The sequence below is a fragment of the Aulostomus chinensis genome, chromosome 21 (genome assembly GCF_037954235.1).
Source record: "Aulostomus chinensis isolate RoL2024-O1b breed Wild chromosome 21, RoL_Achi_v1.0, whole genome shotgun sequence".
Classification (NCBI taxonomy): Eukaryota; Metazoa; Chordata; class Actinopteri; order Syngnathiformes; family Aulostomidae; genus Aulostomus; species Aulostomus chinensis.
The window spans coordinates 18523855-18642788 of NC_141340.1; the positions used below are offsets into that span (position 1 = coordinate 18523855).

Below are 118934 nucleotides of genomic sequence, written 5' to 3' on the forward strand. Positions count from 1 at the left end.
TTCCTGTGTCCAGAATCTGGCCCTCTAAACAACATCAGCTCGGCTTGATGACTTGTGCGGAATATTCATTTGAAGTACTGCTGATGCACTCACATAAAATGTCCCTTGTGATCTCTGTGTCAGGTTAGATATTTAATAAGTCTATAACCTAACATAACACACAGTCAGCATGAATTTCTAAAAACCCTCAGGAGAAAGTGACAAATTGCCAGAGTCAAAAAATAGCTCATGAAGAGAGGATGGGGTGAAGTGACACGCAAACCATGTCAATACGTCTCACAAGATTGAAAAATCAAGTTTTAAATAAAGTTTCTACCCCAGAGTATTCAAACCAACACCCCGTCAGTCAGTTCTTGAAAACGACAAAAGTCTGTAAAGCATACATGTTTGTCTCAGCCTCTGATGAAGGATTGATGTATCTCCCATAAATGTACTTTAAATCCTGGAAGACAAATGATGAACAAAACCAAATCAGTAGAGCAAAATCAATAAATTACAAAATGCAAATTCTCTATACATTGCAGCAGCAGTCAATGACATATAATAGACTTACAGAATAAATAATAAATCCTAAACTGACTTGCCAAACTAAGAGTCAGAGAGCCATGAAAACACTCAGAAGGGGGTCAAGTGCAACAAAAAGGACCTACTTTCTCTTCCACTTGCTTCGCAATGTTCTTCACATACAGTCTGCAGGTTGGCTCACCGGGCTCGTATTTTTTAAACACAGACATCCTTTTTATCTCTGTTTTAAAAGAAAAGAGAGAAAGAGGTAAAAATATTACAGGAAGATCTCAGTGCTACTACTACCTTCCTGATGGTACATTTAAAATCCCGAAGCAATGGACCGTAGGACATAAGAGGTGCACTACTTCACTAAAGTAGCTAAAGTGGAAATCACACCTGAACAATGGGTGTTCATGGAGGGTAGACAAAGCACCATATTTGCCCGTTAGGTTCTTCATCACAAGAGCCAATGTCACCTTTTTCTTTTTCACCGTTTTCAGTGGAGGCAACACATTTTTAAGATATGCCAAATACTGTTGTAGCGTGATGAGGCACTGAGCTGCTTGGGTGTGCGTGTACAAGAACAAAGGAACGCTTGAGACGGATGAGTGTCCTCGCCAAAATGTTTCCTTGCCCAATTGCGGGTTGTCTTCGATCTCTCAGTCTTTATTCCTTCCCAAACATGGATGACCTGGCTGACCAGGTGGAATGTTGCATACATTCAAGAAGAATTCTACATTTCCATCTCTGCCTCTCTGTACTGCTTTCGAGAGCGTGTGTCCTGCCAAAAAGTGATCTTCTTAAAAGCACCCGCAGCCTTTTAAAGCTACATTGTGCAATCTTTCAATACAGTCTAGTTTCCAAATACAGGCCAAAATAAGGCTTCAGCTCTGTCCATTCTGTGAAGGGTAAAGAGCATCTCCAACCAGATAGATCTACCATTGAGTCATTTGTTTGAAACTCTAAATTTTGAGTTGGGGGAAAGTGACATGTCTGGTGAGCAAGATAAAAGTTTTGGCAAACAAACAAAAAACACAATGTTCTTTGCTTTGACTTGCTAGCTTAATGGTGGCTTTCTGCTTGTAGCTGCCCAGAGCAGTCTATTTTTCCCTCTCCCAACACCAGCTCATATATAAGGCCCTTAGCCTTTTGGCTTAGCTCCCTCTTTACCACAATGGTCTGGTTTAGCACCCGCATCACCGCGGATGCCACACTAATCTGCCTGTCAATCTCCCGCTCCATCCTACCCTCGAGGGCTGTAATCAACCAAAGAAAGTCTTGGTCGACTGAAGCCCTCAAATCTTGACTAATTTTATGTATGAAAACTATACTGTGTCAACAATCAGCACAAAACCTGCTGAGGAATATTTAGACAATTGTTTTTGTCACGTTATAATAACTGACCGACACGAGCATTCGTCCTGCGCACAGAGCGAGACTGAACACAGGAGCTCGGCATCGAACCATTAAAACAAAAACAATTATTAGACTAAAACATTGAAATCTCAATTCTGATATGTTCATATACTCAAAACTGACGGGGCAACCTAAGGTGGACAAGTTAGCTTACCGTTTCTAGGTGATACGCCGTGTTTGTGGTGGAGCTGTGATATGAAAACTGTTGTTGGCAAACTTTGCATTTGACTTTTTTTCCATCTTCTACTTTCATGAAATGCTGCCACGCTGCAGATGTCTTTGACATGGTGGACGAGCACTGGCTTTAAATGAAACCGTCAAAATTAAATACACATTCATCAAACCACCACACGTTGGCCTTCTAGTACTCTTCAGTCTGTCTGTCTCTAGCGGGTCGGGCTAGTCCAAAATAGCAAAACAAGGGGGGTGTTCAAGGATAGACTGTTATCTGTGAAACAGGGGTGCTTTGAAAACACCCCCATTAGCACTTGGTACTTTCCTCCTGATGAAATTAACGTGGCAAAATATCAACCAATCAGAATTTTGGTCGAACCAGAACGTATTGACTAATAAATCGACCAGTCGACTGGGAGATTACAGCCCTACTACCCACACTCATGAACAAGATCCCAAGATACTTTATTACTCCTCCACCTGAGGCAGGACGTCCCCCCGACCCCGAGCGGGCAGGCTACCTTTTTCTGTCTGAGGACCATGGCCTCAGACTTGGAGGTGCTGATTCTCATCCCTCCTGCTTCACATTCAGCTGCGAACTGTCCAAGCTAGAGCTGGAGGTCGTGGTTTGATGGAACTAAGAGGACCACATCATCCACAAAAAGCAGAGACAACACCCTCCTGCCACCAAACTTGACCCCCTCCACCCCCCTGCTGCGCCTAGAAATTCTGTCCATAAAGGTTATGAACAGAACCAATGACAAAGGGCAGCCTTGGTGGAGTCCAACTCCCAATCTAAACAAGTCCAACTTAGTACCGGCAACACGAACCAGACTCTCATTCATCCGACAGAAAGACTGAATGCACCTTTGTAAGGGGCCTTCCACCCCATACTCCTGGAGTACCCCCCACAGGGTGCTCCTGGGAACACGGTCATAAGCCTTCTCCAAATCCACAAAGCACCTGTGGACTGGTTGGGCAAACTCCCATGCCCCCTCCAGCACCCTAACAAGGGTGAAGAGCTGATCCATGGTTCCACAGCCGGTACCAAAACCACATTGCTCCTCCTTGATCTGAGGTTTGACTATTGCCCTGACCCTCCTCTCAAGTACCCTGGCATTGACCTTTCCAGGGAGGCTGAGGAGTGTGATCCCCCAATAGTTGGAACACACCTTCTGGTCCCCTTTCTTAACGATGGAGACCAGCATCCCAGTCTGCCACTCCAAAGGCACTGTTCCCGATGGCCACGCAATGCATCTGGTAAGCCAGGTTTGAACAAGGATTGGAGGATGTACCTTGTGTCAACATACATCCGCAGACATTGTATCAAATGTACCTCCAAATAAATCTCAAATGCTCCCAGCTGGATGTTTTTAGATGGTGAAAAAAATGCTTCAGTGGTTACAGTCCCTTAAGGTGTCTACATAGGTGATTCTACCATCTCTTGACAGTCGTCCTTTCTCCAGCTCCTTCCTCGAGATGACATCTGAGGGGAGGTCCTGCTCGTCATCACTGTGCTCTTTCTGCTGCTCGGATGCCTGGGCGTTGGGGTACAGCTTCCCAAATCCTTCTGCCACCTCCTTCATGCCGCTGATGGTGACCTCCCTCTCATCCACCTCTGTAGGAACAGAAAGGAAGATGAAGTAGCTGTTTGTCAAAAATCAATCTGTCACAATGAGTTGGAATGGTCAACATTAGTTTAATAATACTGCATCTATATTTATGTGTTGAGTTGGTTTTCATTTTCTGCTTTGCTTCACATTACAAAACAAAAGGGGGGGGACACATTTTTTGCAGGACAAATACAGATGGAAGTTATCAAAATAGCAGATGCTGGAATAATCACTTTCGTGATGTTCATCCTTTTCGGTAAACTAAACAAACTGAGGGTGTGAGGCTGCAATCATTCTTGGCCATCATTAGTTTACAACAATTTTAACCGGGCATTGTCATAAACTGAAATGATTACAGCATTTAATTCAATAAACCTTGTTCTTCGGCTCAAGTGAAAATTGGTTTATGGTTAATTGACAGAAGACAGATATTAGAGTGATTCACAATCTAAATCTACTCCAGAAATGTGTTTGTCAAATCATCCGTTTGAAAAGCTGCAAGTAGGAGACCTCTGGCAGACTTTGGGAGTGGATGCCTGTGCGTACAAAGTTATTGTACATGGAATTACAAAAAGCAACGAGCCTTTACAAATCCACTGGAGGGGAAAAAAACTTGTCATCCACATAAGGTGGAAGTATGTGTGCACTGGAGCAAAACCTTTTTTGATACACTCTTGGCAGAAAACTAGATCACCGCTCTCAAAATTATCCACCTCTTTATCTGTCTCCTACCTCCCTATTTCATTTAAATAGCTTGTTTATCGGATCCCACACCCCCACTTCCCAAAACAAGACTAATCCAAAAAGCCACCTGTCATACTTTATCTTCCTGCTGCCTTGAGGAAATCTTTCATGTTTGACTTTGAGATCTATTTTACTTCTCAGGGGCTTGCCAGGGAGTGAAGTTGTAGCTAGAGAGAAGGGAGATAAGGCAAAAAGGGAACTACACAGTTGACAAGTAACACAGACTGTGCCCCGAAAGACATTTCCTCACACTGATAATAGTAAAACCTTTTCTGTGCGAGTTCCCCTCTGTGATAAATTGCTGTGTAACACTGTGCGCTCCAACTTCACCCAAAGCGAGGGCTTTAACTTGTGTCAATAGTACCATTAAACCATCCTCCTACTTTGACTTTACAAAACAACATGAACTATTGTAATCATCACAATAATTTGATCCTGACAGCGTCCTTGCTCCTCTACTCAAAGATCATGGTCCAACTGACCAGCCGTACATTTACTTTCTGTAAGTATGAGCCAATCATACAAGGATTTTTATGCCTCAACACTGGCAACAGCTGTGGGCCAGGGGTATTGTGTTTTCCAAGTGCCTGTCCATCCATTAAAACATGTATATAAAACACGTAGGGTTGCCTTTGAGGAATTTCTTCAAATTTGCCACAAATGTCCACAGACGCTCAGGAAGAACTGAAAAGAGCCAGAATGACGCAGATGAAAACAGTATTTTCAGCTGATTGTATTCTACTTTTTCATGAACGTAATTGCATTTTATTCTATCTAATTTTTATTCCTTTTAGTAACGCCTGATTTAATTTGAATGTTGAGCTTTCTTGTGCTTCACAATAAAATTATGTGAAAGGACAGAATTTGTCGAGGAAAAAAAAAATCAAACTTATGTTTTAACAAGCACAAATAAAACCAAATCTGCTTTTCCAGGTTACATAGCTGTGAGATGAATTTTAGGGTTTTTTTTTAGACACCATTTGGGCCCTGGGAAGCTGTGTTTTTATTTTCTCCAAATAGTGAGTCATTGATCAGTTAGCACAACAGCAAACTCACCCTCACCTTCATCCCCCTGAGTCGATTGACTCGGCCCGACTCCTTCCACTATGGCTGCCACCTCTGGAATGGAAATGTGGAATTCAATTCTCCTTGGTCCAGCGGGGTGGGGCTGCTCAAACACATCCGATGGCTGCATCACCAGAGTGCTAAGCACAGCAGAGACAATCAGCCCTTTCCTCAATACACACCTCAAGAAAGCAACCACAATATACCTGGCTTCTGCACGACTTAAGGGTTGAGATATTTTGTTCTGGTCACCTGAGATATTTCCCAGTCCGCACACATACAGCCAGGAGACATTGGGGTGTGTGGGTTTATACTTTTGTAACAGAGTTTGTAGTCTGTCATTAAGGGAGCGTGTGTGTGGGTGAGTGTGTGTGTGTGTGTGTGTGTGTGTGTGTGTGGTGCTGACATGCTCCCCAAGCCACACAAGGCTGTTTTTATGACAAATGTCTAGAGGTTTTTGTCCTCCTTTTTCAGCTCCCTAAGAATGCTGTGTTGGGAGGAGTTCTGGATGAGGACTGTGCCATGCATGACTGCCTTTGATGTACCTCTGAGAGTCTGGTTTGGGTGCATAGAGGAGATCCTTGATCTTAGGCTTCTTTCTCTTTGAAGATGTTTTTGGTCTCACGGGTCTCTTGCATGCTTGGTTGACCAGGCCCATCAGACGAACAATCCTGAGCAAGTACATGAAAAAAGAAAAAAATTCTGCCTCGGACATGAAACTGCACACCCACTAGTATTTAAAACTGCCTTTTCCGAACTTCAGGTCAGGAGCCAAAATGGTACTTAGATCTGATTTTATGAGGTCACTACTGGACAAAGTAAAATAGATGGCAACAGGTTAAGAAAAGTGACCCAAGCAGGGCGAACCCCGCCTCTCGCCTGTAGCTGCTGGGATAGGCTCCACCCCCCTGTGACCCTTAATCAGGATAAGTGGAAGAAAATGGATGGATGGACGTTAAGAAGAGTATTTCTGCAAAGCTGATTTGTTCACCTCAGCTGCTGTGTGTGAGACTGATTCACCACAAAAAGTCAGAAATTCTTTGTGTGTGATTGTATCCTTCTTTTCTGTTCATTCAAAAATGTAAGCACATATTTAATGAGATGGTGAAAGTGAACAAACGACGCCAAATACAAATTTGTATACTGCTGTGATGTACTGTTACACTACAAAAATATACTTCATATGAATTTTGAATTTGTGGGTAATTATGTAGTTTATGAATGGAGATGTTATGCCAATTCATTATCTGTTTTTGTTAATTTGGGTCTCCAGCTTCAAACTTTACAAACCCCAATAGGGTTTTAGTACCAGCTATTATTCGCCAAAAAGTGAGCAAACACACTGACTGGATTCCAAGTCCAGACATCTGGAATGTGAGTGGCTACCTGCAGCCATCTTACCTGTCTTTGTCTTCATCGTCTCCACTCTCATACTCCGACTCTTCCTCACTTGAGAGCTCCATCTCCTCCTCAGGTAAAGGTGGGTAGTGAGGAGGCAGGGGGGGAGGCACAGGGATGGGTGGCGCAGAAAGCAGCGGCTCGAACTGCAGGACGTAACACAAAAAAAGACTTGTATCGAAAAACCTTTGGCTTCAAATGATAAATTTTATAAAAGTCCTCTTTAATGCACAATAAGCAACACGCCGTTGGTTTCTCCGTCAAAATGGCGATGCACTGTTTCGTAGATGTTGGCGTCAGCCACTTGAATCAATCCCAACTTACGTATACGATAAAGAAAACAAGATGTCTGTTTGTCGTCAGACAGACTGAAAATGTAAAAGTAGGGAACTTTGACATACAGCATTTTCAGTTCACTGTGTCCCAAATAAGAACCCACCACATCATAAGGGGCCAGGTTTTTTATGATGACTCCAGAAGAACTTTATGTCGGGGCAACCCTAATGCCATTGATGTGACCGTCTCCAATTGTTTGTGTATTAGTAGGAAAACTACTTTGCCGAATTTCATTCAACTTTGTGGACGAGTGTAGCATGAACCGACCATGAACCTGTAATCCTTTCAATATCAATCGGCTTCAAGGGGGTGGGGGAAAAAGGGTGGCTATCGCAAAAGTGTGCCTAACTTCCAATTCTAATTGCCATAAACTCCAAATGGCTATAACTTTGCATCCAGCAAACTTATACAGTTGCTCCAAGAGACCATCCATGTCTGTCATATTGAAGAATTCATCTATTACCTTTCCTTGTTAGCTATTTTAATAATTTACATAAGAATTAAGTAAAATAATAACAATTATTATTATTATTATTATTATTATTATTATTAGGGGGCAGTAGTAGTAGTAGCAGTAGTAGTAGTAGTAGTAGTAGTAGTAGTAATACTATCGCAAGTGTGGTACCAAGTTAATCAAAACAGGTATCACTGGAGTTTCTGCACTTGCAGGATGTGGTACACAAACTTGGCTTGCAGCCACAACGGGTCTTGCATGGAGTGGCGCAGGCACAAGCGAGGCATTTGCTCTCCAACAGGAGGAAGCACGTGTTTTGGAAAGAGCAAATTGTTGATAGTATTTGCTTTATTTTTCAGAAGAAGAGAGAGAACTGGGTGCTACAAGTGGAAAACTGAATGTGAAAGTGTAGAGAATCTCCGGTTTGTAGCAGTCCCTCTCTTCTCATGCCCTCAACAAACAGGCTTGACCGAAATTTCGATACTGTCAGCATCCGTCGCACCCCACAGATTCAAACTAAATACTTCAGCATCCTGATTGGTGTGGTCACCGAACTCAGGCAAGCCAAGGCCCAGCAGTGGACAGGTTTGTTCAACAAACACAGACCAGTCTTCATATGTGGGCTCATATTAACCATTATTATCATCATTATCATCATTATTATCATTATTATTATTATTATTATTATTTTGCTTGCTAATATTATTGTTTTTATTTACGACAATATGCAGCTTGTTATGAAAAGAAATTGATTCAGCAACTAAAATATCATACGGCAACAACATATTAAGTAGTACTTCAGTACTTCAGACTGCATAAATGGCATATTTGACCATTTTTGGTAGACTTTTATTCTCTAGTTTTCAAGGGGGGGTGGAGCCTATCTCAGCTGCCTCTGGGCAAGAGGCGGCGTTCACCCTGGACGGGTCGCCGGTCATCGCAGGGCTAAACGTTGTGTAAACATTTCATGTAGTCTTCTTACAAAATCATTAGTGTAAAGCTTAATTTGAGGCTTTTTGAAAGGATTTTTGAATAAATCACAAATATGACAACTTGTATGTTGTATTTGATTATTCCTCATCTTAGTTTACCTAACTGGGAGTAATTCTCTGTGACAATAAGGAGACCTCAAAAACCCTGCTGTCGCATGCAAGTTACTTATTATCTGTCCATGCAAACCTACCGACGAATAAGAGTTTTCGAAGGTGGAGATATAAATGAAGGTGACGTGCGCATTATTTCATATCCCACAACCATGTATTAAATTAGACCACCTTACCATAGGGGGTCTGGCAGTGACTGGACCAAATGGACACGGTAAATTCATCTTGTTCATCAGATGGAGAACCTGTACAGTCAAAGATCCAAGTAATACAACAATAAGGGTTGTATTTCATTCATGCACAGGACTGGACAGAGGCTGGTTGTATCGATGCCATGCAACTTTAAACAGCCAAGGCTACAACTTGCCCACCATACCTAAAACAGACTGCACAGTTTTTGCAATTTCATTTTGAGTCCATGAATCAGGGAGAGATTGAGGCTTTAAGTGAGATACCACGGGTGAGTGTGAGAGTCAAGGCAGCTCCTCTGCAACACAATAGCGCCACCAAGACGCAAAAGCTGCAAGTAACAGCGGAGCTGATGCTTGCAGCTCAGCACCCAGGGAAATGTTAAATCCATATCTCATGCTTCCCACTTACGGTTTATTATTAACACTCCCTTCCTAAATTGAGACTTAATAGGCAACTGTTTGCCGTTTGATCTTTAAAATGTTGGATGCAGTTCAAAAACCGCAGTGATGCTTATTCCAGATTGAATTTTCTATCCCACTTTCGATTTCCCAAAAGGAAATTCGAGGCCCGACACATTTCTCCTTTAATTAGGAGGGTATGAATTGAGGGGCAGTAGGACATAGAAAAGATATGAACATACATTACCAGCATCGGTACGAGATTTGCGGTTGTAGGATGAAATAAAAAACAAGACATAAAAGACGCACTGTTTACTCACCTGAACATAAAACTTTGGCACGCTCATGAGGGCATGTGTTATATTTGTCAGAATGCTAGTGGAAGGTGGCGGGTATAAATATTTCAACGTGGGATTGGCTTGATATTTCAACCTGTAAGTGAGTTAAAAGAACAGTATCACCTCAACAGTCAAAAATTCGTTTTTCTTCCCGTTTCTCGCGTTGCACGTTTGAGCTTCACTGAGTAAAATGATGTCATTGCGTGGAAGTCTGACTCTACGTGGCGGATTCCTCCGGCTTCTCTGCGTTCACTGAACATTAGAGCTTAAGACACAGTTCTAGGAGCGTTACTGGTGACATCACAAATAGTCAGCTGATCCTGCTCCGTCATTCCGTTCTGTATAAAAGACAAGTATGATGTCGAGATTTGAAGCATCCTCATCAGGGACCATCAGGGTTTAGGAATGACAGAAAAAAAAATGCATCTGAGCTCTGCAGCTCCGATGGGTCCATATGGCAGTCACATGGTTGCTGATAATTAAATAATTCTGAATATACGGCTCCTACTCGGCCCTCAAAGTCCTCTTTACAGCACAAAAGGACAAATAATTAAAAAGGATGAGATTTTTTTTAAAGTGTCAAATAAGAACAGAATGACAGAGCAGGTGTTTTTGGATGTTGTTGTTTTTTTTTACATAATAACGACATACAAAAATGAACACGTGACATAATTTTGTTAATCGATCTATATATGTTGCACTGAAAATAGTTCCTCGTAACTTCCATGATCAACTGAACTGGTTTTGTTAACTTGTCAATGTGTTGTCTATAAATTATTTAGCAGGGTTTACCTTGGGGGGTAAAATTTCAAAAACAAATCTTACTTTAAATATACATGTATATGACCAGTCCAAAATGTCAGATTTTTTTTTACATGCAACTTCAACATTCCATGTAAATATTTTTTCAAGATGGGGGGGGGGCTTGCTGAAAAACACACCAAACTTTACATTTATTGGTTGAACTCCCATCAGAACATTTCCTCTGTGGGTGCTGCACCCTGACTAAAATTAGAATAGGGTGCTCTCTGATATGAGGGCAAGCAAACCGAATGGTCGTAACTGCAACAAGATGAAATGTCAGTACTGGATCGAGAGTTATCAAAGACCACCTGGTCCCACCAACTGGAGCGACAGATGGCCTGTCAGGTGCTCGATGGTGGCCTTGCCATGTAATTGGACACAGCCGGGGCGACTGACAGCTCCTGACTACAGCTCTTAAATTTCCATCCAGGTTTACTCTGTCAGCCTGCTTCTAGCTAACCACAAACCCCTAAACTGACAGCACACATGTCACACACACATAATTAGGTGTATTAACCTTGGTGGGTAATCTTGAACACCCTCTGAAGTTAAGGGTTATTTTCCAAACCATCCAAATTATGCCAGCCCTCAGTCCTCCTGGCAAATCAACACAAGAATTTGCCACTTACCCAAGGCTAGGTGCTACACCGGTATCGATGAGGGGAACATCTGTCTGTTTGGCATCCTGCTTCTTCTGCTCTTCCTTTACGTGCTTTCCATTGCTGCGTTAAAGGGAAATGAACAGGATTTTCCTTAGCACACAACAACAGAGTTACATGTCTTTCTCCATTTCACAGGGAGTTCAACAATCCATAACTTTCAGACATACAGTAAGTAGGATGAAAGCTTTTGAAGCTCAAAGAGATTTTTTTTTGCATATAAATCAAGTGACATACCAATCGGTCACCGGTGGGTCCTTTAATACGGTGACATTATTTTCGCCTTTGGCAAACTCCACAACAAGTGTATGGCCCAAAATCTCCAACTGATGGAGCCTGGTAAGAGCCTGAGAGATGTGAAGGGAGGTGAACGTCATTTGAGACAAACTCATGGAGGACTGAGCGACAGAGCCAAACGAAATACCACCATGCTTTTGGCAAACAAAGCCCTCACTATGAACTTTATGACAGGGTTGTGGGGATGACATTTGGTGCCCAAGCAAAATATGAATTCAAATAGATTTGTAATGAATAATCATCAGTAACATGGATGTACCGGCCAAGTGGGTTAAGGCAAAGCTACAAGAGTCCGGTGAAGTTCAGAAATCATCCATCCATGCCTCATCGATTATCAGTAACGTAGACATGAAAATCAAGACAAAAATGTAAGCGATACCACGACCCAAACAATAACTTCTCATGTCACCATATTGAAATATCACCCAGCCCTAGTGCCACATGATACATACTCTATCTAGCTCTACACAAGCACAACACTTTCAAACTTGTGACAACTGCAATCACTGAACACATCACCTTTTCTGCTGACTTCTCACTCCTGAAGGTAGCAAATGCTGCATGTTTCTGTAGATAAATATCAAATTGTTTCAGAATGGACACCAACTATTATGGAGGAGGAACAAACTGCCAGTGAAGCACAACCTACCATGCGATTTGTGTTCGAGAAGACCTTAACAGACTCAGCACCAAAATACTTCAGGAGGTCCTCCTTCTCATCCTGGCTGAGCTCAGCTGGTAAATGGCGGATGAGCAGTGTCTTCCTGGCGTCCTTCTTGACTGTTTCCTCGATTTCGTCCATTTCACTTTTGGACAGCAGGCGAGTGAGTGCCATAATTACACACAAAAAAAAACAAAGACTACAGAAAGTAAGGACAGTCCGAACTAGCGCAGTTGTAACATTGCTGATAATTTATCAAGCGTGGAGAATTTTCACAATTTACAAGACAAGGATGCATAAAAAGAATTGTATTTCATGGTGAAGAATTCACTCAATCTCAATTTTACTCATAAGGCAGGAAAAGGAGGGATGCTTCTCTACGCAATCGAATCCCATTCAGCACTCCTGCCCTTCGACTGTCTGTCCAATGACTACTAACAAAATAACAGTTGTAACACAGACTGTATGTGTTTTACATGCTGTAAGAGTATAATTACAGCATCGGCCAATAGCATACCATCAGGGCTATTGTTGGCTGTAAGGCCGCTAATGAGGACAGCCAAGAATCATTTTACTTTTAAATATGTGCGTACGCTCTTTGTCCCACGGGGCGGGCTGAGACAGACATGATTTTAAAAGGAGAGACCGCATAGCACAGCGACAACGCGGGCAGCAGCAACTTCAGCTCAATGCCAACTTACAACTGAAAGACAGGGTCACTTCACGAATCACCTTGTTGAATTTTACCTTTCCGTTGTCTGTCTTCTACTTCCGAGGAGAGACAATGACATGTATTTCCACGCACATTCCTAATAACGATAGAGATTCAGTAACATTACAAATTGGTGACATGACATAGCCGCCGACGGAAACGAGTAAACAAATCCCCTTCCGGTTTACTCTTCTTCGCAAGGAAATACCGGCAGATTGCAAAGCAAGAGTCTCTCTGTTAGCACCACCCTCTGTACTATTATTAAAAAAAAAAAACAACAACTAGAAATTATCTTTTAACAAACGGAAACGAAGGATTAAAATGCAGTAAATTACACACATTGAAACGGTTCTATTTGTTTGGGTGGAAGCGTATTAGTGTGGACTGGCTGGACAAATCACTACAACATGCAGGAGCAGTTACTCACTCTGAGCACTAGAGGGTAGTATAACCACGAGTATGAACAGGGTTGTTAACAGGCACTTTTGAGGGGATACATATCTCATAAATTACTTCTTTCAATAGATTATTGTTCCATTTACTGCTCTTTAAATAGTTTTTTTGCATTTTAGGTATTTGTTAATAAAAGCATAGGACAATTTGAAAACCACTCTGACCTGTTAGCATGTAGACTTGAGCCCTGTCATGAAAAGAGGCCCAGTAACTTCACATAAACAGTCACATTAATCAGTTGTCTCATTTCACAATTATTTTGTGTCTCTTATTTCCAACACCATAGGCCAAGCACTATTATTAGTCATCTTTAAAAAAATAAAATAAAAAATAAGTGCTTAATAATACGTATCATTTGTTTTATGGATTCTCTGTGTGCTTTTTATATACACCATCAAAACTTTGGACACACATTCTCAAACAGAAAGAGGGGGGACGAGGACTGGTGAGCATCAGAGCCACTGTCCAGGATGAGACATTGAAGATCCAAGAGTACATCAAGAAAATGGCCCATCTGGACGAGCTGCTCAGCGAATGCCTGGCATGTACAACTGCCAGATTGAAGAAGTGGCTGATATCAAGAAGACCTACCAATGGCTGGAACATGCTGGACTGAAAGACAGCAGAGAGGCACTCATGGCAGCACAAGAGCAGGCCCTAAATACAGGAACCATAGAGGTCAAAGTGTAGCACACCAGCTCAGACCCAAGGTGCAGGCTGTGCAGGGATGCTCCCGAGACAGTCCAACACATTTTCAACTTCAAGGTCAGCTCTCTTTAATGTTGAATGTTTCTTAATTGGTCCTGTCCACAAAATGCATTTGAATCAACGAGATCCATTCCAAATTAACAGCCAAACACTCTCAGGGTTGGGCTATTTTGACCTGCAGATGTCAACCTCTGCACATGAAAGAACAACTGCTGCAGCGGAGATGGGTGGACGTCTCAAATGACTCCATGGAGGTTAAAAAAAAATCACTTTCAGGTTCCTCTCCAACCACAGGAAGTCATATTAATTAGTCACAAGGTAAACACGATTTCCACCATTTTGAAGACTAATGTACAATATCTTCTTTGAATAAGATGAACTTAAACAGAAAATGCCCTTTGCATTGAGGTTTTGTTTGTTTTTTTTGCCAATCTAGCAGTATTATCAATTGAGTACCAGTTCGGATATGTCAATTCCTCTCCAGTCCAGCCTCACGAATGTCTTACGCTTTCCACACCCACCCCCGAGAAAATCTCCCTTACACTTCTCAAGATGCCTCCAAATTCCTGGCCAAATGAAGCCTTTTCTTTGAGAGGCAATGCAATGGCATTCCTCATCAGGGGGACACAATACCCCCTTTCAGCGTGGCCTGACTCTGAAATTTCACAGGTGATGGGAGGAACGGCGGACACTCGATCCTCCTTCTTTCCTTCGACGTAACACATAAGACTGAAGGAGGGGGAAAGCTAGAGAGATGCTGATCCGGAATGTGGTAGATCGGGAGAGAGAGGCTGGGGTGTAGCACCAAAGGCTGCACCCTGTACACAAACACTCTCAGAAATTGAGAAACAAACTTTTATTCCAGGATTTTTGAGGGCCCTCTTTCATTGGGATCCTGGTTAGTCAGTCCCATTTTTCCCCCACGACGATGCCCTCAGAGAAAGGGAAAAGTCTCAAGTTCAGTTGACTGAGCTGCAGTGTTTTGGAGAATAAGCTGCAAATTGGCAATATATGTGACAAACATGATGTCTGTCATACGGACGAAAAGCTCAGTGTCACAGTCATGAAAGCACCGACTCAAGACAGTCAAGCTGCTGTTCGTAAAACCAAATGTTTCTGCGTTTTAAAAGGCAGAAGTCCAGAAAGGCTCCAAATTCTAATTACCTTTAATCATCAGATGGATTAAAGTTTCTCATTTTCTTCTAAAACGAATTAGTCTCTGGCTACCTTCAGTTCTCTCGAGGTAAATGAGTTGCTTTATAGAAATATCTGGATCATATGAGTTTATTAAATAGTTGCAGATTGTAGTAACAGTTCTCCCTGGATTTTTGACACTTTGTGGATCGTAGTACTGCGCTATTTCTCAGGTGGGGATCGTACTGATTTCTTCCCCACCATTTCCTACTGGGAACTTGGGGAGGAACACAAACTCTATGATGCTATTTTGGTGAAGCCTCTTATTTTCACTGTGATTTCCTGCGACACATGGCTGTCTGGCCTCGGTCAACTGAGAAAATAAGGAAAAGAAACAAAGACTGCTCTGTGAGGAAAAACAAGGAAAAAAAACAGAAATACATTGAAACATTTGACATAAATCCATCCATTTTCTTCCACTTATCCTGTTAAGGGTCGCGGGGGGGGGGGTGGAGCCTATCCCAGCAGCCTTCAGGTGAGAGGCAGGTTCACCCTGGACAGGTCACCAGTCCATCACAGGACCAACACATAGAGACAGACAACCATTCACACTCACAGTCACACCTACAGTCAATTTAGAGTATCAATCAGCCTCGTCCCCTCTTGATGTCTTTGGACTGTGGGAGGAAGCTGGAGTACCAGAGAGAACCCACACAGGAACAGGGAGAACATGGAGACTCCACACAGAAAGATCCTGTGCTGGAGCCAGGACTAGAACCTGGAACCTTCTTGCTGTGAGGCCACAGTGCTGACCACTGCACCACTGTGCAGCCATTTGACGTGAATAATCAATTTAGCGATTTTCCTGCACATCCATTGTCAAGCTTCAAGATGGCTGCCTTGGAATTAAGGATGGCATTCTACTCAATAAATCAAGTTGTACAGTGGCATGTTGTACAGCGCACACTCATTCATTTGTTTGTTGTTTGGTGAGGTTTTTATTATCAACTGTTGTAAGTTTGATCTCTGTGGTGAGCCAGGATGGACCAATTCAGTCCTCACAATTTACTGTCATATAATAAACTCGCTATCTTAAAGCAACAAACAGCACATGGTAGACATGACCTTGCAATGTGAGAATTAACTTCAGGGAGTACATGGTGAAAGGTATGTATAAGATCTGAACAGAGTACTACATTCTGGATTGAATCCCTACAGCCTGAGTTTGAGACGGCTAATACACCCTAGACAGTAAACTCAGGACACGATGCCCAACCTCCAGGGCTTTAAATGGATTCTTTCATGATCAGAGCAATGAATGTTGTAGGTATTTCCAGCAGCCTGTGTGGAAACTGCACTGAGAGGCCTGAAACTATTTGCCTCTATATACAAATTATAGGGTAGTTTTGGTGATGAATTACATATATAAGTACTCAATAACCAGCTTTTGCCGGTATAAATGCAGTAGGCAGCTGCATCCTTTCTTTTCTCTTCCTGTCTGACTGTTTAACCTGGTGTGTGTGTGTGTGTGTGTGTGTGTGTGTGTGTGTGTGTGTGTGTGTGTGTGTGTGTGTGTGTGTGTGTTTGACAAAGCCTATCTCTCAGATTGGTGTGGAATGCCAGTACATACTGACTTGGGTTTCAAGTCTGCAACTTCCCTCTGTCAGTCATCAGCCGTGACGCCCCAGTCCAAGCGTTTCTGATTACAGAATCATACAAGTCATACTCATCGCTTGAACAGGCAATTGATATGTTTGCACAAAGTTAATTGTGACTTTTACTGTGAAATTCAGAACCTGCCCTGAACAATGTGGCATTTTTTTACCATCGGCCGACTGGTGACACCTGTCCAGCCTGAAGCCAGGTGAGAGGAAGCAGACTTCAAAAGTACAGCCGCAAAAAATGAAAAGTTGAGTTGAATTAAGACATTTATCCTGTAGTCATGACCAGCAGGACCATATCGGCCCAAAGGAATTACGTATCTCAACCCTACAACGTATCTATAACGCCATTACATCAATCGGTCAACATCATCCATAAAACAATATTTACAACATGCCCCACTATAGGATAAAAAAATTTGTACAAACGAAAAGTACTACCAGTAAACTATGAACCTCCCCCCATATTTGGTATAATCCAACTAAGCATGAAACCAGGAAGTGTTTAGCTGCCACATCCTTTTCCTCTTGAGCAAAGTAAAGTACAGACTCCAAATTCATTGAAAACCCCGCAGCTTAAATGTATAATATGTTTACAATGTATAACAACAACAAGGATCATTCATTTTATTTTACAGTATTATGAGGTGCACATTATTCAAAGTATTTCCAGCAATGTTGTAATGATATTGTCAACTATATTATTAATTCATTTTGAATGACAATGGCACAATGGCATCGTATCCCATTCACAATGTCTGGTTCAACAACAACAATCATCATGCTCATACAGTTTTCAGTCAGATTGTTCTGACTGAACAGTAAGATAGCAGCCATACCACAACGGAGTCAACCACGTAATGTTCTAGAACATCTGTAACGGTAGGGAACCCATATCAAGGCAATTAAATGGGTTAAAGCTATGTTAGCCAACCCATCCATCCATTCATTTTCTACCGCTTATCCTGTTAAGGGTGGCGGGTGGCTGGGGCCTATCCCAGCAGCCTTCAGGTGAGAGGCGGGGTTCACCCTGGACAGGTCACCAGTCCATCACAGGACCAACACATAGAGACAGACAACCATTCACACTCACAGCCACACCTACGGTCAATTTAGAGTATCAATCAGCCTCGTCCCCTCTTGATGTCTTTGGACTGTGGGAGGAAGCTGGAGTACCAGAGAGAACCCACACAGGAACAGGGAGAACATGCAGACTCACACAGAAAGATCCTGTGCTGGAGCTGGGACTAAAACCTGGAACCTTCTTGCTGTGAGGCCACAGTGCTGACCACTGCAGCACCGTGCCGCCCTTTGTTAGCTAATGTAGAATGAAAAGGGATCGTGTCTGCTGTATGTTCCTTCAGCTTATGTTTGCCCAGGGTTAACCCTAACTCCTAACTCCTAACTCTTTTTGAATTATTGAAATGAAGGAAGGGCTGTGGGGAGGTTGGGACAACCTGGAATGAAATAAATATGACTTTATATGATAAAACTTGGATCAACCTGCTTTCAGCAAAGGAGCTGGGTCAGATTCATTATTAGAAATGGTTATTAACAATGAAGACAACAACTCTGACGAACCCACACTAAATCACAACGCTAATTCAGCGGTGTCTTTTTTCTTTTCTTTTCTTTTTTTTTTGATAGGGTGACCCCTAACCAGGGATGGGCTGAATGAAGATATGGTTAAGTTAAATTTGTAGCCTGAATCACGTGATATGTCCTATCAGGTCCGTCATTAATTCTTCTTTCCCCGCTCACATCCTTCTTGTCCCTCAAATACATACACATGAACAAAATGCCCAGCCTGGTTGACAGAGCGTTTGCATTTCTGTGCTCTTATTCCTTCTTGACCAGGAATTTTCATAGCATGTTTTTTTATTATCTCAAGCTCAATTAATCTTATTTTAATCAAATGAATTCCCCAAACCATTATTTTTGTATTTTGTTTTGGGATGCGTTGATTATTGATATCAGCCTGCATTCATGCTGATGTTTATCTTTCGATAGGTAAGAAGATGATTACGTTTTGGTCCTTTCATACACTGAAATGCTGATTTAGGCTCATTCACTGATGGTGGTGAAGGGCCGGAAGGCTTTTTATGACAAAGTTTTCCATCTTTAGGTTCCATTCCAGTGACCCAGCATGCACAACCCCAGGGTCCTTAGCCACATAAATGGAACAGGGCCATAATTAATTAAATTAATTCCATATATTGTTACCTTCTTAAAATAATTGCCTAAATCCTTTTTTAGTATTTTTTTTTTTGCCTAAAATAAATTCTTATGATGTTTTCCCTCCAAATTCTTGTGTTTTCTGAAAAACTTTTTAAAAAAATGTCTTAGGGGATTATTTTTTGAAGGCGAGGACATGTGAACCACATCCAGTATAGCGGTTGAGAAAAGGGTCTATTTCTGTCAGGTCCATTCACGTCAAGAAACACAAGAGATGAAAATGAGCTTGTGATGGTTCAAATTGGCGGTATGGCTCTGTTCAGAGGAGTCCCCTGATATTTTTCATGAGCACCATGAAACAGGGGACCAGCAGCGTGAGGGAAGGTTCTCCCAGTTTAAGACTGGAAGAGCAAACATACCTCCTGTGAACAGAGCAAGCAACATGACATGGAACGATCTATGCCATGAATACATGAAAAGGTGGAGCTGGGGAGGTGGAGGTGGAGGGTTGCAAGTTGCGAGCTGGAGAAGCAGGAGCACCTGCAGGAGCACCTGCAGGAGCAGACAAGCAGCAGACAGAGCAGCATAAACCAGAAGCTAGCAGTGCGGTAGTTGAGGCCGGGTGACATTTAAAGTTTGAGAGGAGCCAATCAGAAGCGAGGGATTTGATCAGCTGATGCGGAGCAGCTGCAGATCGGCTCATTAATCAGTTTGATTGACGGACGGGAAAGCCAATAGCGCTTGACTACCACGGCCTGACAGAACTAACGCTGACGCTCGATTCGTATTCCAATGCTAATGCTACTAGCCGTCGGGGTGAGTGTTGGTTTCTACCACACAGTTTGTCACCTTCTCAGACAACTTCAGAGGAAAAGTAAACATATTACATTCATATCAATCCTCCAAAATGGCTCATATGGCTCTTTGAGATTCATATCAAATGCTAAAAACACCCATCCTGCTGATAAACATGTGAAGCTGCCTGTGCGCTGAAGCCTCATGTAGCCTACGTGACTGCATTTATAGTTTGACTGCCGCCATTTCTGTAAAAGCTGTTATTCCCTCAGTCTGGTTGTAGCTTTACCTGGGTTTATTGCTCCTGAGGCTCTTTCTTTTTGCAAGTTAACACGCGCATATTTTGCTAATGTCAAGAAAACCATGCACAGAACAGAATGAATGGAAACGCACATGACAGCTAATCACAATAACGCACTTGTGGGGAAAAGCTCTAGATTCAAACTCAACCCAATGTTTTCGATACATAGAAGCCGTGAGATGTGAAAAGAAACAGGGTTTGTAGTCGTGGCACATTGTGGATCTCAAGAGCTGAACTAACTTCTGACGTGAACCAAAGTCAGAGATGCTAAACATCGAGGCTAATGTCTGTTTGGTATCTATATGGAGGAAGTGGCCAAGTTCATCCCGTTTCATACGCATGTCCAGTACACACCCAATCAAGACGGAATGCAATAAAAACTCAGGATAGCTGACATCAAACATCACCAGGCAATGCATTCAAGAGCTACGGTCGCTGCAGACGTTGCCTCAGGCTTCTTTTTGTAGTCTGTATCCTATCAGACTCTGGCTCAATGGTAAAGTCCAGCCGCAGCTGGAGCTCAATTTTTCAATCACTACCTGAAGTCCTTTGAAGATCTTTGCTGCCTGTCCCCGCTTTTTCAAGTTTGTTTGAATGCTGTTATTGTTGTCTGCGTCACTGCCGTTGTTATGTTAGAGGCCATTGTTAGTGACCGCATTGTTAGTGGTTTTAGGCACCTCTTCGCTTGCCACTTTGTCTACTGCTCGGGGTTATGATGGATTCTAGTTCCATCTGAGGGGATGTTACAGCGGTGCATTACAAATGTGTAGGACCCTTCACCCAGAGGGAGATGGACTGAGGCCATACTCTGCAAATGTACATTTTATGCTATGCAGGCCTTGCAACTCTTCTGGTCGAGTGTACAAACAGAAAACTTTTGTGAAGAGTTTAATTTTCACCTGAACCATAATATTCTCCTAAATCTAACTTCATTCATACAGAAAGTCAGGAGGGGCTTTTTGCCAGATAGCCAACAAGGTAAAATTCTCCTTTTTGTTCACTGCTTATTTTAGATTTCCTGATTTAATGGATTCTCCAAAAACCAAAGGACTGTTTCGATATGAGCATTCTTCAAAACCATTCACACTCACAGCCACACCTACGGTCAATTTAGAGTTGAGAGTCAATTTAGAGTATCAATCAGCCTCGTCCCCTCTTGATGTCTTTGGACTGTGGGAGGAAGCTGGAGTACCAGAGAGAACCCACACAGGAACAGGGAGAACATGCAGACTCCACACAGAAAGATCCTGTGCTGGAACCCGGAACCTTCTCACTGTGAGCTGCTGGAATGGTGATCACCATTCACTTCCATTGTTTAGGAGATTACTGTAAAGTCTTTCACTGTGAAAATCCAGCATTGTATTGCGGAGTAAAAAAAATCTTCATCTGATTTGAGGGTGGGGAGATTATGACTGAATTTTCATGCTGGGGGAACTATCTCTTTAACAATCCATCCTTTTCAAACAGGAACAGGTTTCCTCTGGAAGTTGGAAAAAATCCTGTTTCAGTCTTTCAAAGCCACAGTCAGGCAGTGTTTCTACACATGAAGTACACTTTTCAAAAAGTTTCAATCCCAAAATAGCCCGAGTTTGAAGAATTACTTGGAAACAAAATTCAACAGGACTGATTATTTACATTTGGCCAGCACACACACTTCTGCCTGTAAGTGCAATCTATAACTGGTCCTGTGTTAATGCAACCTGCACCGGCACTGGGCAGGCTTGAACCAGCTGACACCTTTAATCATCTGCTCTCTTCTCCAGTCACATAGGAGGTGGCTTAATGGAGAAAGGTGAAAAGTGTGCAAGGATCAAACATGGTGTCACTCTCTCTGTCAAGGGTGAAGGTAGGTCAGGAATCTAGGGTCACGGCAGAATGTGAGGAATGTTGCCTGCAGACCTGAACAGTGAAAACCAGCAACCAAAGGGAGATCGCACTGAAGGATTTGCAGTGTAAGGGCTTAGGGCCAAAGTTACAGTTACAGTCCAACATTCAATAAATGCTAAAAGTTTTGATGGTGTCCCACAAAAGTTGATTTGTATCATCATCACTGGCTACTCTGCTAATTTTATTCCACCTTTATCAACATATGTAGGTCAGTTACCTCTGCAGTACAAATGTTTCCTTCTTATTCTGATTGGACACTTTTCGTGACTTTAGTTTATCTTGTAATTTAGGGGTGCCCAAACATTTTCCATTTAAGGGCCCAAACTCAAAACCAATGGTGGGTCGCAGACCAAAAGTAAACACGTCCTGTTATTAAATACTAATTATTAGGTGTCCTACATATGTGGAGTATTTTATCTTATATATCTTTATTAGGCCAGGTTTCATTTTATGCCTTTTTGGGCCACTACAGGCAAAACTGAATATTCCGTTGTTCTCCATATATGGTGATTTTTTTTGTTGTTATTGCTATTTGTGTGCAGAACGAAAACAAAAATAACTAACAATAATCTGCAGACAAAAAGTTATAGATAAATCATTCATTATTTGGTGAGAAGTGATGTTTCAGTTTGGTATTTCTTTGTCCCTTTATCTCCCAATCCTATGGTCGCAGAAGGCATTGCCCTAGTAGCAGCTGCGAGTCAAGATTGTGATTACTGTAAGAGGTGTGTGTGTGTGTGTGTGTGTGTGTGTGTGTGTGTGTGTGTGTGTGTGTGTGTGTGTGTGTGTGTGTGTATATACTAATATATCTATGACTGCCTTTCAAGACCTAGAGTCACTTTACACCACAAAAGCAAAGACAACCTCAAGCACTTTGTACTGACAGTCTTCAACGTAGAATGACCCACGCTAAGCTGAATCCTCACCAAACAAGCAGGAAGTGAAGAAGGCTTGTAAATACAGATACAACTGTCTAAGTGTTTTCATTCGGTTGATTTCTCTTGCATGTGTGGGTCAGAGTCTTGATAAGCATCTTGCTTCATCGTGGCCTGGCACTGCAGATCAACAGGCAAGTATGATAGCGTGCATTTGTTGCTAGCAAGTATGCTAGCCAGGCCACAGCAAAAGCAAAATGATACGCATTTGTTTCTGGGTAAATGCTGTGCATAGGAGCTGATTGTCAGTGAGTTATATTTGATGGATTTTCCAAAACCCCAAGGGGGATCTTCAAGAGGAGACATGGGGCCCTATTTAATCAAGCTATGGTGGCAGGCAGTTGGAGGATGGCATGTTCGAGGTATGATCAGTCTCATTTTGGTATTCAGAAGGCAGGTACTTAGTGAGTAAACTGAGGTGCACAGCGCAAAGAGGCATCATTATATACCTCATTATTCATAAGTGTGAGTCATTCAGGTGTGACATCAATCAAACCAATCCGAGATGACCTCACGTCAGTCCCTTCAAAGCCCAGGTTGCACCAAGACTTTGCGTGTATTTCAACTCAGGAGAAGTGAGCGCCTCTCTTGTCCTGATGAAATGGACCTCCTTGTGCTCCAGGTCACAGGTGCACATCTTATGTCTACGTGGGGGGGCGTCAGGCATCCACTGAAGCCACTGGAGGTGAATCCGGATTGGAATGAGGTTGCCAATCTTTCCACACTTATGGGCATCAACAGAGCCACATTTCAAAGCTGCACATCTCCTCATTTCACTGATACACCCTTTAAAGAGCACTTCATACACAACACCACCGACCAAAGACCAGTCTTCTTGGTCCATGTCGCAAATGTTTTCTTGTATCCCAGCAACGGGGCACCAGACCACACCTCATACTGAAGCACCAAGTACATCCGCTAGTTAAAGGGCAACGGCGTTTGGAATGAAAATATCACTTTCACGACGAGCAATGTACAGCAATGACATTCATACTTGACCAGGTGCCACATTGCATGACGGTTGGAATAGGACCCGCTGTCTTGAAAACTAAGGTCAAAGCTTTGTTGGTGAGTTCTATTTGTTAGAGGAACAATAAATTAATGTGCTAAATGGTGCCGAGACACTTTTTTATTTACCTGCACATCATGTATCGCAATCAAGCTTGCAGTGCAAATATTCATTCCAGTTCAACAGCTTGGCTTGACCCATCCCATATCTTCAGATCATTCTAAAGTAAGGCAGGCTCTGGCATTGAAGAAAATAGGTCCGTGCCAACATGTGCGTGCCCATTCAGTAAATTTCGATTGGTTTAGCTGGATAATTGAGAAATTGAGTGGCGCATCTAAAAGACGGCTACATAATAGAGGATCTCAGGATAAAAGCTAAACAAGCTGGTGCCAGAAACCAAAATGTTCCTCGGAGACAGCTATTTCATCTTAGCGCTGATATCCTTTGATCACAGTTTTCCCAAAGACGTTCTACCTCGAACATCAAGTTAAGTGACTATACTGAAAGTTATTATAGTTTCCGGGTAAAGGAACAACAAATTGATATTGTCACTCTAGTAGTGTGTGAGGCACTGAGGATGTTATTTTTCAAACGGCTATGTTTTTGTATGTGTCGCTATGTGAAGTATGAAAAAAAAAAAAAAAGCTCGCGCAGAGATTACGTTACCTCTTTATTACTCATAAAGGTTAGTCGTAGCATTTTGTATCATGTTTGATGCATGTAAATTATATTTATATAAATATGTATATTTATATAATAGCAATTTAACTTTGGAATTACAGAAATAGTGCGTGATGACAACCCTTGACAGTAAGCAGTAGGACAGGAATGTACTTTTGGAAAAAATTGCATAGGATATACTTATTCTAAATTTTATATTAACCATTATTGTCTGTTATTTAAAAGAAACCAAAACACTTCAAAATCAATCAAATTTAATTCTGATGATTATCTTCTGTCCTAGCGTGCTTGTGGAAGGAGATACGCCTGGGCTTGACCAGTACGGTGGCTTATCGCTCAAATGAAGAGCAGGGCCAAGCCAGCATCTATGTCCATTTCTATGCCAGCAACCGGTAATCTTCAAGATTAGAGACGAATTTAAGCATCCAGGAAACGCAGCTACGTTTGCTGTCATTGGGCTACAGATCCAACATAATGCTAAACCAAAAAGAAATCAAAAGTAAGTTAGAGAGCAAACTTTGAAATATTGAATTAATTCTGTTTTCCCCAGGTCTTGAACCACATGATTATTATGTGTATTTTTTTTATTTTTTATTATTTTGACTAATTATGAGCAGCTGAGGCAGCACGGTGGTGCAGTGGTCAGCACTGTGGCCTCACAGCAAGAAGGTTCCAGGTTCCAGTCCTGGCTCCATCACAGGATCTTTCTGTGTGGAGTCTCCATGTTCTCCCTGTTCCTGTGTGGGTTCTCTCTGGTACTCCAGCTTCCTCCCACAGTCCAAAGACATCAAGAGAGGACGAGGCTGATTGATTCTCTAAATTGACTGTAGGTGTGACTGTGAGTGTGAATGGTTGTCTGTCTCAATGTGTTGGTCCTGTGATGGACTGGTGACCTGTCCAGGGTGAACCCCGCCTCTCACCTGAAGGCTGCTGGATAGGCTCCACCCCCCCCCCCCCCCCGATTCTTAACAGGAATAAGTGGAAGACAATGGATGGATGGATGGATGAAGGATCAGCTGATTTGTTGATTTACTGGAGCTAAGTTATAGCAGTTGTTTGCTTGTGCTGTAAACTAGCTGATATTGTGTAGCTATATTGTCGCTCCAGTCATAAGTACACAAAACCTTTTAAAAGTTGTCAGATTGTGTTGAAAAAAAACTAGTTGAAATATAATGAAGAAGAAAGAAAAAGATGAAATATAACATTTACAAGAATCTGTCTTTGTCTCTGCCCTGCTCTCCTGCTCTCTTTCCCCCCAACCAGGCCGTCCCCGCTGATCCTGGATCTGCTTGACGTTCCTGCCTGTTAAAAGGAAGGTTTTCATCACCACTGTAGCAGGATGTGCTTGATCATGGAGAACTGTGGGTGTAAACTGATTGAAGGAGTGAGGTGCTGGAGCTGCTCTGCTAGTGTAGAGTCATGAAGTAACTTTTGTTGTGATTTGGCGCTAAACAAATAAAACTGACTTGACCTGACATGTTTGGAGCTGTAAAGCCATGAACACGATGATACTTGATGTTGAATTTAAAATAGTATATATATATATTTTTTTTTTGTTGTTTTGTTTTGTTTTTTTTGGTTCCATGGCTGTGTAGAATGTAATTTGTGCATTGTTAGGTTTTCATAATGCGGAGAAGACTTAAACAGATTTCTGTTAGTCCTGTGCTTTTCTCTGCTAAAATCCTGTAGGGGATGGTTTACTCTAAAGCCCTCCTCCTCCTCTTCTTACACCAGAATACCTGAACACCGAGGATCTCCAGGATTGCTTTGAGGGTCTGTGCTGGATAACTTGCCAGAGCCTGAGAACATTAAGAAAGCCCGAGCAGTGCAGAACAAGCAGCTCTGGCTGAAGGTGAGTGTGCAGCGCTAACTTCGGGTTTGTCTTGAGGGTTGGGACTTCTTTGAAACACTCATAGTCAAAATGCAACGATGAGTTCCCGTGAGTGTATTTCAAAGGGAGACTTTCGCCTAGAGAAGCCCCTTTATGTTTGTCAGCGCCTTTAAAATGACCTCTTTGCCAGAATTTCCTTAGGTGTCAAAGGTCAAAAAAGGCAGTTTCACACAGAGGCAGCATAATTTCCTGTCCTTTTCGGACACTTTCCCAAACACTGTCAATGCCAAAAACAGAACAGGTTGTACGACGAGAATTAAGAATAACATTTTCTTGAAGTTAGTGAAGCAAGGAAGTACAAACTGAGAACAGCATTTACATTAATTATTAATTAATAATTAATTAATTAATTAATTACATTAATCTTGCGAGAACAGTCAGCTGGGCAAAATGGTATTAACATTAAACCTAAAAAGTTCCGTTTTTCCTTTCGCTATTGCTGAAATCTAACTGAAGTCAATCAGCCTATACTCAGGACGTGCGTCTGGGACAATCCTTCAATTATTTCTCCCAACCTTTGTCTCAGCAAACACTGTTACAACAAATAATATCACATTCAAACCAACATGAACGATCCTGGCTTGGATGAGGAGTACGAACCTGCTCTCAAATTGTGAGAGAGATAAAGCCCTAATGTGTCATTCACAGTGGTTAGGAGTTCGTATCCACGCGTCGAAGACTCGATACTTCAGTCTCAACATCATCACGTCAGCCTTCTTCCCGCCCCCATCAAGCAATATTGTCCTTTTATCATCTTCTTTGGACGAATGTTGAAATTTAACGTAGTTTTTTTTTGTCATTCTCCTATTCTCTTCAATGGAGAAATGTCTTGCTACTGCTTCTACTGCTTATTTGCCAACATTCCAAAATAAAAAAAACAACAAAAGGCAACAACAGACCAACACTGATCCACATTTGATTGTAATTTAGATCATTTGTTCTATTTTTACATCGTAAATACAACATCCTAGACTTTAGACTCAATTACTTTCCTTCGTATTTCAGGAGGCTGCTGCAGTGACTTTTGACTGATCCTGCTCACAGTTTTTGTTGAACAGAAAATAACTTTTAATGAATGGTATTTCCAAGGACATTTTAATGAACATCTAAGTCTTGAACAAAGTATAGAACATGTATGTTGACATACTGGCAATTAGCAGCTAAACGCTAATATTTACTCAACAAATGCGGTTACATGAATTGGTCCCTTTTTCTGACAGAAAAGTCTTCTAAAGCTTTAGATCCACTAGGAACTGTGCTAAAAATGACTCGGGGTGTTGATTGCGCTATGCAATCTAGGCTAAAACAGCAAACGGGGCTAGTTTGACATCAACGAGACAATGAAGGAAGCTCACATGCTGCCTTGACATTCAAAAGACGTGTGTGAGTCACTGAATGAGAGCCTTGCATGATGTGTGCGACTAAAATCCCTCCACGACAAACAGCCACATAAGGACGCGCATCCTATCATTAAAATATGAATATTATCACAGTTCCACCTCCAGCGAGTGGCTCTGGCAGTCTAGCAACCCCGACTTCTGGTTAGAGGACGCGGTATCTCAGTGCCACCAGCCCTGTGGGCGCATACTTCATGCTGTTACTAGACAGTTTTTAGCTGCTCAGTCACAGGGTAGGAGGAGAAAGTGAAATATATGAAAAGGAGCTCTGTGAATGAGGCTTGACTTTGACCGGCCACAGAGCAAACAAGGAAAGAATATTTTTGTCAATGCCTCTTCAGAAGACCAAACCTCTGCCCTATACTGGGAACATTTGTGCTTCTGCTTGTGAGTTCTGAGATATTTTGTGTTTCACAGGAAAAATAATACAAAAAAAACAAAAAACAACACCATCCGCGCCGGCAAACTTTTCACCAAGACCGAGAGAAAAAAAAAAGCTGCGTTTTTTTCAGTCGGTCTGGGATTTACTGTCAATCCAAGTTTTTGAGTTGCACAACTGAGAGTTTGTGACTGTGCAGGTCAGCGCTGCCTCCTCGAGTGAAAGAAAAAGTGTAAAACCTTCTGCTCAGTTTCTGGTTCAGTCGTAAATCTGCCTTTGCAGGACTCGTGATAGATGGTGTCTTCAAGTTCTTGACCTATCAAGAACTTTGTTGCATTACCCCGTGGACCACCAATACACACACAGACACTCGGGGCCAGAGCGAGTTGAGGCCACCCACTTTCGCTGCACAGCTGCCCCTCTATCCTCCCATTCAGCAAGAGAGATTCCCTGCTTTCTTCACCCCTGCTTCAGTCAACAGCCCACCATCTGGACACCTGAACACATTGGTCCTGACCTTTAAACAATATATACCCTTGCCTCACCCATTCGACAGTAACATTTGATCTCATCGATTCGACATCGACTACACGTTCATGTTATGACTGAAAATGTCGGTGTGTGAATCTTTTGCTGGCTGACTGATGTTAATGGGTGTGTTTTTTTAGAAAACAGGCTGAAGTACCAAAAACCATGAAGACACATTGCCATAAATGAAAATGTAGAATGAAGATTTGTTTTGAACCTGGAAGATAGATTTAAAAAAAAAAAAAAAAGACCCACTGGGACTCATTACCACAACCATTTCTGTGTCTCTACATGTTATACAGCATTATCAAGTCCAATTATGATGCAGTCTTGTGTAGAAACATCCTAGCAAAATTATTTGCAGCTATGGAGGGAGGTGGGGTTCACCCTGGACAGGTCACCAGTCCATCACAGGACCAACACATAGAGACAGACAACCATTCACACTCACATTCACACCTACGGTCAATTTAGAGTATCAATCAGCCTCGTCCCCTCTTGATGTCTTTGGACTGTGGGAGAAAGCTTGAGTACCAGAGAGAACCCACACAGGAACAGGGAGAACATGGAGACTCCACACAGAAAGATCCTGTGCTGGAGCCGGGACTTGAACCCAGAACCTTCTTGCTGTGAGGCCACAGTGCTGACCTCTACACCACCGTGCAGCTGTGCTTCAACATATTATATATTCAACATATTATATATTAAATCTCACCCTCAAGTAACATCTGAATATTCTTGGTATTTAAATCTTCTCAATTTTAGAGCACTTCCACTGAAATTCATAAATTTTACTTTATAGTTGACTGTTCCCGCTGTCATATTGGATCAAATTACATGTTTCTCTGACAGCTGAGGAGACATGCAGCCATAAGAATCTGAAGCAGCTAAAAGGTTGTAACCTGAAATCAAGCGGTACACGTTCCACAAAGAGCACTGTAACTGTGGTAAATGATGTGTAACCCAGAACCGATGACGCAGTTAAGTGATCTCTCAGTACATCAAGCCTTTATAGGATGCTGAAGGATTTATCATGTGACTACAAATCCTGTACCTGCATGGTCCCGCCCCAAAAATATCCATCTAGAAATCATGGCACTGAAGCATTCAGCAAAGTGACCCAAAATAGGTTTAGGCTGCTAATGATAGCCTTTCGGTTCTATGATGACGTAACCGACCTATCGATTGATGCAACATTGTACGTGTATTTTGTCTCATCGAGCACTGTGCCAGCCAGACGTGATATTAGTAAAGTCAGTGGACTTTTTCTTTCCTGTAAAAGACCGAGGACTAAAGTGAGAGGAGAAAAAAGGGCTCTTTATGCTCTCCCCTGTGCAGTGTGTAAACAGTGACAGACAGTGGCTGGTAGCTGACTCGAGTGTACCTGTGAAAAGCGCTTGTCTTTCCATGCTGTTTTAGGAAAAAAAGAATACAAATTTTCACAAATTTTCAGTCAAGCAGACTACATGTATGTCAGGATATTTAAAACAAATGTTAGAATTTGATCTAGACATCCCTTTGTAGCTCCAAATTTGTGTTTAATTTTCCTTAAAAAGGTCATTCATTGGTAGTACGGGAAACTTTGGCTAACAGCTGCCCAAAATATTCTGTCAGCAACTGCAGTTTGCGTTATTGCCTCATCTATATTGAATTTCCAAAGAGCACCGGTGGCTAAAAGAATAACATTTGACTCACCTGGTTGGCTGCCAATGAGGTTGCGTTCATTTGGCTCAGTTTAATGGAACTTGGTAGTGGGGAGGAAGCGCGGGCCAACAAGGATCTCACATTTTCTTTCTTTTTTTTTTCTGTATTCACGTAACAAAAGCATTTACCGGGCAGAAAGTTTACGCATCAGGACATTAAATGGGAAAATGAGAGGGTGTGATGTTCCGCACTGCTGAGCGACAACATCTAGGTCATTCGGTTGACCAGGTCGTTATCGAAAGGGTTCAGCTCGTCCTTCGGGGTTGACGTGTGCTGCACTCGGTCTAGGTTGTCTGTTGACAGATTGAGCTGTCATTCTAGTTGAGTGATTTAACTTTCTTTACTACAGTTAAAGCTTTTCAATGTGGGGAGGTGTTGGACCTTTAGTGTGGCTACGTCACATACAAGCCAGATGAGGGGGGAAAAGGAGTCACTGGGAGAGCTAGAAAAAAAAAAACAACCTCAGGGGATATCACATGGACTTGGAGGTCTGAGTACTCTTTTTAACGTCTCTGATGCCACTGGACCGGCCTCGCAAAAAGAGAAAAAATAATATCTTAGTTGTCTTTAACTGGCTTTTTTCAGCAGGTCTGTCCATCTTTTATCTGACCAAGCAGTTCATCATGTCATTTTAAGCCCAGCTGACATACAGTACAAAAAAAATCCACAGTTGTGCAAGAGGTCAGAAGGCTGAAATTTTTACTCCTAGAAATAAAAAAAACATTCATCGCATTATTTGAAAAATCTGACCCTGAAACGTTGTACTGTAGACAGGCCAGAAAATACGGATAAACAAAATCCATTTTCTTCCACTTTCTTCTGTTAAGGGTGGCGGGGGGGTGGAGCCTATCCCAGCAGCCTTCAGGTGAGAGGCAGGGTTCATCCTGGACAGGTCACCAGTCCATCACAGGACCAACACATACAGACAGACAACCATTCACACTCACAGTCACACCTACGGTCAATTTAGAGTATCAATCAGCCTCGTCCCCTCTTGATGTCTTTGGACTGTGGGAGGAAGCTGGAGTACCAGAGAGAACCCACACAGGAACAGGGAGAACATGCAGACTCACACAAAAAGATCCTGTGCTGGAGCCGGGACTTGAACCTGGAACCTTCTTGTTGTGAGGCAACAGTGCTGACCACTGTACCACCGCACCACCTATGATAACCAAAATTATTTCAATAATTTCTTTCTAAAAACACCAACCATGTTGGATGATCCCTTTTTCTTCAGACATGTGGGTTCTCTCTGGTACTCCAGCTTCCTCCCACAGTCCAAAGACATCAAGAGAGGACGAGGCTGATTGATACTCTAAATTGACCGTAGGTGTGACTGTGAGTGTGAATGGTTGTCTGTCTCTATGTGTTGGCCCAGTGAACCCCGCCTCTCACCTGAAGGCTGCTGGGACCCTGAACAGGATTAGCGTAAGAAAATGGATGGATGGATGGATGGAACCAGTCTTGAACCAATCAATTGTCCCCAAACAGTTTATTTAATAGGATGAGGAGAATTAAATTCACTTTAGAGCACTTTAGATTGAGAAATCTCACAGCTTGTATCTGACAGGTAAACTATTTAATTTATATATATTTGCATATACACAGACTCTAAAAGTTTTGAGGAGGACGTGTCTGAACTTCTCTGAGCAGGAAAAAGAGCCATGTCAGATTGTTAATTCTTCCAGCAGAGAATTTGTGTTTGTCAGAATTTACAGTAAAACGCTTACATGCACATGCTAATGATATTCACGGGAAAATATTTAAGACGGACTTTATATTTACATACTGACTTTTTGAATTACGAACTCTTACGATGGGAGACAACGATCTGTTAGCGTGTGATTATTCCACCTCATTCCATCAGAAAATCTTCCCAAGTGATATCGATTTTAAACAAGCCTTTAACGTTGTGCATGCTCCTGCTCTGCCACCAACTAATAAAGTATAAATTGCTGCTGTTTTTGAAAATACTACATGCACTAAGGTTTTACTGAATTTGTCTTTGACTTAATACCAACACATTACATACCTTCAAGTTTTATATCACCATCTTCCACCCTTGGTCAAAATGCACTCCGAAGGAGGAACTGTTCTTTCGTGGGTTTCAAGTGTACTGGGAGGCTTTCTTGAATCCAAGGAAGAACTTGTTGACTGTCCAGATTTCCCTCATCCTTCAGGAAATCAAACCCGCAAACCCCAAATCGCATGCATCCCTCAGCATCCCTGAGGCTGCCATCTGCCACTGTCGCCGGAGCACCACCTTCTCCTGACTGCAGTTGCTCTCATATCTGTTTTGATGTGCAAACCTGACAGTTGAAAGCAAAGTCTTTCAAACAGGGACTGATTCGGTTTGTGAAAATGTAAACCTTACAGGCTTAAATGATTAGAGGAACATCAAAGACCACAAACGTAAACGGAACCCCGTGCAAATCTCTAATGGAATGTTTTTCTGTGAGTCAAAATGTATGAAAATCTGGATGTATTGGTTTTGATGGGGGCTGCATGGTGGTGTAGAGGTTAGCACTGTGGCCTCACAGCAAGAAGGTTCCAGGTTCAAGTCCCGGCTCCAGCACAGGATCTTTCTGTGTGGAGTCTCCATGTTCTCCCTGTTCCTGTGTGGGTTCTCTCTGGTACTCCAGCTTCCTCCCACAGTCCAAAGACATCAAGAGAGGACGAGGCTGATTGATACTCTAAATTGACTGTAGGTGTGACTGTGAGTATGAATGGTTGTCTGTCTCTATGTGTTGGTCCTGTGATGGACTGGTGACCTGTCCAGGGTGAACCCCGCCTCTCGCCCGTTGACGCTGGGATAGGCTCCACCCCCCCGAGACCCTCAACAGGAATAAGCGGAAGAAAATGGATGGATGGATGGTTTTTATGGGAACCACTGAGACTTCCATGAGAACCCAGACACAACATTGGTCCACACTTCAGGAACGTTTATCTGTGCTTTCTGAACCATGAATCGTTAAAATGCCCACTGAAACCATTGCTGTCCAGGCATCAATTTGTCCAGGCTCTGCTCCTCGCCACTGGGCATTCAGGACTGAGTGTCTGATGGCGTTTGGCTGGAAACAGACTGAGTCTGGGTGGGTAGGAAGGATGAGCTGGCTGAAAGACAGAGCCCGGTCTGGATCCATGTGTTCGCCGTGGTTAGTTAACTGTGCACTGCTGCTGCTTCTAAACCAGATGAAGCTTGGAATCATTCATCGCTTTCTTCAGTGCCTGAATGAAAATCCAGCGGTTACCTCAAACTGGTGACGGATTGTTCCATTTATTTGCAAATTGCGATGGTTTCAAGGCATGAAGACTTTACAACCTTTTAACAGAGCTCAGCTGTGAAATAGCTCACCTAAACTCACTGGATCAATGTAGGAATAATAAACAAACATAAATTCTGTGAATTCCATGCTGCCCTTAAAACTCAAATTATGCGAGGTCCCTCATTTGAATACACAAGTGTTGTTTAAGGTTTAGGAGTAAAGCAATGATATCTTCAGTGTCAAACCAGGTGAAGAAGTAATGTGGAGATTGAGGTGTCCGTCAAAAAGCCTTCAAATGGCAAAAAAGCAAACTGTATAGCAACAAGTCTGCTTGTACAGCTCAAGGAGAGTAAAGGGGGTCAAACACAGGACTTTCATCAAGGAGATTGTGGTTGGAGTCTCGTCTGAAGCTTTTGGGAAGATTCTTTTTTTTTTTTTACCTGTTGGCTTATTTTCTCACAAAATAAAATACATAAATATTTGCAGTTTTCTGTCACTTTTTGCTTTACTTGAGGCAATAATATTTCCAGCTGAGGTTAAAGAAAGCATGACGGTTTGGGTTCAAATAGAACCTCCCTCCCTTTAATCACGCATTATAGAGAGGAATACTGACAAAATCTACGCAAAAAAAAAGAAAAAAGCCAGCAGCGCTTATTTTTGTCAGAGTAAACTTTAAAAATTTCAAGTTGACTCAACCCTGTTGACCACGTTTTATCGTTCTTTTATCGAGTCGTCTGCTTGTTGGTTTCAATCCCTCGAGGTCAAGCAGAGAAATCTGCTCAACAGGCGGGTTCACGTCAGCACTAAAATAACCGCCGCTGCTCAAAAATCTACAGGACCTTTGTGATGAACAGCTATGTAAGAAAGCAGAATCCATCCTGCAAGATGGCTCTCATCCCCTCCATCAACGGCTTCAGTTCCTTCCTGCTGGCTCCCTTCTTGGACTTCCGTATCTACAAAAATACACATCGTGCATATTATAATATTATCTATGATTATATGAAGATGACAACATGCTAAGCTAGTCAATTATTTATCTATTATTACTATACTATAATATAATACATATTGCACTTTATAGTATATGGCAACATAATAAGCTACTTATTACTACTGAAGTAAAAGAGGCAGAGATGGTTTAGGCCAATCTCTTCCTCTTGGAGTTGGTGCTGCTTCTACACCATTCTCAGGACAACGTTCGCTGACCCCTTCTGACCCCTATTAAAAAAAATCACTTCCATCATGTAAATCCACTCCTTAGATCACCTTTATTTTTATTTTTGTATTTGTTTTTTTGTTAGTATTACGCTTCGTGGACTGTGGCACAATGATGAAAAATAATAACCCACTAAAGCTCAATTACCTGCACGAAAAGCAATGGGTTCGTATTGTTGAGATGTTTTGTGAGATGCTCAGGTGTTGGTTTTATTTTGATGTGGGACTCCTGAAAGTACGTTTTCAAAGTCGCAGAAAATCAAATCAAATCTGGCTCAGGATTACAGTCATCGGGACATGGGTCAAACTCAATATTTTAGACATACCCTGTATTCTGCCATTTCATCATTCCCATGTCCTTGGTAGCTTTGTTGTGTGTATTCTTCCTCGTCCTTCCTCAGGCGCACTCAGGAGAGACGTGGGGCGCATTACACAGCTAATGGGTGGACCCGAAGGAGAATTTCTAGCCCCGTGATTTGCTAATCGGGGGCTGGTTCCCTTGTCATTCCCCTGTAATCGTGGCTCTGGTTTGTGGAGCTTGCCCAGCCCTCCTGTCCGCGGATTCACCAAGTGTACCGACTGCACTCTGTGCGTTTTGGTTAAAGCCCGACTACCTTCTCTGTGAAGGCTGGGCACTGGGAAGGAGGATCGGGGGCCTCGTGGTGGCTGTGACAAGAGGCTAAAACTCCTCACTTATGGCTTTTTTGTAGGACAGTTTCCATCATCACCAGGGATTGTGGACGGGACGTCATTACAAGCGCCTGAAGTCGTCCAAAAGTTTTGTTAACTTGTGGGCGCCCGACCATGGAGATGCAAAGGTGGTCCACAAGGTGGAAAACGAAAAGGTGGCTTATGGATTCCACTGTAACTGCATTCATCACTTTAACCCTGGTTCTACAGGGGATCCATGTCAGAGCAGGTAAGAATATGACCGCCAGATGCCCCACTCACCAACTTTATCAGACTGAAAGGAGTGGAGCGGCGAGCGCTTGTGAAACTCGCTTTCTGATGATTGAGATGATCAGTTTTACCTGGACACGGTAGCGAAGCGTTTACGTCACAGATGATCATGTGTTTTTTCACGTCACAACCAAATTATCAGATGTGATTTATCCATGTATGATTACGCGTGATTAAGCGGTTTGTGTAAACCACGAAATAAAGTACAGTAAAACGCTCTTGCGCCGCGTACACTATTAAAGACGCAGAAAAGGCAGTTAGTGCGTGTTTTTTTTTGTTTTTGTTTTTTTGGGCTGCGCATATTTAGCTGGCTTAAATACAGTATTCACCATAGGATTTCCCGCCGGCGACCCTCTGAGCATGAATGAAGATCGTCCGCCCCAACTCAGACACACCTCGTCTTAATGAAATTGATCCTAAACCGCTGGTATGTGCTCACAGAGTTCAGGCGAGCGCAGCGGGGCTCCACGCTGTTACACTGCGTGGAGGTCTTTGTTGGAATGGTGGCCCGGTGGGTGGATGTGGACACGGTTAGCAGGGTGGATTTGGTCAGTCAGATGTCAAAGGATATTACATACTGTGACCGATGTCACCCAGATTAACATTAATTAGTTTCCCCTCAGATGGGAGTGTATTGAATCGTGCGTCATTTTGGAGTGTTTCATACGTGTGCACACATTAGTGATGTAGTCCTGTTGCATGAGGTGGATGATATATTTCCCAAGAAGGTTTATTAATGGCTGGTGCATAGCTTTTTTTTTAAAAAAAATTTTTTTAGTATTTTTGTGCTCAGATATGTCGTAGAGACGTCTCCCTAAAGACTTGAGTGGATGTCAGAGCTGTCAGTGCAGAAGGACCTGTGTGACTGCAGGGGGCTCAGCGGGCAGGCAGGTTCACCCTATCTCCATACTGCCCTGGTCCACACCAAAGGCCACAAGTTAGCTTGAGCACACACACACGTACACGCACACACACGCACGCACACACACACACACACACACACACACACACACACACACACACACATGCCCAGCTCTTCCCTTCAGCATTGCACTTAGATGTTTGGTAGGCTACAGGACAAGGCTGTGTTGTGGGACCGGTGGGAATGCTTCCCCTCTAAGTACCTACTGAACAGTTATTTGATGATGGTCCTTGTTGCACTTCCCTATGATTTCAGAGCCTTCAAAGAGCAGGCATGCATATTGGCCTAGCCTGCAGCCATAATGGCCACAAGTCACAGGGTTCAGGATTACATGGGCTCTACACCCACTTTATAGATTAATACAATTACAGGTTGAGATTGATGACACATTTTAAACTCCATTGTTTGTTGTTTTTTGGTTTGTTTTGGTAAATGGTAGTGTTTTTAGAACAGGCTCTGTATACACTTTACGTGGATAAGAATAAGAGGAGTTGAAGGGGAAATCTCACTTGCTCCAATTCACCAACTCTTGCTCCTTTTAAAAGGAAATCTGAAGGATTCTGTACGTTCCTTTTTCCTGACATCTCAGTGCGTTCGTTCCCTCTTCTTTATGGCAAGCTGTTCCTGCAGGGTGCCCTCTCCATCTGGCAATGTACTGACACGTTTTCTCAGCCCCCGGGGCGCAAGCTCAGATGTGCATTCCACAAGACAAAGCTAGCATTTTCAGAGTCCTCTGCCTAATGTGTTCAAGCAGTAACATCAGCTAATCGGCTCCTTCCTGAACCTTTGAGCTGCTCAGGCTGTCAGCTATTGATAGTCCATGTTGGAGTGTTTAAGAAGAGTTTTCAGAAATGTCAGAAAAAGGCCCATGATCAAAGGACACTGATTTAATTTGGAATTAGTAATCTTGAATAGCTGTGAAGCTCTGATTCTCATATGGAGGCGGAGAGTAAATAAGCGTAATCTCAAATGAGGAGAAGGAACTGCAGGGGAAAAGCGCTGGGTCGGACTCAGTGACGTTTACTTGGTATGACACCAGCATAAAGCTGTCTTGTTATAACCAACAGCATGGTGAAACTAAAGGAAGGAGAGATGGAGAGTGGGAGGGGGTAGGGTGGGGGGTATAGACAGAGAGAGACATTCTTGGTGAAGATATTATTAGAGTCTCAGGGAGCTGCAGGTGAAAAGGTCCTTCTCCATTTACAAGTCAATTTCACCTTTCTGTAAAGATGTAAAGACTGAAAATGATACAGAGGGGGGGAGGGGGGGTATTTAGGATACCGTCGTGCATTGGTCTTTCCCATTATACAATAAAGGAGCAACTGAGCTGAAGCTTTTCGGCTCCGGTCCTGAGAAAGGTGTTCCGTTATCTGTCAGAGCACACCGTCCACGCTGATGTACACCTGTGAACACGGCAGGGATGATACTAAATGAGTAGCTGTCATACTGCCCCTCCCCTCTCCTCGTGCCTCTCTAATTTGCATAATGATGACTGGGTGATGCAGAAACTGAGCAGTAGTGGTAAGATGTCTCGCCTTTTAGGGTTGGCTCAGATTCTGCTCTGTCCTCGTCCATCCCTACATGCCAGTTGAATTCTGCTGGTAGCCATGTGGCCTGTTTACTTCACCCCGAGGGCAAAGTCACACCAGCTCATCAGATGCGCTCTGAAAACATGAACACACTCATTGGGCATCGTTAATAAATTGGCCGGTATTGACGTTGTCTTTGCACCTCGGTGTGAGGGTCATCGCCTGGCCAAACCGCCACATCTGGAACGTATGAATCCTGGAGTTGGAACTGAAAGCAACTCAGCAGGAGCTCTCAGTGAGGTCCTCAGTTCACTCTCCAACGTAAGTAGCTGGTTCTTCCTGGCTTGCTACAAAAAGACTTGTCTTTTGTGACGGAATACCTCCCGGTGACAGTTCGGTTTGACAGTTTCATAAAGCCTCAACATTATTTTGAAAGGGGCATGCCATTTTTGGCTTCAGGTTTCAGGCTGCTTTCGAAAGCGACTGATGATTGTGAACCAGAGGGCAATTGTCTTTAAATATAACTTTTTATTCAAAATATTTGCTTTTTTTGAATTGCATATTGTAGTCCGCAGGTGCATACCGAAGTCCATCTGGTCAGTTGCAGGGATTTGCCCAGTAGCTGTTGGCCTGGCCCTTCATGTGAAAATGTCTTCAGCAAGATTGTGACCGAAAACGTTTTTGAGCAGAACAAATTAACGGCAGTGTAATTTTGTCTCAGGAGGAATACATTGGTGTTGAAATACACTGACAGAGTGCTGACAGCGACATTAAAGATGAAAAATAATCCCTTTTAATCCCAAAGTTGAAGAATCATTCAGAGGGAATTGATCTATACATGCCAACCAGAATATTGGCTTGAAAAAAACAAAAAATTGCAGATGTTTTCAGACACTTATAAATAATAATAAAGAGATTAGCGTTGTCACCTTTGGCGGTTGGTCCTTGTATTTGTATTTGTCTCGCTATGTTTAGTCACAGGAAGTGACCTCCCAGTTTGAAATGATGTATCGATTCATTATTTCATACGTCTCAGACGAGTTTGCAGAAAACCTTTCCAGCCAGCTGGTTTTGTGACATCACAACATTTTGCCAGAAATCATCAAGTTGAAGCATCGAATTCAAAACAATTCTAGCAAGTTCTGAAGAGGTTAATCCGGATGCTTCCATAGCTTCAGTTACATCAGAGCTTGAGAGTATTTTCTCGGCGATAAAAGAGCAAAGAATGGCACCGACGTTTTTTTGGGGGGGGGGGGGGGGGGTTGAATAAGACGTTATTGGTCTTCTCCCAAGTGGCTTTGGCTTCTTTGTCTGTTTGTTGATCTTGACTGGTTAAATGAAACTACTTGGTTGAATGGATAAATCCAAAATAGACAGAGGGGGGGGTTGGTTATTCAGTTACATCATGGATTTTTAGGGAACCTTTTTGGTGGATTTGTAAAGCAAACGGTCTGAGGAGCTCATAGAGCCAACGGAAGGCCATAGTTCCTAACATAACAATTTGGAGACATGTTAACGATTTGGTAGAAGCGTGTGTGTGTGTGTGTGTGTGTGTGTGTGTGTGTGTGTGTGTGTGTGGTGGGAGGATATTGTAAACGATCATTCTTGGAGAGATCCTGTACTTGATGTTTACACTGACCTCCTGTCAGCTGGAGGGAATCATAGGTGCGTCCTACTGTAAGCGTCAGCGATCTTGTGGTCCATTTTGATGTTTGGAAACAGCTTTTAAACTGATACCTGAAGTATTTCACAGCCAAAATGTGGTTAATATTTCGGTCTTTTTATTACTTACGTTAAAAAAAAACAAAACCCTTTTCTTGAGGAACTGTGTGAGGCTGCGTCTAATCTGTCGTGGGTTCGAACCATGCAGTGGCTCGATCACTGCTCTGTGCTTTTCTACCTGAACAATACCAGTAGACATGCATGTATCTGAAATGTGCTGATGGCTTTTACACCACATCATGCCTGCCTCAACAATATCACGACCTAACCAGTATTTCATCTTTGTCCTTTAACAGCACAGCCAGTGGATGTGCTAAAAGTTTTAGATTTTCAAAATTACCCCGAAGGAGTCACAAAAACTTCAGGATTTTGCATGAACCGAAGAGATTCGAAGCCGGACACAGCCTACCGAGTCGCCAAGCAGGTCCAGATCAGTGCCCCCTCCACGCAGTTATTCCCTGGTAAGATAACCCTCTCATCTTTAGCCTCTTTGAAGTCTCTGTAATGTCAATTTGTATGTTTACATGTAGATTCTCAAAATTTTACAGTCCCCTGACAGTTAAAAATATAGCAGAGCCATGCAGAGACAATATTTTGCTGCTTTTGTGTAGATGTAACAGAAATCTGTGGTCTTAAATTGGACTCATAACTCTGTTGTGCTCTCCGTGTCTCAATGTCTAAATGTGTTTATCATCCATATTTGGGGATAATTTACATCTGTCGCTCGACACTGAAAGATTTAATGGAAGGTTTGGTGGCCTAAGAATTGTGGGAAGAATAATATTGTCAAAAACTACCATATCTTTTTGTTCATTTTCTGTGGTTGTTCAGTTGTGACACTAACTTTATTTGCACATTTCATTGGTTGCAGCAGGGAATGATTTTTAAAAATGCTTTAAAAAATTTTGATGAAACGATTGTGCACATCTTCATGACGTCACATCAGTGAGACTGTAAGGGGCATCTTTTCCTAAAAGGCAATTGACTTTTCACATTAAAGAGGATGAGACATAACAATGCGTTTGAATATCATAAATACTGAAATAAATCTCGTAATGTTGAAAGTGATCTCGTGCATCACAGTGACCCAAACAAACTCATCTTTCTCCCTCTTTTGGTCATGCAGAAGGCGCTTTCCCTGAGGACTTCTCCATCCTGACCACAATACGCCCCAAGGCTGGCCTCCAGTCCTTCCTGCTGTCACTTTACAATGAGCAGGGAGTCCAGCAGCTGGGTGTAGAAGTCGGCCGCTCACCTGTCTTCCTGTATGAGGATCAGACTGGCAAGCCAGCCCCGGAGGACTACCCCCTGTTCCGGACGCTAAACCTTGCTGATGGAAAGTATGTCAAATCTTAAACGCACACTCACATAATCACGCACCTAAAAAATATATAAAATAAATCAAAAAACACACACACTTTTAGATTCACTGTTGAACACGATGCAGAGGAAATTTGTGTTCAGCATGCAGGGAGGGAAATAAAGACCTTGGTACGGACTGAGGGTTTAGAACGCAAGCTGCACCTAAAAGAACATACTGAGATTAGCAGGAATTTTTGATTAGAGGAGGTGTTTGCCTATTCGTGGATTTAATGTAAGCACGCTTTATTCAACAGTCCGTTATTTCACTATGAGGGGTTTTACAGTCACCAAAAACTAAATGTATCATTATGACATCGGAGGCCCAGGTGCAGAGAAATCCAGTTTGTATACTGAAATATTCACAGTTTTTGAAGTTTGGCCAAATATCTGCGGGTTTGGTATCTTCTGCGTTTTGACTGGATTTCATCCAAGTAAACAGTGATGTCAATGGCGTCTTAAATACACCCGATGAAATAAAACATCCCAACTGTCTTTGACTTCCTCTGACAGTTCCTTTTTATAAAAGCAAGAAAATATCACTTAATCGTCCTATCATTGCACCACAGGTGCTCATCACTGGATTATCCATCTCATCAGGGGTCTGTGATTACAGAGACACACAAGAGACTAGGAGACACTGGATTATTGGGGCGCAGCGGGGACTGCTATGGGCTACCTGACCTAATCCATGAACTCACTGCCTCTGTTATTTTAGAGGGGGGATTTAGGGGGAGGGTGTCCTAAACTTTCTTTTTCCTCCTTGGATTACCTCACCTAACCAGAAACAGCGCTCATAACCTTTCAGCATAAACCTGATTATCTGCTCCCAGGTTCAGAAATCCTCCAGTTCTTACTGAGAACTTTGCCTTAGCTGACATGAGCCCATGTGCTGGGGTAAGGGGGAATAAATAAACAGATGGGCTTCCAAGAATGTTAGTATTTTATGATGCCCTCCTACGGTTTTTAATTGTTTTTCACTTGTTTGGATTTTTTGAACCTTTAATGAAAAAAATAACATGGTCCCCTCATTTTGACCTTTCAGATTTAAGATGAGTTACAAAGTCATTTAACTGGAGAAGCCTGGTATGTCAAAGTCTTGTGTTTTTAACAGCGACTACATTCGGTAGATTCGGTCTTTGCTCCCTGATTCATCGGGCCGCTATCACATGACCCAAAATAACGTCGACAAAACATCGTTGACGTTTTCCACTGTCATGACCAGCTGATTCGTCTTTCAGTGAGAGCCCTATCATACTGTCCAAGCGAAGAAATCTTCCTTCTCACCATTCCTGTTGTTTATCTGTAGGTTTTTCTGCAGCTAAGGCACAGGTACACGAATGATCATACAGATTCAGGCGTGTTCGCACGGACAGCGATTATGTCTAACGCGATGCTCAAAAAACTCTTTTGGAGGGTTTCAGTTTTAAAGAAAAGCTTAATAGTATGGATGCATCTGTAATTTCCAGTAGCAGTGACTCTTTTCTGCCCTTGTATTCCTTAGTCAAGTGAGACACACTTGAAAAGCGAGACAAAATGACAGCGTTGATTTGGCAAAAAGCGCATTATCCCTTTAAGTAAAGGGAAGGGGGGGGGGGTGGCCACTGCACATTGTTTTCAACTGGTCTTATCTGACTTAAGCTCTTTAAACATTCTTTTCAAAAGAGCATGTTTTGATTCGCTTTCCCAGTTACAGAATTACTCTTCTTCTGACCACAATGTCGCACGAAAGTTTGACAAAGAAGTTTAAACCAACTGATGTCAGCATTTATTACCGACCTGATAAAGCGACCAGTAATTCTCTCGCCACACAACTGAGCTCAGAGTACCGCACATTTGTTTCCCTCTTAGCTCGATTGCATTCCGAGGAATGTGCTTGAATAATTGAGTTATGTTACAAGAAATGGAATATTCTGATAATGCGATTAATTAAAGAGATTGATTCATAAGTGATCGGCTGTATATCTATGCCTGAGATAATGGCCTCCAACTTCCACCTTGAGCTACAGTGGTGTCAGGTCTCATCTTCCACCTCAGAACAATGTTTTGACTGTGTGTCTCCTGTTCTGGCAAGGCAGGCCTTCCTGAATCCTGACACACACTTTCCACAATGTTCACCATGTCTGTCATGCCGAGTAACCCAGAAGGAGGATTAAGTTTGGAGTTTAATGAGTGTAATCCCGTGTTAAACAGGGCCAAAGTGTGGGGGCAGGAATGTGGTCTACTGCTGCCTGGTATGCAATAGCCCTTAAGTGCAGTGGTAACTGGTCAAGAGGGGAGGGAGGTGTGAGACTCACGTGTGACCCCAGTTAGCCCCTTACATCGATGTGTTGTCGATCCAAACATACAGTATGTAATTCTGTGTTCATATTCACCCAAACATTTGCTGCGTGTTTGATGAAATTCTGTGTCTCGCTCTCTCTTCCCTTGTGGTATATGTGATGTACTGTAAATTGGATAATCTAAGTTTTATAATCCAGGTATCAAAAGTAGGACACAGAGAGGACAAATTGGCCAACATGGATCTTGCCATAGGTTCCTGGGATTTTTTAACGTAGGATGTTGGATTATTGCCAAAAATAAATTCTGTGGCAAACCAAATTTCACAAGATTTGTATGTTTTGCTTCATAAAATAATCCATCCATCCATCCATTTTCTACCACTGAACCTGTTCAGGGTCACAGGGGGTGGAGCCTGTCCCAGCAGCCTTCAGGTGAGAGGTGGGGTTCATCCTGGACAGGTCACCAGTCCATCACAGGACCAACACATAGAGACAGACAACCATTCACACTCACAGTCACACCTACGGTCAATTTAGAGTATCAATCAGCCTCGTCCCCTCTTGATGTCTTTGGACTGTGGGAGGAAGCTGGAGTACCAGAGAGAACCCACACAGGAACAGGGAGAACATGCAGAGTCCACACAGAAAGATCCTGTGCTGGAGCCGGGACTCGAACCTGGAACCTTCTTGCTGTGAGGCGACAGTGCTGACCACTGCACCACCGTGCCTCATAAAATAATCTGTAACATAATTTTTTTTATGGTTCCTGGAGTGTATATTCAGTCAATAGCAGTAAAAAGCTAAAGTTATGCTATGAACGATCTACACCACATGGATGACTTCCTTGTCAAAGCAAACCTTTGTCTTCAGCGGCATGACGTTTTAATTTTCGTGATGACCTCTGTTGTCTCGTTTAGCCATTTCTTTGCTGTTTTCAAGACAGATCAAAAAGTTTCAACATTCACGAGTGCAATATTTATTGACATTTCATGCTGTCGAACAAAACAGTGGAATATTTTGAAGCAGTGCGAACCACATACCTTATTTCAGGCATTTAACAGAAACCCATTCATGAGTTCATGGACTTTGAGATTAAGGGTGCTGGACATGAAACAATGCTTACAACTTTCAGGTATAAAAATTCATTCCTACACTCCATTTTTACATTTAAAGTAGGTTTCTATAGAATGTAGTAATCACCACAAAGAATTATGTCTTTTGCTTTTGCTTTTGGTCTTTTGTCTGTTGTTTCGAAGACATCATAGCAGCGCCGTGTGTAACCTTGACATGTGCTACATTGACTTAAATATTTCTAAAATATGCTCCTACTGATTAATTACATATCTCTTCTGTCTGACAGGTGGCACCGTGTGGCTATCAGTGTGGAGAAAAAGACGGTCACCATCATTGTAGACTGCAAAAAGAAGATCACCAAGCCTCTCCCCCGAAGTGACCATACTTCTATCAGCACCAATGGCATCACTGTTTTTGGCACCAGGATTCTTGATGAGGAGTTTTTCCAGGTAACATTTTCAGTTTGATGGATTTCTTCGTAGTGAGTGACTTGCCGAGTCCAACAAAGATGAGCTACAGGTGGGCAATGCATTGATAAGGTCAGCATTCCTCTCTCAGTGACAGGTTGTCCCAAAATGTGAATTTTGGGCCCCATTCTTTCCATTGGCCCGACAGCAGTGGGATTTCTTTTCCAGTCTTTATTCAAAACAATGGGATTTGCAGTATGTCCAGATCTCTTTTGCTGCTTGAACTGCTTTGCCAAGAGGATTTGGGTTGGTTTCATAAAGGCAGCATAAGCTTTCTTTGATGCTACCAAAAATGAAAGCTGAAATTTGAGGCCGTGCATCAGGTGCTGTGGTGGCTCACATTGCACTTGTTTAGGCCTGTAGTGCCACCACGGAATTTATTACCTCAGAGTTGATGTTGTTTGGCACGTCTGTCCAACAACCCATTTATGTGAAACTACCAATGAATTTGGCGGAGGGCCCCGTTAAATTGTAGATGTGATTGGTTAGACAAAGCCGTGAGAATCAGTTTTTGTTATAAGCCTTGGTGGACGTCTACACTATATTGATGTTTGTAAATGTTTGAACAGTTTTGAGCATGTAGGTGTTACGCTATATTTTTTTTGTTTGGCACATTGTCTGAATCATTTTTGTTGATCAGAATATAACTATTTCAGCATAATGGCATGGAAAAGGGAGTATTGTAAAAGCTGCCTCACTCTTAGGTGAGGAATTTATGTCGGGACTTTTGATGAGATTTGCACTCAAGTAGTGTCCTGGTGGTCAGCCGTGTCACCCTTTGTACTTCCCGTTTGCTTGTTTGAGATGGTCTGCAGAGCACACACTGCTTTTTGGTCAACCGATCAGACCCTTTGTTAAAGCTTCTCTTCACCCTGTAATTAGCGTCACTTAGTGCCACAGAGGCCACTTTTGCAGTCAGCCCCTAACTTGGTGTTGCAGCTTCACATATTGAAGCATCTCTCTTTCCATCTCTCTTTTTATGTCAGCTACATTAATGTAATTGTTTTGACTCTTAAAGCACATTGAAGTTCGTAGGGTTAGGGTTTCTGTCTCTGGGTTAGGGTTAGGTTTTCTATCTCTGGGTTAGGGTTAAGGTTTCTGTCTCTGGGTTTGGGTTAGGTTTTCTGTCTCTGGGTTAGGGTTAGGGTTTCTGTCTCGGCCCTTCTTAAGGTGTGTTCACACCAAACGTAAGGCTTAATTCGCGCGAATTTAACCGCTGGATCTTTTTTTCGGGTCATTCGCGTGAAATTTTCCCCCCGCTTTTTTCCATCATCAACCATGGCTGACGCTACAACTGTTGCTGGCTTGTACCTGTTGTGGAAGTCTCTGATACAGCGGGAAACCAAACGCGGCCGTATCCGAATCCGTGGCATAATCTGGAGGCGCGCACGGCAGGGTGAATTTCCCCGCATTCTCCAGGAACTGCGCCTGGACGACAGCCGTTTCCAGCGGTACGTCAGGCTGACGGGGGCCCAGCGCGATGACCTGTTGTCAAGGATCGGTGCCAGGATATCATGGATGGACACCAACCACAGGTGCCAGGAACGTTGACGTCAGTGACTTCACTGACACCAGGGGAGTCTCAGAGCTGATAGACTCTCTCGACACAGCATCATGCAAATTTGCCGCGTAGACACGAATATGTGAAATTCACGTCCCAAAATTCGCCTATTCGGGCCATTCGCGTCACTTTTTTTTGCGAAAAATTTGCATCATTTTTGGTGTGAACACACTTTTCGTCTCACTTTGGCATTAAAAGATGCCATGTAACTATCAATGCATAAGTTGTAAGCTTTCTTGTGCCATGGTGTAGTTTTTTCCTTGGCATAGACACCCTTATGAACCAGTAAACAGACAGGACACAAGGGAGAGGGAGGTATGACATGCTCCGAAGGACCTCCAGCCGGGATCCGAACCAGGGTCAGCTGCATATGTGGCACGCACTCTCACCACGCCACCACCTGAGCAAGTCATATGTGTAGATAAATGCAAAAATAGACACTCATATTTGGTTCAATGTCTAATGTGATGTTAGGTTACATAAATTCAATGTCAGGACAACTTCTAAGTACAACATAGATTTGACGAAGACGATTGATGACAGCTAACATCAGTATATTTTTGGTTTTAGTTTGTAGTGTTGTCGTCCAATGTCTTCCAAAAAAAGTCGTAAAATGTTACAACATGAAAACATTAAATTTCATCTACATTGATATTTTGTTGGTTTTAACAGCATTGTTAAAGTCTGATGTCAAGTCCATCGTTTTTCTGACATACACCGCCACCCTGTGCGGTTTTAACCTTCTGCCTTCTTAAAAGGGTCTAGGTGTTCTGTGCACCCTTTGCCTACTAGGATGCAAGTTGGGAATAACATACTCTGACCTAGAGGAAGTGATTCATGTTGACACAAAGGATTTGTTTTTGGTATATACATCTGTAGAAAATAAACCCACAATATTGGCCACTACAATATGAAGAACAAATCTTTCCAAACTGTCCCTCGGTATAAAAACAAAATTATAATGGGCAGGTTCAGTGCTTAAACAGCCTTTGGTTAGACGAGACTTCTTGTCCAGGGGTGAACTCTGCCATGGGCTCAGGCAAGCAGATAATGTCAGGACACTCTCGGAAACAGTTGCATTCCCACCTTTGTGTGTTTCGTCCCTCTCAGTGAGGAAAAGGAGGATGAAAGAAATAAGGAAGCGAGTAAACTCATTTTTGAAAAGTCAGATGTCCTTTACTCTGAACAATGATGTGAAGCAGCGATGGCGGTTCAGTCAGCAGGCCTTTGGCTGCTCGTTAGTGACGCATGATAGTTCAGGTTTTAGCTTTAGAAATTTACACTGTCCCAAACTTACAGTATTAATAAGAAAGACTATACTTCCCACAATCAGTGCAGCGGTGTTCACCCTCCCCGTGTTTCTTTTAACGGAACACTTTTTAAAATCTGCATTTTGTGTTTTTACTTTGCACAGATCATTCCTTTGTAAATAAACAACCATGCTCTTATGCTGATAGCGAATGATAATATCATGACAATAATTGTATTTCAAATATCAAAGTGTACTTTTACCTCACACACAAAGATTTTCAGTGTTGCATGTGACTAAATAGAAACAAGAACTAATTTGTCATTCTGTCAGAAGTGGACTCTCTGCCTCTTGTAATTTATGATTAAAAAAAAGGGTGGAAAAGAAGATCATGCAGAGAATGTTGCCGGTACTTTTTGAGATTATTTTCACAAACGATACAGCTCCACTAAAGTTTAATTACAAGGTAAATTAGAGAAGGGAAAAAAAAAATCAGTAAAATGGTCATTTGTCCCAGGGATCAATTCTCATTCCTTGATCTTCATGGAATTGTGTGTGGAGAGCAGAAGGCTTTCTGGGTCATGTGAGGACTGAGGAGAGGGGGAACGATCAAATTGAGGAAAGGGCTCATACCCGTGGGCGTCTGTGGGGGCAAACAAAGGTCACTTAAAGGGTGTAATGGGGTTGTGTTTACTTGTGAGAGAGTGCTGGTAACAGGAATGAATAGTCATTATGACAATGCCTTCTTTTAAAGCCGTCGTCTCTGACATGCCTTGTCATCACCATGGGGACACGGAGCTGTGCATAGTTGGGGCTGCCCTCTCTCTCTCTTTGTTGCCCACCATATTCATTTATTCTTTCGTTTAGTTGCACCTTAGATGTCGTCCTACATGAAGTTCTACATTGGATCTGGCGTTATGCTGCTGTTTTGGTTTATGCACATGTTTTAACAAGCTACAGTTCCAAGCGGTGTCAAATCGTAGATGTTGTGCTCGGTAAAAAGATGTGTGTCATGATTGCAATGCAAAGTCAACCAGATCAGGCTGTAGTCTTATCAGTCTGACTTGGCAAAGTCTCATCCAGTTAAGTTCATTTTGTCGGTAGTAAACGGAAATGAAAAAATAAATGAAAAGACAATGCTTGAACGACCGCTTCATGGCTGGGTATACTGTGTCACGTTAGCAACAAACGTCCCATGATTTTTTATTTTTTTATTTTTTTGGGCCTCACATTTTCAGAACCGTATCTACTTTCACATCCCCCGTCAGTTTTGATTGGATTTATGTGAGTGCACCTAGCCAACATTTGTATTAAACAGTGTGTCCAGTCAGAGGTGGACTGAAAATAAGAGCCATAAGTCAGCTCACAGGGTCTTCAGTGTGTACTTTTTGGAACAGGCCTCCTGTCTGTTCTCTGTCCTCGCTCTCCTCAGAGATCCACAGTACCCACTGCATGCCAGCGTATGAACTGGTAGGAAATAGCTTTCAAAGCAGGGGTTAAAAGAAAAAAAAAAAAGTTACACCATGACATTCATGCTGGGTTTGAAGAGGGACAGTCTGATGTACAATGACCATGACAGAAAGTCCGAATTTTGTAACAAAGACGCGCCTCTAGTTTTCCTGTCTTAAGAGAGGTGTTGTTTTGTCCACTTTAATGTTCTCTTTTTTAACCAACGCAGGAGGAAAAGTTCTTGATTTCAGGCTAGATTTGATTATACAATCATTCATAAAATATATGACTACCATTTGCTCCCTTATTCAAACAGCCGTTCCTTTTCACAAGCTGACCTGCATTTTTCATAAAAGTCTATTCATGCTATACCTGCCTCAGGTTGGAGGTGACCACCATCGCAAAGGGATCTGGTTCAGATGAATGGCAGTCTTTCATTGCTTCAATCGTCGAGCCTCCCTCATTTCCTCATCTCCTCCCCTCCCTGCATATTCTCTCCTTCTCACACCACCTCCTTCTCCCTCTCCACCTTGAGGCCTCCCTACATACTCTGCCAAATCCATGAGACCATCTATTCATGGGTGGCTGACATTACCTGACTGAGCCGAGCACACTTGTGTGCATACCTGCCGACTGTTTTCCCTCTTGTCCTCGGGAGCAAATGCTGATCCTTGCTCAGCTTCTTTCTGCTGTAGAGCAAGATGGTAATGAGTTGTCTGGGTGCAAGCAGGTTTAACAGTTCAGAAAGGCTGCTAGCCTGGATATTGAAGGGCAAAAGATACTTTATGATAGTAGACATCTACTTGTTTCTATTTTTGAACATTACTAATGTCACGTGGCATGATTTGTTGTCTTTTAAATACGTAGCCATCCGTCTGCCATGTCATAGCTCACATGCAAACATGAAAAATGTACAAAATCACTCTCAATAGCAAGTTCATCGAATCCAAAATGTGCCCGGATGTCCACTCTCATTATGCTTGGTCTGTTTTTTTATCACTTGTTTTATTACTCAGGACGTCACTGAAACTTGACCTTTATATCGTCGTACATTAGCAGGCTAGAATCTTCAATGACCCACCTTTAACATGAGAGATTTCCACACCAGCAGTAAATATTCAGTGTTTTAATGTCTCAAGACTTCCCTGACATGGAAAGACATTTTTGCTCTTTCATGGTGACCCACTATTCTCTTTGAAGGGTGTTGGTTCATTGTTGTAGGGGGATGTCTAATTCCAGCTGCCTTTGGTAGAACCAAAGGCGTTACGCTCTGGGCAGTGGTACGTGATGTGACATTGATCCATTTGTAAGTGCGAGTGATGCTCAGGACTCACACTGTAATTCCAACATGCAGATGGGTTTGAGTAGATCGAAGGCAGATGATTGATTGATGATCGCTATTGTTTTACTTCTCAACAGTTACCTTTATATATATATATATATTTTCAGTGCTTTCATGTCAATGCTATCTGATCCCAAACATGCCAAACTGGATGTTACTGCTCAAAAATGACTGGATGACTCTGTTAATGCGTGTATTCGGTGTTACATTAGTCATAATTAACACTCAGTTTTAAAAAAAGCAATAGTTCAGTCACCTCTTTGTGGCATTTCGACTGTAAGAATTCAGACAGATGAGTTAAAGTGAAATCAGATAGGACAAATCTTCACGATGCATTTAATGTCATATTTAGTGTCCACCTGAAGTAACCTTTACCATGCTGCATAACAAAATATTGATGTGTCTTAAATGTTGATCTTGACCCTGCTTCTCTCTTTCGGCCTCTCCTTGCTTATTGACCTCTGGCACTGCAGTCATTAACAGACAGCCTCATGGGCCTGTTTCTGTGCAGCATTGTGCGAGGCTGTAGCCAGGAAGGGAATATTTTGGAAGTCTGGCAATGCTCCAAGTTGCCAAAGGCTTTTATCTCAGCAGTCCACAATTGCAGACAGACCCGAGCTTCGGCATAACCCTCCCCAGGTGTTTCCCAGCACAAAACATCTTTTAGCATCCCAGCTGCTCTCTCTAAATCCCTGCCTGTCTGTCTCTGGAGCCCTCTTGGTGTTCCATTCCTGGGCTCACTACAGTTTCTCACTTGTCTTCAATTCATGATTTTTTTTCTTTAATTGACTTGCAATGTTATTTTCTCCCAGAAAGTCAGGTTGGAAGTACTGATTGTCAATGGCAGAACTTGTACATTTTAAGTTTTTTCACCTGTTAAACAGATCCTTGTTGGAATTGATTATTTCCATGTTTCAGGAGGAACGCCGATGCGGTACATATATGATCACGTCACCTTTTCTGCTTCCCATCTGCTTCTACTATTTCATGTATGTGTCAGGTTGCTCTGTTTCAACTGGCAAATATCTTCCCGGTTGCACTGGTCTGAGGGTTGAACACCATGTCTCCACAGCCTATTTGTGCGCAGACAGGTGGTTCTCAGACGTGGACTAATTGGAGCTGACTGTAGGCAGGGTTCAAGCATTCACTGTTGGTCTTAGTGTGACACATGAGGTAATACATGTCAACTTGACTCAGGGCAAGGCTTGATCTCTCTCTCTCTATCAAGCTTCCCCAAACACACACATACGCACGCACGCACACACACACACACACACACACACACACACACTGGCTCTTTTCATTGTTCGTATGAGAAATGTTTCATCAGAGTTTTGAGTCAAGATTTGATTGGTATTGATCCAATACATTTACTCTAGCAACAGCAGCATCTAACTTTCGTGGCTACAATGCATTCATATTTAATTCTTTTTTTCAGTTATAACCTCTGACAGTGCAGACATTAGGGTTTCAAACAGCAGGAGAGGGATAATATTGTGGCTGTATTGTAGGGCTACCCTAACTCATCATAAAAAGGCAGTATGTTACCTTGGTATGAGGTGGTAGTACGGTAAGCCGAGGAACGGGCAATCCATTGTTTGGTTGTTACGCTGTTTTATTGTGAAAATCCATTCATCGACAAATAAAGTTCTTTTTAAAGTAGCATTCCACCCAGAGACACAGGAGAGGGATCTCTTGTCTGTCAAACTAAAACTACATTGATGGATTGTTACATGGAGAAAGTTTCAAGAGGCTCGCCTTGCCTTCACATGGCACATGCCTTAGCAAAGGGTGTTCAGATTAAAATACTTGTTGAAGACCTATAGATCTTGTTTTCACATTGGGAGGATACATTGAGACATTCTCCTGACAAGTTGCAGCCTGCTTCATTTGTCTTGTGTTTCCCTGCTGGCTGCCAATTTTGCTTCTCAACATATAGTGTCCCTGCTGACTTTTTACCTCTGGGCTCAGGCACCTCTCTGTGCATTAACCAAAGACATGCCCTGTCATCCCCCCCCCCCCCCCCCCCCCCCCCACCACCACCACCACCACCCCAACAGCCCCGGCAGCTGTCATCGCAATGTGTATAAAAGCTCAAGACTACAGACTCCAAAGTCATATCTTGAGGCTTGGACCAGTATGTTCACCCCCTTTGCATTGAGCTGTGTTCTTTGGCTGTAGGACTGCTAACATTGTGAGGCAGTGTTAGCAATGGAGGACTTTTCCAAACCATGTCTGCTGTTCTCTCCTTGCGTGTTTGATGGTTTTAGGGAAAAGTCATTTTGTTCTGCTGATCTGTGTGTAGTTTTTTCCTCTTCATTTGCTGAGTGACTGTTTGAGGATAGTTTGAACTTCACCCACTCCCATTTGACACCCTTTAGCCTTGCGCCTCTAGTTTGCAAATTCAATGCTATTAAAGACGATGCTTGACTAATTTTTTTTATTTTTAAAATGGATAACTACTTGTTTTCAGTTAAACATCGGTACTTAATACAAACGGTAAAGTTTAATAATACCACGTCAGCAAATATTTATTTGGACTTGATATCGAACATGAATAAAACCACAAACGCAAGCTCAGGTGTCGATGACAACTTGATGATATGTGTCTATTTGATTTCCGTAGGTAAAACCCCAGCACAGATCCTAATTATTTCCCTGTGTTTTAAATTCCTCCCTGCACCACGTGAGTGACTGACTGGGGTGTGTGTGTGTGTGTGTGTGTGTGTGTGTGTGTGTGTGTGTGTGTGTGTGTATTGAGCAGCTGTTTAATCGTAAAAACGGAAGTTAACTCTCCCACCCGGTCTGTTAGCGTACGGGACCTGGGATGTTGCCTATAATTTTATGCCAACCTAAGAGGTTGATTTGAATGCGTGGGACTGTCTTGCCTCGTCTTCTCTGTTGTTATTCATCAAGCTTTACCAACGCAAGGAGCTGACAGTGATAGTACTGCTTACTGCGCATGTGAATTATACACTGAGCATTGTATACATACATTATATCCAACAAGATCAGAAGTGAACTAACTCCAGTTTCTCTTTCTGCTCTGCAGGGTGACATCCAGCAACTTCTGATTGTAGGCGATCCCAATGCAGCACATGACTACTGTGAACACTACAGCCCGGACTGTGACACTCCTCACGGGGACTCTGTGCAGGCTCAGCAGCCCGAGGAAGAGGTCAGCAAATCAGAGAGGGTGGTGGGGATTTGTAAAATATTGCTTGAGGGCCTTGATTAACTGGGAAGTTTCTTCTCCCGCATTTCCTGTTGCTTATATACCTTTTAGACGCGCGTAGCTATTTCACGACTATCGTGTGCCCCAATACATAGAAAATGAAAGGTATCGTGCGTCAGCTGTTAAAGCCTGACGCGACGTCCCTATTGGACACCCGGAAATAAGGGTTCCAGGTTTCATTTTTCACATTGTAAGTTGATGCGGTCAACAGTGTTTTAAAAAACACAAAAAATTGTGTTTTGAGCTAACGTTATACTTTGGGGGGAAAAAATGCGCGAGCCAGGCGCGCTTATATGTTTAAAGTGCTCTGTAGAGGTTCATTCATAATGTAGCAACACACTGGTGTTGCAGAATAAAAAAAGAATCAGGACTTAAATCTGGAGAGTTGCTAAAAACAAAAGACAATCACAATTCCAGTGGACACATGGATTCATTTATTTATTTATTGGATGAAATTAAGCAGTTCTTATTTCATAGTTCATTCATGTTTTTTTTTACAGAAAAGAATTAATCGAAACAGAACCGACACAAACTGCATTACTTCAGCATTTCCACGCGTCGGGAGGCACGCTGTATATTTCACTACTGTCGCGTGCCCAAATACGTACAACATGAATGGTACTGCGCGTCAGCTGTCAAAGCCAGATGTGATGCCCCTATTTTGAAGTCATGCCAGATGTGGACACATGACTTTGTACCCACAGAGAGCAATGATTTTCCAGTATTTCACCTATTTAAAGTATCAAGCTAATACCAGGTTAATTTCTGATAATCGCGTTAGTTGCCAGGAGTGGGGTTTGCCTGACTTAATACAATTGAAGGCGTTAATTAATAAGTATATTGACAGCAATTGATAGGGCTGCAGTTCTGTCTCTTGTGTTTCCTGTTTTTTCCCCCCAAACTGACGGTTGTAACGTAAAAGTTTATTAACACCAGCTGCTTATGTCCAAGTCTTATTGCTGTAAGTGAAATGGCTGAGTTGCAGTCAAGCACACAGCGGAATACGTTTATCTCGTTGTGAGTCCGTAGATGTATCAGCCATTTTACTTCGTCACACGCGTATGCACTGGTCCTATGTGCAGCAAGTCGGCCCGAATTTGCTCACGACTCACTGATTGGACGAGAAAGGACAAAAAAAAAAAAAAAATCTCAATGGAGCAACAAAACAGCTCCCTTGTAGAGTTTTATTACCACGTGACCTCCTGGGTGCGGTGCTCTCCCTCAGTCTATTCTGACATTATATAGAGCTGCCATCCAAAACACCCGTAAGGCAATACAGTGCATGACCTAGCACACGAAGTGTAAAGCATCCTCATTAAAGCAATCATCAGAATTCATTTACGATGGATCTCTAAACAGGAGGTTTTTTTTTAGTGTACGGATTTTTTTGTTGTTGTTTCGGATCCAGCACCCAGCCAACATCGGTCTGAAGCCTGCTAGTCTTCTGTGTTAGTAACTTTTACTGAGTGTCAAACACTGAGCTGACAGTGATGGGCAGTGGGGAACAACCAGAGACACTGCCCAGCCCTGAGTTGCTCTGCTTCCAAACTCTGAAGCCCCGACTGAGGGCCAACTGAACTGAGATGGCTTCTTTTTTTTTTTTCCATATTTGCAAAAAAAAAAAAAAAATTTCCAAATAGCATGAAAAAGCATTTTTAAAAAGTATAAAAATTGACTTCCAAGCGAGCGAGTGAGGGAGTGAATTCTAGTTTGAGGTGACTCTCTCATGGGTTTATCCCATATATTTCATATGACCATTACCTGTACTGTATACACAATATACTTGTATACTAACATAAGCTGTGTTTCCCCTTCAATCTGGTCACCCTTAGAAGTCTTAAAAGACGCAACTTAAATACTCGGAATGAGAAGGTTCTATTTCGGTGTCATTGAAACGCAGCTGGCGTTCTAGTCCCTCAGATTTCCCTGCTGTTGTTCTCCCGTTTATGAGCTCATAAACATCCCATCTGTGAGTAGTTTGGTCGCTGGCTGGTTTCAGCATTTGTTTGCCCGATCTGTTCAGCATATTGAAACTACCATCTACTTTATTAACACTTGGTTTTAATTATTTAAATGTCACGATGATTTATTTTTTTCCACCCTTTGGCCTTCATTGAACACCTGAATTGTGATGTATCGCGTGTAAAGCCCTCTGTGCATTTTAAGTTCCATATCATGCTATTTGTGTCAAAATAGTAGTACTAATATCAGTGGGGCTCTAACCATGTTAATCACTGTTACACATCACCGGATGTGTGTATATGAAGAGGTTTTTGTCGATGCAATCCAAAATAACTTTTTTAATTCGTTAGAATCTTTTTCCTCTTTTCCAAATATTGTTTGCAACAACCAATGATATTAAATTATTTGGTTATGAACATTTAAACGTGTAGCATGCCCAGGATGATACGAACGATATCATCTCGCCAGAAAAAAAAAAAGAGTGCTTTGCATCGGTTATGCTTATGCTAACACTAAGACATCTCTGAACCCCTCTCTCTCCCTCTCTCTCTATCTCTCTCTCAACCTCTCTAGTACACTACTGATGATTTAGATTATTCTCAGTTCTATGATTACACTGAGGGAGCCACAGACAGCGTTCCAACCGATGAGTATTCTGAACTGCAGGTAAATGATAAAAGGAAAAGAAAACGTTTGCTCTAATGTCTCATGTCGTCAGCCACCCGTCACTCAGATCCTTTTGTGTTGTCTGTGTGTGTCAGTTTCATGTTTATGTGCACATTAATATACCACTTAATGGGAGCGGTCAGCTTCGCTGTGATATTTTGATGCGACTGGAAAGTATATTCAGTATCAGAGATAAGCAATGTAAACAGTCTTTCATTAGCGGTACTAATATGAAAAAAGACTGCTGTAAAGTATTATGTGTGAGTGTGTGTGTGTGTGTGTATTTATATATATATATATACATATATAATTTGAATGCTACATAGACGCTCTGACCTGAATATTCCCACACAGATTCCGCCTCCAAAGAGAGGTACACTTTTTAATGTGCATGTAAACATATTCGGTGTCAGGCTCTTTGTCTTCTCGTACTGAGACAATCTGCTTTGAGTGTTTCTTTGCGTTCCAGCACGTCTTTAATCTATTGTTCAAAATTTTGTCAAGGAAAGGAAATTGCAGCAACAGTTCATTCACCAATCCGGCTCTTCTATGGCAATGCAATAGCTCTAAAGAGTTGCTGAAAGGCAAACTGTCTGTGTTTTATCTGTGTATCTGTCCCCAAATCCTAAATACTGTATACATGCCCCGAAGTTATTTGTGTGCTACTTGGAAGGCCCAGTTCCTGATTGTTGCATAGCACATTTTCCACCCAACTGTCCCAAAATTTGAAGCGGAAGCCTTTTTAGTGTTCCAGTGGTAGCCCATGCAGTTGTACTGTATGTGGTCAATATTAAACAGATGACCTTAGGCATCATCATGAGCTGCCATTGGAAAGAGGAGCAGAAGCGCTATGACAATTGGGGTGGAAAAGTCTGTACACCATTCATGAATTCTGCCTTTGAATCTTTCCACTTTTGAATGTTCCATGTTTGTCTTGGTGTTTTTTTTTGTCGCCGCCACCTCTTCCAGAGAAAGAAACGTAGTGTCTCCATGAAAAAGAAGAGGACCAGAAAGTCCCTCAGTAAAACTAAGGCCAAGCCCTTAAAGTTCTTGGCTGCCAAAAAATCACCAGCTAAAAAGTTTGCAGCCAAGAAGAAGCGACAGATGCCTGGCTACCAGGCCACAGCGCCGGCACGACCCAGAGGCAATTTTAGGGTAAACGTTCAAGTAAAGAAGAGACCAAATCCCATCAAGATCTTCCTGCCCTAAATTTTGAAGGGAAAATCTCTGATGGTAGATTGAGAGCTCATTAACCCCTCCCGTGTAGAAGTAGCAGAATCTGTAGCCAGCTTGAGAGGACCCCTGGCAAATAGCTTCTTGTTTAAGCCTTTGTGTTAACCCTCGCTTTATTCTTCTTTCCTTTTTTCAACATGACTCAGCTAAACAATGTAGAAGGAGATTACAAAACAGACATTGACTACGGAACTGTACATGGTTCTCAAACTCAGTCCCCCTTTGCCACGAGTGGACCTCACGAGGTAATTTTCATCTTCTTTGTCATCTACTTTTAAAATCTGTATTTGGGAAATGTTACCCAGGACGATTTGGCCCCAAGAAGCACCTGGTATGAATGACAAGTACACACCTATCCAGTGGAATTGATGTGTCTTTTGAGGGATTTTGTCGTGTGGACGAACTGGTGGACAGGGACGTTAAGTTTCTATTTTTGAATAAAAAAAAAAAAACCCTACAAGCCAGATTCGAGGGATGCATTGTGGACGGTACGGAGGTCACTTATGGCTTCAAGTCACTTTACACAATTTGGTCCGAGGCTGCCAGTTTTTAATCATTGAAATATTACATATCTGGCTTTTTTTTTTTTTTTTTTTGCTTAATTCCACCCTCCAGCTAAATCATCTTTTTACATCTAAGGTATGAGATTCTATGGGCTGTCCGGATGGATTTTTATTACTAATCAAATCGAAAACACCTGCCATGCTTATATTTCTGATTTAAAAGGAGAATTTGGTCTGAAAACATGTGGCTTCGGCCCTGAGAACCACTCGGTCCTTTGAGTGATGTAATATTTGCTTCCTAAACATATGCCAAACAGATGTTTTCTCCAAATTAGAGTGCGATGTGCTCAGACACACTGACTCACTTACATGGGCTTCATAATGCATACAAAGAAAAGGCGGTTTACTTGCAGCCTTATTCCACATAAAGAGAAGCCGATTACGGCCGATTCCCTCCAAACCAATGCCACCAAGAGTATAGCCTCCATTTTAGCTTGGTTGATCACTAGTTCCGCTAATTGTCTTTTTAAGGACTATGATCAACAAAAGCCAAACCTCTTCACAGCCAGCTTTGAACTGCATTGTCTATTGTAACATGCAACGAAATGGATGTGATTATACAGGCGGTTTCTAATACATGATTTGGCAGTTAATGCTGCGCGAGAACCCTACCCAGAAACTTTGTAATCACATTCATTTAGCTGTTCTTTAAAGACTCAATTTAAAGTGATCACAGTTTGGAATGAAAGAAACAAGTGGGCCGAATGCAGAGTTTCCCACTGCAAACTCAAAAGTGGCTTTTTCACTAACAAATGTCAATTTTTTTGCAATTCTGTTTTTCCCGCGCTTGGGTATCTTTAAAGGTAGACTCCGATGATTCATTTGATGTTTTTTTTTTTTCTTTTTTCTTTTTGCAAAATGTGACCGTTGCCTTTTCAGACATTCATTTCAGCCATTCTTTGCTCCTTTATCAGTAAATCATGTGTGTCACGTCCATGATAGGGAACTAAAGAAGGCTGAGATAAGATCAAGTCTGTTCCAACGTGTATTGTTAACAAACTCTTGATTGTTTGAGGTGACAATGATTTTATTAAGCAGTAATGGTAACACTTGATGTATTCCTTTTAAGTAAAACCTGTAAAATTCTGCTATCCATTCTTTTTACAGTTTGGACCATTACATTTTATATTCAACCATAATGACACAATCACGCCAAGAGAGCAACCATTTGATATTTGTTTCTTTCGTCCCATATAACTTTGCCATAATTGTGAATTGCTGTATTTGTGGAATACATGAAGTGTGACCACTGCAATTTTGCAAACTTTTTCTGTACATAATTGACAATTTATTTGCAATCTGCTTTAATAACATCTAAAAGCAGACGATTTGTCTCAAATGCTCAACTAACTTGCTCATTTCTTTGGTTACTTATTACTTCTTCCTTCCTCTTGGCTTGTGTAACAACCAAAGGCTGTGGAGGAGGATGTTGTCGGTGGATATGCCACTGAGGCCACTCCCCTTGCTCCGGAGCCCACCAATGTTGACACAGAAGCATATGACTTTAAGGAATATGACCTAAAGGAGTATGACTTGGGCGCGGTTGACAGCAGGTTGTATGATTATGGCGAATATGAGTATGGCACAGCCCCATCTAAACCCACGGCGGCCTATGATGAGGAAGTGGGGCCCGGGGTTGCCGCTGAAACCGACGTTTCTGAGAGCACCGTAAGTACCACACCCTGACCTGGTGACTGAGGGGTGTGTGCATGAACCCTCACATTATGGACTCATTCTTTCTTCCAGTGCACATCTTTCCAGTTGCTCGGCATGGAAAATTAGTTGTTGAGTGTTGAGTCAATGAATTCCTCTCTGTCTTCCTATCGTCTGTCATGGGTGATTTCATTTTTAGACTTTGAGCTTTGATTGGGACAATACACGCATCTCTGTTTTTTTGGGTTTTTTTTTATTTTTTTGACAGGGCGCAAGTGAATATTCATAATGGAGCTGATTCTAACGTTCTTAACAACGTGCCTCAGACGTGGCATTCTTTTCTGTTGTCATATAACAGCTGTCTGCAAACACAACCAAACATACGATACCAGCCAGCCTGCCCGTTCCTCAGCAGTCAAATCTGAGGCCTCCCACGCAGTAAATACACAGCATACAAAGTCTCTTGACCATGACAATAGTAAGGATTCCGTTCTCCTCCCATGCCAATCAACGCTTGTCAGACATAGGTTTTACAAACACAATTTCATTTTACCAGTGGGTATTATTGTATGAATTAATACCCTTTGACACAATGGCGCCTCTTGCGCATTCGCAGACGTGCACTCATCCCATCCTACCCCCACTTTCTCCACCACTGCAATGACACTTGCTGCTAGACTGTTTTGCTAGCGATGAAATCCCGGCCGTCATCACGTATTTATTTAGATGAGGTTACATTTTCAGTTGTGCACCCAGAAGAAATGGAATGCAGTTTAAAGGGCATTTTATCTTATTTTCTCTTTCTCTCTCTTTTTTTTTTTTGGAGGTTTGCATGACAACAAAACCTGTTTGTGTTCATTACTGTTTCATGTGGTCACCATGAGCCTCGCTGCACAATGGCCATGCATTGACAGCAATGCTCCTTTTCAAGCACTCCATGTAGAAGTCCATTCCTGCTCGTTTTCCCTAACATTTTGCCAGTTTCGTTGTTTCATTTTTGTATTATCCTTGATTTACTCACTCTGCCTCTGACATACCAATAGTAGCTGCAACTCCGTATAGCCTAAAATATTGATTGATTGATCAAAATATGGCTGAGCAGTCCCAAATGTTTAACTCACCTGCTCGTCATTGATCATCATTGCTATCATTCAGTTGTTGACTGTAACTGAAGTGTTAAGAGTGTCACCTCTGTGCTGGCTATGTAACTGCAGGTTGCTGGTGCTGCAGGAGCCCTCGGCCAGAAAGGAGAAAAGGGCGAGCCAGCTGTGATTGAACCTGTAAGACTTTAAACACGTGCTTGTGTCTGAAGTGATGCGACCACGGTTACATGTTGTTGTCTTTGTTCCAATGATACTTCTTCCCAATTAATGTTAAATTTCGGCACATTTTCGTACTTTTTATTTTTGTTGCATAGAATATTTTGAATGAACTAAAATCATGTTTAATTGATTTCCCCGTTAATCTGAGCAGACCCAAGAAGTAACGCTCGTCATTCTCGCTCATTAAAGTAATAGCTGAAGGTCTCGTTGCTGAATTTTCCCTCAAGTCTCTGGTTGTGAATGTTTCTGTAGTTCTGCTGCCAGCGTGGTGTGAAACAGTGTTTGTTTTTTCAAGGGCATGCTGATTGAAGGACCACCGGGACCTCCTGGCCCATCTGTGAGTATGTTACTGAAAAAGAGGAAACCGTCTGACAAAAGTCAAGGATTTGTTCCCGACTGTGTTTTCGACACCCTTGTTTATCAGACCTGCTAACTTAGCTTTGTATTTTAGGGTCTTCCAGGTCCCTCAGGCCTACTGGGACCCCCGGGCACTGCCGGCGATCCTGGTGACAGAGTAAGTTGATTTACTTAAAAATGTGCATCCTGTCAAAATACGATACAGTCGTGAGTTCATGCCTCCACAATGCATGAGGCTGTTTGAAGGATTTGTACAGGGATTTCTTTGACCCCCTAAAGAGAAACTCAATTTGGGTCAAGTTCTTATACAGCAAAAGGGAGATAGTTAGTGAACCAAATTGAAATTCCATTTATACTTTGGAACTTTCGGAATCTTTGAGAGGTCTTAAACCCCACTTTAAGAATTTCTTGATCTCTTTTGGGATCATTATATGAACCATTAAATTCCCATGTGCAGCACCACCATTGCCGGTAGGGTAGAAGCGTAGTAGGATGTTGGTGTTTGTTTTTGTAGTTATCACCTAATTGGTAAGGCGAACTTTACGTCTATTTCGAACGATTTTTGTGGCACTGAATTGGTCATTAAATCAGACTTTCATCTTCAAAGTGACATAATATTTCATACCTCGTGGTTGCTGACCAATCCTGTAGCTCTGTGCAATAACAATTCCACATAAGAGCCACAAAATTATGACATGCAAGTATGTCTGAATAAGTCGGTTATAATAGTCGAAGGAAAAGGTTGCGAGGAAAGGAACTTGTGCAGGTTTTGCCACTTCAATGAAGTATCCATATTTAATGAATGTCACCTACATTCATGGAAAGGGATATTTTCCTTGCACTGTTAACAGGAGGTTTGCTTTCAGATGGACAGGATCAATCTATTGTGTTCTGGAGGATTGGGAGCATGTGTGAATCAAACTACCAAGCAGACCGCCAGCTTTCACTGCTCGGGGGGGGGGGGGTTCTGCTCACGTGTGGCATGTATAGATGTGAAAGCGTTTGCGTGATTAGCTTCTCTTCAAAAGATTATTGGTGTTGTGATCAACATTGTCGACATGATCACTAATTAATCAATGAATTAAGTGCTGGTTGGTTCATCTAATCCCAACATGTCACTGTTAGAACTTAAAGCCTCAACGAGCCCAAATAGAAGCGAAGAGAAGAGAAGACCTTTATTGTCTAGAGGAGAAGTGTACACAGTGAGATTTTGAGAGCTTGAGACAGCTTCCTCCTTATATCATGTGGAGTGAAGTGACAGAGCCAAAGCAGTTTAACAATTATTAGAGCAATAACAGCGTTCAAGCTTCCTGCATGGCCTCATACAATGAATACAAAGGAGCAACTAGATCAAATTAAAATATCCTTGATTTTTCTGCCCCTTTTACATTTTTCTGTTTCTCTTCAGTGATTCTGTTAGTTTTGTTTTTTTTTTTGTATTAATTTGGTGTAATGCAGGGTCCTCCTGGCCGTCCTGGTCTACCTGGTGCTGATGGTGTGCCAGGGCCCCCTGGTACTATGCTCATGCTGCCAGTAAGTAGCAGAATGATATCATCCTTTTTTTCTTTTCTTTTTTTCATTGTACAATTTCCAACTCTGAGTCATTTTATGTGTACTAAACATTCAAATGCCTCTGTGTGTCTGAAATAGTTCCGCTTTGGTGGGGATGGCGAGAAAGGTCCAGTAGTATCGGCTCAAGAAGCCCAAGCCCAGGCCATTCTCTCCCAGGCCAGAGTAAGTAGAACATGACATTAAACCCCAGAAAGCTAAAGACTCCTGACAACCTGCCACCCCCGCTCTGCTCCCTGCATGCTGTAAGGGAAAGGAGGGGAAGGATGAAGAAGATAGTATTTTGGTGAGGAGGTGTGTAGGGGGGGGGGGGGGGGGACTGCGTTTTGTTGGCCTTGCAGGACTAAAAGGAGACATGCCGAGCAGGCTGAAGAGCAACAACGTGAAAAGGCTGCTTTGAACAGATGGACAGACAGGAGAGCCTGTTAAAAATAATTTAGAGGCTCTGGGCATGCGGGTGTGCTACACCAACAGGTGTGAAAAATGTCTTTGTGTGGATATGGGAGGGGAGTCGGGCTCTTGGTCTTGAGAATTAGGAGCCCTGTTAGTTTATGTATGATAGCCCACATTATACACAGCCTCAGAAAGAAGAGAGGACAAAAGAGATTAAATGTTTAGCTTAAGATGCAGAGTCAAATGAAATAAGTATTTTATATTTTCATGAGTTTGGATGAAACTGTGAAATGGATGCCAGAATTAGTAAGACATTTGACGAATGCAACATTTGATTAATCGTTATCTAAACAGGAACAGGGTGATGTTTAAAAACGCGTGACTGCACCAAACAATGGTCACGGCGTGGAAATTCTCTCAAATTGCACTCCAACATCGAAACAAACACGTGTGAAAATGTACAAACACATTCAATGTAAACCCAGTTCACGGATTTCTGTCCTCTAACGTGGTTATAGTTGATTTCTTTACTAAGTGGGGTGGGACCTTCTCTGTGTCTGTCCTCCAGCTGGCTATGAGGGGACCCCCAGGGCCAATGGGTCTTACAGGAAGATCAGGACCTGTGGTGAGTCTTTTATTCTTTCCCCAGTATTTCACTTGAAAGAAATTAAGTATCACATTCCTGTCTGTTTGAAATGATCAAATGCCCCCCCCCCCCCCCCCGAAACAGAATATAGCACTGTGAATGACTCCCTCACTTTGGAAGTCAGATGAATGAAAAATCTATTTTCAAAAGGAACCATGTTTAATTGTAGTCAATTTAGTATTACGGATGTTTTCCAGTGATTAAAAACACATTTACGGTCACTATCAGTAAATGTCTCTGCACTTTACTGCCGGTTCTATCTTTTCTCAGAAAAGTGTCACCGATGTGTAGTTTTGTCGATGTAAATTGCGGTAAATTCGAATTGGAAGGAGTTTTTTGTTCTGAATAATTGTTGCATCAGCACTCGGCGGCCACGCTGCCCCTCTGTTGCAATCGAGGTGCTGTCAGCCGCCAAGAAAATTTCATTCTGTTGTTCGTCCATCCCCTCTTCCGTGTTGGGCTTGTTGATACACGATCCACTGTTAACCTGTTACATTCTGTTACAACTGCCCTCCACAGGCTAAAGATCGAACGCGGTCATTTAAAATAACAATGGGAAGTGAACAAAACCAGTGTATGGGATGAGGATTACGTAGCTTTTTAAGTGCTTTAACTATAAAGCGCCTTAATCTTTTCCTTTTGATTTACTGCATTTAAAAGCATTTCAGGAAGTTTAGGTGGGTTTTTTTGATGAGTGAATTGTGAACTTGCCAAACCACCATCTTTGAATCTCCATACGTCTGCAGACACATGACAATGTATGTCTCAAATGTCTGACAAACAATTTAACCTTGTATTTTTGGACTTAATTTTATCGCAAAAAGCGCCCAGTTGTGATAAATAGCCTACATTTATTTTAATTTCAGACTTTCTATTTTGTGCTGTCAGGATAACGTACACACAGGTTGATTGTTGATGGCTGATATTCTCATAAAAGGACCTGTAGCATTTGGATGAAGAGCATTGTTTTTTTCCCAGTTGCACAAAACTATAAGTCAAGCAGACTAGTTTGGAAGGCCCTGGTGTTTTCGTCTACTCCCACAGTTCCCTTGGCGTTGATGTATTTGATGTAAACAGAATGAATGAGTGGATTTTATTTTTTCCTTTAGGCAAGCGCAGAAAAAAACAGTTCGAAGCTAAACACTGCCATCTACTGTTTCTTATACACTATGTTTTGAACCTGCAGGGATCTGCTTTCGCCACAGATGGAACAAAATGTATACGTGTTTGATTTGCATTCTCACTCTTTAGGGTTTGCCTGGTGCTACTGGACTGAAAGGTGAAAGCGGAGACCCCGGTCCACAGGTGACAAAGCAATGTCCATAAAATGTTCCTTTCCCAGCTCCTGAAAGCCTCATCATAGGCTGGTAGTACTGCTGGTCACCGAATGGTCCTCATGTGTCTGTGCAGGGTCCCCGTGGCATCCAAGGGCCTCCAGGACAATCGGGAAAACCTGGCAAAAGGGTGAATGAACTCAATGACCCAGTCTGCTCTCACTGTTCAGTGTGTGTGCGTGCGTGTGTGTGTGTGTGTGTGTGTGTGTGTGTGTGTGTGTGTGTGTGTGCTCACATGCCTCTGTGTTTGTTGTTGTGTGTGCACTCTTGTGCAGTTGTTTGTACTTGTGGTCACTGCTCAAACGCTGAGAGGCTTACTTCCAGTTCAACAAACAATTGCTTGATATGTGCTTAAAGGCCTACGCTGCTTCCAATCCTCGGATCAATGGCCGGCCACTTAATCCGTCTGAAAATGCCCAAATGGGAAAAACTAACTCTGGATGTGGGGCGCAATTAGTTCACGGTGCAGTTGCTCTACAGGGCCAAACCTATTGACCTAATTGGTTACTAATAAACATAAACCAGTCATCGGCAAATTAGTAACACAAGCTTGATTTATGAGTCAACTCTTAAAATGAACTATTGCTATTAAAATTGGCGTATGTGAGATACACAGAACAAGACTTCCTTGCATCTCCTGGAGACTTTGTTTCACTTGTGTCTTTAAGTCCTGAATAATTGTCACCGCAACAGAAAATCTGACAGGAGCCAGAAACATGAACTTACATTTAGTACATTAAAAATATGTGTTTATACTACTTATATCCACCTGAGACCTGGAGACATGGTTCATGGATGGTTCCCAGCTGCCACTGGTTCCATGTTTGTTTCATAAATGCATCACTGATTTTTTGGAACCAAGGGATTATCTTTGTGCATTATTCTTCCTCTACTGCTGGCTCTATGGATCCCTAACATTGTCTACTGCCCCCTTATGGAGACCCACGAAGCACAACAGTTGCATTTAAATGTGATCATTTGGCAACTCAGTCATATCCTAAGTGATTTGAACTTGATGCCATTTTTAGCAAATTGTAAATTTGCCCCGCCCTCCTGCTCTCTTTCCCCCCAACCGGTCAAAGCAGAAGGCCGTCCCTACTGATCCTGGATCTGCTTGACGTTCCTGCCTGTTAAAGGAAGGTTTTCATCACCACTGTAGCAGGATGTGCTGCTGATGGAGAATTGTTGGGTGTAGATTCATTGAAGGAGTGAGTTACTGGACCTGCTCTACTAGTAAAGAGTCATGAGAGAACTTTTGTTGTGATTTGGCGCTGAACAAATAAAACTGACTCAACTTGACTTGACTAATGTGCAGTTTATGTTTGTTCATGCTCTCAATGCTGCCGTACCAAGGGCCGTCCCGGAGCTGATGGCGCCCGTGGAATGCCCGGAGAGACAGGCTCCAAGGTACCAAATACCATCATGCATCTTTCAATGTTCATGCTACTTCATGTCAGAAAAGTTATTCTTATTGTTTTGCTTGATCTTTTCTTGTACGTTATCGCAACTTGCATACTACAGCCCACAATTGTTTGTTGATGCTTTGTGGTCTGACGACATTGACTGCTATGTGTCGCTACAGGGCGACAGAGGTTTTGATGGACTTCCTGGACTACCAGGTGAAAAAGGACACAGGGTGAGTTAGTTAACAGCTGTTTAGTTTTGAATTATTTGATGAAACATTTCAGTCGTCATCCTCTCAAACAGCAGGTTGTAAGTCCTTTGTTGTTAGAAATGACAACGTATAATATGAAGAACCTGGCTATGAAGAGCTTTTTACTCCTCTAGAAGTTTTCAATCTTGTGAACAAAGCAGTGATGAATCACAAAGTTAACATTAAGACATAACAGTCACGAACCTTTTTCATCACTTGACCTGCTCAAAGTTTGGGCATCTTGAAGCAATTTGAAATGTTTTGGATGTGATGACTTGTATTTAGCTTCTACGGAAGCATTTCAGTGTAAAATCTAAAGGCCTGCGGTGTCGTGTACTCAATCGAGTATAAGACATTATCAATTTTGGAATTTCACACAAATAACCGCCAAAAGTTTTACATGTTGTAAGTCTATAGCTAAAGGGTTTTATTTTTGTGCCTAGACTGAAACACCGAGACCTGATGGCTTCATTAAAATGATGCATGAACCCATCTGCCTCTGTCTCCTCTTCCTCTAATTCTCCTCCCATTCTCTGTTAGGGGGAGCTGGGGCCAATGGGACCCACAGGTGCTCCTGGAGAGGATGGACAGAGAGTAAGTACTTCCTTTCATAACTGAACCAAACATCCTTTACAGCTGAAAGTTGCACTTGGCCGAGGCGAACCCCAGACATATTTAATTATCTCAGCTGCGGCCCACCAGGCCAGCCCTCAGGCAGTGGCTGCTAGGAGGCCATGAACAAGGGAGGATACAGGGGAGTGTTTAACCTTTCCTCCCTATGAATCTACCCCCCCCTCAGGCTATTACTGCATTCAGCCATGTTTGCATCATTTTAGATTTAGAAGAAGACTTATTCAGGCTAGTCACGGCACGGATATGAGACCTATAAGACATTGGTGTTGGAAGCCAGTATTTTTTTCATGACTGTGAGTGAAAACTAGAATTCATGAAAGACTTTCCAATGAATTTCAGTTCAATAGATGCACTCAGACCTATGTATTCCTTCCCTTTAGGGCGAGGACGGAGAGATCGGGCCCAGAGGATTAGCTGGTGAAAGTGTAAGTCTGCTGCTCTTAATCAAAATACCCCAAACATACTGGAATCCAGCAAAATCCTTTTTGTTTTTCAACTGGTCTCTGGTGTCTGATCTCAGACAGAGGTGTCCACCACAGGACACATTTCCTTCGATAAAATCTGTGTACTGAGCATAGAAAACAACGTGATTTCTTCTCATTCATCGCAGGGTCCTAGAGGTTTGCTGGGACCCCGTGGTCCTCCAGGTCCACCTGGATCACCCGTATGTACCGTCAGCTCTACCGTCCCGTCTCTGATCTCACTTCCTCCCGTTGATAATGGTGTCCATTCATCTATTCTGACTTGTCCTTCACAGGGTGTCGCCGGGGTTGACGGGCCTCCAGGTCCAAAAGGAAACATGGTATGAACACAACTTCCTAGTAACATGCAATGTGGAAACGTAAGGTCCTTTATCCTCTCCTTATGCTGACATTGTGCGATAGAGACCGACCGCGCTGCGCTTCACTGTTTTTGCACCTCTGCACTGTCCAGGTTAAGCTGTTAAAATTCCTCTAGGATTCACAGCTGTGAGGGCAAAGGTAATTTCTATGCCTCGAAGGAGCCGAAAAAGAGAGAGAGCAGCCTCTTACAGCGATCAAATTCCCTGCTACCTTTCGTCTCATGCGATAGAGGTTTTACAAGATAATTGAGGTCAACTGACATTCTGAATAACTACAAGAGGCTGAGCTGCTAAAGACTTTCAACAGCTGCTTTTTTTAATGTAGTGTGGGAATTTTTTGTCATCACGTTTGCCCATTTTCACCTCAGCTACGGTGCAGTCAGGGAAAAAAACAAAACATGAATATTACGTTTTGGTATTCTTGTGTTAAAGAACTAGAACTTTCGTATCAAAACTTACGATTTACCTGGAAATTGAAGGATGCCAAATCAATCGTGCAAGAGAGGGATGCGCGAATGTGTTCACTGTCAGCAGCCCACATAAACCACAAACAACTATAGGACATGTGTGAAATCAAGTGGGTCTTTACTTAACAAATAGTTTAAAAGAATTTATGCCAAAGCTTTTAAATTAAAGCAGTTCTATGTGCAAAGCATGTACTCAAATTCATTACCTTGAGTCAAAACTGCATTGCAAAAGTATACAGTCTTTAATTTGTAAGTTTGCATTTGTTCATTTAATATTAAGTCTGTGCTCCTAAATATGAAGGTTTAATACGTCATTGACGCTAACCCTTTATAATTAAAAGGTATCCTTTAACGGTATTGTCAGACAAACAACCAAAAAGCAGATTCCCTTCTTATTTACTTTAGTTATTTATCCTGTTGCTATGGAGACGGCTGACTGGCTCGGTTGAACTACACTGCTGAGGTTTACTCTGGTTCTGGTGTTTGTTTTGATGTTCTTCTACCTTTTTTTTTTTTCTTTTTTTTTCCCAGGGACCACAAGGAGAGCCTGGCCCACCTGGTCAGCAGGGAGTCCCTGGAACTCAGGTGAAATAATCAATCACTCATATATGTCTCACCTCTCATGACTGAAACAGGCAGCAAGTCTTTTTGAAACACGCACCTCTGTGTGTGACTGGAGCCGACTGATCTTGAACACGCTCCTGTCATCGTCTAAATCGTAATCATTTAAAATGTCAAAATAAAGGATCATTTTCATTTAAACTTTTAGATATTTTTTCCTCTTTTCTTTTTGTTATTCTTTTTCTCGTCTTTCTGCAGACATGTACTGCGTACTGGAGACTTTCCCAAATATTTTTCGGGTGTTTATACGGGGAGGGTGGTTGTTTCGGGGTTGATTCAGTTGAAAGCATCTTATTCATTCTGGTGGAATTCCTGCAAAACTGCCACACCTGTTGGAGCAAGCTTCAGTGCCTCAAATTACCTTGAAACACACATTCTCTTTCCACACTCGCTTTCTCTCACAAACACACACACACACACACACACACACACACACACACACACACATATTAGCACAGTAAAAAGCTCAAATGTTTAATTAGATGTAGTCCCCCAAGCATGCTAAATGCTAACTGGTCTTCTGACCTCTTGTTACACACACATGCACACACACACAGACACACACAGACACACACACACACACACACACACACACACACACACACACACACACAGCTGAGCTTAACATTCTTTTTCCGGCTCAACTATTTACAGCAACTCCTGTGTGTGTGTGTGTGTGTGTGTGTGTGTGTGTGTGTGTGTGTGTGTGTGTGTGTGTGTGTGTTGTGTGTGTGTGTGTGTGTGTGTGTGTGTGTGTTGCAATAGTATTGTCACGCTCATCATTTTGTTATTTGTTCTTCTTTCTCATTTCCATATGGCTTCACCTCTCAGGGGCTTCCTGGTCCTCAAGGCCCCATTGGACCACCTGGTGAAAAAGTATGAAGGATTTTTTTTGTTGTTATCATGATGTGTGGTTCTGAAAAGAATTCAAAATGAACAATAACTATAAGATAAATCTCCTTTCTGGCTCAAATTCTAATTTCCTAATCCTGTCACTGGTTGGTCTCGTACATCAAGGGAAGTGAGAAAAAGTCTGTACAAAGTTTTGCTGTATAAAGACACCCCCACAATGGTTTGGTGCCCATTACTATTTAGAATCACGTTTATTGGCCAAGTTAAACAAAAATAAGGAATTTCTTTCGGGGTCGGCATTGCTCACTGTCCAGGGAAGGGGATAAGTTAGGGATAGCATGTACTTTTAGCATGTAAATCAGTTACCTACCTTTTACCTGTTGGAGGGTTGCTGCCACCTATAGGCTGATGATGCTGTGATTTCTTTACCGAGATACTCAGTATGTTCAGCTCACTGGTTCCTGTCGTTCTTTACCTCAGCGGCTTGTTTCCTCTCGCTTAACTCTGAATGTGACTCATTAAATTTTTCCCATTCGCGCACTGATGTTTCATTCATGGTTAAAAAATGTCATGGTTAGAATAAAGGATTAGTGAGGTCGACCAAGGTAAGCATTCAGGGATCAGCTTATGCTGGCCACACACCGGAGGATAAGTGGGTCGATTTGGGATCTGATTTTAGCCCTCATGACAACAGCATGGGTGCTCCAGACTCGAGACGGAAACGTTTAACGTGCTCAAATACCAGATCATCTCAGTTGATAAAGATCCGGTCTCAGGCTGCTCCCACCTGCTCACCAACCCACCAACATCTGGCGCCATGGATCGCTAGAATAGGGCCTTCATTGAACTACCTACTCAGTTGGTCGCATTTTTGAGACACCGGCATTTACAAAACTGGGTTTATTACCTCTTTTTTTAAATTTCCCCTTTGTTAAGTTGTTTGTTTAGTGGTCAAGTGTTGTAAATACTTGTTTATATTGCAGTTGCAATACTTTACTAAGACCCCTGACTCATAACCTTTTTTGTCTTTCTCTTGTTCTTCTACAGGGACCTCAGGGCAGGTCTGGGCTACCTGGATTACCTGGAGCTGATGGGCCTCCTGTGCGTTCTCACATTACCTGTATATGCACGTACAGTATAGTATATCAACATTAAATTCACAAACAGACAAATCGGTACCACAAATCTCTCAGACAGCTGGTAAGACTTTTTCTGTCTTATCTTGTGTACAACATTTTTAAGTCAGACCTGATGACATGTGACGCCCTGATCAAGCCATTTGCACAATTCCTCGTCATGACGCTCAGGTCAGGAGGTACACCCCTCAGCGTGCTGAATGTTGTCCACAGGGTGCCCTGCTTTATAGACTTAAAGTATTTGACGCTGCAGCAGTAGCCATTGTGGTGAGGGGTAGAGCTACCCATCAATGTGTCCTAGCCCTGTGAGACTTGTTTTCAACTAAAACGTCGACATACTGCGTATGGAGTTTGCAGCTAGTGGTTTCCGTGTGTTCTCGAGCGGTTGACGGAACCATTTATCCGGCCCTATGAACCCAGCCCATTGTTCCGTGTTCCCCGTACGAGCAGCTGTTAATCAGCCTCAAAGTTCTGCTGGAAAAAAAAACAAACAAAAAAAACCCAAACGCTTGTTTTCCTTCGCCGTCATGTATCAACATCACTCGCCGTTTTCTCTCCGATATTGACAGAGACACGTAGGGACTTGTCAGATGTTTGTACTTCTCTGTCACTTATTAACACGCACTGCTTTTGTGTGGAAGAAAAGTCACGACAGGGCAAACGCTCACCCACGGTCACAAGTTCTATCGCGCGGTTTGCAAAGATGCTGCACCGTCAGAACGGGTTGCCGCTGCCTGCATGACTACATGACTTTATTTTCACCATTCGCCGTGTTGAGCGTTCAGTTTAAAACCAACTACATTGTCGATGTATTGTTTTATAGGGTCATCCTGGTAAGGAGGGTCCACCTGGAGAAAAAGGAGCCCAAGTAGGTGCTTTGAAGAATGAATTGTATGTAATGGGTAAAGCACAAGTTGTGAGGGATAATAATTCATTTGATATGTGTTCCAAAAAAATACGAATAGATCATGAAAGCTACTTTAAATTATAGAAGGAAAAATGTGCACGTTGTGTCATCCAGTTGTGATTTAAAGAAACCCTTTACAATATCAAAAGACAGAACTTCAGTCAGTTTTCTAATATGGTATGTTTTTCATAATTTTGTCAAGAAATATGTCCCAAATGTCTCTTGAGCTTAGGGGACCGTGATGATTTTGAATATTACAGTCAATTGTACGAGTGTTTCCTCTACTTCAGTCAGTTATCACAGTGTTATCTATTTATTTGAAACAATTTATGTAATTTGTTGTCTGCTAAATTATAGTTCATAAAGGCAAGACATTCAATTGTTAATTTCACTGTTTAGATGTTACGTATAATTTTACAAGTCCCCATGCAGTGTTTTTTTTTTCTCTCCAGGGTCCACTGGGTCCACAGGGTCCTATTGGTTATCCTGGCCCCCGTGGTGTCAAGGTACAATTTGAGTTTGACCAGGAATTCAATAACCAGTCATTATTCTCATGAAAAGGTTCTCCCTTAGATTCAGTTGGACTGGATGAAGTCGTAGTGTGTGATGCAATTCAGTAACCGCTTCCTGTCCGACAGGGTGCCGACGGTGTCCGTGGCCTGAAGGGTTCAAAGGGAGAAAAGGTACGAACCATTTGCAGGTCTACGTCTCCAAAAAAAAAAAAGTCTGGGACTCAACTTGAGTTGCGTTATTGATTCCCAGCTCTTTCTTCTTTACCTTATACTGGTGTCTTGTACGGCCCCAAACTGTAGCTCCTACCTGTTTAAAGCACCTGGGCAAAATTGCACTTCCTGTTGGTGGATGCACATCTCAGGGGAAACTGGACCTTCTAAGGGCGTCTCTGATGAGCTCATGTCAGCTCAGTGCAAGAGTAGAAACAGTAAACATCACGCGGACGGGGTTTACTTACAAGCACTGACCTCATTATCAGAAATATTGGCCATCTTTAATAATGCCCAACATTGTAGCATTATATATACAGTATATAAGTCACTGTAATCAATGTTTGACGGAAAATAATTGATGCTCTTTAAAAACTAAATCAAAAAAATAAACTATACCAGCAGGGGGTTTTTGTATAGATTTGCTGTTCGCCTCTCCAAATATTCATAGTCTGGAGTCTCATGGAGACCTTCCTCTTTATTGTAGTTGCTTTTTGGTAATTTTTTATAATAATAATAATAATGATAATAGTAATAATAATGGGTTCTTAGCTGGGTGATGACAATATTTATTTAAAGACTACAGTTATTCTGCTGTGCTTTGTAAATTGTATTATCTGACTATGGGATGCTGTTCTGACTACAGTGACAAATATGAGTATTTTACTGAATAATTCACGGCGTGAGATCCAAATGCCAAACTCTTGAGGTGAAAGAATTTGTTATGAATAAAGGACGTGCTTTACCTCAGGTCTGTGCATGTTTGTTGGTACGTGTGCATGCGTGGGGCCTTTGTGATGCGAGCGCCGTTGATCAGTGCCACATCATGCATCAAATACTAGGAAAACATTGGACAGACCACGAAGAGACAGCGTCGAACTCTGGTTTTATTGGGCCTGGGAAATGTTTGATTTCCGGATTTGTTCCTACACATTGTGGGATTTTTTTATTTTTTAAAACCCTCAATTTAGTCTCAACGCCAGTTCTGACTGCTGTGGTGTATTGTAACTTTCAATCACCAGGGCTTGCAAAAACTTTAACGTTACACAAGGAACAGGATAGATGTCAGGAGCAATGACGTCCAGACAGCCGTCGGGCTTGGTGTCCTGTCTGGGGCCTTGCATCTGCTGTTCCGCTGTACGGTCAGCAGATAGCAGCATCCGCCATGTCACTCCACGGAGGGGCTGACATCAGAGCGAGAGTTCAACATAGATGCTTAATCAATACCGCGTGTCTGGAGACTTGATCAGGTTCCCAGAGAGATGGCACCATGGGCTCCTAATGGGAAACAAACAGTAAATAAATAAATAAAAATATAAATGAATGAAACAGTAAATAAACGATTCTTTTTTTTTTCAATTGTTAGTTGTTCAATTATTCATTCTGACTTGCGATGAAAATAATGAATGTGGAATGGATAGTTTTTGATAGAATACAAATCCATCTAATACCACAGCATGACTTAATTAAAAACTTCAGGTTAATTGAGGGCAAATGGAAAACTTCTGATTGTCTTGTTTCAGGGTGAGGATGGTTTTCCAGGTTTCAAGGGAGACATGGGGATCAAAGGAGACCGGGTGAGGAATTTATACTGGAATAACCTAATGGTCTTCATCCGTATCCAGGCCAGAAAACATTTTGATATTCTCATGTCTGGTTGTGGTACAGGGTGAGGTCGGCATGCTTGGGCCTCGTGGAGAGGATGGTCCTGAGGGTCCTAAGGGCCGGGCTGGCCCCAATGGAGAGCCAGGTCCAGCTGGTCCTGCTGGAGAAAAGGTATTAGGACCTATTGAAGGAAATAATAATGTCAAATTTTCATCCCAGATACTTTTTTAAACAACATTTTTACTGTGTTGATGTTGTGCTGCCTGGCTCAAGTGTGTTGTTTATGTCATACAGGGTAAACTGGGCGTCCCGGGATTGCCAGGATATCCAGGAAGACAAGGACCCAAGGTCAGCCACTGCTACTCTCGCCACCATAAAGTCCGATAGAGGCTGTGAGGGGATCAAAGCATAACCATGTCAGGGTCTGTTTTAGGGGGTGTGAGGATTTAAAGTAAATCGATTTCAGCTGTGATTAAAATTCACGTATTATTCTCGGCCACTGTGTTGAGTAAAAACCACTCAGCGTTCAACTGGTGCAAGAATCAGGGATGGCGCTGCAGAGGAGGAACGCACTTCGTAACGGAGGAGCTTTCGAGGGAAAGCTCTTGAACTGAGGAATGCTTTACATTACTGGCAAATAGGTTGTTGTTTATGCAAACTCTGTGGCACAGTTCAAATCAACAGCTCAACTTTTGGCCCAGCCTTTTTGACGATGTAGACGTATCCATAAAATACCTCTTGTTCCCTGGTTCCCACTTGTAATCTTTGAGGAGTTTCACTGTTTTCGATATCCAGTCAAGTTTGACATCGGGGCATTGGTAGGGAGGTATTTCCTCCCGAGCATGGGGATTATTCTGGTACTGACAGTTTACACTGAGCTGATCCATCGATGATCAAGGTTTCATGCAACATCCAGGGAACAAAACCGTTTTCCCTCCTCATTACGATGATGCGTCCCTCATCGCTTTGTGATAATCAAATTATTTTGTGAAGAGCCTCAATCTGGAGGCGGTTGAGGGCATGAAATTGCATTTTTCCAACGCGCAGCAGTGTCACGTGAGATTATTTCGAAACGCCATTGTTTGTTTTTAAACCGTCAAGTAACTGCTTCTCCCGTTCACCGCATCGCCACACGTCTGGAGTCACAGCGTCTCCATACGGTTGAGGATGATCCATGGTCGTCGACATTCACATCCAAGCGCGAGACTCACTCGCTGATGTCTGAGTGACGTACACAAAGAACTTAGAACCTTCTTGCTGTGAGGCGACGGTGCTGACCGTTGTGCCACCGTGCCGCCCATAATGGATTAAACAGTGGTGCCCAACCCCCTGGAGAATGGATAGTTCTTTAAGAAAAAACAATATGGAGGTGTTCAGCTTTATAGTTCATGCTTAATACATGGAATGTTACGTACTGGGTGTTAACCTTGTGAGACTGAATGAAGGTGACATCCAACAGTGAGGGCTCATCATCATGCACCTGTCTAAGTGGATGTTGTCCTCCAAGCATGCTAAATGCTAACTGGTCCTCTGACCTCTGCTTACACACAGAAAAACACACACACAGATTGTTTCTCACACTCCCCTCCGTGATATCTCCCTCTCCTACAGGGCTCAAGCGGTTTCCCTGGATTCCCTGGAGCCAATGGCGAGAAGGGCGCCAGGGTAAGACACACGCGCGCGCGCGCGCGGACTGCACTCACTTTGCACTTGTATATGGTATGAAAATCATTATAGCGTCACATCTCAGCACAAAGGAAGTTGGATTGTTATCATATAAGCCTCTGTATTGTGACTTGGCACAATAAAACAACAGTGGCAAAACCAAGAGGAATGTGTGTCCGTATTCTCTTAAAGATATGGAAACATTGTACCTTTTTCTATCTAGTAAAGCAATTGAATGCTTGTTTCGAACTGTTTTTCCAAGGCAGTCTGACCTTTCAAAAACTGGATACTCTTCCATAAAGTTACACTTTGGCCGGTCCAGCTTGCAGCGTTTGAAGAGATATATATTTATCGTATTCTGTGGCGTCAGCCGACCTGTGAATAAAATATAACTTACCATATTTGCTGGCATTAAAACGGATCTATTGCGCCAGTGAACACACAAAAAGTGTCTTAGAGATACGATGTTTGTGCTCCTGTAACTGCTGCTTGCCCCCATTTCACCAAACACGATGAAACTTCAACATTTTCTTTACGCTTAAAGCTGGACCAGTAAATCCTTGACAGATTCTGCCGAGCCTGCCGAACCTTCGGCGGCTATATTTGAAAAAGGCCTTCCTTTTAGATCAATATTACCTGAAACCTTCACGTCACGTTACATATTGGATTTTTTTTTCCCTCTTTTTACAAACCATTAAATGTAACTTACCCGCCTTGTGGATTTTGCGGGAAACTCCCGTGGATTCCAAACATTCCTGTGGTTCGAGTTCAAAGCAAACCTTTTTTAAGACATTCGTTCAGTCATTTTTTTGTTTTAATCAACTACAGTTTAATTGTAGTCTCAATGTCTATAGAATTGAAGAATTTCTTTCCGTGGCATTGTTGAATGCGATGGCATCCATTGCTTTCTGTTGTGCTGGCATATTTGTTAAGTGTTTCTGCCTTTGGTCATCCAACAGGGTGTTGCAGGCAAACCTGGTCCAAGGGGGCAAAGAGGTCCTACGGTACGCAGTGTCCATACCATAATTTCCACAATTGATGGCCTGATTAGAAAATGTTATTTATCTTTTTGTTATTTTAATGTTGATTGTACGTCTAAATGGTCTGCTTTCTGGCATAAACTAAACTTTTCCTTTTGACTCTTGATTGAAGTCTTTTTTTTCCTCCTCTTTAGGGTCCTCGTGGAGCTCGAGGGGCAAGAGGTCCAACAGGAAAACCAGGTCCTAAGGTACACCCCCAACCCGTACTCATAATACAAAATAACTCAGCCAAAAAAAAGAAAAACACTATAGCTGATTTCCGGCTACTAAAGAGTTAATCTACCAGGAAGTGCAAATGTTCTCAAATACAAAATAAGACTTAAAATTCAATTTATTTATTTTTTAACCGTATCACTGAAACACGACAGAGATTAGCCTGATGCTGCCCCCCAGCTGAGATTAGTTTCAGGCGTCTCCTTTTTCTGAAGGAGGGATACAAACCCGGAAGAGAAAGTGACAATGATGCTATGTTGTTGTTTTGCAGGGCACAGCAGGCAACGATGGTCCTCCAGGCCCACCTGGTGAAAGAGTAAGTCAGAACCACATTGAAACCACGGGGGTCCAAACAAGGATAGATGGTTGAGGCAGAGTCAGTGTGTGGTATTTTGGTTGTTTAGTGTCATCCACTTTTTTTCACCCCATGAAGCGGTTGCTTTATTTTGAGGTTTTGGTTTTATGCTCCTGTTTTGCATTTGCCTTGTCGTCGCATCCTTAAGAAGGTCAGTTTCCTCCTGAGCGCTGCGTCGCAGGCAACTGGATTTCTTTCGTTTTCTTCTCTCTCATTCAAGAGACTTCTTTAGGTGTAACAAAATGGTGGGAAGTTGCAAAGTTAAAAAAAAAATGGCTTTAAGACAACTGGAAAGAGTCCAGTTGCCTATGACATTGCGCTTAAGATTCACCATGACCTGGATGACCAAACATTTCGGTCAGTCACCCCTGTGGAGTATTTTGAACTGATCCTCAACTAAAAAAAGGTGATGTTCCAAATCTAGATTTAATTTGTGGGGCATCTTTTTGATTTCCTTAAGAAAGATCCTGTCAAATATCAGCCATATTTGTATTGTTGAATAATTTATGTTGCTTTGAAATGTATATATATATATATATATATATATATATATATATATATATATATAAATTATACTTACAGTACTACTTACTGTTCTGTTTTGCTTTTCCTTAAAGCGTAACGCTTTGAAGCCATCCAAGAGCTCCATGTCTTTCCCGTCAATTTGCCTTTATTTTTGTTGCAGGGACCTCAAGGTCCTCAGGGGCCAGTGGGCTTCCCTGGACCAAAGGGTCCACCTGTAAGTATTTGTTCTTCCATTATACTTGATGTTCCTCTCTCAATAATTTAGCTTCACATACAGTAAGGCAGCGTGGTTTCAGCTCATTCTTGAAGTTAGAGTCCAGTCCAAACAATCTCTTACTACTGTCTCAACTAAAAATGTAGCCAAGCTTGCAAAGGAGTTGATTCAATTTGAGTGCCTTGTTCTGTGCAAGGATCGTTAGTCGAACTGTTGCTGAAACAGAGCCCATTGTCTCACCTGTTATTTGTATATATTTATAGACAGACAGACGGATAGATAGACAAATAGATAGATGGACAAATAGATAGATAGATAGATAGATAGATAGCTAGATAGCTAGATAGATAGATAGATAGATAGATAGATAGATAGATAGATAGATAGATAGATAGATAGATGGACAGACAGATTGGTAGATGCTCTGAGTGTCATGTGAGCACGTACTTTCATATGTACTTGTGTATTTGTACACATATTCATGAAAAAACTCACACTTCGTGGACATATGCTGTACCACGTGGTAGCACCATGTTTTTGCACTCTTGGGCACTTCAACGATGTGGATGCACCTATTTACTGTGTGCTTGTTATTGCGTTGTGTTATATAGTATAGTATAGTATAGTATAGTATAGTATAGTATAGTATAGTATAGTATATAGAGAGCATTACTGTGCTCTGTGTGGCTGCATCATGGGCAAACGGCCCAGAACACATCTCTCACTCGGTGAGACCGTTCAGTTAATCTGACACCTTGAATCGTGAATGTTGTGTTGGTACCTCATATCATGCCTGCACACATTCTCAGTCTTTGTTCAACAAAGGTACATTTGGTTGGAGTATCATTCCTTTCAGATATGACACTGATGATGATGATGATGATGATGATGATGATGATGATGATGATGATGATGATGAAGGAACTGGGCTATCCAGTGAACCGGTATCTTGATTTCATCCTAACAGGGACCACCTGGAAAGGACGGGCTGCCTGGACACCCTGGGCAACGTGGCGAGACAGTGAGTACCAAAGATGTGATATCCTGTTTGAGCTACCAGACTCCTGAAAAAGGACTTTTTAGATCAGGCTGTATCCTCACTACCATACGGCTCTACCTTTCCAAAAAGATCTTTTGTAGTTCTTTCTTTTCCTTCTTAGCACTGACGACCCAGATAATAATAATAATAATTATAATAAAATAATAATTGTCCTCTGCTTCTTATCTGGATTGCTCTTGTATGCAATGGTCACACTCAGTGAAACGCCGTTCTAGTAGGATGCCAGAGGGGGCATGCAAGGTACCACGCCAATGACAAGAGGAGAAAATGGTCTATTTGCGTGTCTCATGTCTTTGTACATACATGTATAAAAACTCTGCATTCTATTTAAGTACACGCTGACGCCTCAGACCTCTAGCTCACACAGATGGACGCCGAGCACCCGTTTCTGATTGGAGTTGCTCCTTTTCATTTTGTCTATTTTCCATCCAACCTCTGAAAGGATGAAGGTGTCTTCTTCACTGCCTGCTTCAAAATAACAGGCCAGTCCCTGCCAGGATTAAACATTAGACAGAGTTACAACAGAACTGAGCATTCACTCGTGGTTTCTTTTTTTTATAGATTAAGGATTGAGTATTGTGAGAAATGCACTGAGGCGTTAGATCCAGTCGTCCATACTGGACAAAAGATTGATGTGGCATGAATGTAAAACAAAGTTGGACCTGATCAAATCTATTTAACCCCTCCTTCATGAAGGTGTTAATGGCTGTAGCTTAATGTGCTGATGAGCACGCTCAACAAGCGTCCGATGTAAGAATCGATCGTAGCAGTAAACGTGCCTACGGGTGCAACAAATAAAGTTTTAGTCTGTTACTGAGTAACGGCCTGAGGGTTTCCGTTGAATTATACACAACTATATATCACCACATATGGTGATCGACAGGTCTGGAGTTATACGTCAGCCAGGGCCAGCTTTCTACAACCTTGGATTCAAAAGTGTTGTTCAGTTGTCGGGCAATAAGTTGCAAATGAGGGATGCATTCAGAACTGCAGTCAGTTTGAGGATGATTCCAGTTTGATGACGGTGGGATTTCCATGGATTGAAGAGAAAACAGTTGAAAACTTAGAGCGGAGTTAAGATGTGCTGGGGTCCTAAATTCTCTCGTTATCTTGTCACTTGTGTTGTGTTTGCATTCAGTAACTGTTTGTCCTTTTATGAGATTAGAAATACCCGTCAAACATTGCAGACACCAGTTGTCGTCGATCTTTTAACTCTGGCTGTGGGCTTTGCTAGCCTCGTCACGTGAGTGCTCTGCATTCAGCGGATGGTGAGCAATATCACCTCACTGAAGCTGCGCTTCTGTCGCCCAATTAAATTCAATAAAGTTCAATATTCAATGGTGTTTTAATTTTGATTTTAATTTTACGTTTTTTTTAGTTGGACAGCCTCTGGTGAAACTAAATCATCTGTAGCGCGAAAATACTTAACCGTATTTTCCGCACTATAAGGCGCACCTAAAAGCCTTTAATTTTCTGAAAAACCGACAGTGCGCCTTATAATCGGATGCGCCTTATATATGGATCAATATTGGTTAATTATGGCTACCGTAGTCAGGGGGCGTCGCTGAAGTAACAGCGGTAAAAACGGTAAAGGGGAATTCCAGTCCCACACCACTTGTGCGTGTATAAAGACCCCAAAATGGCACCTTTCAAGAGGCACGCTCACGACGCAGAGTTCACACTCAAGGCTATCAGTCAACAGCTACCGGTACGTACGGTACTGTATTGTGAATGCACTAACTTGTTTTAGGAGTGAATGGAGTTGTCAGAACGTTGGTTTGTATTCTATGAATAAAGTTTGACCGACTGACTGACTTATCTGACTGTTTTGTTGACATTCCCTTTAGCGCAGCTCCATCTAGTGGAAGCATAACGCAACCCCAGCCACTACAGTAGTTTCTATTCTATGCGCCTTATAATGCGGTGCGCCCTATAAATTTAAAACAGGTTTAAAATAGGCCATTCATTGAAGGTGCGCCTTATAGTGCGGAAAATACGGTAATTTAGTGCTACAGACGATCCACTCAGTAAGTGGCACACACGTCGTCAGACAACATTTAACAGAGAAAATTCTTGCAGTTTCCTGTGGCATATTTCTAAAATCCTCATTGTGCTTCAGAGGGTAGGGTAGTGTGTGATTTAAAAAAACAAGCATAAAACCCAAGTGGTTCTCCTTAAGGCTCTAATTCATTTAGCAGTAGTGGTTTTAATCTTGTTTACAGTATCAGGAAAAAAAAAAACCCACGTGTCTACTCTCGCAGGAATATACTCTTGAAAGAGTTCTCTCTCTTTAATTCATTCCTAACCTCAATGATTAGTTGAGTATTATTTCTTGACGTGGCGTCACTCAAGGATCCTTTCGTAGTACATCTTTCTACTTAGTAGTTAGGTGGTGTGAGGTACCGGCAAGACAAATCCTGTATACGTGGGTGTAGTATTTGGGAGCAGGGTGTTCGTTTAAAAAACTAAAATGAAAATATCTTCGTTGAGTGACACACGTCCCTGAGTAAAACATTCCACATTACGAAGGGCAGCTAGGGCAGGAAATGTATTGGAATCGTAATCATCAGCTCACTAAAGGAAAGAAGGCATTCAGTGATTGACGCAAGCACGTAAAGTTATTTCTGCTCTGGTTTTGTTAGCTTTGCTTGTAAAGCAAACAACATACAAACAATCAGCCATCGCCTCATCGGCTGGTTTGTTATCATCAGTCTTCATACCTGCCGATATATGACGATTAAATAGTGCACTGTTCTTGTATGGCGATCAAAGCGAGGAGGAGTTTGCTTTAAAAAGATTATAAGTTTACTGAAGTTTGAATTCCCCTTCTTTATAGATCTTGAACACGCTCCGTACGATACCTAAATCCCTGACATATGTTGAAGTGGGATTACATTGGCTTCTCTTTTTTTCCATGGTGTTAAGACTTCATGGTAACGTCCGATCTTTACAGGGTTTCCAAGGAAAAACGGGACCTCCAGGCCCAGGAGGTGTCGTCGGCCCCCAGGTAAGAGAAATGCGTCATTAAACAACAATGATGTGTCTTAGTACGATCAAGTTGATCTTAAAATGTGCAAAGTAATTTCAGTTCCTACATCAAATGCTCATAGTTTGGGGAACAAAAAGAAAGAAACACTTCAGTAGTTTATATGCTATCATATATGTATCGTGTTATATTATAATACTTAATTATGTAACAAAGTTAACAAAAAAATTAGCTCAGACAGTGAGAATGATCAGTTGTGAATCTCTTTGAAATCATTTTAGCAACAGAAAATTGATTTTTATGAATAATCTAAGCAAAATTATAGCCTCTACTTCCAGAGAGGCAGGTCTCAGTTCATCAGAGTAGAAATTTAGTCGTTACATCTCTGCACGTGGAGGGGTGACTGGACTGTTGGAGATAATTCAAGACGGTTCGCCTCCTATCCAGGGTGTTTCTTCAGTCTTGACACTTTTCAGGAAGCCTCACAGACAACTTGAATGGGAAATGTGGTTGCTCTTGTTTTTTGGTTTGGTTTGGTTTGGTTTTTTGCTTCGATGTTACACTGCAAATAATATCCCAACCTGTGATATCATCTTAGGGACCCACTGGAGAGACTGGTCCTGTTGGTGAGAGAGGTCACCCTGGACCCCCTGGTCCACCCGGGGAACAGGGTCTTCCAGGGGCTGCTGGCAAGGAGGGAGCAAAGGTAAGAAAGACCAGGTTCCGCTGCTCAGTAACTGAATGGGTTTTAGTCAGCTTTGTCACTGGTGCACCGCTTTGCTGTTCGATTTTAAGTTGAAGATGGAAACTGTGAATGATTTCACAAGTTGAATGTGTTCCAGTTGAAGAGGTGAGGAAAATGTTTTTTTTTTTATAAAGCAACAACACTTATTTTTAATATGATAGCCAGCTGAGAGCACTCTGTGTGGGATTCCGCACATAGAAACTCCATGGTAACATCTATAATAATTGGGGTGGTCGTGAATTCCAAAGACGGGGAGCAGATCTACAGACAGAAGATGAACGGTGTCAAATTGAAGCAGTAAACAAAAAACATGCAAGTACTTAATACAGTATGTTATCAAAGTATTGATGCACAGAGAAGCCATTTAAAATAATATTTTCAGGGTTATTTCAGCTTCTACACATTTAAAATGTCCAACCACTAATAACAAAAGTGTTTTTGTGTCGTGGATGAGTTGGTTTTGATAATCGGAATCAACGCAGTGACAATCGTTCAAAAAGGTGCTGTCCCAGAGCCACCGTGCGCCACCATTACAGATACAAAAAAGATACAATAAATAACAACAAGAAGGTAAGAGTGGTAAAATAGAAAGATAGAAATGTACAAGATGTAAATTTAAAAAAGTAGAAGGTGCAAAAAGGACATTTTCAAAAGCGCAGAGAAAAAAATGAAGGCGCTGTACGGGATGAGGTAGTTTGATGGTTGTTGATGGGGGGCGTCAAGACAGTTTTGTGTGTGTGTGTGTGTGTGTGTGTGTGTGTGTGTGTGTGTGTGTGTGTGTGTGTGTGTGTGTGTGTGTGTGTGTGTGTGTGTGTGTGCGCATTTAACTATGTGTGTAGATGTTGGCAGTCCTGATGGCCCAGGGGAAAATTAATATAATAAAAGCACGGCATGCCAACAATGATGCAGTAGCTCCTCTTCTCCCCAACAGACATACATAGCAGTTTGTTCAGAAAAGAGAGCGCCGCTCTTCTCCTGGGTTGGATTGTGACTGTATCGTGTCATTAGAGAGAGAAAACCGGGGAGATTGATAGAGGTTTACAGTGCAGGGGTGGCCTGCAAATTGAAAACGCAATTCTAATGACTGTACGGGATTTGATTTTGGAGATCAAGCCTGCTAAAATCACAAGCACTTCCATTTATGGAGGGCATGTGGGGCTCAGCAGAGTGCTGGGCTGCTCAGATAAAACTGAGAACAGAAAAAAAATAATCTACGGCGAAAATCCACCCAAACACCAAAGAAGTGAGATTCTTTTCCGCGCGATACAAAACTCTAGTAAGCCCCTGCTTAACATCAGATACTTGAGATTTGGGGAGGTTTTGGGTTTACTTCTTCTTCAGATGACAGCTGAGTACCTTTCAGGAACAGACATCAGTCGTTTTGTTGAAGTATAAACCGCTCTGAACCAATTTGCAGCATCCCCTGATCTCCATCCTCCCCCTTAAAGCCCGTGTCATCTGCTTTCAACTTCTCCCTGTCTTCCCTAAGCAGACACTTTAATCAGGTGCACCAAATAACTCCAAACACCACGCCGCTCATGGCACCACTGGCAGTACATCAGGGCAGTGGAGCTTAAATCCTCTTAGATCTCTCAGACCCACTTCTCTGGACCCTTTAATGTCAGACTGCCAATCCAAAGAACAAGAGAGCAAAACCAGAGTTAACTTTTTTTTTTTGTTTTTAAGTAAAATGGCCTTGTTCAAAAAGAACCTTGCAATGATTGCCGTTGATTCTTTCTCGTAGATAAAACAGAAAGCAAATATTTTCTGGACACGTCTGTCTAACGTAACAAGAGGGGAATCATGTGAGAATAAGAGGTTATGAACGTGAGCACACTTGTCTGATTGACACAATTTTTATGAAAAACACCGAGTTAAAAAAAAACAAAAAACACGACTGCAACATTTGCTGGAGAAGAACAACGCATTGAATTTTGAAAATTTTGTTTTATGTGCTGCTGAAGCGATGCAAAGACGAGGATAAGAAGCACATTTCTGTTTCTGCTGGGGATATAAAGCAATTATATTTAATTCTATTATTTTAGAGAGCTGTTGAATTTGGTTAAATTCACAAATCTGAACATTCCTTCGAGTAAACATTTTACCAGCAGGCCTTGAAGAGGTGGAATTTTGCCTACTTGAATAGCGGTGAGTATGAGCAGGAACGCTAATTTAACACCTCACAACCGACAAATTGTGTTACATTAAATCCTGTTGAAAGTTAAAAATGAGGACCCTGGGTTTTTTGTTTTTTTGGGGGGAAATAAGAACACATTCAAAGACATAGTATGAGAGGAGATTTGCTGTAAATTCCCTGTAAATAAGTAGTGCTTCACCTGTGCAAGCATTCCACTGGAAGAGCACATCTGTTCCAGAAGCTCTCAGATATTATTCCTCGTGAGATATCACTAAAGTTGAGGTGTGCAATCATCCATGGAGCTCACACGCACGTGTGTGTGGTAGTGATGCAGGGGTCCAAGATTTTTAAAACCCCCACCCATCCATGAGGAGCGCCAGTCCACCCTGGTCAATCCAAAAACATGTACGTTAGTTAATAACCCAACCTGTCACCCACAAGTAGCCAGGTTTTTATTTAATTTCTATATTTTTAGTCATGCTTTATTTCTAATATTCAGGACTTACTGCTCTCTGTGGTTCTGGCCCTGTTGCTGCTGCTGTCACTCATCTTTGTCTTTGGGAAGAGTAATTATACAGATATGATATTCCAAACTATGATTTTAGTTGTTGATGAAGCAACACTCCTCAGGAAAAACATGAACCTGTCCGAACATGCAGAATTTTCCGGAAAAGTAAGCCTAACCTGACCTGAGACCACCCTCCCACAGATCAAGCCACGGGTTCGGCAGGCCGTGGGCTGACCTGTGCATCACTAATGGTTGGAGTAGATCGAGTCTTGGAAATTCTCAGACCTGATGTGCTTGGCTAGTCAGCAGATGAGAAGTTTTCCCCGTTGCTTAGCAACAAAGCATAGTCAGAATATTCTAAATCTAAATTATTGTGATGGATTGGTTTGAAATAATATGAATCACTCTTACAATTTCATGTGTTTTTTGCGTTTAGGGAGACCCCGGCCCACAAGGATCCCCAGGTAAAGATGGCCCCCCTGGCCTCCGAGGATTTCCTGGAGAGAGAGGTCTACCTGGAGCTACAGTAAGAGCCCAACTCCAACTACTTCCATTAATCTTCACTTTCCTTCACATGTGTTTGCCAGTAGAAAGTGACTGAACATAGCTACACAACAAATGAACTGGTGTCCATCGACAACAACAGAAACACCAGCCCCGAAATTCACTCCGAGCAGTTAATCTCCTACTGCGGTGCTCCAAAGTGGCACCTCACAAATGAACGGCGCGCTCTGCTTTGCTCCTCAACCACTGCCACCAGTGTTGTAACCACCGCAATGTCCACGGTTATAGACGTTGGAAATTGTCGGTCAGAAGTTCATTTGTAAAATCAAGCTTTCACTGAAGGACTTTGTCAAGATTTTTATATGCAGAAAATGTATTTGTCTTTCTTTGAATGCATTATTTATGCAATAAAATATTAAGCAGGAAGCGTTGGCGATTAGAAGGTGGTGGCTTGAATTAGATACACTGTGGGGAGGGAAGTGTTGGGATTCAGGCATCTCCGATGTCCGTCAGGCTCCGCAGAACAGCAACCCCTCTGACTGATTTCTGCTGTGGTAAATTAGCCCAGCAAATAGCCAGACCCAGCAAAACCTCATTACCTAACTCGCCATGTGCTCTTTTGTGGCCCCCTAGGGTGCTACACACACACATACATTCACTCACTCAAGCACCCGACGTAATCAACCATGTTCTGGATCTGCAAAACCTAAAAGCTTGTATGTACAAAATGAGATCGAGAAAATTGTACTCACAACTGATGCATTGGTGCACATGCAAAAAAAAAAAAAAAAAAAAAACATCAATCCAGAACTGTAGCCTCCATTGGAGCACATTTATGAAGATAACTGCCTACCACGAGCTATGCCGGAGTTGATGTGATGTTGAAATTATGGAAGAAAGTGTTCCTAGCAGTGCTATGTCTTGAAACGATATCGTGAGGCGAAAGGAACTAAAAGTACATTTGATAGTAGACAGTGCTGGACTGCCACCATAAATGGAGTTTGTACATAAACGATAAAGTTGCACTGGATTTTAAAGAAATATCTCTGTTTCCTCATTCCTCAGGGTCCAGCCGGTCTGAAGGGAGGAGAGGGGCCCCAGGGTCCTCCTGGTCCTGTTGTAAGTACACCCCAAACCAAGTAAAAAGAGTGAAAGAGAAAGCAAATCCTTATGGTTGCGTTCCTCACTGAATGTGCTTTTTATTGACATTTTTAATTTTATTTATGTCACTGATTAGGGTGTCTTTCTATTTGCCTTCATTCTTATAAGCCACTCATGCTGGTAGACGCTCCAGGAGGGTGGACTTTAGATGAGCACAGCTGAATGTCACGGCAGCATCTAATTCCAGCATTCATTTCACATAGAACACTTGAGACCGTTTCCATGAGTTGAGCTTCTTACTGAATGAATCTTCCAAACATCATAGCGTAAGTGTCCGCACATAGAATTTGAACATTTTTAAGACCACATTGGAGTTTGACGTTAGACCAACTGTCAGTCTCATATTCATTTTCTACTAAAATTGAATCCGCGTCTGATGATGAGTCGATCATCTCGATTTGTTTCCTTGCCAAATAGAAGGTTTAGGTGAGCAGGAGGCTCTTGTCAGCCGAGCCTTATACTTCTGAGTTTATGCATTCTTCTGATGTCCAGTGTGTAAATTAGTTGAAGCAACACCATAAATGCACTCCTCCTGGACACCACATTAGCAGCGACAGTGGAAGAGGAGCTTAGGTTTTTCTCAATAAACGGCAGGAATTTGAAATTGTCAATGCGACTCAGTTAGAGGGAACTACGTGTGTGGAATATTTATGAACACGTGAAACTACCATGGTCATCTTTTAGTTGTGTTTTTTTTTATTTCTAATTTTCCCATAAAAGCATGAGCAGATTTCATCACATCCCAATGAGCGCAGCGATGTGTTATCAGAACAGTTGTGTGCTAAGGCTAGTTGTTAGCTCAGCAAACCTATAAACCTCAAACTGCACAGTCAGGAAACCTCCGTAGTGATCAAATATATCAAGTCAGCCCAGAACTTGTGCTGGTATGAATGCTTCATACCTGGGCCTCTTAGACTCTCACAGAGACAAAAAAGGTTCCCATTAATCAGGAGTTGGCAAGTAAGTTTAGCCTTGGGCCAGTTTTCTCCAAGGCATTAGATGTTTGGTCAGGATATCAGGTTATCAAAATAGGCTGAATCAAAGGCTGAAGTCTGAAATGGATTGAGTGTGATTTTATGAGGGTCTCGTAAAACGAGAGAGCGAGTGGTGCAGCCAGCGGTAGGTGTTTATTGGTTGGAATATTAGTCAGAATAGCAACAGGTGCAACAACAACAGCAGTAGGAAGAGAAATCACAACAAGACAACAATACTCTCAATGTTGCGCAGAGGTGCAATTCACAAAATCCTCGCGCGTACAGCCGCCTATGCCCAGGACTTCAATGTGCCAGTGCGAGGCGTCACATCTCAACATGAAATTACCAGTGGATCCCTGAGAGCAGAGAGACGGCACAGAGAGTTTTTCATACTGGTACGATGGTGACAATTTTGGGGGACCTAGCCGCTGACAAGTGGACGGATAGTGAGACCAGCCCCTCTTTCTGCGAGGTCCACCACCCATCACACAGATGCAAATGGGTGGACGTTTAGACCGGACACTCGTGAGCCACTCCGGGCAACTCAATCTTTTTGATTTTTGTTCAGCACTTTTCTGAATAAAATCTTTCAATTCAGCTCAAGATGTTTACGTTTTTGCGGACTGGCTGATAAATGAAACACTCGGTCGTTATCCAAATAATCTGGTGGGCCAATTGTCATTGCTGGCTGGCCAGTTTTCACCTGTGGGCCACCTATCTCTGACCACGACCATGAAACATTTGGTAGGCTTGGCATGATGTCATTGGCTGTAACGATTGTCTGATTCTTCCCACCTTTGTTGTATTATATATTTATACATAACCATATGTATTTATTCATATATATTTTACATGCTGAAATGTATGTACTTTACTGTCAGCGGTGACAGTGACGGTGTCGGCATGTTGACTGAGAATCATCTTGCAGCGTCATGGCCCCTCCACCATAATTACCACTAGGGTGAATTAAAATCTTTAGGACTTCCTTCCCAAGGCCTCATACTTTCCACAATAGAGTAGCAATCTTTATCTAACTCTGCAGGCACACCACCATATGAAAAAAGATGTTTTATATATATTCTAAATTCATTCGTCGCCACATTACCATTTTAATAGTAGTTACTTCAACTTTAATGACGATCTCAAAGGCATTTTCAATGTAAAATACATATAAGAGGTTGAAGTTACACCCAAATACTGAGTCCTTTGACCATCTCTATTTATGACATGGAGTTAATCTAAATGAAGCTACATGGGGAGATCGGGGTCGCAGAAATCTCTCTCACACTTGGCGGATTCAGATAAACACTGAAGACATCAGTGCCAAGTGGATGTCAAGGAGCTGTACCAGAACTAAAAAAAAGCCACATTGGTCATTTGCTCAGTTTGTTCATCGCGATGTGGGTTAGACTCCATGAGGACAGTATTGATCCTGCTGTCTTTCAATTTTTCCTTTTGAAAGGTTTTGTACATGAGGATGTGTAATAATGTGTTTATCCGTAAGCAGTGAAACTCTTCTGGCTCCATGGATGTGCTAAAGGAAATCATACTTATTATCGTGATGAGCAGATAAACTTTCATCCTCTCTCTCTAACATGCGTTCACTTCTAGGGTTCTCCTGGTGAGAGAGGTCCTTCTGGTCCAGCTGGTCCAATTGGTCTGTCTGGTAGACCTGGCCCGCAAGGTCCACCAGGTCCCGCCGGAGAGAAGGGAGCCCCTGTAGGTATTTTTCTCCCTGGGAGGGGCAAGAAACAATTTTCTTTCTCTATTTTCATTTGACCTGGAGTTCTCTAATTGAATCAAATGTTGTTGTTGCCTAGGGTGAGAAAGGACCTCAAGGTCCAGCTGGTCGGGATGGTGTCCAGGGCCCCGTTGGTCTGCCTGGGCCTGCTGGACCTCAAGGTCCACCCGGAGAGGATGGTGATAAGGTTGGTCAACCAGCCACTTCAAATCTCATTCCGTCTACGATGTTTTATCTTCCCCGTGTTTGTGTATTTCCTTTTTTTATTGAACCGGACTGCCAATCAATCTTCTTCTTCATGCACACTCAGGCTATGTCATTGGGGATATGACACATTCTTCAGCGTTGTTGCAGCTCTGGCCAAATGCACAAACAAACACACAACTAGAAGAAACATAGAAGAAACAAGAAATCCTGTCACATGTCACATTTCCTCCAGTCATCATGGAATTAACCTCAAGCTTTTCAATTTCAGAAAATACAACCCCCACCACCATCTATATGCTCGCTAAGCTAAAGCTTTGTGTTAGGGTGAGGGTTTCCCTGTTTATTTTTACAAGGTTTTCAGTTTTAAAGATCTTAAAGTGTGTGTGTTTATTCCCAGGGAGAGGTTGGAGAGCCCGGTCAGAAAGGAAGCAAAGCCGACAAGGGAGAACAGGTGGGTTGATCACGCTCCCATCCGCCACACAATTATTTCCAAGAGTGAGCTGTTTTTGTAATCACAAACTGAAACTTGAGTGTTTTTATTCGTGTGACCCTTATGAAGAAGGCTTTATCGCAATCTTTCTCTTGTTTGTGTTCAGGGTCCACCTGGACCAGCTGGTCTTCAAGGTCCCATAGGTGCCCCGGGTCCTGCTGTAAGTATGATTCCTCCTGTCAAGATGATAGCGCTGTCATATCACATAAATTTTAGTAGTTTGTTTTTTTTTTAATTTACGGATAGCACCAGTAACTGAACAGAATTCTCTGTAAGATTTATTCTTATGGACACTGAACATGTATGTGTGATTTTCAGGGAGCTGATGGAGAGCCTGGTCCCAGGGGGCAGCAGGGTATGTTTGGGCAGAAGGGAGATGAAGGCGCCAGAGGTTTCCCTGGACCCCCTGGTCCCATTGGTCTGCAGGTTAGTTCCATGTACTCGGTAAGGCAGTAATTTCCAACACAGAAAGGCCGTATCATGAGCCGTATGGTTTGCAGCCAGCATTGCCTCTAAAATGATGTGAATCACAACTTCAGGTCACGTTTACATTTATGCTGATTGTCCTTTATAACGCAAATGTGCATGTCATTTATCTGGTGTACAGTGAGACTGTCTGTCCAGCAAGAATAATATCACACATTTCAACATGACAATAATTTTGAGTTGCACCCGAGTGTGAGACAAGTATGAAGCGAGCGAGCTCTTTGAATGTGCAGTAATAATGAGAGCCATCAAGGACCAATCTTGTCTCAACAAGGAGGGGGGCAAATCTGCACACTCCTGTTTCTTTTGGAAATAAGGGAAACAGTATTACTGTATACACAGATTACTACTGCATACACAGATTATTAGTGTATACACAGATGACCACTGTATACACAGATTATTACTGTATACACAGATTACTACTGCATACACAGATTATTAGTGTATACACAGATGACCACTGTATACACAGATTATTACTGCATACACAGATTATTACTGTATACACAGATTATTACTGCATACACAGATTATTAGTGTATACACAGATGACCACTGTATACACAGATTATTACTGCATACACAGATGACCACTGTATACACAGATTATTACTGCATACACAGATTATTACTGCATACACAGATTATTACTGTATACACAGATGACCACTGTATACACAGATTATTACTGTATAAACAGATGACCACTGTATAGACAGATTATTACTGTATACACAGATTACTACTGCATACACAGATTATTACTGTATACACAGATTACTACTGCATACACAGATTATTACTGCATACACAGATGACCACTGTATACACAGATTATTACTGCATACACAGATTATTACTGTATACACAGATTATTACTGCATACACAGATTATTACTGTATACACAGATGACCACTGTATACACAGATTATTACTGTATAAACAGATGACCACTGTATAGACAGATTATTACTGTATACACAGATTACTACTGCATACACAGATTATTACTGTATACACAGATTACTACTGCATACACAGATTATTACTGTATACACAGATGACCACTGTATACACAGATTATTACTGTATACACAGATTACTACTGCATACACAGATTATTACTGTATACACAGATTATTACTGTATATACAGATTATTACTGTATTTTTTTGTCATTCAAAACTGCATTAGTAAGCCTTTAAAGGACAAGTATGAAGCGAGCGAGCTCTTTGAATGTGTAGTAATAATGAGAGCCATCAAGGACCAATCTTGCCACAACAAGGAGGGGGGCAAATCTGCACACTCCTGTTTCTTTTGGAAATAAGGGAAACAGTATTACTGTATACACAGATTACTACTGCATACACAGATTATTAGTGTATACACAGATGACCATTGTATACACAGATTATTACTGCATACACAGATTATTACTGTATACACAGATGACTACTGTATACACAGATTACTACTGTATACACAAATTACGACTGTATACACAGATTACTACTGTATACACAGATTATTACTGTATACACAGATTATTACTGTATATACAGATTACTACTGTATACACAGATTATTACTGTATACACAGATTATTACTGTATATACAGATTATTACTGTATTTTTTGTCATTCAAAACTGCATTAGTAAGCCTTTAAATCCTACACTGAAATTCAGAGATTTTTTTTGGGTTGTTTTTTGTCTGGACACCAACTGGACATAATGCTTTATTCACCTGCAGTATGTTGTGCCAGCTAAACATAAATTTCCTTGGGTGTTAATTCCACATGACACTCTAGTTAGTGTGGGAGGAAGCTGGAGTACCAGAGAGAACCCACACAGGAACAGGGAGAACATGCAGACTCCACACAGAAAGATCCTGTGCCCGAGCAGGGACTCGAACCTGGAACCGAGTGCTCTATACTATACTTGTCAACACAGGGTTGACTGTTTTTGAAAGTTTGTGGCTCAATTTGTCAAAGGCTTTCATTTGACCATTTTGCAGATCATTTATTCATTGGGCAAATGATAGAGGTAGACATGGTTTCAATTTATTTATTGGTTACATTCTGCACCACAAATACACACGTATCCTGCTTCAGTACATCACTGCGACATATTCCAACAGTCACTCACAACAAATCCCAAGTTGTGACTAATGTAAATGATTAAGAACATTATTGCTTATTTGGGGACATAACACCTTTTGCTTGTAACACAATTTATTCCTCTTTTGAAACTTTAATTTGTTTTCTTGTCATCAGGGACTTCCTGGACCTCCTGGTGAGAAGGGAGAGAATGGAGATGTTGGCCCCATGGTAAGAGACTCATCGGTTTCTGATAAGTACTCCTATAATAATGGACTATACTTAAACAATATTGCATTTTTTTTTCTGCAGGGCCCTCCTGGTCCCCCCGGCCCCAGAGGTCCTCAGGGTCCAAGTGGAGCTGATGTATGTATGATTATTATTTCATAAGCTAAACAAAATTTGCACAGTTGAAAACTATCTTTTCCATCTACATGGCAATTATTGAGTATGTCCTCGTAGCCTAAGCTCATCTGTTATTGAGTTTAAAGACAGGATGTCATCGAGTGTCCACTACCAATATTCCAAGTGCTGAAGTAGCTTTCTTTACATCCTGCCGCAGGGTCCACAAGGTCCCCCAGGTGGTGTTGGCCCCATGGGATCAGTGGGAGAGAAGGTAAGATTCAGAACATGGCATCCTAAGGTGCCACTCTGTAGGTTGCATATCTAGGGTGACGTTTTTGACTGACATTGTGGTGGCCCAGTCACTCAGCTGCCTCCATTCCACTTCACATGCCTGAGTTGGTGCTCTGACAGTATCACTCCCTACGTTACAACACTTCCAATGAGTTCTGTCCATTTCACCGCCATTTGGTAGATGGCTGCTCTATAAATACGTAATGATGTGCCTCGGCTGTTAAAATGGCTCTGGGCGATCAAACATGGAGGGAGCAGGTCTTTCACAGAGCGCTCACAGTAAAGTAACTTTTATCAATTTTGGTAAACGACTGCAATTCCATACCCTAATGGTTTTACAATGCAGAGCCAGAGTCAAATGTCTTCTTGAAAAGACTCATAAGCCATCATCAATATTTCCTTTAATCAGCTAAACTCAGTACATGTTGGAATTATTCAAGACATGTTTGTAACAAAGACAGAGACGCAGACAAGATAAAAAGCTAGTGTTGTCACTCTGACAGTCACATAATCAGGAGTTAACATATGAGAGGAGTTCCAGGGAGTTACCTAGGACTTCTTCAAATAATTGTCGGTGTTTGGGAGATTACTAGGCACTTCATGAGTGTAACTTTTTATCTGTCCTGACATATGACTGATCTCAGGGTGAGCAAGGTGAAGCTGGGAACCCAGGACCACCTGGAGAGCCTGGAACTGGGGTAAGTAAGCTCTTTCCTGATTTACAATGAGTATCAGGCTTAATGTGTGTACTGTATTATTACATACAAAAGAAATTCATTCGCAGTAGAGATGAAATTATTCATATTGTCCATGTTGTTTCAAGCTAACTGACAAAATGTCAGGTCAGTTAAGAGACCTGATGCCACCTGCGGTGCTAATGTGATGAATGTCCTTTGTCACCCCCACCATAATAGGGACCTAAAGGTGAGAGGGGAGAGAAAGGAGAGGCGGGACCCCCCGGAGCTGCTGGACCTGCTGGGTCTAAAGGACCCCCTGGAGATGATGGTCCTAAGGGCAACCCCGTAAGTTAACCGAAACATTCCCGAAATCTTTAAAGCATTACTCAGAACTCCGTCACACACATAAAAGACGAGTCCAATCAGCCTGGAGGCATTCAAGAGTTAAAAGCCTATCTTTTTGTTTTGTTTTTGGAAGATCATGCTTTGTGCCTGCGTGATAATGGATTGTAATGAGACTTTATCCTCACATATTTGCAGCATCAGCATTTATAGGCATGAGCTGGATACTCCTAAGATACTTGAGCACAGATACTGTGGTTGTGACGAGTCCGAGTAACTAACGATTGACAAAGTTAAAGGGTTTTTTGAGGAGGGAAAGTTCTCATTGGTTGTCTGTTTCCCACAACATTGTCTGATAGGCAGCCGGCCTGTCAAAGTACCTGCTCCTGTTGAGGAAATAACAAATAATCAGAGTGCTGTAGGTTATCGAACTCAGAGCTTTGACGTGGCTGAATGGAGCTTTTTTTTTTTTTTTCTCCATCAGATCGCGTTTCAGGTTGTATATTGACAGAAAAGTAGACCGGGTGCTTTTATTAAAAAAGCAGTAAGCACTGCATCATCCTACTCTCAGGTCCACAGTATGACTGTCAGTTAATTTAAACATTTCATAATCAAAACCCAACCATCATTCGGCCTGCAAAATAACAACATTCCCCCTTTTAATTCTGTCCTAAGCAGGTACATACATGCTCTCTCTCAGTTTATTTTTTAATCTATTTTATTTAAAAAATGCTTACACATGCAGGCCACTGAGTAATACAGAGTGGAATTTGTCTGACAGTGACTATGAACGAACATTCAGCTGTTCTTCATGACAAGTATCAAGTCAGTAGCAATAGAAGCTCAATGTGAGGCTATCAAACTCATCAAACGCTTAATCTGACACTTTTTAGAATCATTTTCGAATAAATGATGAATGTAGTAAACGCTAGATGGACTCAATTGATGTAGCGCCTTTCTACCTTAGCGGAACTCAAGGCACTTTACAGTGTCATCTCATTCACCCACTCACACACACACACACACACACGCTCACACACACACACACACTGATGGTGGAGGCTGCCATACACGGCGCCAGCCTACTCATCAGGAGCAACTAGGAGTTTAGTATCTTGCTCAAGGACACTTCGACATGGTCACCCAGGGGTGAGGATCGAGCCAGCGACACTTTGGTTGCTAGACGGCCGCTCTACCCCTGAGCCGTGCCGCCCATAGTAGTAACTTCTGATCAGTCCCTACTCATTTATTGAAACCACTTCAACAAATAGTACACACTTCCCCATGAGGCTGTATCCACTGCCAGTTTAACTCCCAGCCATTTCAGGGTTTCCTGGCTTACGTTCCTCGACTAATGAACTCCGTTCGTCTCTTTTAAAGGGTCCTGTTGGATTCCCTGGGGACACTGGTCCTCCTGGGGAGCCAGGTGTCGCTGTAAGTATGAAGTCTTGAGCAATATCATGTTCATACATAGGGATATGCACAAGATATTGTATGTGAATTATTTTGAATTTATGCATTAAAGAGAATGTTAGTCACTGTAAATGACTTTTTTACAGGGCACGGATGGAGAACCAGGAGAAAAGGGAGAGGATGGGGAGGCTGGTCAGCCGGTAAGTTATTATATCCCAGTATCTGGAGCATACAGATGGTTTAATGGCAATCCATTGTATCACATTCAGTCAAGCTCTTAAGCACACAATATAATTATACTCAGTGTTTATTAATATGTCTCTTTTAATACCAGTGTTCTTTTACAGTGGTGCAGTGGTCGAGTTATAGCTTGTGAATAAATAACTTACATGACAGGTACTTGCTTCATACCCTTGGGTGTTGGCTAAATGGATTTACCTGCTTCATAGATTCTCATAGATTCATTAATTAGGATGAGAAATTAAAGCTAAACAGAAATTCACTGCCTCTGTGTGAGCAAAACTTGTGAATGGACACAAGCATTGGTTTAGAAAAAGATCTTTATTTCCTCTTTAATGTTCTGATTTTTGTTTCTTGCTGGCTTGGATGTCACAGTGAGGCAAGTCACACCTTACATGAAAAAAAATACATATTTTCATGTATATATGTATGTATACATGCGTGTGATATATATGTGTGTGTGTGTGTGTGTGTGTGTGTGTGTGTGTGCGTGTGTGTGCGTGTGTGTACTGTACACCTGTTATTAACGTGCATCACTCCACTTGCTCTACTTTGAGGCTGCGTTGTCTCCAGGATGCACTTTACACACATCATACACACTGAGCTATTCTTTAATGGCCTACATCAATTTTGCAAAACATTGACTGGGACGGATGAAGACTGACTGTTAACCCGATTTGTGCAAATTTTCTGAAGTTATCATCAGTAAGGTTCAGGAATGAAAATTCACTCAATGGTCTGTGTAGGCCCAACACTTTCATCCTGCTTGAACAGTGTGAGATTTGTAAGTAAATGATTGTACATGCAGAAAACTGCACCTGTATTCTCAAGATCTGGCACACACTTGCACTTAGCCCTGTTTCTGCCCACATGTACTTATGTGTGTGGACTGGAGATGCATTTGCACTGTGTTTAGTGTGATCACAAGGCACCCCAGACCACCTCTGCAGGTCCGGATGCTGATCAGATCACAGTCCTTCCTCTTCCTCATCCTAATCCTCGTCTTGTGTACCTGTACTTTTATGTGGTCCAGTACTATCCCATTGCAATGCCATCACCGTAACACATTTTGATAATATGGACAAATGTGTTTGAAGGAATCTTCTTGTCTGATGCAGAGAGAATGTCTTTGTTTACATGTAACAGTGCATCCATCCAGATACCTGAATAGCTGCCCTCACTTTCAAGACTGTGAAACATTTTTCATGTGAATGACAGAAATAGGTTTGATTGTTTGAAGGTAAGTCCAAGATAATTGGATGAAAGTGTTGAAGGGAGCATCATATGTTTAATTCCCTGCTGCATTGTACTTCATCCAACTTTCGGTTTTGGTGTAACTCCTCTGGACGATCCTGGGGTCAAACATTCCCTTAATGTCCAACTGGCACACACAACATTGGACGTATCGAAATGTGCTGCATTCTAAATCCATATCAGCGATGACTTTTGTCCTTTAATAGCATCATTAATTGACTGTGCCCTTGCTTGTTTACAGGGACCACCGGGTCCATCAGGGGAAGCTGGCCCACCTGGACCTCCTGGCAAGAGAGTAAGTCCACCGCCTTTAAAACATGACATCAATATATTTATAGATGTATGTGTGTGCATCGCTGCTAGGCTTCTGCAATAATTCAAGACTGACTGCACTGATGATCCTGTAAGCTCTGATATGGGACCCAACCGACCCATGTGAAATGTCTTTGCCCTGTTGTAAAATAGATGAAGGAAGCTCATTTTTGTTGGCATCGTACGCCTCAGCCAATGGAGCAGTATCTCTCCCTGCACTTGCCCCGCAACTCAATCTTGGCAATAAAGCAGGAGATTCATTTGCATTAAAAGTAGAGCGGGGATAACAAAGAGGGCGATTGAAGGGGTGTCCTTGTAGCAGAGTGAAGAAAGCGAAAGAGAGAGATATAGCAGGCCCGACACATTATTGATCCTTCGCCGCTTGGCTGATGGCCAGGCAAAACAAAGGCATAGCATGGACGTGGCGATGTTGTTAAGAGGGTATGAGAGTGGCAGAATTGGCTGCAGGGAAAGAAAAGATTAAAAACTCATGGTTATTTTTAGCTGCTATTGCCACTGACCATCCGAGGAGTGGCAGGTCCTACGAGAGGACCTTTCAAGAGTTATGATAGAATATATACATTTACTGAGTTAGAAAATGATGATTTTACGATGTCCAGTGAGTCAATCCCCCTCAGGCACATCATGAAGGTGAAACCTGAGTGAAATAGCAGAGCCAGGAAGTCACTTTTTGAATGCACACAATCGATACGGAACATTAACAGATTTCCAAAGTGAAAACGGATTTTTTTTTCTCCTCAATTTGAAGGGAAAGCCGGAAAGTCTCAAGTGACTGCATTTCAAAGACTAGACTCAGCACCTACTTCAATGGCAAGGAACCTGTCGCGCATTTTTAAACCTCAGTTGATTGTTTTTTTCTAACTTGCCCACAAAACTGTATATTCTGAGTATTTAGCATGGCTATCAGTGAATGCTGCAACTAAATGGCAGAGGGTTTATGGTGAGGAAAAGGGTTATTTTATCACACATGAAAAAGCGACCTCTTTTTTATCCTTTAGTCCTTTAACATTTCTTTGTGGCAATTACGGGCAACTACGACGAAAAAAAGTAGAGGCGTCCCATACGTCTTTCGTTGCAGCGAAACCCAAGTTAAAATAGCTAACTATATGTTATTTCTGGTCACTTTATGATATGCTGCGGTTAAAATTGCTGCTGATAAAAAGGCCCGTTTCCTCAAACTAGGAGAAGGTGAAGGCTTCCAGCTCGAGAAATGTTCTCAGCCAATTGCCCTCAGGTTATAGTCAATCACATCAGAGGAAATCTGAATGGACAGCGCTTTTGAAGAGGGAAGACTGGAGGTGGAATTGAATGAAATCACTACCGAGAAAGTTTCTCACCATGAAGGGAGAAAAATCCTTGCAATCTATTGCATGACTGACTAGGGTGGTGATGTGTGAGTGAGCAGACAAAGGGCCAAGTCACTCAAACAGACATTGACACAACTGAAGTGGTGTACAGTCAAGGGCACTGGCACATCACTCTTGTTCAAAGACAGCATCCAGCTGGTATTCATCTGGCGAGACAATTCTTCAATATGACATCCAGCATGGACTGGACTCATTTTTTCTACGGCTCCTATAGCTGATTAGAGGCACTCAGCGCTTTACAGTGTCGTCTCACTCACACTCACACGCTGATGGTGGAGGCTGCCATGCAAGGTGTCATCCTACACATCAGGAGCAATTATGAGTCAGTATCTTGCTCAAGGACACTTTAACATGGTCACCGGGGGAAGTGAGGATCGCTGGACGGCCACGCCTTCTCAGAAGTGGAGTGACATGACGAGGGACTGAGGGCTGAATCTGTCTTTTCATACAAGAACACAGCACACATGATGCAACGTTGTACATCATCTATTTATTCATGTCCTGCTTGGTTGTACAGTTCAAGTGAGTGTTGAGTTTGTGTTAAAATGCTGTACCGCACCGTCCTGTCATCCTCCGCAGGGACCTCCAGGAGCTGCTGGTGCAGAAGGCAGGCAAGGGGAGAAGGGTGCCAAGGTAACTAAATCAAAGCGTCCTCCACACAGCTGCCTCAGCGACTCCCGCCCTTTTATCTTTCCTTTTATAGAATGAAAAACATTCAAATGCAAAATGTAATTTGATTTTCAATGGATGATTAGGCAGAAATGTTCTGAAAGCAATTTATTGAGCAAAACTAAAATTAACTGCTTTCTTCATTGTTCTGGAAGGCTGACAGGAGGCAGAGCTTTTTTTTGTGTCGTGCTCATGTTTTCAGTCGTCATGAGTTCGGTAGATCAGAGTCGACTGAAATGTAGCGTTTGTTTTATGGAATATAGAAACGTTTCTCTGCACATCAAGAAAACGGAAAGAGGGGAAGACATACAAGCTGGTTCTGACCTTCAGTTAAAAGAACAAGAGACTTTTTGCTCATTTGCCGACTTCCAGTCTTTATTCTGTCTCAGCATCATGTGAAGCCGACCACAGCCGCGTCAACATTTCTGATCAAACTACTCAGAGATCCTCCAAAGAAATCTTTACATGACATAAAGTTCTGCATGTTGTGGATTCAGAAGTAGTGCATTCTGTTTTTAAGTCATACCTTTACCAAAAATCACTAATAAACTGAGTAAAAAATGAGTAATATTAAGAGAAAGTTGCCTAATTATTGAAAATAATTTATTACTATTATATGTATACCATTTCATACATATGAATATCACCATATATATTATTTACTACTTCCTATTTTGTAATCAGTCAACTGAATCGCTCGCGGTGGAGGCGCTCCCCATCTTTAGCTAAACCACCATTCGCACTGTCACAGTAACTTTGAATTCCTTAAGTGTTTTCTATTTTTCAGCCTGAGTCTAAACATCTATTGATCCACATACAGGGTGAGGCAGGGGCTGAAGGTCCAGCAGGTAAAACAGGACCCGTTGGGCCCCAAGGACCTCCAGGAAAGCCTGGTCCAGAGGGTCTACGCGGAATCCCTGGCCCTGTCGTAAGTCTTCCCTTGTGACAGGCTGCACGTACGGACGCACCCCACAGTGTACACACACAGAAGTACTGCTAAGGCATATTGATAGACTGTATGGAATTATCAATACTCCCATTTGGCCTTTGCTTGACTTGTACTTGTTTACGCCTACATGCTGTTTTCCTCTGTTGGGGCTATTAATCATGATGCTGGACACTGCAAATCAATGGCAGGTCACTGAACCTACAGCAGCCAATAATGCTTACCTCAATCAAATGCCTCTTCACAGGGTGAACAAGGGTTGCCCGGGTCCCCAGGACAAGATGGTCCACCTGGTCCCATGGTTAGTACGCATTATACCCCCCCCCCCCCTTCTGCATAGCTAAAGTTTTAGAAGGTATAGTTTTTCACATAGGAACCTCCTCCAGCTTCTGCTCTCTCAAGTGAATACTCAGGCATGAGTTTACCTGGATTTATCTACCTTGTTCCCAGAAGCCATATCTTGAAAACATTTTTTTTCTCTCTTTATAATGATGCTTTTTGTTGCCTCTTCCTTCGTTCTCTCTCATTTTGACACTTCTCTCTTTAGCTTGCTGTCTTCTTCACAGTCCTTTTCATGTTCCTTTTGCTGTATTGAGTTTCCCTCTTCTCTGAAAAATGGAATTTCAAATATAACTGCCCTCTATTGTTCAGGGTCCTCCCGGTCTTCCTGGTCTGAAAGGTGATCCTGGCTCTAAGGGTGAAAAGGTGAGTTTATTTCTTTTTCTCTGTATCTTGACTACTGGATGAAGAGGAGCGAGGGGAAAGGAGTCTTAGGCAAGTTGTTCGTCTCGGGGTTGTTGTTGTTTTTTTACTTTTTTGAGTTCACCTGCAGAAAAAAATGCAGATTTTTTTTTTTTTTTTTTGCCCACAGACAGAATAATAAATTCCATTTTGGCTTTAGTGTTTCTGATATTTTTGTTTTCATGTGATCGTGTGTACCTTAGGCCTGGAAGAAAAATAATGAAAATAAATAAATTCTCGTTTTACGTAACTGGCGCCGCTAACATTTAGAAATAAGGAGCCTTAGTTTCGGAACAGTTTTCTGAGTTTTTGTAGACGGTCGTTTTCAGGTTACGGGTAAGAGAATATAAAAAAAAAAAAAAGTCCAGTCTAAAAGTGTTATTTTATTAAGTAACGACCCTAAGAAAAGGATCTTGTGGTCATCGTTGAGAACCACGGACTGAGTGTAGGCCTTCAGTTGAGGCTACAGACCCCATTATTATTACTGTTGGGTGAGTTTCTCAGTGAGAGTACATATCAATAAACATTACCGTAATGTCAGAGGCTACTTTTCACTCATCATCTCTTCCCAGGTGTGAAGTTGGAAGCTGGTTACTTTTAAACTGTTTGAAATAGCATTGATACCAATGTAAGCTTGTGTTTCTTCAAAAGCACATTTTGTTTTTGCTGTCGTGGCTGTGAGAGTAAAACTCCTGGTTGAATGTGCAGCTGAATGGAACGTATCGCTATCCTGAACTAATATGGCTTGTATCCTCCGCCGCTGTCGGACTGGCTGCTGAAATGTATCTACGAGGACACTCCCACAGCATGGATCTAAATTGCTTTCCACGTGGTGGCTTGAGCGTGAGCACTGTAAAAGCGCACAAGAGTGGTGCTGCGCTGGGAGTTCTGAATGACAGCAAACCACTGAGCCTGATGAAAGCTTGCTTACGTCCCCGTACTGGGAATCGGTCTAGCTCCTGCTTGCATTTCCAACCCTCCATAACAATGACCAAGAACTGGTTTTAATGAAATGTTAGCCTTCACAACCTCACATGGGCTTTTCGTTTGTGTGGCTGAACGCAGTCACAGCTTTGCCTCTGTTGGTCATGTATACATGCAGTACACCGCTGGTTTATGTCATTGCTTTTTCTGTGCGCACATTTGCTTTTGGCTTGCAGGGTCACCCAGGTTTGATTGGTCTGATCGGACCTCCTGGTGAACAAGGAGAGAAAGGAGACCGAGGTTTGCCTGGGCCCCAGGGTTCTCCGGGCAGTAAGGGCGATAGTGTAAGTGATCCATGACTCCATTCTAGTGCTGGTGCAGTTTTTGTTGAAAAAGGTGAAGTAAGCACTGCCGTGCAGACCACCTATCCTGCGTGGATCCCAGGAAGACTGGTTTATATTTCTTTCCATCAGCTACTGGGGATCTAATCCTAAATTCTAATTCTCTCTCACCGTCCCTTGTCTGGATTCACACAGATTAGATCAATTCTTCAAATTTCTCAAATATGTTGCGAAAAAAGTAAAACGAGCATTGAGACATCCGTAAAGCACCGTATCAGGTGAATCCCATCCATGTAGAATCTGATCGTCAGGAGAGACCTGAATGTACAAAAATATAAACACTCATGATCAGATACTCCACAAGAAAAACTACAGTACAACTTTAGTAGCATGAGTAAAACTACATTTTTGAATGAATTTAAAAAAACAAATGAAAATTACAAAAATGAGAAATGAGAAACCAACCTAAGACTCAACACATATTCTTTCTTTGGTGTGCTTTACTCACCAAATTCAGCTCAACACGAGATTTGGGCAGAAAGAAACTGTACCCCACAAGTCCAGGGTTTCCTCCGTTTGGTAGCTAAAGAGGAGTTTCTATTGAACGCATCCAAAACAACTCCACATTTTCTGATGTAGACGTGTTCATGCCAGGCTCTTATTTTAACGTCTTTCTCTGCTCATCAACTCTTTCATTTTTCAAATCTCAGTTATCATTTAGCCTCGAATGTTTCTATAACAGAAAGCTGACTCGCTCCCATGTCATCTCATTGTAGGGTATCGGTGGAGCTGCAGGTCCTCTGGGTCCACCTGGTCCACCTGGTTTACCTGTAAGTCCATTTATTGATGCCATCATTAAGTTTGATTCTACGCTGCAGATAAACACAAGTTATTTTTCTATGCTTGTGTCATGACTCATCCAGGGTCCTCAAGGTCCAAAGGGAGCCAAGGGTTCAAGCGTGAGTACATCTAGGTTTTTACACTCATGCTCTCAGTCTGACAGGAATTCCTGTAAATGAGGTAACCTGTTTGAATTCATGCTGTTCTTAGGGTCCAGCCGGTCCAAAGGGTGACACTGGTGCAGTTGGTCCTCCTGGTCCTCCTGTGAGTAAAAAAAACATGATTATTTGCCTGATTGTGCAGCACCTCTAATAATAATAATAATAATAATATGGTATGGTATGGTATGCCATCTATAACATGACATCCCACTGCCCACATTATAGGGCTCACCGGGTGAGGTTATCCAGCCGCTGCCCGTCCGCTCCCCCAAAAAGACCAAGCGTTCCAGTGACATGCAGTCGGATACAGCCGGCACCTTCGTTGACTACAGTGAGGGCATGGAGGACATCTTTGGCTCGCTCAACAACCTCAAACAGGACATTGAACGAATGAAGTACCCCATGGGCACACAGAACAATCCTGCTAGAACATGCAAAGATCTGCAGCTTTGCCACCCAGAGTTCCCCGACGGTAAGTTTGAAGTGAAAACGGGCTTTGGAATAAAAACAGTGGGGCAACCCTCAATAACTCTTTATTTTTCCAAGCCTGGTTGTGAATGCCCTTTGGACAGAGAAGCTAGTTGAACAAAACAAAATTAACAAATGAACAAAATGTCTGGTTTAAAGTAGTGAAAAACCTGTTGCTTCTGTTTCTATGGTTCGTTTGGCATCATGATTAACATTGAATTTGTTTTCCGATATAATGAAGCAATTTTGCAATATTTCTTGGCCCTCAGCCCCCTCATTACTGTAAATGATAATCAGCATGAAACTCAAGCAGTACAGCTGGTAAAGACAAAGTTTTCTTTGAGAACATTATGGTGTTCTTTAATTTCAGGATAGTGAATAATGAATACCGAGAGGAAATATCCCCTCCTTCAGGCATAATAATGATGATTATCCAGCAGAGCACGAGCCATGAAAATGTGCAAAATGTCCCATGAGATTCATAAATTCAGCACGCTAATTTTTTTCTCCCCAGGCGAATACTGGATCGATCCAAACCAAGGCTGCTCAGGGGATTCCTTCAAAGTTTACTGTAACTTCACCGCGGGGGGTGAAACCTGCATCTACCCAGATAAGAAATCAAACGGAGTAAGTGAGATGCTGTTTGTACCCCAGACTGTTAAAATGGCTCATTTCCATCATTTTTCACTGGCTGTTTAATCGCCATAACGGCGTCGGCATCAGTGACACAGCAGCACATGAAACCGTGGAGGTATAAGCTTGTAAATCGCACTGTACGACAATCTGATGTCTGATAGACAAATACTTCAAAAATATTAAAATAACAAACAGATTGATCTTCTGCCTCCAGATGATGAACTTGAGGCTGTTGCTCTTTTGTTGTTGATGTGTGTGCTGCAGAATTTTGAAGAAGAAAACACTGGCCTGACTATATTTATGATAGATCTATTATTCCCCCCCCCCCCCCCCCCACAGGTCAGAATATCCTCATGGCCCAAAGAAGTCCCAGGGTCATGGTTCAGTGAATTTAAGCGTGGTAAAATAGTAAGTGTTTCCTCATCTACACACCTCAGTACACTACGTAAAAAAAAAAAAAAAATTCTTTCACGCGCTCAACTAAGGGTTTCCGCTACGTTTCGTAACTTTTTGAATTAGATTTTAAATCATCTGAGAACATGCAGCCAGGTATTAATGTACCAATAGGTCATAAATGAAAATATAGCTCATGGCTGCGGCGGGGGCATGGTTACAGGAGGGCGGAGTCATCTCCTCGCAGGGCAACTGCACTGCTTTTCATTCACGTAATACATTCGATTCATATTAAACTTAGCAAGAATGCACTGATTGACGACGGCAACTTTGTTGACGATATGCAGTAATTCCATCGGAACCACGTGTTCTGGCGTTCAGTTCTAAGCTTGGAGTGACGGAAACAATTGTCCCACTCTTTTATATTAATAAAACATCACCGAGGATTCAAACGGAAGACATCAGAAGTTCAGCACCCTTGTCGTCCTCACTTCACCCTTTAACAGTGAAATATTGCTTGGTAGACATGAGCTACTTTGTTTCCGAGTCATGAACGATCGGAGTGTGTCCCGCTTCATCAAAGGAGCTGTATTTCCACGGACAACCAACTTGAAAAGGCTGACAGATCGGCTTAATACAACATCCCTCAGCCATTAAAAATGTTCACGATCAATAATGATGGGATTATTTCCTCGAGTGATGAGGTAATCATTTGCGCTAGAAAAAAATGAATCGGAAAAAAGTGAGAAAAGCTTGCCTTCGTGAAGCTGACGTATCAAGGAACAAGGTTAAAAATAACATTTTAAAAAATGTATTCATTCATCACAGTTCATTTCAGTCAGCTTCTTACGTTTGAAGGGCCAATCGTCCCTGCTGGTATATTCGCCCACTATGAAAGGACCACCGCCTCTTTTCTTTAGAACAGCATTCACAACATATCCTTTTCTTCTTCTGGTACATCTACAGACTTCAGAAATGTAGTTTGCCATGACTTGCTTCCTTGCAGCAGGACTTGGTGTGTTGCTATTTCAATGGCAGATATAACAGCCTGTTACCAGGCGTGTTTATGTTTGCGGTTGAAAAAAAATGCCTTGGTTGTTTTCTAGTATTGTTTGAAAAAGATGCAATAAAATTCATTGAAGTTGAAGGGAAGTGAAGATCATGTTGTATACTGACAATGCGGGCCTCCTCCTCTCTCCAACAGCTGTCCTACGTGGACGCAGACGGAAACTCAATAAACATGGTGCAGATGACCTTCCTCAGACTACTGACAGCCTCGGCCAGGCAAAACTTCACCTACAGCTGCCACCAGTCTGTTGCATGGCACGATGAAACTAGCAACAGCTATGACAAGGCGCTGCGCTTCTTGGGCGCCAACGATGAGGAGATGTCCTACGACAACAACCCTTACATTAAGGCCCTCTCAGATGGATGTGCGGTAAGCACGTTAAGCTGCTAGCGATCATTTTTGCTGTTGTAGTTTTGCCTTTCCAATTTCATGTTGCAGGTTAATGAGGAGGTCCTGCTGTTTGCTATGGCTTTTAAGAAAAAAAACACGGAGAGGTTAATACAGAGCCCAAAACAAAGCCTGGTTCTTACACATTTACTGAATACAAGCTGTTGAGTGGGTGGCACGATGGTTCAGTGGTCAGCACTGTGGCCTCACAGCAAGAAGGTTCCAGGTTCCAGTCCCGGCTCCAGCACAGGATCTTTCTGTGTGGAGTCTCCATGTTCTCCCTGTTCCTGTGTGGGTTCTCTCTGGTACTCCAGCTTCCTCCCACAGTCCAAAGACATCAAGAGGGGACGAGGCTGATTGATACTCTAAATTGACTGTAGGTGTGACTGTGAGTGTGAATGGTTGTGTGTCTCTATGTGTTGGTCCTGTGATGGACTGGTGACCTGTCCAGGGTGAACCTGAAGGCTGCTGGGATAGGCTCCACCCCCCTGCAACCCTTAACAGGAATAAGCGGAAGAAAATGGATGGATGGATGGATGGATGGAAGTTGTTGAGCACTGGAAAAGACTCCTTAGCCATTTGGCGCCTGCTGAAACAAACTTTTACACTGGGAGAAAATAAATTGTCCTAGTATGGAAACAAGGAGGTGTGTGGAGCTCTGACTGCGGCTGGTGACAGACCCTGGCAGCTTTTCTAATAGCTCAGGTGTCAAGGAAAGAACTGAGTGATCTGATGATTATCTTGCTGCTTGAACACAGTGAACCTCCAAAGAAATGTAATTCATGCGGATGCGTGTGTTGTGCTTCTCTCGTTGCAGATGAGAAAGGGCTATGGAAAGACTGTGATGGAGATTAATACTCCTAAAATTGATCAGGTTCCTATCATTGATGTCATGTTGACTGACTTTGGGGACCCTAACCAGAAGTTTGGGTTCGAAGTTGGGCCCGTCTGCTTCCTTGGCTAAATGAAAACAAAAGGACTTGATGGGGCCAGCAAAGAAGGTCAAGTTGAGACGTTTTGGGTACCACCGAACCCCATTACTAGCCCCCACACCCTTTTCTATGCCACATGCAAGTTTTGAATAAGAGATGGTGTAGCAAATATGTCTTTCAATGTATGTACGTGTAACCCAGGAAAATACTTGTTGCCCTTGTAGGGCTCGAACCACATGACAACCACGTCTCGGAGCAAAGGTGAAGGACATTTGAAAGCGTGGCAGCAGAGGAGGGTGAAGTGGAGGTAAGCAAGAGAGGTGGTCAGGCGACATAGGGGACACAGACCTCCTCTCTGGATCCTCTAGGTGCTGTATGAAAACGACTACAATGGTGCTTGTTCAAAACACAAAAAAAGTATAAAGAGGTGCTAAGAAAAGAAGGTGTATTTTGATAATTATAAAGAAACTGTAATTATTTTGTACAATATTGTTATTTCTGAATCCACTCTCAAAACTTGCATGTGTATCCAATCAGATTCACTTCCAGCTCTCTTAATTTCAATGTCAGTTCAAAGATATACAGTGTAAGTTAAAGGCATCATTAAATTAAATAAATTTAGATTTCTGGCTGTTATTTTTTTTTCTTCCACACTTACTGTGTACCTGTCATGAAGCAAATAAACTCTTCTCTACTGCTAAATTTAGACTATGCCCTTTGTATATATTGACACTCCCGAGCTTGAGGTTATTTGTTGTTTTGCCTTTGTGACCGTTGGTTAAACAAGTGAAAGTATCACACCAGAACGTACATGGCAACATCTCCCACTAATGTTGTGATCCTGTGCTAGTAGGAAGCAATAATGGCATTCTTTTTTTTTTCTTTTCTTTTTTTTTTTTTATTTAATTCTATTTGTTGTTTTTTCTGTTTTGTTTTCTGACAGGCTTTTTTTTTAATTTTGGTTGTATACCTCAGACTTTCTTGATAACCTTTTATGATGCAAGGATGTTATGCCCTGTATATACCTTGGTTAAGCAATTAAGTTTATATATTTTGGGTGGGGTTTTTTTTGTTTTGTTTTGTTTTTTTTTTTAAAAGAGAATTACATACCTGCTAGACATCCACTGTTCAAATCCTTCTGTGAATGCAATGAGAAGCCCTATAGGTGACCCATTTTTGTAACTAAAATGAAAAAAATGTTCTAATGTGCTTTTTATAGTTCAATTAAATATTAAAACTGGATTCTAAACAACAGTGGACTGAATGTCTCAGTGGTTTGCGTAAAATAGAATAGATCCACCTGCTGTAACTGTGACAGGTTTTATCGAGGGGATGTTCATTCTACTCGAGACTCTGGGCTGGTGCAATTCCGTCTCTCTCTTGAAACCAATAAAGTACCATCTTACAATCATTTCACTCTTCCTGCATGAATGGGAACTTGAATAAAATGTCTTCTTTTGTTTGTTGTGACAAGGAGGAAAAGAATCGTCTGCTTCTCAGGCGCTATTGAGGAAAACTAGCTGTGGATCGCTCTGGCGCGCACAAAGTCGCATTGCACCGCACTGGAGTAGCGTTTCTCTGCACAGAGACTGGAACGTCGAGGGTTTAGTGTACACACGCACAAAAACAAAATATTGAATAGGAATAGGAGAGGGATTTTAGCACAAATAACTCCTGTTACAAGGGTTCATTTATGGCAAACCTGAAATGTTTTCTGAGAAAGAAAACATTCTTACCAATCTTTAATTGCATTTAAGGAGCCACAACTATATTAAATTAGTGTTTGTTTTTCATAGAATATTCGAATTCCGTTTGAAATGCATGAGAAGCTGTAACTGCAGGGGGAAAGGGTTGCCGACTAAAACGGCAAATTTACACTGTATTGTTCAAAGATGTGATTTAATGAGTTCGTTAATGGGCTGCAAGGTGCTGGCAGACGAATGTTCTTAATCAGGCAAGCTGGTTCAGTGTTGGCAGTGTTCATGCTCAAGTACCTGACGGCCTGGTATCACCCTCTCTTTAACCCTTGGCCAGAAAATTTCATCTCTGCCACTTTTATATTCTTAGCAAATTTAACCCACAATTGGCTAAATAAACTGACATTACGATTCCAGAACAACCTGCAGCTCAGAACTCTGTGAATTTAAAAGGCAGAAAAAAGTCTCAGTAAGATTCGCTCCTCATCTCCTTGAATCAAAATGTTACTTCAAAGACTTGGCTGCTCCAAACTCTTTCTTTTCTCCTTGACATCCACGAATGAAATCCAGACAATAATGACTGACAACTCTGAGATCTGAACAGCCCAAGAAATGGACTTTGTGTTTTCATTTCATCTCTTCTTCTTTGATGCGGGGGTCTTTGTAGAGAGGCTACCAAAGAGAATCATAAAGCAGAACTGCACACATGAGGGAAAAATATATATTTCAAGTGCTCCACATTCAGGTTACTTTAAATTTAAGCTACTTTAAGAGTCTTCTTGAGAATTCTCACTGAACAAACTGTTTGGCTCCATAGACCTACTTAATTCTTTTTACATATTCAGCTTACTCGAATAAAGCAATAAACTGAGTTGAGTTCTGTCACGTTACAGTGTGAATATTCATCAACGTACAATAGCTTTCTTTTTCTATTTCTGTTACCGGAGTCTCTATAAGGCTTCTAGGGTCTGTTGGGAGGAGGGTGCTTTTTCCATTCCACTATTAAAAGTATACTGCCGAAAAGTGACAGAACTCGATGTGTTTTTAATGCATTGTTTATTAAAAAAATTAAAAAATCTGTGTACTTAATGTTGAATAAGAGAGGCAGTACTTGTATAAGCATGAAAATACAGAGAATCGGGGGTTTCTGGGTACTCTGGGGTCCTACAAAAAAAACCAACCTCCAAACTGGGTAGGGTTAGGAGTTGCAGTCTCCTGTGCGTGGCCAACCACATCATTTGAGGGGGCTCCATCCTCTGTGGTCTCCTTCCAGCTTGGGACCCTTGGCAATCGCCTGGTCTGCCCCCCCCCCCCCCCCCCCCCATGTTGCAGCGCTACTGTAGAGAACTCTCAACCGACAGACTTCATTTCTGCAACAAAGAAGAAATGTTGCTCAGTAACCGTAACCATGATATGTCAGGTAATTAGGCATCTAAATATTAATATAAATGCTAGTATGTGGCTTATGTTGCTCCAGACAGAAGAAATGACTGTTTAGGAAAATTCTAATTGCAACATAATTAAAAAAGTAGAGACTTTTCAACGTGAAGCCCATTATAGTCTGTCAGCTTGTTGCCTGGAAAATGAAATACAACAATATGAACACACAGACTGTTAAAAAAGTACAAGTGGAATTGGAGGTTCATTGTATGCATTGAGAAAAAAAAAAGAATGAAAAGTTCTATTTCGTGGAGTACAGGAGCTGATAGTTGTGGACCCAATAAAGATATGAATGATTAGGCACCTGGTTCCTATGGCCTTCTCTCTTCTCTCCCTTTTTCTTCCTATGATTTCATGTGTCTTGAAAAAAACGTACTTCCGATGTTTTTTTTTCTCTATCAGTGGTGAGAAAGATTTGGACTAGAATGGGAATATTGAAGGAGATCTTTACCATCTATAGGTTGGATCGTCCGTTTATTCCCTCTGTTTTCGCTTTCTGTTGGGTAGTGATTGGTTTTGCAAATTTATCTTTCGCTAAGTACATGTGCTGCCCGCCTAAATCTTTAGTACACCTTCAAAACATAGCATTATGTCATCGTTACTGGACTTGCACTTGTTATTGATCGGCTGACTGAAAAAAATTAGATCACATGACCATTTACGAGGTATTAAGATTCTGAAGCGAAAACTGTGTTATTTTGCTGTACGCAGATGACATTTTTCCTTTACTTATAAACTCAGCGGGATCTTGCTAATTTTTTGCACGTCTAATATGAAGTGGTCTCAAGACTAAACTCTGAACTCAATTTATGAATATCAAAAATCTTTTTTAGCAAGTGCATGGCCAAGAGAGGAGATCCTAAACATGCTTTCAAAGAAACTGAAATTGAAAAGTCTTTTCTTTTTGCTGCAGCACCATCATGAGGTTGACTTGGGAACTACTGAATGGACCCCCAATGCTCAGCTCTAGTGTTGTACTATTGTGTTTCAGGACCGCAGAGCTTGACAGGATTGAACTCGTCAGTTTAAAACCCCTTTGTACCACATTGTGAACAGTAAACTATTTCTCAGCAGCGAACAACCACGGCCTTTACTGTCGAAAACTGATGGTTTTCTGAGTCACGACGGGGAAATTAAAAATTTGTATCACTCAGTTATCACACAGGAAGGAGCTGAGACCCACAGAGACCAGGTGACTACTAGTTAGCTTAGCTCAATGAACAGTGGCAGATGGACTTTGTGGCATACCTCCATCAAAAGTCATCATCTACATATAGGAGGACCTACAGGGTTTGAAAGCTGGACAGGCAAGATGACAGTATGCCACACAGCGTGTCCTACGTACAACAATTTCCTCTGCTTAAAGACTCTCGACCCCCAGTTAGCCCCTCTCTCTTAGATGTCATCAATGTGTCACTGTTATCTGGTTAAGTTCCACAGTCTTTTAAAGTAGCCGTAAATAAACCCCTTTAAAAAAAAAACAACAACTCTAGATCCAGAAGTTTTGGTCAGCTGTTGACCAATATCAAATTATCCTTTTCCTTCCAAAATTCTGGAGAAAGCAGTTACTAAACAACTGTGTGACTTCTCCACAGCACCAGCTTATTAGAGGATTTCCAGTCAGGTTTCAGGGTTCATCGTAGCACAGAAACAGCACTAGTCAAAGGTATCAATGACCTCCTACTAGCATCAGATGAGGGACTGGTCTCTGTGCTGGTCTTATTAGATCTCAGTGCAGCTTTTGATACTTTTGACCACCATATCCTTCTACAGAGACTGGAACCTGTCATTGGCATTAAAGGAACTGCACTAAACTAGTTTAGGTCATTTTACTAGGTCGATCTCAGTTCGTACTTGTCATTGATAATTCCTCTGTGACCACTGCAGTCAGTTATGGTGTTCCACAAGGGTCTGTGCTTGGACCAGTCCTCTTCACCCTGTATCTGCTTCCTCTCGGTCACATAGTGAGGAAACACTCGATTCATTTTCACTGTCATCAGGACGATACGCAGCTGTTCTTATCAATGCATCCTCATGAATCCATCAGCTGGTCTGAAGCACATAAACACATGGATGACCCATGATTTTCTATTACTAAATTCTGACAAGACTGAAGTTATTGTGCTGGGCCCAAAACACCTTAGAGACACCCTCATAAAGAGATAGATCCCCTGGGTGGCATCACCCTGACCAAAAGCCTCTCCAGTTGGTCCAAAACACTGCTGCCCATTGACAAGAACTAGTAGAAGAGACCATTGCTGAGTTTCAAAAGGTTTAAATATGAATGGGACAGCACTTGCAAACTTTCATGTTACCTTGACAACAAACAACAAAGCATGTTACTGACTCTGGCCAGTTTGGGGCTTTTTATTTTACACTTCATATCCACAAGGCACAGAAGGCACCACCAGTCAGATGTTACAATTTTTCCAGCTCTTGCATTACAATCTAGGCAATAGGTGGTGTTATAGTCACTGGACATTTTTCCTGTGTCACCTTTTGAAGCAGTCTGGCTGAGTTTAGAAATGGGGAAAATTCACCAGCACCCGTGCCTCGTTTCATTTTTATGAACCACTCGTTTGTTTTCCTGGAGGGAATCCTCAAGGAGCCACACCCCCTGTCCATCCACCTGCATTACTGCCCAGTGTTCCCCGCCTGGGGTGTCAGCGCTTCCAACCAATCAGAGCTTGTCAGCCACTTGCGCCCGACTTTTTAAACGCCGCTTGGAGTCTGGCGGTGCGACTGTAAAAGTATCGTGAGCAGTCTGGAACTTTGTCATTGATTGAAATAGTTTTCATCAGAGTGGACCCTGAGAACTTTGAGGCACTAGGTTTAGTTGTTTGTTTGTTTTTCACACCAACTCCATGGCACCCACACTTAGGACTTTTGTTTGTTTAGACACATGATTTTAGTGGGTGACGGTCACAGTGTTCTTTTGTATTAGAGAGGGAAAGTTAGAGTAAGATTCTGCTTTTTTTCTGTTACTTCTGTTGTTGGGAGGCAAGAAAGCAAAGGGGGGAATTTGAACAGAAGGCATGTCGTAGTGTTGTAGTTTTATTCTTTTAATGATTTGTCGTCACCCGCAGCCTCTCCCAGTGGGACTCCCTGCACTTGCAGAGTTGAGCATTAACTCCTCTTGGCTGGTCTCTGACAGCCATTTTTTTCCCCTCCTCCTTAATAGAGTGTTTTCTCCGGCCCTAGTAACCTGTTTTTTCGATGTTACTATGAAACATCAGTTTGCTTTTCAAATACTTTGGTTGTGACTCAGTTTATGTTACTTCCCTTACCTCTAAACACTCTTGGGTTGTAACTGGTGGGTAAAACATACTGCAATTAATTAATTTGATAAATAAGCAGAAAAATGTGTTCGATGTTAAAATTAAATGTGCGATATTGGACAACATTTTACTGATTTTAATTTGAATGATGTTAATTTATTGTTTTTCTTTGTGCAGGAGTACCAGTAGCTGTCTGTTAGTATGTCACTGTTTGCTGTTCTGAGTCATCAGTAAAGTTGTTTCATTCTCATATTTTCCTTTTACCTCCATTTTGACATCTAGCTGGTGAATATTTGTTTCCATCACTGCTATTCTCTTGAGAAGTGTTGTCATAATTGCTGCTATCCTCTGGACAATTTTGTGGTAAACATACACAGAAAAGGGAGGCCTCTTGCTGCTAACTAGCCTGAGCGGGTGATCTATCTCCCTCCCGGCCACTGTGTGGCGTTGTGCATGTTTATGCCGCAAAGTCCAGCTCCCTTTCTCCTGGTCTGCATGTACTCTATTGGCATCCTGGTGGTTTCTGGTCATCGGCCACCGCGAGAAGCGAGCTTGCTGCTGTCCTGGCTCGGCTCTGGGTGGACTGAAAGCTCCAGGTTTTAGCCTGAGTCAGGCCGGTTTGGCTCACCTGTCGTTTTTTTCCTTTCTTTAATCAATGAATTTCTTTATTTAATACCACATCCAAACATTAAGGATGATTTATTTAACTTTGGTTGTATTTGTTAGTATTTATTTGTACTTTGGACTATTTTGTTCATTGTGTTAAGTTGACTTTGGGTTAAAGTATTTTCTGTTTAATATTTTGATTATTGTTATTTGTCTCAAATTGGTTTATGCTAGGATTGTGGGTTTTTTTTTTGTTAATTTTTCCTTAAACTTCTTGGTTGTGGATTGAATTAATCATTTTTTGTGGTGTATAAATTATTTTCATTTGGGTCTGGTGTCAGTTAATTGTGTATCTGGTTTCCTCTTCATTTTTTAAACCGCAGAGCCCCAGATGTCCCCACACTTTGCTTTGTTCATTTTGTGGGTTTCTTTTCTAATTTCCAACAGGTGCTGAGGCCTAAGCGAGCAGCAGCCCTTCCCTAGTGGTGGTGTTTAACACGATTTTCATTGCAGTGCACTGGTGGTTTATAGTTTGGATTTGCCCCCTTTTGAGTTCCTGCTGCTGTGGTAAGCCCAGCCTGTTAATTCTGTTTGTTTGCTTTCCCACACTGAGGTGGCTCCATCTGGGCGCATCCCTTTCCTTTTGTGCTTGGTTCACACAGTAACCTCAATTGGTTTTAATGTTGTTTTAATCAATTAAGAATAAAGTTTTGTATTATTTGAAATGTCCATGAAATTTAACAGAATATCCACTATGTGAGGAAAAAGAAGGCTGCACGGTGGTGCAGTGGTCAGCACTGTCGCCTCACAGCAAGAAGGTTCCAGGTTCAAGTCCCGGCTCCATCACAGGATCTTTCTGTGTGGAGTCTCCATGTTCTCCCTGTTCCTGTGTGGGTTCTCTCTGGTACTCCAGTTTCCTCCCACAGTCCAAAGACATCAAGAGGGGACGAGGCTGATTGATACTCTAAATTGACCGTAGGTGTGACTGTGAGTGTGAATGGTTGTCTGTCTCTATGTGTTGGTCCTGTGATGGACTGGCGACCTGTCCAGGGTGAACCTGAAGGCTGCTGGGATAGGCTCCACCCCCCCCCCCCCGCGACCCTTAACACAGGATAAGTGGAATAAAATGGATGGATGAGAATGTGAATACTTAAAAGACATAGCCATTCATCAAGTTCAAAGATATATTTGTAAGTGGTATCTGTGGTGCTGATTTTGAGGCCACTGTATGTGTTTATTGAAAAAATTTGGTTAGAATGATTTGAAATAAATTCTATACAAAAAAGTAAGCCCAAGACCTGCATGTGGTTGTCCTTATTATCTCTGGTTGGGTACATTGTATACATTGCCTAACAACTCAAGTCAAGTCAGTTTTATTTGTTTAGCACCAAATCACAACCAAAGTTCTCTCATGAGTCTTTACTAGTAGAGCAGGTCCAGTACCTCACTCCTTCAATGAATCTACACCCAACAATTCTCCATCAGCAGCACATCCTGCTACAGTGGTGATGAAAACCTTCCTTTAACAGGCAGGAACGTCGAGCAGATCCAGGATCAGTGGGGACGGCCTTCTGCTTTGACCGGTTGGGGGAAAGAGAGAAGGAGAGGAGAGGGACAGAGACAAAGAGAGAGAGAAAAGGAAGAGACTGATGGACAGACGGGGATGTGAGCAGGTGGAGCTACGGGTGGCAGGAGAGAAAAGGAAGAGACTGATGGACAGACGGGGATGTGAGCAGGTGGAGCTACGGATGGCAGGAGAGAAAAGGAAGAGACTGATGGACAGATGGGGATGTGAGCAGGTGGAGCTACGGGTGGCAGGAGAGAAAAGGAAGAGACTGATGGGCAGATGGGGATGTGAGCAGGTGGAGCTACGGATGGCAGGAGAGAAAAGGAAGAGACTGATGGACAGATGGGGATGTGAGCAGGTGGAGCTATGGGTGGCAGCTTGAGCCTCTTCAGGTCTGTAACTCCCTCCAGCAACAGCATCAGTCAGGGATCTGGAAAAAGGGGAAGCAAGAAGCCAAGTGCAGAAAACGTGTTAGTAATACATTTAAGAATGGGGTGACAGACATAGACATAATAAAGAGTAGACGCCACTCGGGGTGCTGCGCAGCGAGAAATACGGCCGCCATCTTGGTCAGGTCAAGCTCCCATACGCTCCAGTCATTCATATGGTGATTCAGCGATGCGGGAGCACTGTGAGGCGTATTCCTGTGCCAATAGGTGGACGGTAGCGAGCAGGACTCAAGGGATAACTTTTCACAGGTTTTTTTCAACATTACACCTGACTGTAGAGTCATTCGCAATTATAGCAACTTTGCTGTGTTATCAACAGATTTGCATTAGATTGAAAAACTTTTGTCTGGGAGAGGTTCTAAGAAACTTTACAGAATGAAATAGAAAGAAGAAGGAAGAAAGTGAGCCCTTTTTAAAGATTTTTTTGTGGTGATCTCCTGTTTCATTTTGAAGATTTCCTAAAGACAGAGATGTGAGGAAGAAGCGGGAGAGCGCTCTAAGGAGGGAGAATTTCACAGCAAGAGGCTCATCTGTGCTGTGTCGTGAAGACTTCAAAGAGCAAGATTTGGACAGGACAGGACAGGTTGTCCTCCTTAGAAATGGCGTTATTCCTTCCATCTTCAAGTTTCCAGATCACCTCCAAAGTGTAGGTGCATCACAATCAGGCTGTTAGCATTGTTGAAGGGAAATATTCTATTGATGACAGGGCATAAATTACTTATTGTGATTCTCTCTCCCT

At 42.2% G+C, this 118934-nt stretch overlaps 2 protein-coding genes across 6 annotated transcripts in view; one reads left to right on the top strand and one right to left on the bottom strand.

Moving 5' to 3' along the window:
- Window positions 1-13064, bottom strand: part of rnpc3 (RNA-binding region (RNP1, RRM) containing 3) — an 18659-nt gene extending 5595 nt beyond the window's left edge. Inside the window, exons 1-13 of one of the 3 annotated variants that reach the window (XM_086191947.1) lie at window positions 12907-13052; window positions 12148-12358; window positions 12018-12065; window positions 11439-11548; window positions 11172-11264; window positions 9721-9832; window positions 8987-9055; window positions 6921-7063; window positions 6065-6190; window positions 5511-5659; window positions 3536-3715; window positions 651-745; window positions 384-442 (exon numbers count right to left, since the gene is read on the bottom strand). In XM_086191947.1, coding sequence (XP_086048073.1) covers window positions 384-442; window positions 651-745; window positions 3536-3715; window positions 5511-5659; window positions 6065-6190; window positions 6921-7063; window positions 8987-9055; window positions 9721-9832; window positions 11172-11264; window positions 11439-11548; window positions 12018-12065; window positions 12148-12358; window positions 12907-12950 — 1439 coding nt within the window. In that variant the 5' untranslated portion in view covers window positions 12951-13052. Of the gene's footprint in view, window positions 1-383; window positions 443-650; window positions 746-3535; window positions 3716-5510; window positions 5660-6064; window positions 6191-6920; window positions 7064-8986; window positions 9056-9720; window positions 9833-11171; window positions 11265-11438; window positions 11549-12017; window positions 12066-12147; window positions 12359-12906 lie in introns of all 3 variants that reach the window. The other 2 variants (XM_086191948.1, XM_086191949.1) reach the window with 2 other exon arrangements.
- Window positions 13065-35556: 22492 nt separating this feature from the next.
- On the top strand, window positions 35557-110538 carry col11a1a (collagen, type XI, alpha 1a). 3 transcript variants are annotated; one of them, XM_086190973.1, is made up of 67 exons: window positions 35557-35909; window positions 40420-40584; window positions 41250-41463; window positions 45125-45287; window positions 53959-54084; window positions 56677-56769; window positions 58149-58247; window positions 59979-60233; window positions 61433-61498; window positions 61836-61877; window positions 61992-62054; window positions 63356-63430; window positions 63548-63631; window positions 64428-64484; window positions 65757-65810; window positions 65916-65969; window positions 67193-67246; window positions 67422-67475; window positions 68034-68087; window positions 68507-68551; window positions 68737-68790; window positions 68884-68928; window positions 69966-70019; window positions 70887-70931; window positions 71955-72008; window positions 72867-72911; window positions 73403-73456; window positions 73589-73633; window positions 75196-75249; window positions 75341-75448; window positions 75572-75625; window positions 76889-76942; window positions 77902-77946; window positions 78117-78170; window positions 78467-78511; window positions 79236-79289; window positions 80257-80310; window positions 83303-83356; window positions 83934-84041; window positions 87162-87251; window positions 88295-88348; window positions 90976-91083; window positions 91185-91292; window positions 91710-91763; window positions 91909-91962; window positions 92121-92228; window positions 94567-94620; window positions 94702-94755; window positions 94952-95005; window positions 95670-95723; window positions 95940-96047; window positions 97425-97478; window positions 97604-97657; window positions 99193-99246; window positions 101231-101284; window positions 102141-102248; window positions 102514-102567; window positions 102918-102971; window positions 104168-104275; window positions 105049-105102; window positions 105196-105231; window positions 105323-105376; window positions 105499-105745; window positions 106256-106368; window positions 106717-106785; window positions 107975-108208; window positions 109044-110538. In XM_086190973.1, exons 1-67 carry the CDS (start codon window positions 35795-35797, stop codon window positions 109188-109190), a joined length of 5406 nt encoding a protein of 1801 aa, XP_086047099.1. In that variant the 5' UTR covers window positions 35557-35794; the 3' UTR covers window positions 109191-110538. The 3 variants fall into 3 exon arrangements, with proteins under 3 accessions (XP_086047099.1, XP_086047100.1, XP_086047101.1); XM_086190974.1 differs by lacking the exons at window positions 58149-58247; window positions 59979-60233 and adding an exon at window positions 57739-57924; XM_086190975.1 differs by lacking the exons at window positions 56677-56769; window positions 58149-58247; window positions 59979-60233 and having other exon boundaries at window positions 109044-110536.
- Window positions 110539-118934: the final 8396 nt, after the last annotated feature.

Coding starts and splice junctions, on each gene's coding strand:
- col11a1a (XM_086190973.1), top strand. CDS start 35,795: ATGGAGATGCAAAGGTGGTCCACAAGGTGGAAAACGAAAAGGTGGCTT. Junction 67,476..68,033: donor CAGGTGAAAAAGGACACAGG/GTGAGTTAGTTA, acceptor ATTCTCTGTTAG/GGGGAGCTGGGGCCAATGGG. Junction 68,552..68,736: donor GAGGATTAGCTGGTGAAAGT/GTAAGTCTGCTG, acceptor CATTCATCGCAG/GGTCCTAGAGGTTTGCTGGG.